This window comes from Henckelia pumila, chromosome 1, assembly GCF_033568475.1.
Source record: "Henckelia pumila isolate YLH828 chromosome 1, ASM3356847v2, whole genome shotgun sequence".
Lineage (NCBI taxonomy): Eukaryota > Viridiplantae > Streptophyta > Magnoliopsida > Lamiales > Gesneriaceae > Henckelia > Henckelia pumila.
In genome coordinates, this window is record NC_133120.1 from 80,378,832 (window position 1) to 80,506,911 (window position 128,080).

A 128,080-nucleotide genomic window follows, 5' to 3' on the forward strand; every position below is an offset into this window, starting at 1 on the left:
TTATTCTTAAATTTTTAATCAATAAAATAACTTTGAAAAATAAAATGTATATGTAATTGAATTTAATGAAAATAAATGGACTTAAAAACAATTTTATCAAATGGTAAATTGACTTTTTAGTTGGATCATATCTATTACTACTATTATGTAATATCACAAAAAATATAGAAGAAATATCTATCATCTATTACTATTATAAAGCACGCACTCAAGCCTATCACCCTCTCTCAGTTTTGCACTTGTGTTTGATTATATTTTTTGTATATAACTCACACAAAGCCAAGCATGCAAGAACAATGTCAAAGACACAAGAGATTACAGGCAAAACTGCTCAACTTTGCACTAACACAATAGTTCACAATACAAGGATACAAAATGCCAATGGCTTGCACACAAAAAGGCTGCAACTCGTGTGTGTGCCTTGTGCTACTCATGGCAAACATATAAACTCAAAATGCATCAGAAATGACAGCCAACAATCCAAGTAACTGCCTAGGACAGGTGTCGCGAGTGTGTGAAGCCAAGTGCAACTGCTACATGCATGCATGTCATCTGATTGTCACTTGTTTGTGCAGGCTCCAAGTGTCCAAAACTGCCTTGTAACTGCTTCACATCATCCAAAACGTCCCCTTAACTGTCCAACATCAGTCCAACTCGAATTTAGCTTAGTCCACCCAACCAAACTCAATGCTGCCAACACTTCAATGCACCAAATACATTCCCGCAATGTGCCAACTTATTTATATGCTTAGCCAACCCGACTATGCCTAAGTTATGGACCAACATAACTAAGTGCTAGGCATCAACACTTAACATCATGACACTCCGCATTCGTGCCATGAAAGCGAGCCAACTTCAAGGGTCTAACAAACCACCCCCACTAGAAGAACTCGACGTCCTCGTCGAAACCTCCAGCTCGGCCTTAGCATTTTCATACTTAGCAATTTCATCTTCAAATTGCCAAAGATTCACATTCCGGATCCAAACAGCATCCTCCTTCGAATCGCCCACCCACTGAACAATGTAATCAACTCTGCGATTCTTCTTGCTTTGACCCAGCACTATGTGATCTAGAATTCTTTCAACTTTTCTGTCAAACTCATACCAAACAACTGGCGGTGCACGACTCGTCCTCTTGTTTGATCACCTTCCTGAAACTTCTTCAGAAAACTCACATGAAAAGTTGGATGAATCTTCAACCTATCAGACAGCTTCAACCTATAAGCAACTTTCCCCAATTTATTCATAATTTCGAAGGGACCATCATACCGTGGAATCAACCCGCGGTGCACTGTCTTGGCACTGATTTTCTTCCACATCTGAGGAGTTAGTTTCAACAGAACTCGTTCCCCAACTTGAAACTCAACATCCATTTTTCCTTTGTCCGCATACTTCTTCATTATGCGTTGAGCTTTACCCAAACTATCTTTTGCTTCATCCAACAACTCTTGCTTTGCCCTTGCAAACCTATAAGCCGCTGAACAATCACCTCCACTTTTCTGCAAAGCAACTTTATGAGGCGTTGTTGGTTGAAAACTGTATAGCAACTCAAAGGGACTCAAACCAGTAGCCGATGACTTGTGCAAATTGTAGGAGAACGGATCCACATCAAGCAAATCCGCCCAATTACGCTGACTAGCAGTCACATAGTGTCTCAAATATTCCTCCAACAACTGATTCATTCTCTCAGTCTGCCCATCAGTTTGTGGATGATTGGCAGTAGAGAATTTCAACTCCGAACCCATCATATTGAACAAAGCAGTCCAAAATCGTCCTGTAAACCTTGTGTCCCTATCACTCACAATGTCTTGCGGAACACCTAAGTACTTGATAACATTCTTGAAAAATAACTCGGCAGTAAGTTCAGCGGAACATACCTTTGGAGCATCAATGAACACTGCATACTTTGTAAAGCGATCCACCACAACAATAATGGATGCCAACCCATTCACCTTTGGGAATCCAAGAATGAAATCCATAGAAACGAACAACCATGACCGCTCAGGAATAGGCAATGGTTGCAACAAACCTGCTTCCTTCAATCTTTCCGTCTTGTCCAATTGACAAACAAGACAAGTCTTGACATAATGTTCCACATCTTCCTCCATCTTCGGCCAGTAGTATGTTCGAGACAACAAAGCCAACATTCTAGCAACTCCGAAGTGACCAGCCCACTGAGGATCATGTGTTTCTCGCAACAACTCCTTTCGAAGTAGACCACTTGGAACATATGCCTTGTTTCCCTTAGCAAACAGAAGATCATCCTCAATCCAGTACTTTCGAATCTCCCCATTCCGTACTTGATCAAGCAACTTCTGATACACTTGGTCTTGCAAAGATGCATCTCGAATTCTGCTCAAGAAATCCGACTCAATCACTGTCAACGCTGCTACATAGTCTTGCACAGATTTGCGACTAAGAGCATCAACAACTTCATTATGTTTTCCAGCCTTGTGCACCCACTGAAAATCAAACTCACTTAGGAACTATTGCCAGCACGAACATTTTATAATAACTACTTTTGGTATTTTTATGTTAACTTCCAAAAATAACCCTACATCTAATAAAATAATTTTTAAAAATCAAATGTGCAATTCAATAATTTCAATTACTTTCAAATTATTTTTCAGATTTTGAAGGTAACTCCCACCGTTTTTTAAATTGTTTGAGTTTGTTTTTTTTAAATAATAATAATTTTTTTAAAAAAGAATAATAACTATTACATATATTTTATCTTCTAAAATAGTAATTTAAAAATATATACATTAACAAAACACACGCATTGTGTGTGTAACTAACTAGTTACTATTATATAAGAAACATTTAGTGGTCTCTTGGTATGTCCACAAAAATATAAAATAAATAAATAAATAAATATATATATATATATATATATATATATATATATATATATATATATATATATACTATCTCTACTATTTTATCTCTACTTCTCTACTATTTTATAATAGTTGAGAGGCACCTAAAAAGTACTGCTACGACAAAGACACCAACTTTTGACTTTTGTTTCCGGTTTTGCCCTTCTTCCACAATTACTTATGCATTTTAACGCTTGGTTTTTATTCACGCCTTCTCGCTCCACGTCTGAGGCAATCCTCTTCACGTTCTCTCCTAATTCCCACGCTACCTTCAATTCAACTGACATCTTCTTATCCAAATTTACGATTTCGAGAGACACGGTAATTCCTTTCTCTCAATGCCTGTTAATTTGGATTTACGATTTTCTAATATTCCATTTTTCCTCCGCCTCCAGTTATCTTCTGTATTTAAGAATTTTTCCATCCGTCTCAAATTGTTTTCTGGGTTTCAAATTTGTATGTCTACTTTCTTTCGTTGCGTGGCTTTTGGTGCGTGGCTTTTGGGTTTTGTTTATTTTGCGTTGCTTCTGAGTCGAAATTCTCAAACCTAAAACCTTATGATGTGGGGATTGTCCACACTTTGTTACATGTGAAATATTTGTGTTTTTGCTTACCTATATGTAATTCTATATCTGTCCGAGCCTGTCTATATGTAATATTTGTACGACAGTAAGCTTTATTTTTATTACGTTTACTTTGCCAATTTGGTTTGAAGAATTACGTGATTTTTTACCCCAAATTCTATATATGTCCCAGCCTGTCTATATATAATGTTTGGGAGAACTTAAATCTTTGATTTTGTATGTATACGTGAATGAGAAATGTCTCCGAATAATTAACTATTTATTGTACGTAAATGGTTGATTAGCTCAATTTTGTTTAAAATGAAAAAATAAGGGTTAAAGATTTGATAGCCGCACAACTCCTGTTAGGAAAATGAAAGCTAGAGAAAGAAAGATCAGATTTATTGAACCATGTGAAATAAGAAATTAGTGGTAAAATGTGTCGACCCTTTTTTTTTTCGTTTTTTAGTTAAATTATTTGCATTGGATTTAAAGCTCCGAGGGTTCATGTAAAAGACTATTGATTTCGCTCTTTATTTTCGCTCTACTCATGGTTGAGTGACTTTGTTCTATTCTTAATTTCTCATGTCGTGTCATTGGAAATTATTGTGTAGATAAGTATGATAGTGTTCATGGACAATGAAAGCACAATGAGATCACTGTTAAGGATGAGAAAACCCTTCTCTTTGGAGAGAAGCCTGTTGCAGTTTTTGGCGTTAGGTATGTTCCTTGCATATTCTTTGTGTGTGTGTGTGTGTGTGTGTGTGTGTGTGTGTTTGTATTTGGTTGATGATTATTTGTGTTGTGTACAAAGTACAAACAACGCCTTATTGAAATTTTAATTTGGTGATATTGAAGGAACCAAGAGGAGATCCCTTGGGGTGACTCTGGTGCGGAGTATGTTGTGGAGTCAACTGGAGTATTCACTGAAAAGGATTAGACTGCGGCTCATTTAAAGGTATGGGTATCTGCTTTGCTGGTTGATAAATGAGTATGTTTTAATATGGGAAGGATGTGATGGTCCCTTTCAAATTGTTAGAAGATGCAAAAGCACCAGCGATATTTATACGAGGACTCTCTGCATCTTTTTGAATCTATATTCATACACTTCTGAAAACATGAATCCAAACATGAATGGTTTTGTGAGCTTATTGGTAGAAAAAAATTATCCGTTAACTTCAGTATAAATATTAAATACCATGAGTTGACCCGCAAGCAATTAATCTCCTGAAAATTTGTGAATCACCAGGGGTGTAAAGAAAGTTTTTATTTTCGCTCCAAGCTAAGATGCACCCATGTTGTTTGTTGGTGTCAATGAGGAGTACACACCAGATCTAAATATTGTTTCCAATGCTAGCTACACCACAAACTATCTTGCTCCCTTGGCCAAGGTTGGTATACACTGTGTTTCTGCGTGTTTTCATGTTTCTCTTTAGAAATATCTACTTTTTTTTTGTAATTCTCATTTCGTGCTAATTAAATGAACCTGCAGGATGAGTTTGGCATCGTGGAAGGTATTATGACCACCGTCCACTCTATTACAAGTATGTTTAATGAATTGTTTATTTCAATTTAATTTGTGTCTAGTTGCTGATGGTACTTTGATTTTCATTTAGATACTCAAAAGACTGTGGATGGACCATCCGCAAAGGACTCGAGGGTGGGAGAGCCGTCTCTTTCAACATCATTCCCAACAACACTGGAGCAGCAAAGGTATATGGCTTTGGTCATACGTGATATGTTCTTATTTTGGATGAATAAGACTTGGTTATCTTATTTTACATTTGAAGCAGCAACCTTGAAATCTATTTTTTTTTTATTTGAAGCAAGGTATATCTTATTTATATCACCTTTGGACCTTTGGGTACCGCTTGGTAGGTATGATTGGATAAATAATACATAGATAAGTAATATAATGTAATCAAAAATAAATAAAAAATGATAGTGAATATAATATTTGATTTGATTGATGAATTATAATTTATTGATTTGATTGATAAAATTTTATATTAAAAAATGACAAATTACCATTTTATCCTTTTAACAATAAATAAAATTTGAATAATATTATTTATAAGGGATAATATAGTAATTTAAATTAAATGATTTGATTGATGTAAAATAAATAATTGATGATTTGATTGATGTAAAATGAATAATTAATAGATGGATAAATAATATGATGAGAAGAACGTGAGATTTGATAGGATAAGTTATACACATATTAATAATATAAGCTACCAAACGAAGCCTTGATATACTATTATAAAATAGTAGAGATATATACAATATCGTTGTATATCTCCTATTTGATACTATTTATTATAAGACCATCATATTTTATTAAATTATATTCGTTCCACATACGCATCGCGTGTGCCCCAGTCGCTGGTATATATAAAAGAAAAACACACATCATAAACCGTTTCCCTCCACTATCTCAATTTTTTTTCTTTTTTTTTTTCATTTAACTATTTCTCCCATTTTACCTCCCGATTTTTGTATTTAATATATAGTACAATAATTTTATTTGAAATTTTAATTGAAATATAATTTTATTATAAAAAACGGATTGTTTAGCTCGCAATGCGTGCAACAAAACGCTAGTACCAATTAAGTCATTTACAATAGTTCACGTATTAGTTTACTATTTTATGATCAACAGTTTGTGCAACAAAATGAATTTTAATCGTACATAAGTACATACAATATAAATAATATAATAAAACTTCTATAAAGTAATACTCGATAAAATAATAATTTTTTCCAGTCATGAATTATGTCAATATGTTAAATTAATAATTTTGATAAAATCAATAAGATTATAATTTTTTGGAATACTCTTATATGAATCTATTGTCTCGTCAATACATAAACTACTAATTATCTAAAATTAAAAACAAAACTAGGGTATATTAGCAAAATATGATTGTATTAATGTTAGATTTTTTCTTAAAATTTAAACCCGTTCTCATTGAATCATATATGCAAGTGAATTAATATTCCGTTTTACAATGAAATTTATTCGATTAGTCAATAGAATAAATATTTTTAATTATTTAAAAATTAATATCCTTGAATTGTTTTTATAATCATATTATATATACGTACAATGAATTTTATCGTTTTATTTTAAATTTAAATCAAAAAATATGATACGGACGGGTCCTACCGACCCAAAATGGTTTTCGGAAGGGGCATGAACTTTAACTTTAACACACGTTGTTTGGGTTGGGCCTTATCCACTTTCCATATTCCGCTTTTGCTTTTGCTTTTTTTATTTTTATTTTTATTATTATTATTCTTTTGCTTTTTTTTTTTTTTTTTTTTTTACCATTTAGGCTCCTTTCCAAAACCTATGCGCCCGTGCTGTTCACTCTCCATTTCCTGCAGCCACGTCACAGTACAAAACCGGCGAGTGCAGATCACGCATCAGTGCAATCTAATCGCCCGTAAAAGGCGGGAAAACTGTTGTTTCAAAAATTCAAAATCATTCAACTGTTTGTATTCCAAGAAGATCCCAATCCCAACGGTTAAAAGAAACAGCAAACAAAATTCAACTCTGAAATCGTTCACAGTTTTTTCTTCACGGCTTTTAGATTATGTTTTTCGTGTTTTTAACGTTGTAGCGAATCTGGACTTGATTTGCGCTCCATCATATTTTTTGAGATGGATTTTTTAAGTATGAAGCGCAGAGAACTGCAGGTTCTCTGCAAGAAGAATAAGATTCCAGCCAATTTATCAAATCTGGAGATGGCAAGCAAGCTCACTGAACTTTTCCAGGTAATTCAATCGACTTTCTCATGCGTGGTTGTTTTTCTAGGTTGTGAAAGGAAATTTTGTTATCTAAACTGAGTGCGTCAATTATTTGGTTCCTTTTCATTTTTGAATTTTTGGTTGTCTGGAATGTGTGGATTTAGGAAAAGGAAAAGGAAAAGGAAAAGCCTTCTTCACGAGGGAGGGTAAAGGGGAAAGATGACAATAAGAGTGGAACTGAACCTAACGTGGTCTTGCATAAGGAGGCTAAGAAAGTTAGGTTTAGTCCGGAACATGAATTGATAGAGTTCGCTAGATCTAGAGGAACAAAGAGAAGAAGCAAAAAGACTTCTGCTTTAGGTGATAACAGTTTATCTGTAGAAAATGTGGATGAAGCTGGTCGGAAGAATGGGAAGGTAGACTGCTCTGTCCGGGTAACTCAGCTAAGGGATAAATTATCTGTAAATGATGTTTTAAATGGAAGCAAGAGAGGTAGAAACAAGGTTAACAGCGACAATGATAGAGATGAAGAAGTTGCTGACAGCGTGGGCATTGAGAGGATATCCGAGGAAATTTTAGATGGTCCTGGGAGGGTGACAAGGTCTAGAGGGAAGAAATTGGTGGAAAGTTTGGTGAGGGAGAAGAGTAGAGGCGAAGATAACAGAATTGCAGTGGGAACAAGAAGGTTGCTTAGGAACAGAGGGGTTGTCGATGAAGGGAAATTGGATGGAGATTCAAGTGTGATGGTGAAGAATAATGAGAACATGCGGGAACAGATTTTAGAGGAAGTGGTAACAGCAGAAGAAAATCTGGTTGTTGCACGTCATAATCTATCGAGGCGATCTAATAAGAAGCCTAAGATTGTTGATTATTCTGAAGTTTGTAAGCATGATATAGATAAACATGAGAATGATTCTAGTATGTGTTTGAGAAACACAAAGAAGACATTGGCAGTTGAAGGTTTGGAAGCTGAAGTGGAAAATAATGGAGCTAAAGTTGATGTCCATGGAAAAATTGAAGCAGATTGTCCAGTTGATGAACCTATGAAAATGGAATTGAGAAGAAGTAGCAGGAGAAAGTTGGAGATATCATTGCATGATGAGGCGGGAAAGCATAATTTTACAGTTGTAAATGATAAGTATCCATCTAAGACTTCAATATTGCACTCGGAAACTAGTGGAGTTTCTGAGAATGATGATAAGGTTATCCAGCCTGCTGGGGTAAGGACAAGGTCAAGAGACACAAATTCGAGTCAGAAAGCAGTTTCTACCAATGGAAAATCGCTTACTGATGCAATGGCATATAATTCAAAGACAGCACAGCAATTAACAGAACCAGCATTGCATGAGAAAGCGAAAATATCAAGTAAGAATTCTTTAAAGAATAAATCTCTAGAAGTAATTGATGAATTGGGTGAGGATGTTGTAACACAACAAAAGAATCAAGCAAGAAAGCGAACAAGGGGCCATATTTTAAGGGAAAGTTTTGTAAAGCCCACCAACGATACACGACCTCTAACACGGTCAAAAAGGAATACTATGGGAAATGAGAAAACTGTGTCTGCAGGTGTAGTAGGCAACTTTGGTGATCAAATTAAGCTATCAAATAGCTTGAAGGAACCAAATTCATTGGAAGATTCAGCACCCAAGGGTTTGCTCGCAATTGAAGAATCATTATGTGGGGAAGCTCAACTGTCCATGCCAGATGCTGCAGAAGTCTCCAATGATACAAGTACAAAAAATTTGACTTGTAACAAGAGGCTCGCATCTATCAGAAAGCATCACAGAGAGTACAACGAAACCTCTGCTGCAGTTGGTGCTGGTATGAAATCAATCAATGTTAGTGAATCCATCTACATGGCAGAAGATCCAGCACCTAAAATTTCAGATTTGCAAACAGATTTTTCACAAAGTGAAATGGGTATTTCTGCCAGCAAGTTGATGGACGCAGAAGCAGTTCCCTTATCACCAAGAGTTTCCGAACAAGACAACGAAACCTCTGCTGCAGTTGGTGCTGCTATGAGAGTGATCAATGTTAGTGAATCCATCTACATGGCAGAAGATCCAGCATCCGAGATTTCAGATTTGCAGACAGGTTTTTCACAAAGTGAAATTGAAATGTCTGCCAGCAAGTTGATGGATGCAGAAGCGGTTCCCTTATCACCGAGAGTTTCCGAACACGACATTGTTGGAAAAACCATGTCAGGTGATAATAACAGCAAGATTGTGTCTCAGGTTTTTGGCCAATCAGAGACTTTTGGCAGTGAGATAATCGCAGGTAATGGGCAAATCCTAGAAGCATCTAATATTCCTGGAAATTTGGCTCTGGAAACCAGCTTGTTAGCTGATGGCCTAGTACTTGGTAATCAATTGATTTTCAAGTGTGTTCCTAGCTTTGACATTTTATTAAACGTGTCCAACTTTATTATTTTAATGACCAATTTTCAGCTGATCTGGAAGTGATTGTGGAGGCTAAAGTGGACGATAAAGTACCATCGAATTTCCTTGTTCTTGATCACAGTCAAATGAAAGATATTTCTGCTGAAGGGAATTTGGAATTTAAACCCATCAACGAGACAACTTTGCAGAATGATTGCCATATCGAAGGTCAGAATCACATGGAAGCATCCAATAACATGGATATGGGTCAAAAAATGGGAGAAGCTGGTGGTTTTCAGCCTTGTGGTGGTAAATACTCTTCGAATAAGATAATCCTTTTGTATTACTTTCCACTAATACTTGTTCACATATTTTACGTTTACAGAAGGACAGATTAATTTTACAGACTCAGCGAGTGCATTGGAAATGAAGGAGTCTTCGTCAGGCATTCCAAGAATCTGTTATGACAGTTATGAGTCTGATCCTATGACTGAAAAAGCCAACTTTCTTGTTACTAATGACACACATTCTGAATCATTTGAAACTGGTGAATCTAGGAACATAAAGGATCTGAAGCTCACAAGTGACGAAAAAATGGAATTTGGAATATCTATTCCATTTGATGGTGAAAGAAATGCCAGAACCAATTCACAGGATAGTGAAATGTGTTCTGAATATTTCATTAATTTTACGGACTCAACGAGTGTGTTGGAAATGAAGGTGCCTTCAACAGGCAAGCTAAGAATCAGTCACGAGTCTGATAATATGACTGAAGGAGCCAACTTTCTCGTTACTAATGATTCACATTCTAATTCAGATGAAGCTGCTGAATTTGGGAAAAAGGATCTCAAGATCACAAATGATGAAAATATGGAATTTGGAGTACCTATTCCATTTGATGGTGAAAGAAGTGCCCGGACCAATTCGCAGGATAGTGAAATGTGTTCAGAATATTTCATTAATTTTACAGACTCAACGAGTGCATTGGAAATGAAGGCGCCTTCATCAGGCAAGCTAAGAATCACTCACCAGTCTGATAACATGACTGAAGGAGCCAACTTTCTTGTTACTAATGATTCACGTTCGGAATCAGATGAAGCTGGTGAATCTGGGAGCGTAAAGGATCTCAAGATGACAAATGATGAAAATATGGAATTTGGAGTATCTATTCCATTTGATGGTGAAAGAAGTGCCAGGATCTATTCACAGGATAGTGAAATGTGTTCTGAATATTTCATTAATTTTGCAGACTCCACGAGTGCACTGGAAATGAACGAGCCCTCGTCAGGCAAGCTAAGAATCAGTCATGAGTCTGATAATATGACCGAAGGAACCAACTTTCTTGTTACTAATGATACACATTCTGAATCAGATGAAGCTGGTGAATCAAGGAACATAAAGGATCTCAAGCTCACAAGTGATGAAACTATGGAACTTGGAGTATCTATTCCATTTGATGGTGAAAGAAGTGCTAGGACCAATTCACAGGATAGTGAAATGTGTTCTGAATATTTCATTAAGGATTCTGATGAGGATGGAGTACCTCATGTTCCCCCAGTTGAGGTCCCTGCCAGCATGCCAGCAAACCTTATTGGAAATGAGCGAGGTAGAAGTCCTGAGGTTTGTCAAGTAGGTGAGGTATACGGAACCAGTGATCGTAATCGTGCACATTTGGAGTTAGCTAAAACTAATGAGGAAAGATGCTTAAAGGATCACGTGAATATGGCAGATGAAGGCGGATTAAGTGCATCTGCACAGTGTGATTGTCAAAGAGGTGCTCGTATCATGCCACAAGATCGAGTAAGTTATGTTGAATGTTCTATCGAGGAAAATGTTGGGCAAGGAACATTTCACGACTCCCAAGATGCATCATCTACAGCCACGCCATCAAAACATACAGATAGTAAATTTATTAGAAGAATTTCAAGTCTACAGGAAGCAAATTGGTCAAGATCAGCAACGTCTAAATCTGAAGGTGAAACCTAATTTCTAGGCTAGATTATTCTCTTTGGCACATCATATGTCAATAACTACAGCATTTTACTTAGGTTTTCTGGTTGTTCTAGTTCAGTTTGTATTTAATGAATTATCTATAATCTATAATGACACATAATTAGATAATTATATCTTATCAGAAAGTAATTTTCAGGTTCACATGCCACAGTTTTTGCTAAGTGTCAAATTCTTGAAGAAGAAGCTGTTGTTTCTAACTTTATTGAAGAGGAAGAAGCTAATAGATCTGGAAATGAAGTAAATGGAGATCAAAACTCCTTGACTGATCAAATTAACAAGGGAGAATATAAAACATTCAATCAAGCCTTTGAAAACTTCAATGAAGGCAAATACGATCCTGGTACATTTAGAACTCTCTATAGCTTCTTAAGAACCATCAGTAGCTTCTTAAGGCTAATGTTCGCTAAAATAATATTGATTTGTTCACCATTATTTTGCTTCAGAGCAACTAAAAAGTCCTCTGGCAGAACCTATCACAACCCCAAACTTCAGTGTATGCCAGGAAGCTTTGAGCAGTGTACATGAAACAGCTGGACATACAATGCCTGTATACAAGAATGATAGCAAGGGTGAAGTTTCAAATCAGCTAGTTGACGAGAATGGTAGTTCAGTTGGAACTTTTACATTTTTCTCTGTGTTGGCTGTTTTTATTTATATTTATATTTATTTTCTCCTGAAAAGCTCAAAACTTTGTTTCTACTGCAGCTGATGGTGCTGAGTGCAGAAATGAAAAAAATGATATTGCTGATGCACAAACTTTAGATGTACCAATGTCTACAGGAGGAGCTACCAACCAAGTGAATTTTGAAAACCAGGGTGAGTGGAAGTTCCAAGATATAGGGAAAATTGAAAATCTATGTTAAAACCTATTAGCACATGAATTATCAAACCTATATGAGTTTACTGATGTGGCATCCAGCCATAGCCATTGTTCTTAAGATATTAATCCTGATTATTTCTGTGTAGAAATTGATCTCAACAATCTCTTGGGATCACCAGTGGATAAGGTTACTCCAAGCGGACCAAAGGAAGCTTTGACTCATGGAACTGACATAACAAATATGACAATGTCTTTTACTAAATCCACTACCTACTTGGGATGGGGAAACTTCAGTGAAATGAGCCAAGAGATGGAGGAGTTAAGAGAATGGGAAGATGATCTACCCACAGATAAAAGTTTGACTTGTCCAACTACCAGTAAATGGGAATATGATACTGGCTCGTATGTAGGCAAAGGTAAATTGATTGGTTTTTTAATTTCGTTTTGTAGCTTCTTGCAAGGTTGATGATATCTCGGTTTGTGAAAAAAATGCAGAAAGAGCTGATTTTTCGTTTGTGGAAAGCTTTGGCACAACGAAGGACAATGAGGTGACTGAAACCAACTACGATGAAAAAGTGGAAGTTGCTGGAAATGAACTTGAGAACTACTTGGGACTTGGAAATTTAATCTTAGCAAATGGAAAAGATGTCACGAATCCGGAGATAAATGATGTTGAAGTGGAAAATATCTGCACTGATGCTGTTGTTTCCAAGACTGAAGAGCCGTGGACTGAGAATATAGGTGAATCTAACTCTCTAACAAAAGAAAACCTTATAGATATCGAGAATGAAGAGGTAAACGAGGATGTGGGCTGTGAGGTTGCAAAAACATACTCCAGTACGATCCTTTTTGAGGCTAAACATGATGGCAATGAAGAGCAGACTGAAAATACGAGTGAGTGCATGAAAGAATCTAACTATATATCTGAAAAAAATGAAGCAGATATCAGGGATGAAAGAGTAAATGAGGTTGAGATGGAAAATAATTTCTCCAGTACAGTTCTTTCTGAAGCTACATTGGATTACAAAAAAAAGCACTGGATTGATAACACAGGTGAGTGCATGAAAAAATCTGATTCTGTAACTGAAGAAATCGAGGAAGATATCAGGAATGAAGAGGTAACTGAGATTGAGAGTTCTAAAGTGGAAAACATCTTCTCCAATGCAGTTTTTTCTGAGGTTAAATATGATGCTTATGAAGAGCAGTGTACAGAAAACACGGGTGGGCGCATAAGAGAATCTAATTCTGCAACTGAAAAACACAGGGAAGAAAATACGTTATCTTTGGGACAATCCCTTTTTGATGTGGAAGCAACAGAAAATGACAGAAAATCAAGTGAGGAAAATATTATTAGCCCGAACTTGAAGAATTTACATGCAGGCGAAGGAAGTGCTGAAGTGTTATTGGATTTCAATATGTTAGACAACCACAGTAATGGGGATACAGATTATGTCAAATATGAAGGGGAAATAATACGAAGCAGTGGAGATGTACCTGGCATAACTGACAAGGATATTAAACAAGGTAATGTTGTGGAGGATAGTCACTGCTTTATTAAAAACCACAAGGATAAGAGTTTTTCGAGAAAAATATTAGTTGATACTTTTGAGAAAAATTTGAATCCCGAAGCATCAAATATGTGCAGCTTCTCAATGGTGAGACAGATTTGGTGATACACAACGATAATCTGAGTTGTTTATCATTGCTGAATTATTTTTTGAAGTTATCCGTACTGGGGGTGGTATATTCTTCGTTTTCTTTTTCTTGCAAAATCATGATGTTTTATTCTGTTGACACGGGCTTAGGGAATCATATGCTGCAAGAGAAAAACAAGTAGATATCATATTTTAGTGACTTGTTAATCAAACAGGGATGACAAGAACTCTGACCAAGTAAAGGAAGCAGTATTTTTTTCTTGGATAAATTAAAAGTCAAAAGTCTATAAAACGAGTCTATTTTATTTTGTGGTTGATGATGGGAAAGGTTCAGGTTCAATTGATTTTTATGCTTATTAGTTTGGTAATTCAACACAACTGCCAAGCATGTTTCCTTTCTTTACGCAATCATGCTTCCTTTTGTACTTTTTGTAGATTCTTCTCCTCCCTGTATTTTGTTGAAGGCCTCCCATGAAAATGACAAAGTTATAGAAAAAGAAGATCTTGAAATGGCCTCATCGAAAAACCAGTTTGATGGTTACACTCTCGATATTAATACACTTTCAACCAATGATGAGATTCAGAAGACATGCGAGGAGAATGCCTTGCACCACTATAGTGTACATAACATGGTTACCACTGCAGGTTAAAACAAGTTTCCTTGTATATTGTTTTTCCGCCAACAATTTTTAAGGCTTTTTATTCTGTTTTTAACAATTCAAACATGACCAATGACTTTAGTTTCCTTTGTTATAGAACATGTATCCACTTTCTGGTGTGACAAATCTGATATGCCTCAGAGCTCAGCAACACATCTGTTTATTGAAAAGAGTGAATGCGGTAATAGTGGAAAAACCAACACGCAAACCTCAAATTTCAATACGAAAGACAATCATGAGGTTGATGATGGAGAGGTTCCACAGCAATTTTTCACGTCTGAATTTCATGCGGAAGAAGACCTCAAAACTGATATCCGAGCCGTCTCAGATTCATCTGTCTATGAGTGTAGTAATGAGATATTGGAAGAAAGTCATCTGGCCAATACCATAAAAGAGTGCCTTGAATCTGAATATTCTGTAGCAGTTCTCAGTGACTCTGGTGCCAACCTTCATAATGATTTAGATGAGCCTCAAAGGTTTACTGATGTTAGTGTTTCTTACTTTGGTGATAACATTGATAAACCATTGATCGGTAAAGAAAGTGAAGAACCAGAGGAATCAACACTATGTCTGAAACCTGGCGAAGGTATTAATTAAAACATCTATTTGTTAGTATTACGGTCTGAATCTGTTTTGCTTGCATATGTTGATTTACAAAAAGCTCTGATGTTTGTCTATTAGACACGGTTATGACTGAAACTTTGGGAGGACGGATAGAGCTCAATATCAAAGATGACTGCTCTGCTGCAAAGAAGAATGCTAGGACCATTTTGATACATGGAACGCCTAATAAGCTTTTCCGGGCAGACAACATGAAGGAGAATGCACCTAATACTAAAAGATCACAGATTGGTGATCATACAACAGTTCGACCAACGAAAAGACGGGCCTTGCAGGATGTTAGATGGAAATAGTGGTTTTTCTTTGGCACTAGTTTTTCGGTTCTTGCTTTGGGTGTTTTTGCTTTGCTAGTTCTGTGTTTTTCTGATGTAAAATGAGGATAACTGAGTGGATACTTATATCGTTTGTGTATGCATATCTCATGCTCAATAGACAATGTTTATGAGCGTATCACATTTACACTTTTCCTGAACTTTTTAATGTTTTGGTACCATTTAGGCTTTCAGCTCTGGTTTTCGTTGTTTAGAGTTTAGTTTAGTTTTTGATTTTAATAAAAAAGAGATTTTTTAAAATAGATAAATAAAAAAAAGAAATCAACGAGAGTTAGGGAAATTAATGGGATGTTTTGATATTTAAAATGATTTTTTTGATAATTTCTACTATGAGTTGGATGTTTAAAATATCTGAAAACTGTAAGCAGAATATTACATTATTTTTCCATAAATAATTTGTATACAATTAAATCAGCTTTTAATGTATTCAAAGAATCATATTTATGCCTAACAATAAAGGTGACATTGAAATTGTGATGAAGATATGATTGGCTTGATATTGATGAAATTTTAATAACATTTTATTTTTACAACTGTTTGCAATTAATAAGGGCATTCAAATGCTAAAAAAGAGCATTTAAGACATTTTATAATAAAAACATTATAATTCTACAAAATTAAAAACAAAACATCCTATTATTATTATTATCCATGCATATCTTATAATATTTTTATAACATTTATATACGTTCTTCATTCATCATATTCATAACACCAAACGGTATCTTAACGCATTCAAAGAATAATATTTATACCATAACTTTACATGACAGTACACGCATGTGCAGTCACAGAACCTGTTCAGCTGCACTCATCACCATAGCTTCTTTGAACTCCTACAATTTTGGCTATGGGGCTATTGGATCTTTTATCAAATCAATGTTTTTGTGTAGTTCTTTCAATATATATACTAAAGTAGAAGCCACTAAAATTTTTAATCTTCATCTCCCTAATCACAATTCAACCCACAATCATCTAGTATGATCCCATCTGTGGACAAGAATGGGTTGATACGTACCCACATTAACGTTAGAATAGAAGCCAGAAGTATCGACCATACAAGAATAATGGTGGGAAGCTTTTCTTGTTTTCCCATGCAACCTTTGAGAAATGGATATAAATGAACAATCACCCATAATGCAAATAAAAGTCTGCCGAAAAAAGGTCCCCACGATTCGTACCCGTTCACGATAGTGTCTGAAATCCCAACTATGATTCCAATGACGTTGATGATCAACAAAGTCATAGGAGGAACTAACAAATATGTCCATTTGAAGATGTAGAGCTCGGAAAATTCTCCATCATCCGCACTTCCGGATACAACAGTGAAGTTCATGTTTACGCCGCTCAAAACCTTGACGAGACCTTGAATTAGAGCGAAAAACTGGGATGAAACTCCCCCGAGCACCCAAAACAGTTCGTTTGTCCACCAGTCGTCGAGTCCTATGCCGCCCCACTGAATCTCAAAGACGCTAGTGGCAGCCATCAATATAAATAGGCTTGTGAAGATTATACTTCCATAGGTACTGACCTGCAGATTGTAGAAGAAAACTCACTCAAAAAAATGCCTAATAAGCTTAAAATGAACGGGAATTTAAAAGCTACAAGAGAACAGATCAAGAATTGCAAAGGATACAGGGTTCATTAGCTGTCTCATACCTCAGAGACAATGAATTTTCCTGTAAGAAGGCAAATTGCTGGCAAGGTGCAATAAGAGATCAAGAAAAGTGACGACAAGGGATAGATAACCGAGTTTATGTACGAAATTCTTTGGAGTATTTTCAAGCCACATCCATATCCATACCAAATAGGGCAATGCCTGCTGAAGAAAATTTCAACTGATCCTATGGCCCTTTGAAGAACCTCATGTAAATGATATGATATATTGATTGGAGATGATCCATTGAATGCCGATATTTCGGGAGTGCAGTACACCGACCGCCATCCATGGCAGTGCATCTTAAAACAGGTTAAAATATCTTCTGTAGTTGAACCATAAATCCAACCAACCTGGTTATGATGAATAAATAGTAAGCGTACTGGGGTATGCATAAATGAAAAGAAAAGGTTTTTAGGACAGTATTTTCTAAAGTGGACATGGTGATTATACCTCTTTTCCCCATTCTGTTTTATCTTCATAACCACAGCTAATGACATGTATGGCTTCTTGCAAAAGGGAAGCAGGCGCTGCACCCGGCGGAACGCCTCCACCTTGTACACGTGTTGAGGTGACAAAACCCGGTGATTGTCCAAATTTTTTCTCTAATTTTATCCTTTCGGCTTCTGCCACGAAAACAGAAAAGGCATGATGTTGATATGATCTTCAAGAATCTGAAGAAAAACAAGCTTTCTCACCTTCTACTCCTTCCTCAAGATTTTTAACAGCATCCATTTGAGTTGAATATTCCATGCTATGGGTCTTCTTCTTATCATTCTTTAATTTTTTCCATTTCTTATTCTTCCTTTTAGATTCATAGCAACAGCAACACCATTTTCGCCAACAGTTGCATGTTTTACCAGATTGTTTGGCCGTCTTAGGAGCACCATATCCATAAAGGGCTCGCCTCCTGAATATGCATCCACTTCCGACATAAAGTGGACCTTGTATCCCATCAAGTCCTTTCATAATTATCTATGGCACCAACAAAAATCTAATTTAGCATTTTCAAGGATCAGTTAGGTAACTACTTGTAACATAAAACCAGAGGAAACTATACATACATAAAAAAAGACGATGCTACGATTTGAATATCTATCACGTTTATCAGTTCCATCAAATCTTTGTGGAAACTGCACATAGCATATTTTCTTGCCATCTTTAGGGTCCATCATGAAACACATTGCTTCCCTGAGAGCCTTGCTGTTATTCATGTAGTTATTGGAATCAAGATTGAGTACGCAAGGAGCATTTGAGATGACAGCTGACACCCGTAACTTGAATTAATTCAGCACAAATCATCAGTAAGACATTCTAAACTCATCAAACAAAGAAAATATAACCCAAACAAGAGAGTGAGAGTTAGTCACCAATGCATTCATAGCACCCGCTTTTTTGTGATGCTTGAATCCCGGCCTATTCTCACGAGAGACGTATATAAGACGAGGCAACTCATTCCCTTCAACATCTCGAACCCCATTTTGACCATGGAATATCTGTCAAGGTAACTAAATTCGTTCTCATATCCGTCTAATTCCGTATCATTCTTCCAAGAGGAAGAATACAATTACAGAAGGCTCTACCTGGATCATTCCAGGGTGATCCCGAGTGTTATTCCCTGGCCATGGAGTTCCATCCTGCATAGTCCAACCTTCCTCAGGAACCTTTTGTGCCGTGGCAACAAATCCATTAATTCGAACTTTGAACTCTTCGTATGCTCTCTGTCAAAATATTTCATAAATGAATGACAAGTTTCAGCCATCAAATTTGAGTTATTGACCTCTTTCCCCTTTTCCATGTACTTGATTATGTGCAGTTCAAATCGAAGCAATACAAGAAGTTAATAACAAAAAATGTAAACAAAGAGACCAAAGGGAATACAAACAACACCTTCATTGCACGGCGTTCCCTCACAAACGTTGGTTCAACCTTGTCTCTCAAATAATCGACCCTCCGGGCAAAATAACACTCAGGTGCTCGAGGTTCTATGCTAAATTTCTTGCAGAATGGAACCCATTTCCTGGAAAACTCGGATGTCTCAGAAAGAGCTTCAAAAGTAAGCATGGCAGCACAATCATCCGAGACATAGCACGCAACCTTATCCGCCGGGTAATCTACAGCAAGTATAGAAAGAACTGTATTGGCAGTAATGAGGGGAGGTTCTTTCATGGGATCCACTGTACTAACAAATATATCCACAGGCAGCAGCTCAGAAGGCTTTCCTTCTTTCTCATACCTGACGAAGAAGTTCAATATGCAAACGCTCGGAAACAAGAATAACAAGACAACAAGTCAAGCATACAGAGAAAATAAGAAAATCTATACCTTAGTGATAGTCTATCTAGGTACGTTTCTCGCTCAACCGGGAACCACTTAGGAAGCTGATCAAATATCCATGACAAACCAAACCATATCTCACATATAATTGATGTTAGCCACAATCCATATGCATCACTGACTGGATGCATAATTCTATAATGAACGAACAAACAAAGGATAGCCATTCGAAGTAGAATAACCATTCTATATGGGTTTATCTTGCTCGACGGTATACTTAGCTTCCTAGACAGTGGCTGTCTACTTTCATCCACCCTGTAAATTATGATAAAACAAGGTTTTAACTTGATCGATTAGATTTCATGTACTCCATAGATGAAGTTTCATCAATGAAAGCCCTTAATACAATCATATTTAGTAGCTATAATTGCAATTTGAATCCTTTACTTAAAACATTATACATATAAAAATAATCATAAGCATAAACAGAGGACCTACTTGGGTAAACCAAGATCATCCAGCTCTTCATCATGGTCACCACCTTTATTTCCTTCACATTTAACTAGTTGAAGTCTATGGCTCTGCTTTTTCTTCCATTCGTCCATTCTATCCTTCCATGCGATCGTACCATAGCCATATACAGCCAAGTCTTTCTTAGGATCCATTGGCCGTGGTGGCACTGAAGTTTCTGCAGGAAATCAAACTTTCAATCAAGAAAAATAATCCAACATCTAAATACTCTATCCTAAACACTTACCAGTCGTGGAGGAATCGGTACTGCGTGTAGGATGGATTTGCTTTCCATGACTCATGAAGGAAAGGATCATGAGACCATTCTTGTCCCCCGAAATTGCTTCATCCTTAATCAAGGTTCAGATTTTTGTTAAAAATTGTAGTCAAATTTCCGTATATGACGAAACTGAGGCAAGTTGAGGTGACATCTACCTCTTGGCCACAAGCAAGGAGAGGAATTTCTTGGCTAACAAAAGATTGATCCCATACTACTCGAGTAGCGGGATCTTCTTCAGAAACCTGGTGATGATGCCTCCTTCCATCACTGTAATAAGCAAATTCATTCTCTAAATCGTCAAATCCATCCTCATCCTCATCTCCATCAACTCTACGACTCCCTGAATATCAACAGGCCTATGAATCACACCAGAATGAAAAGCAGAAGTTTTCTGACAGAGGAGGGCCGGCAGACGCCGCCACCCACTCCCTCTTGAATTTCTCAACAGGTGATATATGTTTGTGTTCTATTGGCACGAAAATATGAATTTCTCAGCATCTAAAGTTTTCGAAATCTAGTTTCTCCAGATGAAAATTCTTGCTCCACCATTGATATGTCAGGCACAAGAATAGATCACCTTTTAGTCGCCTATATCTGGTTTTGCACCGGGGACAGACTTGATTTCCCTCTCTCCTTTCATATTCATAGCAAGGCCTACAAGTAGGGAATGCACATTCGTTACAGGCAACGAAAGGCTCCCCATTTCCACTTAGCTCTATCTCATCTCCACAAATCTGACAAATTTGTTCGGCAAACCCCGGCTCCGATACCGCCTGCCATTGAAACTGTTAAATCATACATGAATCGGCAAGAGATTTGATATCACATGACAGATGCTAAAAGTACAGTTAAGGTATCCAGGTACGATGAAGCAAGAAACAAGATTTTGGAAGTTGGAACGGCCCTGGAATTTGAAAAGTTGACAAAAAGAAGATCAAGAAATGTCAGTAACATTAAACACAAACAAAAAATCCCTATCAAATCAAACCACCAAAAGACCTGGAAACTCTGCACTTTTAAGCACATACAAACAAACCAGAAAAAGAACCTTTAGAACTATAAAAGCTAAAAGTTGTGTTGCTAGACATTATGAAAACAAGGGCCAGCAAGTTTTAACCAAGGTTTGGAAGCACGAAACAGGAGGAGAGCCGACTCGAATCGAGAGGTGATGTAATGTATTAGTAAACTCTGAACTTCTCAGAAGTTACACATCAATTTTCAGATTTTATTCGATCAGTACTCCGGGTTCAACCAGAGTAATGAAGTAAGGGAAATGTGATACTTATATATGTATATAAGAAACTCACTCTTCCAATCTCATCAGCATTAATAATTACAAATTCATTCTTGATGTGTGAACCAGCCACAAGTTTCCCTTTAGTATCCATTCCCTCATAACCTCTCTGATCCTCCTCCTACGCGCGACTTCGCTATCCGAAAGAAACGAAAAAGAAACCCGAATATCTTTCAAACAAGGATCATTGGCACAATTAGTTAAAGAAAGAAAGAACCACTCTATAATTTGGTGAAGGGAAACGAGTTCATAATATATTCATTATTTGTGGATAAGAAAATAAAAATGCCGCCATGTTGATGGAGAGATCAACAAAGTCGGGAAGAAAAAATATTTCGTCTGCTTGTGTTTGTGAGAAGAATTGAATTTAGAAAAGGAAACAAAGATGGAGTATTATATTAATGGTTGCAGAATTGGCACTTAACGTATTTAAGGTTTGCATGCAAACGGCTCAAAGGATCAAAATTTTATGCTGCTTCTCATAAAGTGTTGTGCTGTGGGCGCATATGGTGGTAGAATACACGTATAGAATATCTAGACTAGATAACATAAGATTTTTCTCTTGCTTAATTTTCGGGTTTTTTCAAATTTTGAGCACAAATACTCTTAAAACGTACAAAAATGTGAATGTTCAAAATAAGAAAATATTGGGATGTATGTGCTGAAACTTTGAAAACACAAATGAGCTAATTAGATTATTCTTTTTTAAGGGGTTTTTGGCAAAAAATTCTCAGAGATATGTACGTAATTAACCGTAAAAATAAATATTAAAACTGTAATCGAAAAGTTCCAAACATTCGTCACAGATCGTCTAGTCGGAAAAAGTTCGGTAAAAAAATTACTAGCAATGGTTTTGCCTGTATATGATGATAACGACGTGGCTGGCGAGTTCAAACTTAAGTTTTCTATATATATATATATGTTTTTTTTAAGTTTGCAATCATATAAAGTAAATTAGTATCATATACAATATATATTTTTGTGTTGCATTTCATATCATTTCGAGTTCGCATATTCGTTAACCACGTGCTCATGAGCCGACGAGTTCTAAATTTTTTTTGAATTTAATTCCTTGGCTGACTCGAGTTTGGTGGATTTTTACGCCTAAGTTGGGCCAATTGCGGCCGCTTGACCCTCTCTTTAGGCAATTGGAAAAACTACAATCATAGGTTAATTATATCTTCCACCGGATCTCGATAACATTAGATCGTACTCATATATCTCATTTTAATGGAAGTTGACATCATATGATTTGATTCAAAGTTTAAAATTTCACCACATCGTACAAAAAAAAAAAAGAAACTCTTCAATTCGAATGTAACATAGAAAATACTGTCGTGAATCGTTTTAAAATAAACGTTGTATTAAATTCATGAGTAAATAATGTTCCTTATAATTGTGACATCTTATCATGGATAATAGGGAAATGTGGCCCATTGGATTAATTATTTACGCTTTATTGGTGTGGAGCTGACACATTTTGTGAAGAGCCCATACATAATCACATTCTAGCTATCATTAAATTAGATATAATTTATACGATATAACATAGCATTTACTTATAAATATATAACTAATTTGAGTGATGGATCTCCATCGCCAAGAATACACTGATTGGATGATAATTAGAGCAATTTTGTTTTGTTTTTTTTTTTAAAAAAAAAAAAAATTTACTTTTTGACTTTGAAATATTCTTTACTTGTATCATATGAATAGTTTTCTTTCCTTCCTTGTTTTCTCATTATTATTATTATTATTATTATTATTATTATTATTATTATTATTATTATTATTATTATTATTTTAAAAAACTAAGAAATAAAGAAAGATTGACACGTGGCGAAGAATGTACGACAACTATAACGATTGTTACAAAGCAAACATTGTATCTAGACTATCACTCACTTGACACGTAAATTATTTGATAACGATGTCTGTTATTAACATGGACAATGAATCCAATTGGGATAATTCTTGAGAATCCAAATTTTAAACATAGTCCGGCCGAGGCATCTCTCATATATATTTGGGCCTGTGGCCCAAATATCAAAAAATAACCGTGATCAACATTTGCATTTGGATTTGAATTTGGACTCGGACTCTTCAAAATTGGATACGAATACAGCCTACAGCCCAAATAGGCACAGTAGCCCGTTAAGCCACATATTGTTAATTTTTTTAGTTTGCCACGTGGAAAATTGTATGGATAATAGTACAAAATAAAATATTTAAATTAAATAATAATTTCATTGATGATTTAGCCGTTTGACGTGATCGCTACAACGTTATAATGACTAGTATTTAGCGATGGGCAGGTTGAAATCAAGCTCAAGTATATATAAAGTGAAATCAATACCTTTCTTCATAAAAATCGATGTTATATACAGTTCTTAATTATAACTTTATATTATGATTTATGTGCGTATACCAAATTACCAATGGATTAATTCCAAACAAGAAAAAAATAAAAAAAAACCCAACAAAATACATCATTTATATATGACGACAAATCCACACAAAACAAAAACCCCCCCAAAAGACAATAACTTAAACAACATCCAACTCAATCACACGTACAAGCATATATCTTAACTTTACTTCTCATGTGTGATCCAAACCATTTAAAAAAAAAAAAAAAAAGACTTGCACACGCGAAATCTTTATTTAGAACACATGCATCACTCGAATTGCATATATAACTTGATCTTCATATATTGTGATTAAAAGAGGTGGTGATGCTTCTTCCCCTCGGCATATTCTTCTTCTTCCTTGACCTCTTTCTTCTCGTGATGCTCGTGGAATGTGTAGCCACCGGCTCCCACCGCCACCGCCGTGGCGATTTCTTCCTCGATCTTGTGCCTGTGCTTGTGCTCCGTGTCTTTCTTCGCTTCGTGCTTCTCGTACTATACACACAAATTTCGAAACAAATTAAACCCATATTATGCAATTTATAATATAATGTTGCACATGTATATATGAAATTTGTTACATGTGTGTACGTGTTTGATTATACCAACAGGGGCCAAATTATATTTTGGTACCGGCCCGCACTCATTAGGTTTCACGACAACTTTACCTAATTCACATTCAATGTACATAAAATAGGAATGTTTTAAATTCATGTCCGCAAATTCTTAATTGCATCCCATGAGTGATCAAAATTAGGGGTGGTTTTTCGATATACCATACTAAAAATATTGGTATGAAAAAAATTTATACCGATACGATAACGATAACGAAATTCCGAAATTTTGGTAAAAAAAAAATCCATATTGATACCGCATAGATACCGAAAAAAAATTCGATATACCAAAAAAACGTATGTGTATCAAAAAAATTTCGGTACGACACGACGAAAATTTGGTATTTTAATCCGATAAGACGACCCTAATCAAAATTATCTAAGCCGTCTCTGTTTTAAGTACTAAGACAATCATATCGTAACATCAGAGTTATGATCCAAAATCGATTTAAACACGAGTTCATAATTAAAATCGAATTTTTGGATGTAAGAAAATGACATGAGTATCCTTTTGCTAGCATCTCATCAACAACAGAAGCGCGTGTGCAATAAAAAAAAAAAAAAAACTGACCAAGGCGAAAGCACCGGCAGCGGCAGTGCCCATCTCGCCCAGGTGTTCCTTATGCTTATGCTCTTTTTTGTCTTTCTCATAGTCATGATGTTGTGGCCTTTCCCCAACGTAACCCACGGTGTCTGTGGTTTCGTAGCCGAGGCCGGTATCGGTGTCCACGCCGCAAACGTTTTCCGAGTAAACCACCGCAACCGGCTCCTCCTCCTCCTCCTTGCGGTGGTGGAAGTGGCCGTGGTGGTGCTTCTCCTCAGACATGATCGATATTTGGCTAGTAAAAATTGATCAGTACTTAGCTAGTAAAGTGAATTCTGATGATGTTTGTGTAGACTTGGCTTTGTGTGTATCCGTTTATATAGAGGTATGAAATTGTATGTGGACCGTGGGGCAGTACATATACAAGGTAAAAAAATATCTCAAGACTATCCGGGTAGGTATTAAATGGATATATTAATTAATTGGGTGGTTCCATCTCACGTCAATACTCAATCAGTCTCTATCTAAATCTGTGTGATCGGATGGAACTTCCTATTTGGAATATAAATATAAATTAATATTATATCATATATGAAAAATATATATAGTTTTTGTGTCAAATATGAAACGAGAGAAAATATATGTTGAGTTGGTGGTTAGATTCAATCAGAGTAACTAAATCAACTTAAATAAATTAAGAAACTAACGTTTAATCCGCAATCAACGGGAATTGAACATGAAATCTCTTGGTCTCAGTCTTGGTCACTAGACCAAGACATCATTGACTTTAAAAGGTTAATTTATTTTTATAATAAAAAATTTAAAGTTACGCTTGGATAAATTGATCAGATCTCGTGCAAAAATTAATAATTTGATTTGAAATCAACCATAGTTAGAGTTAAATTGTTTACTAATTTGAGAATGAATTTGAAATTCACTCGAAATTAATATTTTCAAACGAGTCAAGAATTTTTTTCGACCCTACATATTGCATGACCATGATTGGGCCACATGCAATTTTACATGTGGCCTCACAAATAAATAGTTGGTCCCACATAAAAATGGATTACCACCTCTGTAGTGTCGAAACACGGCTCGGGCTATGCTACAACGGGTGTCCTTCACCCGGTGTGATCTTGGCCTTTCATTGACCCGGAACCCACACCAAATTGTGTGGGTCCCAGGCCAAAAAAGGCCAAGATCACACCGAGTGAAGGACACCCGGTATGGCATAGGCCCTCCCGTCGAAGCACCCACAACAAAGAAATTTGAGATGGATGGATCAGCAATAAAATTTTATTTTATATAATATAATATAAGATTGTGGGGGTCACATCTTGTAAGTAGGGCCTTCACCAAATACAATTGTCCGGTTAGATAATAAACCACATGAAACCCGGCGAGGATATGGTCGGCACTCCGTGTATATCAGTTAGCTACTATTCCATGAGGATGAATGATTCGTTGCATTATTAAGTATTTATTATTTTCTTGAGTAAATTATTAAGTATTTATTTAATTTCCCCACACTACCATACAATGAATTTGATTTCCAATCCATTACACAATTTTTAATATGAAAATGAAAATGAATTTTTTAGTATTTTTTATTTCAAGTAATGTTTGCATGTATTATTAATTCACTACGTCTCCATCACTGCCATATAGTATATGAGCAAATAAGGCATGTGATGAATAGATAGATATATATATATATATATATACATTGATTTAATTTCATATGAAGTATAAAATTTTTTATATATTAAAGATAATTGGTCTTGAATTTTTTTTTCCATTTCTTTGCACTTCAATGTAATTTTTTAGTAATAATGTCTGAAATCATGGGTATAATAATAATAATAATAATAATAATAATAATAATAATAATAATAATAATAATAATAATAATAATAATAATAATAATAATAATTGAAACAACTAAAAGATGGGTCATCATTTTATTTTTTAAAAATAAAAATAAATAGAGCTTTTGTGTGGTGACACATGGATTTGTATGTATGGCAAGTATGGTGGCATGTTGTGTATTCATTATTTGCCAACCTTTCAGTTGCTCTTCTTCAATGGCATTAATTTAGGTGCCATAATTGATGGGTTAGCTTAAAGTCAAATACATTAACTACAACAAATAAAGGCTAATTATTTTTATTTTTATTCTGAATATATACAAATAACTAGACTTGACAGGGATCTCTACCCAAAATTAATCATTTTTTAAAAAAAATTATCCCGATGGGATTTTGTTTTACTTTGGATTCAAACTCATGTATTTTCTCTGTTAAGAAAAGTTTATGTCGGTACATTATATAGTGGATGTTAGGAAAAAAAAAGTCAATTGTTTTTGTTATCCATTTCTAAATTCAAATTATATTTCCACTTATATAGTTATATGTGTGTGTTTACATTACAATTTAATTATTGCATTTTTTTAACAGTTGGAATAAATAAATAAATAAATAAATAAATAAATAAATAAAAGGTTGTCTTGATTTCGACATTATTAGGTAAATTAATCATGTCGGCAATGTTGATTTTTCAAGCCCAACGTCTGAGGAGAATAATCGAACAAATATTCAGAATATTCTGTTTTTATTAAAATAAGAGCCAATTTTTTTTTTTATTCACATAATCTCAATAATGTGATAAAAAGTGAACTTTAATCATATGACTCATAGCAAGAGGAATCATAAAAGATTTGATGTTTAATAAAGGCATAAGTATTTTAATTTTTAAAAAAAGCTCCAAAATTTTCGATTAATAAGTTATAACTGCAGAACACAGTATTTTTTCTTATTTAAATTTAAAATTCAATTGTGATAGAACATGGAGCAAAGTAATTAAGTTAGGAATTAAAAACTGAAAAACAAAAAAACAAAAAACAAAAAAACAAAGGATGTTTAGTCGGTGAAGTTTGATGTTATTGCCTGCAGGGTAATCCAAGGGTCAACATTTTTTGCAGACTAAATATTTATATGAACATTTCGCTTGCAAAAAAAGTTAAACCATTGAATTAAATGAATCATTTACAGGCAGTGTCTACGTAGCATCGAAAATCTCGTTTAGTCGTAAGTGCAAGACGTCAAATCCCGATCAAGACGTCTTGAATTGGAATCTCACGTGTTGTTTGCTTTAGTTAAGCAAAAATTTCCGGGAAAATTAGCATTTTGGTCCTGTATGTTGGCTTTTTTGGTTTTGGTCCTATATGTTGGCTTGTTTTAGAAAAGATCCTGTAACTCGATTTTTTTTTTGGATTTAGTCCTATATGTTGGCTTATTTTGGTTTTGGTCCTGTAAGTTGGTTTGTTTTTTGGTTTTCGTCCTATATGTTATCATGTTTTGGAATTTAGAAGTTGATCTCTAATTATTTTTGTAATAAATATTTTTTATTCTTTCATGTTTTATTTGCTTATTGGTTTGAGATAATTACAACTAACTAATAAAAAAATATTTTTTTTACGCTTAAAATTTTTTTAATCTAAATAATTTAATAAAATCTAAAATATGTTAATTTAATGTATTAAATGTAACATACTTTTGTTCTTTTAAAAAGTAACAAACAAACATTCATTTATATCGTTCTCAACTGTAACTTCGATTTTTTTATTTATTTGGCACTAAGTGTTCGCCCACTTAGCACCTATTAATGATCATATAAATAAGTTCCAACCTAAATTAACAAAATTAGCTAAAAAACTAAAAATATATTTAAAACATACTTTCGTTCTTTTAAAAAGTAACACTCTAATATATATTTTTATCGTTCTCAACTATGGTTGACTTTTTTCGTTCCTCTTTTCTTGAAAGCAGAGCTTTTTAGGTATGTTTCACTTTTATCACGCTTATTCGCCGCTTAAGCGTGCTTTTTAGAACACTGCAAATAAGCAAAATTTTGTTGTTCCCTCCAGTTTCGGCGACGGAGGAAAAATACAAAAAAAAAAAAAACCAAGTTATTGTACCTTTTAGAACATAATTATTATTTTAAAAAATAATTAGAAGGTCAACATCTAAATTTTAAACCTAATTTATTTAATTATAAAATCATAAAAAAATATTTATTATAAAAGCTTAAGCGGTGAAGTTGAAAAGTCAACTTTTAAATTCTAAATTTAATTTATTATTTTAAAATAAAAAACATAGGCGCTTATTTTAACTTAACCGAGTTTAATTTGGTCAAAACCGTATCTTTTCCATGACCAAAATAAAAAAAACAAGTCAACTAATATGACCAAATCCAAAAAAAAACCAAATTCCTGTACTTTTTTTCAAAATATAACTTTGTATAGGACCAAAATCAAAAAGTAAGTCAACTTATAGGACCAAAACCAAAACAATCAACATGTAGGACTAAATCCAAAATAAAAACAAAGTTACAGGATCTTTTCCAAAACAAGCCAATATACAGGACCAAAACCAAAATGAAGCCAACATACAGGACTAAAATGCTAATTTTCCCAAAATTTCCCCATTGTATAAAATAAAAACACTAAAGCTAATCCAATTGTTTGCACCCATTAGAATTTTCCCAATGTTTGGTTTTAATTTTCATTTTTCAACTGGAGATAGTGATTGTTTGTTTGTTTATTTTTAAATAGAAAACATCCATTACAATTCGGATAAACAATAAGTCTTGGAATCCCGAATAACACCGTCTAACCATTCACAATTAGAAGGATTAGATAATACTTTATGAGTTAAAAGGTGAGCAGCTTTGTTGGCCGAACGACGCATATACTCTATCGAAATAAAATGAGGAGATTCAAACATATAACGCACTTTAAGAGCCACCACTCCTTCCGGACTCCTATCCTCTTTCGGGCATTTAATTGCTCGAACCGATTCTGTAGAATTCAGGGGTTTACCAGAGCACACCGAAAAGTAGTGGCTGTGGGTTCTCGCATCAAAAAAAAATGCTGACTTTTTCCAATCCCAGCCTCAAGCACAAATCCATTCTAGACCATTCCGAAAATATATTGACCCGATTCATATCAAAATCAAATATCTTATTAATCGAACCATCATGAATAATCTTGCAAATTTAAGATCAAATAGCCCAAGAAACCATAACAAAAACTTCAAATTCTCATTGCGCCATAGATTTCGACAAGTAATACGCACAATCAAAATACGATATATGCTTCACGATTATTTGAAGATAGTGTTTGTTATAATTGAACCTTCAACCTATATTTTGAGCTGAATGAATGCTCGGAAATGGTTTTAGAGATATAACATTTCTTTTGCCTCCCCTAATATTGTTGGGATCGAAGACGTTTGTAGAAGGGAGAGAGGTTCATGAATACATATTTTTTTTAATTTTCTTTAAAAAAATAATTTGATCAGTCGAGTAGCTAGGTGTTAATCAACTAGGCCTAAGCTCAACTTTTGAAAACGTACACTCAAACAACAAAAGTGCGGAATCAGTTTGATAGCTTTAAATGAAGCTCTATACTCAACTGAGCAAGGGGGATATCAACAAGATAAAATAATGTGCAAAAAGCAATGAACACTAGAAATATGGAAGTTCGAAGGCTGAATCCTTCTACGTATCTCCTTCTTCTATTTAAGAAAAAATTCACTAGGGTTGTGTTTGGATGAAAAAATTTCAAATCCATGAATTTTGATTGTATTTAATGGTTAACAATCAAACAATAGATCATATTTTAAATTCAAATACTATTTATTTACACATTATATATGAAATAAAATAGATTTCAAATGATATTATTATTGGATGTACCTTAGATCCATCCTAATTAAGATGAAATACTATATAAATATGAAAAAATGAATTTGAATTTTATAGTGTTATTTCTCTGAAAAACAAAATACATTTGAATATGTTTGAAATCATTGTATTTGAAATCATTTCATCCAAGCACAACCTAGAAGACTTTGGTTTTACAACTTCTTTGTAACAACTCACTTCAATCTTAAGACTTATACGCTTATACGCTGCCTAAATTAGAACTCCTAGTACACCACAAATACAATCAACATTTGAATCTGTAGATCCAAACTATCAAAATCTTTCACAAGCATTCTGAATTGAACGGTCGAGTGGCTTAAGTAAACATTTGGTTGATCTTTGAAGATATGATATATATGATAGGTGAGGGTTAGGTTGAGGAGATAAAGATATAGATATCTTGTGTACTGCTCAAAGTATCTGATAATGCAAGCTTATAAGCGAGAGAGACAACATGATTCAAAATGCTCAAGTTTAGTTCTTCGTGGTTGTTTCTTGATGCATCCTCAATTTATAAACTATTGCATGAGACAAATCAACATTCGACTGTAAGCTCATTAATTCAAAAGCACTGTTGTTGCCGCCATTTCTTGATGTGTAGAATACACTGCAATAAATGAGAAATCTGGATCTTTCAGATATGGGAGAAACCGGTTACAAACAGTGCTCTTGTGCACACATATTGCAATATGCATTTCGATAAAACATTATGATTTTCGATGTTTTGTTAATTTTTCATTTCTTGACAACCAACTTTTCTGATAGAATGTGTTGAACACTTAGCAAGTTGTGAAGCTTGAATTTGAATATATTTTTTGACCGTTTACAAATAAATCTTCATTGGAGCGACCGGTCGAGTGAGCCATCTGCTACTAGAGCAGGCGAGTAGATCTCCCAAAGGTCTTGACCGAACGAGAGCACTAAGGCTTCTAGACAACGAGTGAGTACTCTAATCAGTGTCGGCCCTAGGGAGAATGCCACCTAGGCAGCTGCTTAGAGCCTCCTTTAGGGTGAGACCTAAAATATTTAAAAAAATTATATATATATATACATATATATATATATATATATATATATCTTTTCCATTCAAAAATAAATATTTTGTATAAAGGTTGAAAATTTGTTAATTTTTTTGCTTTTGGTCCTTTATTTTCTTAGGCATAGTTTGGTACATAGGATAGGATAAATATAAGATATATAATATAAGGATAAATTTAGGATAAGTAAATGATAGGATACTACAGTGAATGCTTGGTATGATTTTAATAAGGGTGATTAAATTTATATATTCGATTTTAATGACAAAATTAACCCTACCGTAATGTGGAGGAGAATGAGGCGTGTTTAGAGTTTAGATGTTTTTATATTTAGAGGGTAATCATGTTTTTTTGTAGTATTTTTTTAGTTGTATTAAATTTATCACACCAAATCAAATGGATACACAGTCCCCTTGTCAAAGCATTTATCAATGGCTCATTGACTTATCATGAGATTTTTAAAAATGTATCAAGCATGAGATGAAGGAGGATAATTTATTAATCACTCTTTTATCATGTGTACCAAACTATGTCTTAGTGTACAAGAGGGCAAAAAAAAAACCTCTATTTCTAATATACAAAACTCTTTTTTCATTAAATTTCTCCATTCAAGTAAGTAAAGTTGCTCAAAGTGAGTCAATTATTGTGTCGATTTTTTTTTATTGAATGTGATTTTTCTTGATTTTTGGAGACCTAAAGTGAGCAAAATCTTTATTTGGCTTTTAATTTTTTGATTTTTGGACTTTGGTCTTTGGGATTTCAATTCCTTGCATATTTTAGTATTTTAATTATAGTTCGTATTTGTTTTGTTGTATTTTTTGTAACAAAAATCAGTTATTTATGTTTCCTTAGTTTAATGATTCTTACTATGTTTGTGTTATACATCTTTTTTTAGTTTTAGCTTTTTCTTATTCTTTCAATACAATTATTTATGTCATTATTTTTATTTGCAAGAATTTAAAATTTTGATTCTTATAAGAAATTATTACATTGATTTTTTCTTGTTGGAAAATTTGACAGTATAAAAGAAGTTTTAATCTTTTACTATGATCTAAAATACGTTTTATATTGTGTTTATATTAAATATCATATAAACAATCAATCTTTGTTATTATTTAATTTTTTTTGTATTTATTTTGTTAGATTTTCATTGTGAATTATGAATTTATGAAGGGTAAAAGAAAATTTGAATCTAGAAGTTCAAAGAGGTAAAAAAAAAAAAAGGGCAATAGATTTATTAAATTATACATTGGTGATAATTATGTTCATTTTATTATCAGTTTATATGTAATATTTTTATATTTAATAAAAAAATTATATAGACACACAAAAAAAAGCTAATAGACAATTAATGGTGAAAATCCTTTGTTAAACGCATGTTTGAAACTGATGTTAAAATCCATGTTGTTAGAAGCGTGGTCAAAGACAACGGTTTTTTACCGTTGTTTCACCGTTGTCATTTTGACCCTACGACAACGGTTTCTCATTGTTGTCGTTTGAGTGAAAAACCGTTGTAATTTGATCAAAAGACAAGGATATCTTTAACCACACTTTTGACAACATGACTTTTAACATTGATTTTTAACATATATGCAATAGACAACGTTTTTTCACCCTTGTCGTTTTTCAATTATACAACAAAATAAATTTTAAAATAAAATTTTTCGATATTATAAGTTACACAAAATTCGAATATTAATTTTACTATATATTTTTTTAGTATTACAAATAACTCAAAAATTCAAAATTCTAATTCTAATTACATACACACTAGAAAATAAAGCTATACTAATATCTTGATAAACTTGAAATTCTTCCTAAAATTAGTCTAGGGCCTTCAATTTTCTAGAGAAGTCCCTGACCAGGACCAGACCTGTAGTATGAATTTTGAGGCAAGTGCCTCGGGCCCCAAAATTTTGGGAGAACCAAAATTTTAAAAAATTACTAGTATAGTATATAATTAATTCATAACATCATCTCATGAATAATAGTTAATGGGCAGTAGCCTGTGATAAAAACTTGAAGTCTCATTGTTCATTTATCTTTTTATCTTTAGTAAACATTAAGTAAGAATCGATAATCAATTCGAAATATCTATCTAGAAAGTTCCCGCTAAAAAACAAATCCCCACTATTTTATTTATCGATTCGTTTCAGGATATTTTTCAACACTTGATTGCATAATTTTTGTGATCCATCAGAAGTTGTATTTACCGAAAGAAGTTTTTTCTAGTTGAAGTTGTGCGAAACTCATCTCCGATCAAATATGTTATATGAAAGATAAATGACTTGGCTATTCATCAATCAAGAAAAGAAATATTTGAGAACAGTTATTATGAAAAATTAATCAATATTTTCGCTTTCAAAACTGAGAGACGATCAATATTCAAGTGAATATGTATTAGTTGAAAACATGAATTTCACATTTTGTTTGGATGATCTTGGCTTTATTAGTATTTGTTTATGACATATTTTTTATCTATCTTTAATTTTATTTGTAGAAGTCATGTTATTTATACTATTCGATGAAAAAATATATGAATATTAAGCTTTAAGGCCACCAAATTTTTTTTATGCTCGCCTCATGCCTCAAAAAACTCAAGTCTGGTACTGGCCCCGACTCTAGTGATTGAGACCTGGTGAGTACTATTGAAGTTTTCAAATAGAGCGTTCGAGTACCTGGAATACAAAAAAGACAGACGTTAGATATACTATAATGAAATATTATTGTTTGTTATCACCAAAATTAAAAGATCTAACAAATATAATAAAATTTTATTGTTTATATTAAAATGTAATATATTGTAGCTAAATATAATAAAGTATTTTTTCAATTAAATATAATGATCGTGTAATGAGATATAAATGTATTTTCCTCTTCCAAAAATCAAGATTAAACTACATGCGCGGAGCCAATGATGGTTAATGAGACATTTGGATAATTTTTTTAAGGTAGGATGAGCTCAACCGCCAAAAAATTAAATGGTCAAATGCCGTCACATTTTCCAAATTTAAGATTTTTCACATGCACATGAAATATTTCTTCTCTTACGATGATACGAAATTTTAGTCATTAACTCGCCACCTTCTATAAAATGTGAGAGACCCAATAGTATAAGGATATGAGAAAAATTATTCGGGATAGATGATAGATAGACTAACTCTCCAATTTCCAAACCCCCCACGCTACAGTGTTAAATAAAAAAAAATGAAAAAAAAAACTCACGCATGGAGACCTACGAGTTGTTCGATGTATATTTTGGGCAGTGTCCGAAGAGTTAACTACAAAAATTACTATTTATATGCTAGTATCGAAATTTTCAAAACATATACATTTTTTATAGGGTCGGTCTTGAGAAAATCGAGGCCCGGAGAGATAAAAAAATATAGGCTCTATCACATTAACTTGAAAACGCAAATAATAATAATAATAATAATAATAATAATAATAATAATAATAATAATTTAATATCATAATCAAAGTAAACCTTAATATAATTGTAAAGTTAGTTAATATAAATAATATTTTATATAATTTCTTAATATAACTTATTTAAAAAACCAATATTATATAAAATGCACCATACTTGTAATTTTTATATACGAAAAAGTCATTAATTATACAGTCCTATGAAATATCCTTAAATTTTGTTTTCAATACAGATAATTGTTAAATTATTTAATATCTCTTGAATCATTGTTTTTTAACTTGGAAAATCTTCTTTTTGGGGAACAATTTTATTATAAATTCTCTCAATTTAATTTAAAATTAGACACAATTCAAAATGTGTAAATAGAATAAGATCAAAAACAAAACAAAACAAAAATTACTTGTATATGAGAGGTGCACGTACAGTACGAAAAATTGAAGATGAAAATTAAATTTGATAAACCTAACACAGATTGAAAGAAAGAAGTGATTAAATTATGGTTGTACGTGATTTTCATAGAGATATATTCCCAAGTATTTTATTTTTCTTTAATTAACTAAAATTTTATGGATATTATAATAATTTATAAAAATAATTGGATCCTCTCTCAAAATGAGGCTCTGGGCGGTCGCCCGGCTCGCCCTCCGTATGGGCCGCCCCTGATCCTCTATACATGAGTACATGACCCAGTAGATGAAAGAGACCGAGTTTGCCATATTGTTTTTGAGTAAAATTCATTTTGGTATACAAATTATTAGTAAATTAACTAATTGGTGTAAGAACTATTAAAAATGACTTAATTGATACATGATAAAATTAAAAAAAATTAAGTTTACCTTTAACTTAAATTTCTTTTAAGTCCAACTAATGTTATTAAAATCAATTAAGTATAATTTTATTTTCAAATTTTTTTATTGATTAATTTAAAATATTATGTTATTGTAATTTGTAAATTATATTATGATAAATTATTATTAACTCAAATTATAAAAAAATATTGAAAATATGATAAAATAAATATATGTTATCGGAGCCCAATGAGATTATTTTTAAACTGTCGATTCAATCACTATTTTCGTTTTTTAAATCTGACATTGATTTGTTGGAAATTCGGAAAAAATATTTAACATAATAGTTGTAGATCATGAAACAAATCTTCACGGAAAAAAATTTCACTTATTTTCTTGGTTTACGTATTTCTGACGACCAAAAATTTATGCACTAGATTTAAGCATTTATGATAAGTTTGTAATTTATTTACTAATGATTAAATTTAAAAATAAAAAAATTATGTCATTATATTTTCATTCGTATATTAAAACATAATTTAATTGTGTGTATGATTTATTTATTGAATACGATTTTATTAATATATAATTTTCATGTCAATTTTGTTGCCAAAGAAAAAGACAATATCTCAACATAGATAGGAAAAAATATCATTTATTGTATATTTATTAATATTTTGAAATAGTTATTATATGTGAGTAAAATTTAAATATATTTTAAAAATAGTAAGATACTTATTTATTTTAATTTTAAATAAATATTATTAGTTTTCCACTCTTAATCAATATAAAATAACTTTTAAAAATAAAACGTATCTTTTTGTTGAATTTACTAAAAATAATTAGATTTAAAAGTAATTTATCAAAATGTAAAACTGACTTTTATTAGTTGAATCATGTATCAATCATTAAACCATTTATCAATAATTCATGTATCAATTATTAAACTATTTATCAATAATTCATGAATCAAATTCATTTTTTTTAAAGGGAATATGTCATCTTTTTCCGTCAAGCGTTAACTTTGTTTGTTTCACGAGCTTAAACTTTTATTTTTTTTATATTATTATTATTATTATTTTTTTTTTTTGGAAATAACGAGCTTATACTTTTGATACAAGTGATAGGGTAAAATTGCATGAATTTTTTTTAAAAAAAACGAAAAACCTCATATATATATAAATCAATATCGAAATGTGGTTGGATTTTTAAAGTCTTGGACATGAAGAAAATAAATTGGAATCTCTAATGGTTCACTTCTTGATATAGAAAGATGCGTATTACATTACATAACCAGAGATGATGAAAGAAACTAACTAAAAAATGACACATAACAATTAATCTGTTATGTAACGAACTTTTGTGGTCCCTTCTCCCATCCAACAATGAGGAAAATGCTCCTGTAATTCAGTGATGAAATAGTAAACATGATTGCACGCCATAAGATATACATATAATATATACAGTTTTGATCCCCTGCACCCGAAATTTATAATATATATATATATATATATATTATATGTATATGGAAACTCACACAAAATACCAAACTTTGAGCAAGACATTTGTGCACCCTAGCAAATAATAATGTGGCTCCATTATTGATAACATGCTATCCCATCAGTCCGATCCCATACGCTTACTTTACAACAGTTGCAAAAGAAAATCAAGTCCATAGCAGTAATGGTAACTCGCTCGAAACCATACCATCTCTTTTGTGCGTGCGTGCGTGTGTTTTTGTTCGACTACTCTTTATGTGCACTAGATCTCACCTTTGCCACTACTGCTTGACTTGCAGTGAAGTCTCGATGCGTTCAATGAGCTTCTGCGCAGGCATCGCACCCTCCTGAAATTTGATGTATACAAATATATATTTTAAAAGTATGGATTTAATTAAAAACAGTTCCCAAAAGTGGTATCAAACATTAAATCAGTAATTTGAATCATGAAACAGCATACGTTTCTTGTGTCTAGCCGTCTCAATTGAGTGCAACAGAGGTTTTCTCTAGACTAGCACAGTAGATAATGTTCTAAGACAGTAACAACTTTTTAGATGCTAAGCAAGCATTCAAGAAGTTCAATCAAATGAAAATAATACTTACAAATCGATCTAACGGTTTCCCATCCACAAACAAAATGAAAGTAGGTAAAGCCTGAATGTTGTACTCGTCTGCAATTGTGGGATACATTTCGGTATCAATTTTCACCACTTGGATCTTATCTTTCATCAAAGAGCCCACTTCTTCAAGAACAGGAACCATGAACTGGCAAGGACCGCACCTAAAAAGATCAAAAGCTGAATCAAATAAATTCAAGTGAGAAGTTGACAGCACTCAGCATCCATACTAGCTCAACACCAGTTGAACAAAGTATTTCTGGTATTCTAACATTGTGAACCTAAATTGGTCGCTTTGCTATTATAGTAACTGTATAAACCAAAACAGGTAATTGGGACAATGGTTGTCAGATAGAGAAACCGCTGCAGATGAAAGAAGCAAGAGAAACATACCAAGTTGCATAGAAGTCGACGAACACTGGTTTATCAGATTTCTCCAACAACTCGTCAAAAGAAGAAAATATCTCCTTCTTTGATGCAAGCTGATGCAATAACACTCACAACTGTTAAATATCCAAGATCCTTAAATCCAACCTTTTCTACATTAAAGTATGGAGACAGATGAAGCTCAAATAACTCATCTGAATTACACAGATAAACAACCTAGTTACCGTCAACTATTTGTGCACATAACTTTACTTTTTCACCGATTATCTTCAGGTTTCCTTTCTTTTGGATTTAAAACAAAGACCGTTTTAAAATGCTTCATGCCTGAAATTTCCTATGCATAAAGCTACAAAGCCTCATCGGAAGATTTGCATTTAAGGGAGTGGTCAATTTTTTTAGTGTATTGAATTACACAGGAGCAATTTGATGAAATGGCCCAAGCCTCATCCTTGTAAACTACAACAAAGTCTAACGTTTCTCTTTATTGTTTTTCACAACCTTCTGGCTTGTGAATCAACATCAGCTACTTTACTTTCACGAGTAGCTAATTTGAACGAATATGAAGCATTAGCATTATGAATTTATGATCCAACATTATCTACAACGATGTTGAGAGAAAATTCAACCTAATTTAATCCAACTGCATCATGAGAAGTATGATATATATTTTAAGCACAACATTTTGCACTATCAGAATATCTTCTTCAACTGAAAAATCAAGAAATAAAAATGGCACAAGTCTGCAGAAAAATCACACCCTTCGCAATTTCGGGGAAACCAAGGAACAACAAAAGAAAGAATTCCACCTAACATCGTGTACAACGCAATTCCATTTGTAACAACAAAAAGTTTTGAAGTTTCGAACTAACAATTCATCGCATAAAAGCGAAGAAAGAAAAAGAAAGATTCCATCAGCCCAGAATAAAAATATATCAGAAAAGACCTTCAAATGAATTTCTAACCAAAACCCAAAGAAAATTAAGCAAACAAAAGGTCCAAAATTTTTTCTTTAACAATTACCAGCGTGAGGCTTCGGGGTCTAGATTCATATTTGAGGGACTTGCTCCGAGTATTCAAACTGCGGAGCTCCTTTGGAAATTGAAGAGAAGAAAATAGCGGAAACTTCACTTTCCCCGATGCAGAAGACGGCGGCGATTTAACGGCGGTTCCGGTGACTGCGGGCGAAATTGAAACGGCCATTTCCGCCGTTCTTTTTATGGATATACAGTAATTAGAGCTAAATTGCTATTTCAGTATCACTGAACAAGAAGATTTAAAGGGAAACGCGTGTTCATGTGAAATATATATTATAGAGAAGAGGAATGCGACTTTTTCCGTTTTGCGTGGGGATTGAAAGTAAATTTTTTTTTAAAAAAAAATTAATACATTTAAAATAAAGTGTTTTTTTTAATTTTACTTATGAAATAACAAATTTTCTGTAAATTTTTTAGCAGTTATTTACAAATTTTTTAAAACACGTTGCATTAAGCTAATTAATTATTTGATAGTTTTGGGAAAGCTTAGAAGTTCGAATGAAAGTGATATTACGTGAGGAGATGCACAAATAATTTTTTTTAGAAAGAAATGGAATACTAATAGATTTTTTTTATTTGGAAAGTAGAGATAATATATATTTTTATAATGTAGACAAACAAAACTTCAACTTCAAAACTCTAAAGCAATCAAGCCTCGTGAAGCAACCAAACCTGGAGTGCTCGTTAAGGCAAGGAAGCCACTGTCAAATTACATCTGTATCCTTTATTAAAGTAATAAATATGTATTCATAAAAAAGAAAAGAAAATAAAATAAAAGAAAAGAAATAGATATGTAAGTTTAAGGAAAATTTCTTGGGCTGGAAAGAAAGAGGCAAGCTATTGCTTTTATAGTCAAGGGGTCACTACAGTTTACAAACTTTCATAGGTTTGCAGAAAATTTCGAAAAGAGTGGAAAATGACATGCAAACCGGAAACCTCCGTCTCTTGGAAATGTCTATTAATGGACAAGCTAAAATCAGCCATCACTCGTCAATGTGAAGGCAAGAAGTACCATTACAAGTGTGCAGAAAATGGTTGCACCCGAAAACAGCCACATAGCCTTGCTTTTCGGTTTCTGGCTAACTTGACTGCTCGATTCCACCTCTTTAAGAAGTTCCCTCACTTCTTCCATATCCGAGTCTTTGGCCGCTTGTAGTAATCTGTTTTGTATTTTCGCAAGTTTATTTAGCTTCCTATCTCTAGCAGTGTTCTTCGTTGGCCAGAGAAAACCTGTCATTTTCCACAAAAAGATGCCCATATAGATGGCTACAATACAATCCACACTGTAATGGTGGCGCTCCCGGATTTCGCGTTGGGCGCTGTGTAACACGAGGATCCAGATAAGTGCTGAGCTGAACCCTCCATAAGCTTCCTGAAAGAAACGAGGCAAAATGAATCGATCAATACTGACAATTCACACAAGTTGTCAGGGCGTTTTGAATGAAACATTTGGTTTGTATACGTACTGTCCAGGCCATAGCTGTCAAGACTGCAACAAGCATATGGCCACTGTATAGCAGGTCGTTGCATCCGCCCCCAGCTTTTTTCAAAAGATTCAGCCACGATGAAGATGCCTCCGAAGCTGTAGGTCTAAGAAAATCAGTAAGAAAGTTCATCAACCCCCACTCTGGTTGGAAATCAAGGCCACGATCTCCGGCAACAGCTGAAAGTAGGATGGATCGAATTATTGCAGCTCCCAAGAAGTGTTGAAATGTTCAAATAACATCCTTGCCATTAGATAAAATATTTGCTACAAGGGCAGACTCTCAATCCTATAATACTCAACATTGTTTGCTAGTAGAAGCTCAATCCTTATTATACAATGCAATAAATTCTTATTAAACAACCAGAAAATGTTATACAAACTATGAAATTGTTACTTGACACTCCGATTAAGAACTAAATATTTTAAACCTCTCTCATGAGGGTGAACTTGGTTCATTCAATACTTATGGACTAAACGGATCACTATGCAAACATGAAGACATGTTGGAGGGCCTTTATGATGGTAAGACAGTTGGCTGAATGAACTAAAGATTCAGGATATATAAAAAAATTTCCAAAACAGTAGCGTACATATGATCATGAAGAGAATAATAAAGATGGGATACCATATGCAAAATCATGTTGAATGATATGTCGTATAGCATTAGAATCTGTAGCATATGGAACATAATACTTCTGAGCCCATCGATGGGGTTGTGCGGGGACTTTAAACCGAGCAGACGCACACCACGGGCGCGGTGAAGGAAGTATCGTAGACACAAAAGCTATTGCCCGAAGAAGCCGCCCAATACCCATGGTGAACATGTATCTAGCACCTAGGCCTAGGCCAGGGGCTTCAATGGAGTCAAATAATACTGAGAATGCAAGCATTATAAACAACATCAAGAAATGGTGCAATCCAATGATACGAGCTCTCAAAATATCAACCACTGTTGGAGGCAATTTCTCATTGAATGCAAGCAGCAACCACTGGCCGACATCAGGAAGGGGTGCTGTAGCACTATCAAAAATTAGGAAGCCCATTATATAATCAGTATTCATAGTTATTCAGTGCAATATGCAAAAAAAAAAAAGTTTCAAGGAGACAGGAGTCATAGTTTACCAATTTTATGGGTGAGTTAAAATGTAGAGTCTGCTGGATTAGGGGATCTATTGCTTCCTACCGCCAAACAATAATCTCCAAGAACTTAATATAAACTAACGAAACCCAAATCCAAGACAAACAGCCACGGACAAGAAGGTTTTTTGAAGCAACATTAAAAAATCGAGTTGATGGAAGTTTTACTTTTAATGCACTTTCCAAATCTAAACAGGGGATCTCAATGAACACAAATTGCTAACCATACGCGATCCCCATTTGAAAAAATTAACTTCTCCTACCTCTAGAATAAAAAGGTGATATACCAATACATTATCAGCATTGTCCAATTTATTTCTGAATGAAATCTTCTGCTCCATTTCGTGCTTCATTTTGTGTTACGCAAGTATATGTGATATAATGTTTTCGATAATGTAAAGATCAACTTGCCATATAATAAAAGAATTTATTGTCTGTAAATATCAAATTTATCATGAAACACAAAAGGAGCAGAATCCTTTTCAATAATTTGTTTCCCCTTGCATTTTCAGATCCCAAATCTCAACCAACAGCCCAATGGCCGAATTTTAAACTACAAAAAGAAATCACACAGCTCGGTCATGTTAAGAAAATCACAACAGCAATCAGCAAAAAGACAACTCCAGTTGCAACTAAATCTTGGCCACATAGTATGCAACAACCAAACGATCCATAAAAATCCAAGACCCTTTCTGTAAAACATAGAAAACGGAAAGAAAAATAGTTGAAGCCTCAGGAACTCCCACAAAAAAAAGCTCAAATTTACAATCTTTTCTAGTCAACATACTTGTGCCATTCGAGCCCAAGAACAGCGGTAACAGATCGAACAGAAATGGCCTCGAAGAGAAGAGCCGAGAGCATAAAAATCAACGAGAGGATAAAGGGAATGGCGGCGCGTAGCTCCAAAGACCAGTACTTGTAAGATATTACGCGTAAAACGGCGGCTATAGCTAGCGCGGCCCAAAGAACGGGCTGCAGCTGATCGTGCCAGGCCGGCGATATGTGGCGAAGGTAATCTATGCCCACATATGCAATTGCGGTGAAGCCAAGCCCGCCGATGCTAAGCGGACGGAGGCACCGCCGGGAGAGCGGCGGGAGACTCATAACACATTCGCCGATTCGAGGGCAGAGCAGCGCTTTGATGATTGAAACAGTGATATTTTTTTCATTCGCTATTTCTAATTATTCAAAATTTAATTGCAGAAATAATATTTTGCTACTATTAGATAGAAAACTGCCAATAACTAATATTTCCCCATTAAAGTATTAACCAATATTAGTCAGTATCCTTACACAGAATGCAAAATTTAGATAATTTTGTGTTCGATGGAGGGAGTGTATTGCAAGCTCTAAAATAAGTTATATTATGTATGTTTTCTTCAAAAATCTATATGAAAATTAGATCAATAATAGAATGTTTTTTCAATATCTAGTATTATATAGAATATGAACATATTTAATATTATATTAATAATTAAAATAACATACAATATCATCTACCGATCGAATATATATTCGATCGATCAGTTATTGATTAAACCGAATTAACCAATTTTTAGGGGGAAAAAAGGCGTATCTTTGGATATTAGCTAGGGCAACAATTTTTTGCAAGTGGTAAGAATGAGAATATTGATTTATTGATTGCCAAATGTAAAGGCTAATCCCCAAAACAAATATATATACAATGAACATTGTCTGAAATGGAATGCTAGTTTAATGAAGTATTTAATTTTAACTAATGATCATTAGAATACACATCCAAAGTCAACGTGCCAAACTATAAATTACCTAGCTAGGTAGAAATTAGAAAAGAAAACCCCTTTTCCTCTTGTATGAAAATATAAAAGAATAAAATATATCTACTTATATGGAAAAAAAATTAAAGAATTAATTAATTTTGGAAGGCATTTTATTAATATACATGCCTATTGGCAAATTTCCTTGATCACCATTGCTCTAGCTCGATTGATGGTAACAAGGCAGAGGTACACATGCTCTTCAAGCTCCTCCACCTGTTTCTTGAACCCTAATTCACTCTGTTTCAGCTCCTTCAACACTTGAAAACAAAGCCTATAATCTTCCCTCTTCTCCAAACAGAACTGAATCATTGTCTTGTTGCGTTCGATGTCGTCTTGAAGTCGGCCGACGAGCCGGCTCATCGTGTCGAAATCCCGGTTCAAGATATATGCACCCTTTGCTGCTACATCGAGCAGCCCCAGTGTTCTTCTCAAAGATCCAAATGATGACTTCAAGAACCCGAGATTTACGATCTTTTTCTTCAGCGGTTTCATAGGCAAACTCAAGAGTACTGCCGGCCCCATTAGTAGAGCTGTGAGAGTGTGTACTGCTAAGAACATGGCTGCTGCAGCGACTACACCACAGGCTATTGTTGCGCAAACCCCCGAAGCCTTGTTAAAATATTTGATCAGTTTTATTTTTCTTGCCACCCTTTTCCTCTTAGACTTCAAATGTTGTACGACAGATGAATGCCTCTCGTGGATGTGATCGAAATCTTGTTTGCTCATATAGGAGAAGGGGTCTTTTAGAATAGCACAAGAATGCTGCTGCAGCTCGGATGCAATGAAGCTCAACTGGTTGGAGGAGTAGTGCGTGATTGAATCCATAATTACTTGGTTGATGAATCCATGATCGGCTCGAATTTCGCTCAAGATTTCGAGAAGTTGGCTGCAGAATTTTGAGGCTTCTGCACTTGTATCAAAGTAGTTTAACATAAGGGATTTGAGATCAAGCGATGATTTGGTCGAAACAAGGGCCGATTGATCAAGAACTTGTGTGATGGTTTCTTGGCCGGGCTGAAGGATTATTTCTGCGAGCCCGGCGCCGTGGAAGATATTGGTCCGCGATGAAGATGGATTGTTTACCATCAACTGAACTTTTAAGAAGAAATCAGCGTAGGATTTGGTTCTCACTGCACAAAGATATTCATCATTGACATTGAGGGTTCTGCCAGATTCTTTCATTTTCTTCCTGTCTGCATAAAATGAATGTTAATAAAATTTGTCAATCATATATATATATTGGAAAATTGCTTTTTTGGTCTCGTATGTTTATCACTTTACTATTTTAGTTCTTTATATTTTCAGATTTCAGTTTTAGTCTGCTATCTTTATTTTTTTGGCAATTTTAGTCATTTTTCCGACGTGGCACCAATTCAGTGTTGATGTGGAGCTGACGTGTACAGTGCCACGTAAGCATTTTCGAATAAAAAGAACCAACATTACCAAAAATCAAAACATTCAGGACTAAAACTGAAATGTGAAAACATAAAAAACCAAAATCGCAAAATAACAAACATACCGGATTAAATTTGCAATTTTCCATATATATATATATATTAATTTGAAGTGCATGTGTAATAAGGAAAGATACTTGAAGAGGCAAAAATTGAAGAGTGCACACAATAAATCAAAGGCACAATTTGAGGATACTACTAGGTATCGGGATGGTTATAACAACTATTACAATCATGAAATTGAACTCCATTAACTTGTATCATTGAAGAAAAATAAACTTCTAGTACTTTTAAGAGGAAAAAAATAATAATCATGTATCAATTATCATTATCGATCATTACACGAAAAGCCGACCTTTCTTCCTGATCACTGAGTTTCTGAATCCTTGCCACATCTCCCGTGTGTTTTCTTGGTTGCAGAGTACGACGAAGAAGCAGCTTCGAATCCGACGAACAAAGAGTGAAACTATATTAATCATATGCAACAGTTGTAATCATCTGGAAACAATGTAGTTTATATCCTATATATGTTGCCTGTGAAATCAGCCAACGTTTAAAGACAGATAAAGGGCAGTTTAAATTAAGTTTGTATTTCACGTCATCTATTTTGGATAAATCAAGAGCTGCATCTCATCTATTTATATATGTATAGTTTTGAAAGAGAGAGAATCTTGTGGAAGATGTTTGGCAAGGATAATGGCTGCTGCTTATGTCTATCCTCTTGTCTCTTCTTGCACAATATATGCATGACTTTAGTTGAATATTGGTTATACTATTTTAGAGTTTAATTAATTAACTAATTAACTCTACCAATTAAGATTTCTTTCATGCATATATGCATATGCTGCTATTCGATCTGCGATTTTATAATGTTACCTCACTTGATACTTAGATACTTACGATAAGTGATCATCATATCAAAATTATATATATATATATATATAAATTTTTTTTGCCCATATGATCAAAACATGCTAAGTTGAAAATCATGAAATTATTATACAAGAGGTAGGCACTTAATTATGTTGTAGAATTAAAAATATAAAGTGTATAAAGAAATAATTGACAATGTATTATATACGTATCCAACAAAAGAAAGGTAATTTTTTTTTTGTTAACTATTTTGGGCAAACTTAACCCCCAAAAAATGATTGGGTAAGGATCTTGATCACTAAGAAAAGTTGGCAAATACACATGAAAAGTCTTCCAACAAATCCCGTGTATTTTCGGTTGTCAACCCACGTAAATAATTGCCATGCATTTTGATATTTATACGTTTATTTTCCACGTGGAGTCTTAATATCCAGACATGTACATAAGATTACTACATTCAAGAAAAGTTATAAAACCTCGACCACTTATTACAAGCTACCGAATGTGTTGTCCTAACGTAGAGGCTTCTTTTTGGTGTGATATGCTTAACAAGTGCATGCATATTTCATATCTCTAATTTATTCACTAATTATATATGCATGCGATCGCTTAGATCTTTAAGCCACTTTGTCTGTATTTTGGTATATACCGAATCAAAAATTTCGATATCATTATCATACCGTACATAATTAATTTTTGGTATATCGAAAAATCGATAAATTCAATGCGGTAACCTCGATATATAAAAAAATCGATATTTTTTCCCATCTATTCTCAGTTTAAAATATATATGATCCAGTGTTAACAACATCTCTTACTCGATTTAAAAAAACAATAAAAAAAGAGAAATTTCATCTACATAGTGAGATGTTATGTCTTATATATGACTCCATAAAAAAAAAAAAAACAAAACAAAATATCGAGAACGTATCGATTTTGATTCCTCTTTAATTTATATGTCAAAACATGGGCTAACGCTGACATACATATATAGATGAGACTCTTGGGAGGTGGTAATTGATTTCTACATCAATTTACCAACTCTAGGGTGACGAAATTTACGAAAAAATCCAACTTTGCTCGAAGCAAATTCTTCACACTTTAAATAGAATAATAAGCTTATAAAATTTTGAAAAATAAAAGAAAATTGAACTTTCCAAGAAACTAAACATAGACTTTGATACTATAGGTAAGATAGTGTCCCGTAGTCGACAACATCAACGATCCCAATTTATTCGAGGTCACGGCGTCCAAAAATTAAGCTAGAAATTCTTGTTTTTTTTAAAAAAAAAAAATTTAAGTTTTTTTTTAAAAAAAATATTTTTGTAACCAAACACAATAATTTTAAGAATTATGTTTAAAAAAAATATATATATTTTATCCTCCTAACTTTTTAACCAAACGGACTCTCGATATTAAAATAAATCGGAATTATCGATTAGTACAAATAAAAAGTTATAACTTTTTGTTAGAAACAAAAGTTTTGATACCGCCACGGCGCCACCGCCGCTTAGTGGAGGTGTTACAAACAAGGAAATATATAGTTGATATATTATATATATATCTACTTGTGCAAAACCCTTTTGATCAAGTTTCTATTATTGGCATTATGTATTTATGTTACTATATTTAGATTTATAATAAATTGAAGCTTCCAAGATTATACTTTCTTGAGTCATCAGAAGAGTAAACTCGTGGCAATATTATAATCTAAAATTTGCAATGTGATTTTTTTAAAAAGAACACGATTATAATTATTTTTTTTAAAAAATAAAGCACTTCATCAAGGAAGATTTTTTTATGTGATTTTAAAATATTCATTCTATTTGGTTCCATTTTTTATGGTTATTAAACTCACAACCGCTATCATTCAGTGTGCATCGAATAAATCTTCAGGCATGAGCGGATCTATTAAGGGGCAAGGGAGGGCAGATGCCCCTCCTTGAGTTTTGATATCAAAGTACTAGTATGTCTTTAGATTTAATTTAAAATTAAAATTATGCACATAAAATTAAGTCAATGATCTAGAAGTCAAAGTTTACCACTCTTTTTGCCATTTAAGAATCATCTTCGTAATACAATATTCAGATATGAATATCTGAATGATAGTTCAATTACGTGTATTGAAAATAATATATTTCTTAGTTTGTTTGTGTCTCGATTATATAGGTCACATTTTTTTTTACTTTTTCTAAAACATATAAGCTTATATAATATATTTAATTAGTAATCTTGTTTCTACTCTTTTACTAATATACTCCTATTAAATAAGTTTTGAAAAAAATGTAACCATTTTTGAATGAATCGAGTAGGATAAATTATGAATTTTGTGTGTAAATTTATTTTTCCAATGATTTTTCTTAATTTGTGAATTTAAAAAAACAAATCTATATAATTGAAACATATGAACTATTTTTTATCTTTGGTTCTTTGCCCTCCTTGGACAAAATTTCTGGATCCGCTCCTGCCTTCATGTTAACCGCTAATGCAATATCATGCAAATTATGTTAGTCATCTAAGCCTATTAGACAAATCTTATGCGACAGACTCGTCTGCTAAAGTATTATTGGTAATAGATAATCAAATCCCTGACCATTAGTCCAATGTTTTCTTACTCTACCAACTCATAAACCCCTCAAGGCCATTGGTTCCAGTTTTTCTTATCTTGTAGATAACTTTGGAACATGCAGCCGCTTTTTTTTTTTAGATAACTCAGCTCTTAGAAACAACGCTAATGACATAAACCACACTACATAAATCTTATGCGATAGACTCATCCAGAAAAACATCAGTAAAAGAAATCAAAGTCATAACTATTGACCAAGTGCTCTACTTCACCAACTTTAGCATCTTCGTAACTTCCAATTATTTGTTTCACGGTGTCTGTTCCCTGTATGGCTGTATTTATACATACCTTAAATTTCTATTAGATTTGTGAGCCCAAAGCTAAAGCCCACTTACTTCACCAATAAGATGGGCGAAGTAAGTGCGCTGGGCTTGGTCAAAAAAGCGTGCAGCATCTCCTCTAATTTGGCTCAAAGTCGCATTACCGGTAGGGGAGGAGTTCTGGAATGCGACTTCAACTGCGAGGAACCGAATCGTGTCCGTACTGTGTCAGTTACAAAACCAAAAGAAAACCGAATGGCCTGCCCTGCACATAATCCCCAAATATTCGCAAAACCCTAGGTTGTCTGCAAAATTACACAATCATACAGATTTTATCCACTACAGTGCCACGCATTTTAAGCTGACGAGGATTTTGGGATACATATTGGGATCAAGCTCAAATTTGTAATTTTTTTTTTCCAATTGTTCGATTATTGAAATGGCGTCGTCGAAGCTTATGGCTTCTTCGGCTACTCGGAAATCTGATCTTAAGCGGAAGCTGTCCGCTTGCTCTTCTACTTCTGGTGCTATAGATTTTCTTAAAAGTGACAGCACCAGCAATGCTCACGATAATTTAGTTACCTTGGATGGGTTTTTGAGAAATGCATATGGGGAAAGGAATACGAGCCCTGATCAAGACCATCGCCGTTCTGCTGGTGAGGCAGAGAGTTGTACTGGCACTTTATTGAATGCGGAGATCACTCTTTTGGATGCTGTTGGAGCTGTGTCTCGAAGTAGCGATGGAGAAGAGGAGCCGCGGAAGTTGGTGAGGAGAACAGCGGAGGAAGTTTGGAGAGAGATCGTGGATGGGAAAAAGAGTGGGCAGCAGCCGAAGGAGGAGATGATGACTTTAGAGGATTTTTTGGTGAAAGCTGCGGCAAAGGAGGAGGAGGAGGAGGCGGTGGCTGCGGTGGACGTTAAGGAGGAGAAGTTGAGCGGGGGGATTTATTCTTACAAGAGTTCTGGAGCTGTGGGAATAGGTATTGGGGTAGGATTGGATGTTGGGGGGTTGGGAAGCGGAAGAGGGAGACGGAGTCTGAGTTTGTTGGAGCCCTTGGATAAGGCGGCACAGCAAAGGCAAAGAAGGATGATTAAGAATAGGGAGAGTGCCGCCAGATCAAGAGAGCGGAAGCAGGTGGGATTTCCTTCTTTTCGATTGCTGCTCGTTTTTATTGATTTGGTTTTTGTGTTGTTTATGTTTTTGAATTATTTTGGGTGTTGGGTTTTGCATATGTTCAGGCTTATCAAGTTGAATTGGAGTCAATGGCAGTGAAGCTAGAGGAAGAAAATGAGCGGCTACTTATAGAAAAGGTAGCTCAACGAGCTTTTCTTGCTTACAATTCCAGCTTGTGGAGTATCATGATGGTTTTTTATGTCTGTAACTCTTCTGTTTTTATTTTATTTTTATTTTTATTTTCTTGGCATTTATGATTCCCTACTGTGTTTACTGACCTGCGTGGTTTGCTTAGTTTTTATTTGGTCGCTGAAAACTAAAGCTGCAAAATTTATTTGTCTGCACATCCCCATAGTTTAGGACCAATCTTTAATGTTAAGGATCTTGAGTATCTGCCGGAATTTTCTTATTTAATTTTCTGTTTACAAAGTTACACTATGGGCAAGTTTAAAGGCATGACACACCATCAATCTCGAATTATGTTCTGAGGGAAACTATCAACCATGGTCCACATTAGGCTCTGGCTTGGTGGACTGGCCGATTGGTGCATCTTGTATTTTTTATTTAAAATTTAAAACATTCACCTTTATTTGGCATCAACTTACTGTGTAGAAGATCATCCTTGCCCTTTAAAGTACTCAGTTGACTTTTTTTTAAGAGCTATTAATTTTCCTTATCAAATGTCTTTCCTGATATCCATATAATATGCTCCAAAGACTTGATTCGTAGTAAAACATTCGTGGGAGTATGACTATTCATTAACCAACCTATATTTTGAAGATAATAAAGTTTTTTTTTAGTTTTCTTTTATATTTAATGCTCTTTTAGGGAATCATGGTGGACCCTTTCACTATTTTTTAGTTAATTGTTACTTGGATTTAAGATAGGTTTGTTAGAAGAGGCTTGTTAAACAAACTATTTTCTGCATCTCCTTGATTTTTTGCATTGCTGAATCTTTTCATCTTGTTAGTGTTTGTCCTTTTTTTATCTCTCTGTGTTATTTAAAAGTAGTATGGCTCTGTCATTGTAGCACTATGCGTCTTGGGATGTTTAGTGTCAATGGCGTTTATTTTTTACTTCTTTGTGTAAAATTTCTTGTAGATCTAGATTGTTTGCATTTACTCCTTCAACTGAGATAAATTTTGTTTCTATGAATTTCCCTGTACCAGGAGAAGCTGACAAAGAAGCGGCTCAAGCAGGTACCAATTTTCTTCTGTAAATATTTCCTAGGAATATAATTGCTTTCTTATAATTTCTTTTACCGAGGAGATCTTTTCTAGATGACAAACAGATATACACTCTTTTGAATTTACATGTAATTTCAGAATGGGTGTTAGTATGTTTTAAATGTGATACTCTGTAATACGACATTAAATTGTTGCTCTTCTTTAGTGCCATCTCAGGAAAATCCAAGTTAAGGTGTAGTGTTTAAGCTTTTTTTGCATGTGGATATTTTGTTTTCTCACTTCGGCTTCACACGCAACAGTAACTCATTTTTGAGTTTGTAATAATTGTCTTTCTTTCAGCTTATGGAGAATGTTATCCCTATAGTAGAGAAGCAGAAACCAGCGCGTGTTTTGCGGAGAGTTCGCTCTATGTTGTGGTAATGATCCATTTCCACTACTAGACATATAATGGAACTTGAATGCTGCCTTCGTCACTATCAGATTAGCAATTTTTAGTACCATTCTATAGTTCTGGATATTGTTGAACTGTAAGAACAGCAGTATTAGTTCTTGCTGTAAAGTGAAATAGCTATAGGATTATATATATGATTTGTGCATGAAAAATAAGTAGAGACGAAGAACTCTCTTAAATGTATCTATATACATACATGATACGACGTGAATTCCTCGATCACTGTGCTAGTATGTTGGAAGGGAAGGATATCAGAGACTGACCTGATGTATTATTCTTGTACTGTTTTATAAAATATTTTTTTGTGCATCTGTATTCACTAATAATTATGATTAGCATATCATATTTTGCTTCGAAATGAAACCTCGCAATTTCTAAAGTGGTAAAGGCTACACAAACATCTGCCCTCCAGCAATATGCGATCAATCTAAAAAAATTAGGATATTTCACTGGGAAAATACGGTGATCATTCTTATTTATTCATGAACATGGCTTTATATAAAAACAACAGTGGCACTAATGCGACATCAAGAGTTGTAGGTATTCTAATTCTATTTACCAAAAAAAAAAAAAAAGCAAGCAAAGAAAGAAAGAAAGAGAGAAAAGTCGAGCATTGATAAATGAAAACTTGCTCCATAATTTCACGATGCATTTTAAAAACAAAAAGAAAAGATGAAGAGCATAGAGCCATCATGACATGGGAAAGTTTGTCCTTCTACTACTTTCTTTACATAATGATTTCTCGTTATAGATGAATAACACATCTAATTCTAGGTAAGTTAGCTCGCGGCGACGATGTTTCTGTATTCCTAGGAAACGGAGAATCGTAGAAACTCTACAAATTCAACAAACCGCAGGGATGGTTACACTGACTTGCATATCAGTTAACGGGAATTTGCTCGCCCAATCGAGTTCAGACCCTCGGCCCTGCCACGCACAATCCTATGGAACACTTCTCTAACCTGGCGTTCCAACGGATCCAATCCCTCCTTTATGGCTTCATACACAACTCCTAAATCTTGAACTCTTTGCCTCACTTCATTTTCCTTTTCCTCACTCAACGGGAACGTGATGGAATCAGTAAGCTCATTCATGTTTCTTTCACATTTCTCAATCTCATGAATCTCCTTCAACAATCCACAAGCATTTCTCCGGTCCCGTTTCTTTGACTGCTCCAAGATTCTCTCGTGGAGGGAGAGAATCGGGATGGCCCGAAAATACTGCCTCACTACGGTATGGAGGCCACGATCCTGACAGGGGATCGCGGCCACAAGAGCCCACATCACAAACAAAAGAACATAGTTCATTGTATAAACAGCTACATTTAGTCCATTTGTGGATATCACCTCGTTCGCCCTTGGAGCCACCAAATTGCTGCCAATGGCTTGCAGTTGCTTAGCAGCAGACCACGTCCTTGACACGCTCCACGACAACGACCTGAAATGGCCAACCGACCTCTGTTCCCTCTGCATGTAACTGTGACCAAAAGACCTATTTCTATGAGCAAGAGCCGAGTTAGACTCTTTCTCGTCCAGCATTCCAATGGCCAAATCAACTAAAGCCTTCTTTGCACGTCTAAATTGGCCTTCACCAATACTCCTCTGCTTATCTAATGCACATAGAATAATCTCCAGCTGTTTCTGCCATTGCCTGATCTGCTCGATCCCATCCCGGATTGCGTTACAAACATCCAAAGCCTTGACGCTTCTGTCGAAGAAATCCGAAATGAGTTTATCCATAGGGGGCGTGCTTAATTGGCCCTTGTTGTTGAAAACAATGATCCTGAATTCCTCTTGGCAACATATGAATGAATCTAAAAGCTTCAGAATCCATGGAATCGAGAGAAGATCGTTCGAGTCCGCATCTGATAAATCTTGAAACCGTTCGGATACTTTTCTTTGAAAGGCCTCCAATTCAGTTTCTTGAACAGTGGCCTCGTGTGTAGACTCCACGGAATGGACCTGATCACGGCGCCTGTTCAAAATGGAGAAGCCAAAGCTTGAAGATGACGATGATTCGTGAAGATCCGCACCCACCATCTTTCGGATTCAAACGGAACAGAATTTGAAAGATCAACAAACCTCAAACAATCACATAATTTTATTTCTGTCTTTTGTCGAAAATAGACTCCGATTACAACATAGGGAAACCTTGCCAACAAGTACAAAAACCTTAACTGAATAAAAAGGACAAAAGCAACCAGAATTCAAGAAACCTAATCTTCTTCTTCCAGCAAACACAAATTTAAAACAATCCCAGAAGAAAACCCAAGATTCAAATCACCCCGAACAAAACACAAATTCACAAGAAACGCAGGAAAGCAATCGGGAAAACAAAAAGACAGTTTAATTTCAAGAACCCGTCTCTTAACAACAGAAACCACCCCGATTTACACCGAGAAATGCCCCAAAGACTGAAACTTGATGTATGAAAACAAAATCCACTCAATTTTCAATGATCAGAATGGGAGAAAAATGAACCCCATGAATCAAAAAAACGCTCTCGCTGGTGTGGCGTCTGAGAATGATGGGAATGAGAAGCATTTATTGGAGCAATTAGGACCGCGTATTAAGGTTTGTTGGACGAGAATAGTACAGAATTTCTGTTCAGAAAAGTCTAATAATATTCATGCCCCATCTTTTAACGTAACGAAGGTTGTCGTAATTAATCATCAGTTATGAAAAGTAGGATTTTAAAAGGGAAATCCAAAGACAAAAATGGAGGGCTTTTATTTACTCGCCACAGCCACGGACTGGACACGCATTACTTTATTGCTACCCACTGCCCCTCTTCTCTCTGCAATTTATGGCTCTCTCTGTCTCTGCATGAAAAACAATGAAATGTGTTTTTCTTTTTTTATTATGTTTTTAAAATTAAAGACAACTGTATAATCAAAATATTTTACTTTTTAATTGCAAAATTTTTTTTAGAGAATAGTTGTTCAAATGGTTATTTATTTTTAAAACAAAAAATATTTTACAAAAGTTTTTTAAAATTTTTTTCTCTGAAAATGCTTTATAAATACGGTTCCAAACGACGCCTAAATTTTACAAAGAAGTTTTCCATTCTACCTTTGTTTAATAAAAATTTTTGTAACTAAATAAACAAATCAGTAATTAAAAAAAAAATTAAATAGAGGTGATTGGTAAAAGAGTAGGAAAAATAATACTAAATATAAAATTTTGACTACATATTTGGGAGAAACTAAAAAAAAAAATTCAATTCAAATATATGAGATGCAGGGAGTTTTCTTTCTTTTCTTTTCTTTTTGTTTTTGTTTTTTGTTTTTGTTTTTTTTTTTTTTTTTTTTTTTTTTTTTTTTTTTTTTTTCGCAGTAAGAATGGGCAAAAAAAAAAAAAAAAGGATAGAAGTGATGATTTAATTGAAATGTAAAAAATGGAGAAAAAATATTAAAATTTATTTTCTGAATGAGAGTATGAGACCAACTCCTTCTATCTTGCAACGTGATGTTGTATCTGACTAGAAAATTTGAGTCTTAAATAGGGTATATCAGATATTAATTATGTTGTATAAAAGAAATACTCGTCATTATATTAATTGTGGTATATATAAATATTAAATAATACAATATAAATAATAAAATACAATATAACATAAAAAATTCTCTTTGTAAAATAATACACACGAGATATATAAATTCCACACCTCGATCAACATACTTTTTACACGAAGAGTCAGTTTCTCGAACTGATAAACATCGGACCATTTAATGGGACCTCAGACATTTACGCAACTATCTTAGATATGCATTTAAAATTTACAACTGTAACGTAAATATAAGAATTGTTATCAATAATTTTTTAGTACATGATTGATTTGATGAGACATAGGTTGCGGCCGTTTGTCCCAAAAAAAAAAAACATACAAAGTCATTGTATAGCGTCAAACCATATTTATAGTTTGAAAATGTCTACTTGTAATGTCAAAAAAGTAGGTGGTCTGCCAATAATTTTAAGACCGCTATGCGACATATGCATTATAGTTTAATAATTTGACTTTTAAAAATTGAATATTAACTTGTCACATAATCAATAACAAATTGTAAATAAATCAACAAATTTTAAAATATAAATATATATATCTGACCAACCTGGGTAAAAGAATAGCACGGCAGTCATATTCTTCCCCCATTGTTTGATTTCTTGCATTTTGACTTTGACAAATTCAAGATTGACCGACCAGTTTTTACAGGACTCATTAATGAACCATCCATTTGGAGACGAGAGGGGAAACCCGATCAGTTTTGCTTCGGTTGGATACATTACAAAAATGGTTGGCCGATGTAAAACGTGCCTTGTGGTATGTCAAACCCTTCCTTTAGCACATCCCTTCACGTCACAAAATCGCAGTTCAGTTTCGACATGCTATCGCCCCTCTGATCTTGAGGATCACGACGGCGGGTTATGGCATCATCGATACATTCACATAAAGCTAGTCCCAAATCATCAATAGCTAGCACCAAAATGAAAATAATAAATGTTACAAACAATAACAACTGCAACACGAAGAACAATACAGATATCAGAGGACAAACAGAAGAAGAAGAAGATGATGAAGAACATACTCAACAAAAGCCCTCAGTTCATATATTTGTGATAAAACAAGTCACCGGCAGTTTAAGGCTACCAACATTTGCCAAAGCACCTTCAGCACCACCATGAATAGATAATATATAGATAGATAGATAGATAGATAGATAAATAAATAAATAAATAGACAGATATATAGATAGATAGATAAAAGGCGATTGGATATTGCCAGAGCAATTCTTAGAATAGACCATTTCCAGACGATTTCTTACCGCCTGAAAACAGTCGAAAGGGATAATTGCATTTCGGTCCCCTAATCCATGGGATACAAAGGGCAATAACAAATGGCAGCCAATTAAACTGCTCAATTCACAAACTTTCTTTTACATCCTTGGGCTGTCATTGCACAGGGTTTTTCCTACTATGTATAGAAAAATGCGATCAAGCAAAAGCATGTCCAGAAATTGAGTGTCACTAGAGTAACATGTCCAACGACAAAAAATTCCAACAAAAAGATAGTGTTTGAAAATCCTTTAAAAAGTGATTATGATAGTTGTAAGCTTAAATTAACTAAACATTATACATAAAGATTTAGTCTTTAAGCTTAAATCAACTAATCATTATAGGTAAACTATGTCCCAAAAACAATCAAGATCACGCACGAACATAGAAATGTAAAACCAGATTTCACAGCTTCTGAAAAATCAAAATCAGCGTAAAATACCGAGGGAGATTTCATCGCAGCCATTTTTCCACACCACTGCAACAAGCAACAAACGAGCATCTGCAAGTTTCTGATTTATGTGTACATTTTGTGCGATACAGTGGAAATAGAGCAAAAGAGAGTTGACGGTGGAGCGGAGGAGTCAGCAAATCCCTTCAGTGCATGAAGGAAATGTGACGAATCCAACCCATCTAGCCACCTCAATTTGTTAAAACTTTGCATAATCGAGCAATTTCTGAGATAAACGATCAAGCGCGTGCAAATTACGGCTAGGGTTGCATCGGCCGAGCTGATGGAAATATATTGTATTCATTGGATTTGGGAATTCCCGACAAACGGAGTTTAACTTGAATTTATATATTATTAGAATTTTAATGGGCTGAAGCAAAGAAATGGGCCCATGGGCCATATAGAGGCCCGTTTACTTCAGCCACTACCCAAATTCTCTCTCAGTTTAAGACTAATAGACTACTTTTGTTTTTTTCTAAAAAAAAAATTTAAAAATATTTAGTTTTAATCATAGTTAATAATTCGAAGAGTTTTAAAAGTCAAGAATTATTTAAAAAAAATAAAAAAACTCTTGTGAAACGGTTTTACGGATAAATTTTATTAAACGAATCCCCTAATTGGGTCACTCGTTAGAATGTATTATTTTTTATATCAAAAGTATAAATTTTTACTATAAATATGAATATGTTTGACCCATTTTTTACAAAAGACCAACTCAAAAAAAGTCTATAGTTACCGTGTATTTTTCTAGTATTTATTTGTACAAATATCATTTGCAAATGTCGTGGGTTTAATTATATATAGTTTATTTTTTGACGGGGTTTAATTATATATAGTTAAAATACTATCTAGATATGAAAATTTTTGTTATTTTAAAATTAACGGTATTTCTTCCTTTTTTTTAGCAGTTACGTGATTGTCTAAAAATTTAAAAATATAGATAAATATAATATTATTAAATTTTCTTCCTATGTTTTTATCAAAAAAATTTAAAAATATAGATAAATATAATATTATTAAATTTAAAATTATAGATAAAGATATAAGTGAAATATTTAAAAACGATATTATTTTAGGAAAAAAAAAATGCATCCATAAATTTGCTCTTACCATCTTTATAGATGGATACTCATGGATCTGGATCCTCTGCTGAGAGAGAAACATCACAGAATAATATAGATTTCTGTAATTCATATCACAAGACTAAATAATTAATTATTTAATTAATTACACACATAAAATATTGAAATCATGTATATTTTAATGCACAGTATCATATGTTGTTTCTCTCTCCACAGCAGATGATCTTTTTCCGATACTCATACACCCTTTTTTTGTTTGATTTTAAAAGGGTTGACTCCAAAGGAGATCCCATCCCACATGAGTCAGAAGCACATTGGCTAATGCGGGGTTAAATCGAGGGATGTGCACGAGGTGCATGGACCTGAGGGAGGGAGCAACATGATCAATCCCCAGAGCATACCCCACAATATTTCAGCAGAGAATATGCTCCACACGATAATCGAACTCGCAACGCTAGAAAATTTTTTTTCACGTCACCTCGGCTCTTACAAACTTGTCTATGCCTCTGCGGGGCCCTTTTTTTTGTTTGATTACTTTTCCTTTTTATTGTTCAAAGAACGGTTGTTTTGTCAAGTGTATACAAACTTTATATATGAGAAATGATATTTAGTAGTTATCTAACGAGAGACTATGCAATAATAAGATCTTGCTTCGGACGAGTCACATATTGAACATTTCGCTTGGTTTCTAGTCTTATAAAGACGATTATTGCTTTATGGAATTTTTTGATATCATGGTTTATAATTATAGTAATTCTTTTAATCAAGACCTCACCAAATTAGAAGCTAGTTACTATAACCGTCCCAACTTTAATTAATCAACTAGTATTCTGTTGTACGCGTTATGTGCTCGTATAGTCCGTTTTTTTAATGAAAATAAAAAATAAAAAAAATTGTAAAATTTAAAAATAAAAAAAATAGTGTTTTCATAAACAACTATTCACAAAACACAATAGATATATCAATTTTATAAAGTGAGTGATATTTTTGTAAATAAAAAAACATCAAAGTTCACAAAGTGAGTGTCATTTTGATAAATAACAAAACATCTAATGGATAAAAAAGAGAAATCCATATAAAATGACTAATTTGCTTAATAATATTTTATTAAAAATTAAGTTCAGATATAACGGTAATTTCAAATCAAACTTCATCAATTAATTAGAAGATAGTTAATTATATGGTATCTACTATAATAAGATAATAATAAGATATATATATATATATATATATATATATATATATATATATATATATAGACACACACACACACATACTAATATTCGCGTCCCTTTCCATGCGATGCATGCTTATAAGGTCAAAAAAGTCCACTAGCTTAATTACGATAAATTAATTAAATTATTTGATTTATTGCATGTTATTTAAAATATTTAATTGTTATGTTTAATTATGTGATTTATGTTAATGCCTGAGAAATTTATGTGTTGTGATAATATTTTCAAAGTTTTCAGGTTTGATATTTAATTCTGGACCAAAGGGACGAGACTAGCCTTCGAAACGAGTTAAGAAAAATATTTTATGCTTAAAATACAAATTTGATGCAGTGTATTTTGTGGTAAGGAGAATTAATTTTTTTTTTTTTAAAAAGTTTATTTGCAACTAATGGGCCAACTCTCAAGCCCATTAGTCATAATTTTTTTAGGCGTCAAAATAATTTCACCATTCATTTTTTTCAAAATTTCTAGACGTCGTTCTCCTTTCCCCTCTTTTTCTAATACATGCTTCAAAGGCTGCATCAAGGCTAAGGCAAAATTTTTTCAAGTTTATCGAGGCTAGAACGTTCTGCAGTCCAGGTTAAATCCAAACAATCAAATCCAGGCAAGTTTTTACGGTTTTGAAACTCATTCAAAAATATATATATTTTTAAGGTAAAACCCTAGATGTTTGATTGATGATCTATGCATGTTTTCTTGAAAAATTTATGAATATGTTGCTTGATGGTGATACGTGAAGCATTCCTGATGTATCCGGTTCAAGTTTATTGAGTTTTGAACGACTTGAACACAAGAAATCAGATTTTTGGGAAAAAGGTTTGAAAGAAAGATGCATGTATGTTACGTTTTGCATGAGAAGTATATGTAATGTTTTTTCTTATTTAAATTTTAAAGTTTTAGAAAAATACTTTTTATGAATTATGCTTGCTGACGTTACAATTATACCGTTAAAATAATTATATAAATATGATAATTTGTGTTATTTTCAAATTAGTTATTTTTCATATTTTTTTATTAGCAGTGATATAGTAATTTAAAATTTTTTAAAAAATAGATAAATATAGAGTTGAATTTTAAAAAATATACATATAATATAAATAAATATACGATTGAAATATTAAAAAACGAAAGACTTATTTCAGAAAATTATAAAACAAAAGGTTTCATCGTTAAAATTATATATATGATATAAATTAAAATTCTAAATAAGACTTTACCTAATACTTGTTTACTTTATGTATATTTTTAAAATTTTATAATATATTATCAAATCACTCATAGCAAAAAAAAAAAAAAGAAAGAAAAGAAAAGAAAGGGAACATATGAAAAAATCTCTAAATATAACTCAAATATCCATAAATAATTACGGGTTATTTTATGCTACACCGGGAGTGTTTCTTCCCCTATTTCAATACCATTAGATCATGTGAGATCCATATATTTTTATTGAAATTGACATATGTCTTGATGATCTAATGGTTGATATTTGACCACATCATGAGGGAGAAGTACTCCAGGTGTAGCATAGAATAATCCAGATAACTACCGTAAAAAATATCCATAGATAATTATGAAATTTAATAAACAGGGATAAGATAACATCATGTTTATATGGAATTGTGAAGGATCAGTATTACTCGTATCTTTTGACATGGATTCATGTTCTGAATTCCGGAATTTTGTTTCTATTAATATTAATTTTTTATATATATTTCTTTTTTTTCGTTAGTGTGAGTGAGTTTATATGATTGCAAACTCGAAATAGTTACGTTTGTGTAGATATTATTAAAATATTTAACATGTCCAACATAAACCTCTTTTTTAAAAAAGTAACTTTTGTAAGTGAAGTTTGTATATGCTTTGTTCCCAAATAGTTTTTGGAGCGATTTAAGTTTGAGTAATAGCATATAGCCATATACATGGATAGCTCGAATTTTATTTATATGGGTCACGGCTTGAAACTTATTTAACTGAACAATATCACAATTGGCAACATGTATACAAGTACACACACTATACAACACCGCTTGAAAACAGTGTAAAATGGAATAAGAAAAGCTAACTAAAAACAATAATGAGAGAGTGAGAAATGTAGAAAAGGAAACCAAAACTAAAATAAAACTGGGAATTACGCTAAGTTAAAGCGGACAACTTTCTCAATATACAACTATACATATGCTTTAACTAAAACTGGGAAGAAGGTGAAAAAGCACCTTCTTGTCTCTGGCCAGCCTGGCCAGAAACCGTTGACTTGTCGGATGACACGCGAATGCTATATCGCTCGTAAACTTTTTCTCGGTTCTCCGACCACCACAGTTCCGCTTGGTGTTCCCCAAATCTCCTCCGGCTGGCAAGCAAAAGTTGAAAAGAAATGATTTTAAGACTAAACAATTTAGGACAAGTTCATCAACATAGTTCCTTGAAACTAGAAAAGACGATTCCACGTACCTGAATCGCACACGTTTGAGATCTCTAGTTCCATCTCGAAGGGTTACAAGTGTAGTATAAACACCAGGTTCATATTGTTCGATCCATTCAGCTTCAACTTGATGACTAGCATTACCAGGATTTTCCGAGTTCGTAGATTTCAAGCCATTTTCGCCATCCTTGTAATGCCCGGATTCTTCTGAGCGGTCAGTTGTCTCGTTAGAGGTGGCGAGTCCTAGTCCAGGAGTGACTGAGCTACGATTTTCATTCGTCGCAATGGTGTTCCCCGAAAATTCCGGATATCCGAGAATGCCATTTTGTAAATTTGAATCATTCGCAGGGTAAGAGGCTGAGTGAGAACTATTGATTGAATCGGATCGAGAAATTCTCTCCCCATTTGCTCCCCGATAGTGTAGACCATTCGGTAGGTAAACTAGCTTGAGGCTTTCGGGGTCGTATGCACCAGGTGGCAATCTCTCTGCCATATCTTTCAGCTGGAAAATGAAACATCAAGGGTCGACAATCAACTTCTCTTTACGATCATAAAACAAACAAGAACACGATTTGAGAGCGATTCGAATACAGAAATAACCAGATCGGACATTTTCTTGAGCCAGTGGACATCAAATTTACACAAAAATACACGAAATTAAACCTGACCTGTGCAGCAAGCGACTTGATAACTTCTTTGGCAGCGTTGCATTTGGCAGATTCCTCGGCAGCTAAAATCATTGCTTCCTGTGCTTTCTTAGCTGAATTCTGAATCTCAGATTCTTGCTTTTCGCATCGCTTTCGAAGGTTCTCCACCTAACAAAGCTCAAGATCAAGAATTGACCAAAACAAGAAAACAAAAAAGAGCAATCTTTTCAAAATGTAAAGCCAAGAAATGTACCTGCGCCCGCAATCTGTGCACTTCTTGACTCAGAAGTTCATTGGTCTTCTTTAAACTCTCAGTAATACTTTTCGAAAAAGAAAGCCCTGATGTTGTAGGAACTGGTGTTGCAGATCGTGGGGGGCTTGCCTTTCTCGAGAAAGGGGACACAGACCTAGAACTAACATTGGAAGGCGAAAGAATTGATTTCTGAACTGATCGATGCACAGCAAAGTTCGTGGACATGACAGCATCTCTCAACTGCGATAAAGATACTTGAGAAGAGCCACCTAAAGAGAATGTGTCTGATTTCTTCCCTTGTTTGGCTGCTTTTGTATCCAACTGTTTAATCAAATCAAAGTTCAGCGATGGCATCGACGACTTCGACAACCACAAATCAGCCTTGTCCAACCGGTCCTTGTTTTCACCAGAAACTCGGGAAATGCCATTTCTCAAGCTGTTCGATCCCGCTTCTTCCAACTTGCTTAGTTTTGTAAAACAGGAATCACATACACGATGAGGTTTGCTTGGATTAGGCGCCAATACAGCTCGTATTGCTTTTCTTGAACTGCAAGCATGGCAGTGTACTAATCCGCAATTATAGCAATTATGCCTTTTTCTAGTAAACCCAAAAGCCTGCCTACAAGCCGAGCATTGGGACTGCTCGGCACCTGAAACCCATTTGTGAAGACATATAGCAGCACTGTAATTCGCACCACAGGCGATAAATTTAACGTGCCGATCTTTTAGAGCTTCAAGTAAAGTTGGTGTCTTTCTATCTTCGACATCGCCATGGCCCAGCCTCCCATTAGCTCCTTTACCCCACGTGAAGACCTCATTTTTAGATGTCAACACAGCCACATGATATGCGCCACAAGAGATTTCTTCAACATATTCACCCGTAATATTGTCTTCTACCAAGCAAGGCATTTTTCCATCAAATCGAGGATTTCCGAGCTGGCCGTAGACTGTACTTCCCATTGTGAAAACAAGACCAGATGTAGTCAACGCAACAGTTAAACTATGCCCACAGCCTATCTTGTGAAGATTGTAGTCTATTAGCCCAGACACACAAGTGGGGCTCAGTCGGGGTTCCTTGTCGCCATGTCCAAGGCGATTCTTATCACCATCACCCCACGTAAACAATTTCCCAGATGCAACACTCGCACTAGACTGGGTTACGATAACCTCAACAACAGCAGCAGTATGCCAAACTCCACATGCAACAGCAATTGTCCTCAAGCCTGACAGAGACTCGACCTCCCTTGGATACAAGACATTTTCTCTATTGCCATGGCCTAGAGCTCCAAAAGTTCCATCCCCAAATGTAAACAGCTGTCCGGTGGATGTGATCAACGCTGTATGCCATGTACCACAAGTAACCTTTGCAACTCGAAGTCCCTCCAGCAGGCCTGAAATTCTTTTCGGTATCCAGTGACAGATATCTGTGCCATGACCCAAGAGCCCAGCATTATGTGTACCATCACCCCATGTGTAAAGTTCACCGGACATTGTAGCAGCACATGAGTGAAACTCTCCACATGCAACTAAATCAACACTGCAGGAGGATAAGGAATCAATCAGACGAGGTTGCGATACATTTTTCCCAACTCCATGACCGAGCCGTCCTCCAGATTCTTCACCCCAACTGAAGACTTCACCTTGCCTCGTCACTAGAGTGGCGTGCCTGACCCACAAGCTATATGATGAACATCAAGAACGATGCAACATTCTAATGGTTTCGGGAGAAGAACATCAGCCCTTGTGCTAATGGCGGTAGCATTCTTCTCTGGCCCAACCTTGACGACATTATCACATAAAACCTCACCCCATATATATACATCACCCGAAGCATCACAATCATCAGGTGCTGAACCATGACTGGAAGTACTGGGGACACTAGATATGCTAACCCGCAAAGCATCTGAACCAGATCCTTTCACTTGCATATTTGTTTGATCCAATGCTACATATGACCTATCTGAACGAAATGAATTATCTGGACGATAGCTCTTCAGAGAACTAGTAGTCGGACAATTTAATGTCAAGTCTCTGCTTTCCTGTAATATAGATGACAGGTCAAAACATTACAATACCTTTCCATGACAGATGAACTAGAGGAGAGATGTTGTTTGAGCCCACAATTAAGAGCATTCCGAATATTTGTATTGTTTGGGAACTTAATGGACATACCAGTATGTCATTTTACTAGAACAGTGGTAGTGCCTGAATAAAAACAACATCAAAAAAAATATAATTCATAAAACTCACATCAAAATAGAGACCTTCGTCACCCCATCCATCAATTTTTGAACGCCCAGCTTGTCGAGATGATATCAACGTCTTAAGTCCTTCTGTCCAGATTTCTGCATCAACTTTGTCTTTGCAGATCTGGTGCCAAAACAAGAAACAGGTATGGATCAATAATAAAGAAGCAAAAACTATAACGAAAATTTGTTAAAGGAAACTTTTGGTGCCACCAACCAGGTCAAGGGACTGTTTTCCGTCATTATAAATGATGGAGAAGGCCAATTTGTCTTTCTCAGAGTGCAAATTTCGTTGGAACACAGCCTGGCACAAGTTCAAAAGAATCAATAAAACAGAAGTTAAGATATTAGATGTACTGCAGATGATGAATGTGAAGTGAAAATATATTTTGAGACAAATTAGGAAAAAGCATATTATTAACATAACATAGCAATTCCAAAATCTCACAGTTCTTTGTCCGGCAATAATTCTTGAAACTGAAGCTAAATTCAAACGTCTTTCACCGCTATTAGAGATCCAGATTAAAGATGCTCCATCCTGCAATATTAAAACTAAAACAACCATCAGCATGGCAAAGAACAAAGTTGTCAAAGAGACTGAAAATGTTCTGAGTGGATGACTTACATAACTTCTGTCACACATGAACAATATGAATAAACCAAAAAAACATAAAGAAACAAAAGGAGTCGGAGAAAAGAGAAGGAAACAAAAGAAAACGAGTAACTGCGTACATAAAAAAATGATAGTTGAAGTGTGAGTATGAAATTATCATGTCAAGTCTATGGGACTTACATCAGAGAGTCTAAATGGATAAATTTTAGGATTGCCCTTACGACCATATTTTAGAAGTTGAGCACCCTTCTTCAGAGCAATCAATGCCTACATAGAGTAAAACAAACCGATCATAACCAAAGATACTTGCAGGTGAGAAACAAAATCTGATATACCAACAATGATTAGTCAAAGTTGCAGAAAAATACATGTTATGAGTTTAAAGCTTATACCAAAAGTTAAAATCCAATCTCCGATTACTGACTCTCGCATCTCAAGTTACTGATGAATCATGCACAGCACCAGTTTTCATAAAATATAAACATCACAATTCACACCAATAAGAATTCACTTTTCCACGATAGCTACCGTAATGGAATTCAAAATGCATGTTTGTTTTTCCCTATTCAGTGCATGCGACAAGTTCCCCAGTGCACTTGAAATTGGAAAGTTGCAACAGGTTATTTTCGATACAGGGATGAGCTACTAGTTCTTATCTTCTACTATGCTTGACACTTGCTCTCTGCTCAAGCCGATGGGATGTTTGTCATATCTTTCATATATTCATTCAATGCTCGAATTGGTCGATGTTGGAAATGTGTTACGCCAAGTAAAGCATTCGTTTATGGAATTCTCTTAATCTCAGCTACAAAATGTACGTGATTGTTCGATTTACACAGGTTAACCAGTAACTAGGCGTCTAAATACTGCTTTTATCAATTTAGTTGTTTGATCATTCGAGTCTTGACAAAATATTTGGTAAATTCAAGGCCAAAAAGCAAAAGGAAAAAGAATAAGAAACTAAATTAACAAGGCAATTGATCCCACAAATTACCATCTGAATCAAACCACAGGCACATTACAGAATAATCAACGCTAGAATAATCAAGAGAATTATGCAAGGGAATAAATGGCATTAGGTAGTCCGCACCCAGGGGCTGTAGAAATTAAAATCTCTGGAAAATCTCATATTATGAGCTTGCAAAGGAAAAGAAAATGAGTAGATGTTGATTTTTAGCAACATAAACAATGGTTTGTTTTCCTAAGAAAACAAATAGCCATAAAAATCACATTTTTGAAGGAACAGAAAATACCCGCTCGATGTCACGGCCGGCAAGATCTTCCATTCCATGTGAAACGCTCACCTCCGCCCCACCGCCGCCGCCACCCCCTTACGCTCATTATCACGGCGGCTCTCTGCCACCATCCACAGAAACACCCGGCTTCCCTCCTCCTACCCCTCTCAAGTCACCAAAACCTCCAAATACAACAAAAAAATCACGCCTTTAACCTCCCACAGATCTGCAACACTCAACCCGAAAAACACAAGTCTTGAAGCTCACTCTTTTTTTTTCCCAGAAGTAAGAATGTTCAAACAAAACTCCCCCGTCTCGTAAAAGACTGAACTTGGCAGTGTCCCTTTGCGGAAAAAAGCTGCTTCCGGCGCCGGAAGAACCAGCTCCCGGTCCAAACAGATTCCGGGCGATGGTACAAAAACACAGCCAGAAATATGGGAAAATGGAGAAGAAAACAAAGTGGTTTCCGCGCAAGAGAAAAATCCGGACTACAGAATCAAATTTAAAGAAAAAGAGTAGAGAAACATGATCAGCAGAAGCGGCAGAAATTCCGAAATCTTGCCTGAGAACCCCACAAGCATTAAGCAGTGAGGTGATGTCGGGGAGTCGTACCTTTGCTTCCACTCAAACACATTGCCCGGTTTTCAATTTTCTCTCTCTTTTTTTTCTTTCTTTTCTTTTCTTTGGAATTATCACTCATGAAATTGTAAACAGTCACTGCTCCATTAATCTTGAACAAAGTACGAGAAAAATTTATCACGTGTGTTGTTTTTAATGTGAATAATGATAGCCCATCTTATTTGTTGAAATTTATGAATCAAGGCCTTTGAAGAAGATGATTGGATTAGTACATATAAACACTTTTTGAAGATGAATGAATAAATAATCCTAGGCTTAAAGTCTAGTCTAGGACTACTTTTTTTCTCGGTTTAGATTCAGACAATTAATCATAAGCTTGATTGGCCTAACTGGATGAGTCTTCGAGGGTTATTGTTTGGCATATTTGCTATATTTTATCTTATTTATTTATAATAAATTATTGAATACAAATCACTATATTTATTATCTTTGGGTTTTAAAACATGAGTAATACTTTTTTTAGAAGAATAATATAAATAAAATATCCATTATAAAATTTAATGTGAATTTATAAATTTGTTCTAAAGTTATTGCACCTATTACGAAAATTAATGTTTAATGAATAAGTTTATTGTGAGACGAGTCAACTAAACTCATATTTACAATAAGAGTAAATACTTTTAAAATAAAAAGTAATGTTTTTTCACGGATGACTCAAATAAAAAACACGTCTCACAAAATTAACCCGTGAGACAATCTCATAAAAAATTTTCATGTGTGTATAAAATATTACATTATCCTCGTGATATTGATTGTCTCATAATTAAAAAACAATGGTTTTTTTCATTATAAGTAATTTGTTTTTTTGTTTTTTTTTGCTTTACTTTTTTTCTCGACTATTTTAAGATTAAAAAAAATTATTTTTTAGGGGAGTTAATTTATTTTTTATTTTTAGAAATATGAACAGATTAGTGTTTTGGAAGAATGATTTAAAATGATTTTTTATTATTGAAACGACTAAAAAAATAAGTAGTTAATTTTTTTATATAATGTATGTTACTTTCTAAAAACTAAATAAAAATGAATTGTAACTGGTTTATCATTAACTTCTCAAAATAATATATATATATATATATATATATATATATATATATTGATTTTGAAGTACATTTAGTGTGTGTAACTAAATAATATCTATCAATAAATTTAAATAAATAAAATGTGCCCAAATTTATCATTAATTTTCGATACATATAAACATAAAAGTATATTTGATAAATAAAACGACTAAGAGTACATTCGATAAATATAATACATAAAAATTATGATTTTCAGTAAATTATGAAGGGTAAATTGGCAGGTACGTAGAAGCAATAAATAAATATAAACAACATAGAAGCAGAAATAAGTCAAATATGAAGGGTAAATTTCTGTTTATTTTTGGCTCTAAAACTAGATACCTAAAGTCTATAGACATGACTTTTTCCTATTTATTGCCTCTGAATAAACAAAAACAAAAACAGGTTCAAAAACAGTCTCTGAAATGGGATCATAATTTATTTATTGACTTTTAAGATATAGATCACAATTTTCTACAATTATTTAGGTGCGCTTCTATATTTTGTTAACGAGTACGTAATTTGCATTCACGTCTCCAGCATTTTATGTATTTGACATTTATTTTTTTTATATGTTAATTTTTACATTTGATAAGAGAGATGAATGCAATTATAATTAATATACAAACTCTTATGTCACGAGTCAATTTTGTGAGAAAAACTTTTTATTCGATCCGACATATAAAAAAATTATGTCAAAAATATTATTTTAACTATAAATAATAACCGAGTCGGCCGTATCACATGTATAGAAATACATATTGAAAATGATAAATGAGATTTATTGCAAATATACCACACGATTCTTGCAATGACCATGAGTTGGTGTTTATTAGCCTTCGGGGAGTACAAGGAGAGCAGGTATCTGGCAAGGCGGAGAGCACGTAGATTCAACATATGCCACGCATATACCTCTATGGCATTGTACCCGCATCGCTCTAATGTCGAAGTATCTTTTGATTTGGTCGCGTTTATCGTTTTATTAAATGTTATAATTGACGATAATTCAAATTTTATAAATTATATAAAAATAATTACTGCACCTCGACAAATATTATTATTGAAATGGAAGAATTTTTATTGTAGTTCAAATATACATATTTAGTATAATATACATCCACGTGAACTTCTATTGATTATATAAATATAAATATATCATAATTTTATGTAACTTTTTGATTATCGATCAAGTTATGTTAATCGTATAGCTTTTATCAGTTATATACACATATACGGTATACCAGTAATTGGAATTTGGACCACACAAAATAGCTAGGTATGTAACATAATAAATTAATTAATTAGTATTATGTATGGTATATTTGTAATATAATAATTTTAAAAATTCGATATTGGTCAAACTTGTGATGAGTTCAAAAAGGTCTAAAAGATAATTAACCACATGCATAATACACAATCAACTGAAACAGCATAACATGCAATGACAATAGAATATATATATATATATATATATATATATGAGTTTTGATATGGTGATCACCTATCATGTGCATTTATGTATGCACTTGCTGATGTGACGTTCATTTATTGGATGTAGAGAATGTTACGTCAGCGGTGCACACAAAAATGCACATTATGGGTGCTCATAATATCAAATCTATATATATATATTCAAAAATTTACCATTACATAATATTATTTGTTGCATATATATGTGTGTGTATACATATATTATATATATATATATATGATGATTTAAATAAAACGATAACATCAGTCATGAGTTCGATATATTTCTGTTTATAAGTTTATAGTTTATACTTTGGGGGGAAAAAAATTTATTAGTGTTACACGGACCACAAATGGAAAAATTCGGACCTAGTCAATCTGCGTCATAAATAAATATCACTTTCCGGGCAACTCCATGATAGGACTCCTCGACAGTGAGAGCTTCATCGCGAAAACTGGATAATATTTAGCCACTCTTCTAAAACAATGATATAAATTTAAAATAATCTGTAATTTTTTATTTATTTATTTTAAAAAAAATTGAATGTAAATTGTAAAGTTGAATTTGGTACCCAGATGAGAGAATGTATTTTTCAAGGCCATTCGAGAAAGTGTGGCATAATAATCAATTAAATAAATTAGATTTTTTTTTTTAAAAAAAGGGAACAAATTGATTTCAGTATTTTATTTTCAATAAATAATATATTTAGACTTTTTCCAGCTTACAAATTACAATGATAACAAAGGACTTCAATGGTCAATAATATTTAATTAATTTTGAAAGCCGCGAATTCCTACCTGTCTCATAATTGCTAACGGGTCCGGTGGAACATTTAGGCTTTAGCACTTGTGACTTGCTTTACTTAAATTTACGCAATTTAACAAAAACATTTATAGTTATTTTTAATTTTAAGATATATTAATTATTATGTACTTACTTCTGTTTTTTTTTTTATCCATGATCAAACTCTTGTTTTTTCTTCTTCATTTTATTTTTTTGATTATTAATATGGCTTTGGGTTTTGTTTTTTGTTTTTCCACGGTATAACGGTAACGCATTTGGTCATGTCAAGCATCGGATCCTCATTTTATTTTCTCGTATACTTTTATCGATTGCGTCCATCTTATATCAATAATGTTTACGTCATAATTATTTGATTATTTGATACATCACATGATTTTTTTGTCTAAATATTCAATATAACAAGTTGATAAGAAAAAAGTTATAAACAGGCAAACAGCTCTAAATATAGGGGGAAAAAAAAAAGCAAGCCAAAAGGAAACTGATTGAATAGAAAGAAGAAAGAAAATAATAACACACAAATTAAGCACAAAGAGGATTTTCCAATACAAAGAGTAACTTTGGAAAGAAGAAGCCAAATTTGAAAGAGTCGAGGGGTTTTGATATGACATTACCGACAAGTTTGGTTGGTGCAAAAATATTCAAATATATATACATGGGCCATGCATTTCCCACATTTTATGTTTATTATTATTATTACACTTAATATAATATGTCTTTAAAAAAACAAAAATAGGGAGTGAAATATGTATTCGAGTTACATAACGTACGTGTCTCCTTTTGCAACAATTTTTATTTGATTTATTGTGGGGAATATATCATTGCTAATATTCCCAAACAGGATCATGTGCAAATAATTGGCATGGAAAATATCTCGTGAAGCCATATCGTCAGAAAATTATATTTGTAACATGGAATTAGTTTCAAGTTTTTTCTTTTATTTGACGTTCTATATATTTCCATTTTTTTTAAGAAAATATAAATTATCGGATAGATTATGATGGTTTCCATTGAGCATCTAATCTGGAATAATCATATATAAATTATATATGATATTATAATTTGGTCATAAAGAGTGTTTGCCACCTAGCTAGTATTTGGAAGAGCTTATAAGAAGCATTTCTTAGTTTTTTCTTAACAAAATTTTGAAATTTTGTTAAATTTTGTTTAAAAAAAGCTTAGAAGTGCTTTCTGAAAGTTCTATCAAATAGGGGTGGATTTTCGGTATACCGTATCAAAAATATCGGTATGAAAAAATTTATACCGATACCGATACTGAAATTTCGAATTTTTTATGTAGAAAAAATCCATATTGATATCGTATAGATACCCAAAAAAATTCCGTATAATGAAAAAATATATGTATATCGAAAAAATTTTGATATAATATGTCGAAAACTAGATATTTTGGGTTCGATATGCCAACACACTAACTAAGTTAAATGTGCAGCTAATGTAATACAAACTAACATTCCTCGGCATACTATGTATACCATAAAAAAAATTTATTGTGAAAAGGTATAAATTAATTAAAATAAAATTATATAGATTATTTTTATATATAATTTTGATATTTTATGTTAGATAGGGGAGAAATTGGATTTTGATCATTTTATTTGCATTTTTTTTATTTTTGGTTCTGTTATGATGAGTGATTTGTATTTTCAGTCATGTAATATGCATGTTTTTTCATTTTCAGTCATGTAACTTGCATGTTTTTTTTCTCATTTTTAGTCATGTTACGTTGAATTTTTAATTTTAGTTATGTAACTTGTACATATTTACATGTTTTTCTTTAACTTGTACTTGCTTTCATTTTTGGTCTCTTTATGACTAAAAATACGATAGACTTTGATAAAAAAAAAGTAAAAAATGAAAATATATGTACAATTTAAAGGACCAAAAATAAAAACAATATATAAGTTACAGGACTGCAAACGAAAATTCACTATATCAGGACAAAAAAAACATATGCAAGTTAAAAGAACTGAAAATACAAATTTACAATTAACGGGAACAAAAGTGGGAAAAAATGCATATAACAAGATTAAAAAAATGCAGTTCTCTCTTTATGACTTATGATAGCAATCATGTGCTAATAAATTTACGTAATGAACTCTTTTCCAGTATTTTAAAAAGCTCTCTTTTGTGGCACTTACGGTTTTTTTGCGCCTGAGATAGATTAATAAAATGATTTGTACAACACAAGGTTTCATTTATATTTGAATGAATATGTTTATAAATATTAAATAAATAAATTAAGAACATAAATATCACATACTGATGGATAATGAGCTTATTTCTATTATATTATAGATTTGCATAAACTTATTAGTTATTATAAATTTTAATGATTTTATGTTCTTTAGAACTTGAATTTTTTTCATTTAATCTTAAATATATGATAATTTTATATTTTTATTTATTACTTGACCAAAAATAATTAAAATTATGGTAAAAATAAAAAGCATTTTTTTTACTCATAAGTTTGTAACAACCTCAAAGCTTAATAAAACTCTACGCTTTGACGCGCTTCATGTACGTTTTTTAGAACTTTGTTTTTTTTTCGAATAATAAATGTTAAATAAAAAAAGATTAAATTTGTTGAATAAAAAAAAAAAGACAAATCTTGACACCAAAACTCGTTATCATATAGTCTCAAGTTTAATAATACAATACATATCTATGTTATATTATTAATTAACTTGAGCACATCATACTAACTAACTTTGATGTGTCAATATGACACCAAAATTTACGTGTTGTTTTACCCTTCATAATAATGTTCGTTATATAACTTTGTTGGCTGAGTTATTAGTCTCTCAAATTTTTTCTCAAATTTCTCCATATCATATCTCAAAATTCAAACCATCTCAATAAAATCTATAAAATACAAATAATTATTAATATGCATTCATTTTATGTCCGTTATTTTTTTTTTTTTACCAAATACAATAATGAATACATTCATTTTATATAACTTTCAGTCGATTTCGCAATAAATTTGGCTCGACACATATGGCAGCATGCATGCCTGTTAAATTGGACACAAATCACTTTCTCCACCATTTATAATTATGATTGATGATATATTGATATTCATGTCCAATCCCAATCCTTTGCACAAACAGTATATATATATATATATATATATCCATTGCATCCCCAACATTTTCATTTTCATTATAATTCTCATTTTTTCTTTTTTATTATGCCCCAAAATAAGAGCACTAGCTAGCTAGATAGCTAGGCTGGCAAGAAACTCATTGTCTCTCTCTGCTTTATGTCATTATCTAAAATTATTTTTTACTTATTGTCACAATTCAATCATATATGTTGCATATTCGATATATAATTCAATTCTGATAATAATAAATTTCTAGACATATACTTTGTACAGAAATTACCCAAAAACTGGAAGAAAATTTAAGATATTATTAACAATAAAATGTATGGAATCCATGAATCGCATGGATATGTTTGATGGAGATTGTCATGTATATAAAGATGTTATCAAGTGATTCAAAGTTACTCTTTATGCCTTTTAATTTTATTCTCTAGGAAATAAAAGTATAATATTCTAATTAAACTTCTAACTAGTACTACCAGAAAAATAGAAAATGTATATATAAAAATAACCCATTGAATAATACACATTGGGTTACTTGAAAGCATATATAAGCCCATCCAAGGCCTAGTTCGAATTAAAGCTTGCTTCTTCTTTTTTTATTTTTAAAAAATAATAAATAAATAAAGGCCCATTAGTTGAGATTGATAAATTTAAAAATCAATTAGTGACTCGTTTAAAATTTGATTCAAGCTTAGTGTGAATCGAATTTAAATAACAGATAAGATTGCAAATTGCAATGGTTAAAAATATAATGAAGTATCAAGAACTCGATCGAGCTTGATTGAGATTAAAATATAACGAGTCTATCAAGCTAATGTAATTTGTGTTTGAAGTCATTAATAAAAAATTGTTCGAAAGATGGACTATACATAAACTGTTCATAATGAACTTGAAGTTTACTCAGTTACTCTATCTGATGCAGAAAGCTTGAACTTAATATAATATATATATATATATATATATATATATATAAATATATATAATATATTTCGTTTATAAATTAACGTGTAAAAAAATAAAATTTTTCATTGATCTATTTCGAGCTGATCAGAATGTCATAGGGAAAATTTGAAAATTTCATTTTTATCATGTTTCTATCGATTCACAATTTTAGTTAACTAAACTTGCACTTTTTTCAATTTTAATTATTTTCATCGAAAAGCCAACATCATATCGAATACATTAGCGATGTCCATCGTCATCATGCATGCCTTCAATTTTATGCGACGTGTCATTATTTTTTGGTGCTACGTCAGCACCTAAATATAAAATTGACTGAAAAAAAAACGTGTGAGCTACGTTATCAAAAATTATAATTTTCGTTCGCATTTTTCTTCCCGGCATCAACTACTTCCCATCATTTTCTTTTTTCTTTTTAATTTCAATTGATTAACAAAATACATATGAATATATATCCCAAGTTATATTAGTGTATATATATATTCCTTTAATATTAGATCCTATAAAAACATTTATTAATTTGACCAACACATGATTAGATTACATAACAATTAAATAGTATAATACTTAATGACAAATACTTATAAATTTATAATTTAAAATGGTACGGATTCGAATAAAACACTAGCGACGAATATAATCGTTGAGCGGACATTGTTTGGTTTGATGTATTATTAATCTATGTATAACTTATCCCATTTAATTTCTCGTTATTTTCATCATATTATTTATCCATTTATTAATTATTAATTTTAAATCAATTAAATCAAATAAATTATAATCTATTCATCAAATCAAATAATGTATTAACTATTTTTTCTTATTTATTTTTAATTTACATTATATTACTTATCTATGTATTACTTATCCTATCACTCAAACCAAACGATGCCGTCGAATATTTGTAATAAAAGTCTTGGTATGAATAAATAAACGACATTGAAATATTATACAATTCAAATTGGAAATTTATTTTAAGTACCAAATGTTGAGATTTATTAATACACATACAAAGCAGTAATGGTCTAGACTCTAGATGAAGTATCGTTCTCACCACTTCCAATCTATTTTTAAAAAAAAAATTTGGGAGACATTCTTTTACTACGTACAGTCTCCACCACCACTACCTTCATTCTATAGGAATAAGTTTCTCGTGAGATAAGTTTCCCGTGAGACGAGCATCGTCCCGATCGATCCATGCTTATATGAAAAGTAATACTTGTTACATAAAAAAACAATATTTTTCATAATTCAGGAGGTTGAATAAGAGATTCGTCTCACAAAATTGTTCCATAAAATCGTCTCACAAGAGTTTTTGTAAATCTATAAATATAAATTCGGGAAAAAATGAATTTTAGTCCCATATATATATATTTTATTGATATGTGACATTTTTAGTCATGTATGTTTCAATGAATCAATTATAGTCCGGTAACTATTTATTTTTGATCAATTATATTTTAGTCATTGTCATCAGAATCATGTAATTAAAAGGATATATAATATCATTGTTAAAATTTACAATTACGTTGTCAAACACACGCTGATATCTCCAAAAGTTTTCTAACCGCGTTTGTACAAAAAATGTACATAACTATAATACTGGTCATTTGATCACATGTTTTTTTGTTGTTGAAATGACTAAAATTGATGATCAAAAGAACATAATTAGATACAGGACTATTTTGATTAATTAAAACATACATGACTAAAAATATTATATACACCGATACATATAGGAATATTGAAATTGACATTTGGCCTAAATCATGCCACCACGGGTTTAAAACAACCCGCCGTCCAATATTAATAATAAATGCATGCAACATAAATTTATAATGTGTGTTTTTAAAATGGTAAAGATGTAATAAATAATCCATGGACGTGAGCCTGCATGCATGCAAATGTGTTGTTGTTTTTTTTTTTTTTTTTTTTTTTTTGTGTACAACTTCAATTCACATATAAGATCGAGTCGGAGTAATGGTTGACTTTTCCACCATGCATGCATATTGTTAATTATGTGAATACTCTCGATTGAATCATGAATAATATGGGTATATTTAGCAAAATATTCTTGTTAAAACATTTTTTTTAAAAAAAATATGATATATCCACTCATGTGTATTTGAAAATATTCAAATACACTTGGGTTGAACTATTTTTCGAAAATGAAGTTTGATAAGTTATTCCTCCAATTTTCCCTGTTAGCAGAAAAAATCATATTAACAACATTTTTCATCATAACAAATTGCTTATGGTTTATACACAATCACTTGTATAAAATTTTATCACGAGTCAATTTTGTGAGACGAATCTTCTGTTTGGTCTATGAAAAAATATTACTATTTATACTAAAAATATTACACTTGGGTTGAATTATTTTTCAAAATTTAAGTTTGATCGGTTATTCCTCCAAATTTCCCTATCAAGCATAACAAATTATATATATTAATTAATTTTTTCACCATAACAAATTGCTTATTTTTCGTTGTAAATATGTGTCAATCACATCTTTTAGACACAGGTATGTAAGAATGTCTCAAAGAATAACTCCTCTTAAACAGTCTCTTCGAGGAGACCGTGTAAGACAACAAATTCGACCAAAAAGGACAGGCCACATAAAAGAATACTATACATTGAATAAAAATCTCAAATATCTGGTTTAATTTTATAAATATCTAATGTACCATTGAAACTTTAATTCTGAAAAGCGGAAACAAGAGAGGAGTATTTTACAGTTTGATGCATTAATTGTTTTTACAATCAGACTCGTGGTTTATATGCCTATCCAATCCAAAACTGATAAAAACCACAATTCAGTATGTACAAAATATACACCCTCCTGTCAACAGCGTGCCAATACATACACCAACAAAACAATTAATCCTACGACTGAGTTATATCGGTTCATATCAATTAGGAGTTGAGGCAAGTTCGAGCAAATAAGTTGGAAAGACTCTCAGTACCCATCACCATTATTATTGAAGCATGCCGAGATCGTGTAATTTATTCTCTTTTAACCACCATTGGGTACATCCCGAGGATCCTGCAAATATGTCTGTTAATGTGCACCTTCAATAAATATTGAATCAGTGTGCAGTAAAATATTTAACGAAGGTGAACGTTGTTTGCAAGAAAAGGTGCATTTTACCTCCACTTCTTGCAATAGTTGTTCGAGTTCAACTCGAATATCGCTGAACGAGGGACGATCGGTGGGAAGAGCTTGCCAGCATCTCTGCATCAGGTCTAACAGCTTGGGATGAGCATGTTTGGGGAGTTCAGGTCGAAGGCCCTAGAATTTGGCAAAAAAAAATAGTTGACATTTCAGCCTGGACATTCTTGTGCATAGATGATCTTCCAATTTGTTCCCTTCAAACTTAGACAAGCAGACGTGTATATGTCAATTCAATCAAGAATAACAATATGTGACAACTTCAGCTTTTATTTCAAAATAATGTTTTTGAAAGTATCGATACTTATCGACACTGTTCTTATCTTTGAAGCAATGGGCTATACCTTGTTAATTCAAAACGCCATTATATCAAACATCAAAATTAGAAGTCATGGAACAAGATGAAATTGTCAGTGCAATAAGTATGCAATCGTCTTACATATCAGCTCATCATAAAATAAAGAATATCTTTCAAGTGTTGATGTTGAACCACTAATAAAAAAAACTAATGGATATATGCTAAAGAGATTACTGAGTTTTAGCTATTATTACTGTTAGAATATTGTCCCACCTCGGTAGGATACAATTCCTGGGAGCCCTTAATATAGACAAGAACAACCCTCACCTCTTGAGCTAGCTTTTGAGGTGAGTTAGGTCCAAGTCTCATTTCTAACATGGTATCAGAGCCCAGACCCTCCGTGTGTGTTGGACCGCCCATAATTGGGCTGCCTATAATTAGGCCACCCGTTAATATCTCCACGCTCCAGATGTTCATTCCTGGGCGTGTGGAGGGTGTGTTAGAATATTGTCCCACATCGGTAGGATACAATTCCTGGAAGCCCTTAATATAGACAAGGACAACCCTCACCTCTTGAGCTAGCTTTTGAGGTGAGTTAGGTCCAAGTCTCATTTCTAATAATTACAATGACATCGTATTGGTAATACTAATATTCTAACCTGGCAAGTGATTTTTATGTTCTATTTTGAATTAGACTTATAAATTTCGAGTTATATCATCTGGGCAGTCGTGTCTGTTCACAGTGGACATATGCAACTCCATATAAGAGGTATGTGAGTGCAGGAAAGTCTATTTATCTTCTCCACAAACCATAGAAACTACTTGATGCAGAAGCTAATTTATAAAGTATATGATTCTTCAACTGATGTGTGTGTCTCTGGTGTTTTGGTTCTCTTAGTGCAAGACAGAATCTAAGATAGGGATTCACTGCATCCCAGAAGGCTACTCGCGCCCTAGAGCATACCAGATTTGGTAGGGGTAAAATAAGCCTTTAGAAGTTGGCAACACCAACATGTGTTGAAGTCATGTCTGCAATTTTGGTCATCTTTCATCCATAAATCAACAACTGACATGTCAAGAAAAGTGCACAAACCTGTCTCACTCCCAGGGCAGCTTGTACAGGGGTCATGGTATCATAAGGAACCTGAAAGGTAAAAAACAAAAAGAAGGAAGAAGAAGAAGAAATGAACATATGTCTGGTTGTAAGCACTAATTAATATTCATCAAGATAGGAACTTCAGAACCACCTTGGCCGTCATAATCTCCCATAGAACAATACCAAAACTGAACACATCTGCCTTTTGGTCATAAGGTAGATGATTTATCACCTGTAAATAAGACAATGAGTAAAAACTACCTGTTAGATAGAGCATAGGAGATTCAGAATCAATAATTTTTGGCTATAGATACATTTTACAACCTAAACCATCCAAATTAACGGAACAAAGATTTAAATGCTGGGCGAAGAAATTTGGAGCCCTCTTTCTCTATGAAAAATTACTCATCGCAATATAGGAAAATCTAAAAACATCACCTCAGGTGCCATCCATCTATATGTTCCAGTCTCTGCCGTCATTACCCCACCGTTGTTCTGGAACCGAGCAATTCCAAAATCTGCCACCTTCACAACCTTGAAACAAATTATCGAACTGATCAATACACGTACGCAACACTAATTTATAAAAGATGCAAAACAAGCTCAAGCAACTGATGAAGAATCTCATGAATATGAAGTCTGACACCATAGCCAACAATATGGAGGCAAAAGGTAACATCATACAATATTAAGGATGAGTATGCAATCCAGCTTGAAATTCAAGCAAGAAAATCTTATTTCTTGAAAACTTACATTGTGAGTATCCATAAGCAAATTTGCTGTCTTCAAGTCCCTGTGTATAACATTCTTTTGGTGAAGGTACTCCATCCTTTGCAGACGTCAATTGCAAACTTCAGCATTTGTGGGAGTTTCAAGACAAGATGATTCTTATGCAAATATTCATACAGGCTCCCACCAGGCATGTACTCTAAACACAAGATTAGTGGTGAAGTGAATAAATTGGTAAAACTTTAGACACAGTTACAATCAAAACATGAAGAAACAACTATGGGACTTTCAGATAATTTAAAATTTCTCCTATTACATAAACATTTTACTTTAGGTTGAGAAAGGAGAATACAGAATCCGTTTGACAGTTCAAAACAATCCTATAGCTAAGTTGCATGGATGATGCTTATAATATGTAGCAAATCATTCAGAGAAACACATCAAAAGCAGCTAAGTAAGCCAGTTACTCTCATAGGAAGCACAATACCTGTTACTATGCATATATGTGGTAGCTTTGTGCAAGCACCGATGAAATGCACCACATTTTCATGTTGCACCTGTCTGCATTGGACAAAGGAACATTTTGAAAATTACAATGACAGAGAATTTACAGAGGCTTGTTTCAATTAACTGAGTTGGAATTGGTGGTGACCAGATCAAACTTTTTTGAATGTCAGATATAAAAAATTTCAATACCAATAAAAAACCATGGATGAATTGGGAAAAAAAGGTATGGCGTTTATTTTAGAAAGCTGCAGTGATGGTTACCTTAAAATTGCAATTTCCTGTTTAAACTCTACCTCCAGAGAATTATTCAAATGCTCAGATCTAAGGACCTTGACAGCAACATTCTGGCCAGAATATATTCCACAATACCTGGTAAAAAACACTCAAAATGTTGGCACTGGTAACTAACAACAGGAGAGACTAAACCAACAAATTAATCACCGAGCTATGTACTAACAAATCTCCACAAGATCCAGCAGCAATTTTATCCCCTATCTTCAATAATCTCCAATCTATTTCCCAATCTTCAAATTTTCCTTGTGTGGCATTAGCTTTGGCCAGTAACATTGGCCGTGACTGCGAAGAACCAGACCACGATCCCTAGACAAATTTTAAGGCGTTCGAGATGTGAGATGTTGAATACTATAGCCTCTAACACAGGCCACCACATTCATGAGGTTTTATTTTCAAAAGTCTTAGCACATGGAATTCTTTCTCTCAACCAATGATCTTTCCCTGGGCCTGGTTCAGCTATCATGACAACTGATGACCTCACCAAAAATATAAAGTTGTTGAGATGCAAAACATTTGATACCTACGGTTACCTTATAGAATCAAACTAAACTCAGAAGCCCTCGATCAGACTACACCAAGTTACTTGCACTTTATCAAACTCTCATGACATAGATTTTACCTTTACTAGTCATTCAAGCAAAACTTAAATAAATAATTTTGCTTGATCAAACTGGATTGCACCTCTGATTTATTAATCTATGGTTAAGTCTCCACTTTGATTATCTATGAAGAAGTATGGCCACTTTAATCATCTTTGAACAATATATGCTTGTTCTAATCCTTCTCTTTCTTAGATTTTATTAGGATGAATTACTTTTTTTCAATTTCATCATGAACTAATTCTCTCGTCCAGAGGATCGACTAGTGACGCCGGAAACCATGTTTAGGATCTTTTGATATTTTATTTAGAATTCTTCGTTCAATTTATTTGTGCTTTTCTGATTGTTTTTTTTACTTTTAACTCTACTGGCCATAGGTTGACTGATTTGTATGTTTGAATGCATCACTCGGGAAAGGGAATTCTAAACATGACATAGGAAAACACATCGTGGGTGATCATAGTGCTGGAAGGCATATGACACTATCAAACCCTTGAAGAATTTCGTGATGTTCATATTATTTAATGTTAGATTGTTAATAGGAATATTGCGGTCTATATTAAATGATAATATACGTTCATCACTTGGGACAAGGGATAGATATAATTAAATTTTACGCTAATGAATTGAAGAATTTACAATATAAACATCGTTAAAAATTAAACATGGTGTAAGGTTGAACGAAGTCGCACATCTAGAATTCTCTCGTTAATTGATCACCATTATTAATTTGTACCTTGATTATTTTAAACACCGTAATAAGCTGAAAATCGTGCCAATATCGAGGCTCTAAATACGATTGATTCATATTAGTTATAAATATTTGGTGTAATATTAATTATTCAATCTGTGAGAACGATACTTCACTCACTCTATATTAAAACTTGACAACGTGCGCTTGCGAGCGAATAAAACATGCAACACATCCTTGGAAGTGCAACAAATATATAACACCGAATCAACTGAATTCTCAAACTAAACGAATGAAGATCAGAAGGCGAAAGATAAACACAAAACAATATGAATTATATCAATATCAATTACCTCGCTTCTAGCAATCGCTTGTGTCATGGCTTCATATAAACCCTCTGTATCCTAGCCAAAATGTATAAGAGTCAACAACATTTCCACATAGCAACACCCTCGACCGTAGACATAAAAAATTTATTTCAATGCTCTACAGATAAAATTTCACACGGTACTCCACAAAAATCCCGAAATACAGCCATACAGGAACCACCAACAGTTCAATGAGAGTCAGTCAATGTACAAGAAAATAAAAAGTCAATGTAGTCATTGTCCGAGGCATGTCAAAATAAAAAGGTATATGCTCGAATCCAATAGAGATGTTACGGATTAGTTTTGTCATATTCGTGCTTATCTAATATCATTTATTCCTTGTTTTACGCTTATTTAGTTTAATTTTATAATGTTTTTATGTTTGACCATATTGTGGAAAAAATATAATTTTGGGAACGAGGCCAAACATTCAATGTCACGTAGGAAAGACCCCGAAGAAGGCGATAGAGTGGACACTGCAAAGAATTTTAATATTTACGGAAAGAATTGGTTGAGAGTTTTTCATTAATTTCCAAAGTGATTTTACAAGCCTCCAGAGTCACCAAAAGATTTTTAAAAAAGGAAATAAAAAAAATATATTTAAGACCACAATATGGTTAGACAATACTGTGTTTGATATTTGATGTATTTTCAATAGATTATTTTTCTTGCTTTCTATTATTGATTGATGTTGATTTAATATTTCTTGTAAGTAGTCTAATTACCTATTTACATGTTGATTGATTAATCACGAATTGGAAGAGCGCTGGTTAAATATAGCAACAAAGACCTCAATCAACACATAGTAAAATTGATAAGGAATAAATTCGATTTCTATGTGCAGTTTTAAGAAAAAACTGAAATTCCACAAAGATTTAATGCATTTAGATCTAAATAAATTCAACTATGAATAATTGAATTGTTAGATTTAAATAGGTTTATTAACTCAAGGAATCGATTAATCGATTAATAAAGGGATTTCACCGTGATTGTGCAAGAATTTGATAACTAATGGGATTTTAACATGTGTCAATATAGTAGAGTTTGGTATATTTGTGTGTTTTAGCAAGTTATTTGAACTTGAATTCTTCCTTGATTATTGATACCATTACATTTACCAGACAATTATCCCAGTTAATTATTTTAGACAGATAATATTGACCTTCTCTTTTTATTTACTTTGTCTATCTTAGGTAAGTGATTAAAATTCTAGTAACTTGATAAATATTAGTCTATGTGAGATTGACTCAATCTTCGATCCGACTAGATTATAACTTGACTAGTTCACTGGCTAGTTTTTGCCAACTGACAAGATCGGTCAGTAAACTACACCATAGTTACCTCAACAAGCCATCCATCAACAACAAATACATCTAAAGAGTAGCCATCTGTCGTTGAAAATACATGAGCTTCCCGTATGTTAAGTCCTATGTCAGAGAGCAAAGCAGAAAGCTGCATAAGAAGGGAAAAAAAAAAAAGAGTTAAAGACTTCAATAATACAAAACTTAAAAATGCTCAATTACCAAATCTAAGTAAGCATGAAACACCAAATGATGGAGGAGAGGAAGAATAATCTAAAGAGGAAATCAGAGAAAATAAAGGAAGAATCAAAACGAAAAGACTATTAGATACTCAAGAAACTATGCCATTGAGAGTGACAGGTAATAGTGAAAGTTCTCATTTTTCTCGGAGAAGAATGAGGCACCAACATTTTGAAATTTGGCGTGACTTACATAGCATATTATGATTGGTGCTGAATGAGAATTCATTTTTCTCGGAGAAGAATGAGGCACCAACATTTTGAAATTTGGCGTGACTTACATAGCATATTATGATTGGTGCTGAATGAGAATTGAGAACGTACACAAATCATCAGCCTAACTCCATGACAATGACCAAGACACAGAAGTTCACAAAGAATTTTGCATGGTAAATTCCAAATATCTAATTAAAAATGCAGAAAATACGTTATGTAATTTACCTGACTAAGAAGCTTAGGTTTGTCAATGGTACAAAATATTACTTCATGAATTGGTGTGTGCAAAGCTTCCTGCCTGCACTATACATGCTTATAGTAAATTTATTTTGTTACAAGAAGCACTACTGAAGGAAAACATGAAAGAGTTCACAGGTAGTGTGCATTTTCAAGTGAGAGAGAGTCTTGGCCCAAATGACCTTCAAGCTTGGGTGATCTTAATCAATAACATAGTGCAACAAAGAGAACAGAGTATCGACAGTAGTTTCTACTTTCTAGATAGGAAAGAGAATTACTAAGTTACTCTAAACCCCTCCATATGATAGTCGGAAATGGCTGGTAAGGGTTGAGGAAGTAAAATTGCTCAAGAGAAGCATAAAAGGCACCGAAGTCCACCGAAGAGGTTTTGACTAGAGAATTGATCAGGCATGACATTTGTAGCTAATTATCTTAACACCTAAGAGGTCGGAAAGTTTAATGAATACTTGGGAACAATGAATTAGTGGCCCAATCTTTCTTAGCCCTCAAACCTTAAATAACACATTTTTATCCTTAAGATAAATAATAACACAAAGCATATAAAGTGGCCCAAAAAATTACCTTCTGGGAGAATATTCTGCTGGAGTTTCCTTGTCTTTATCATTAGAATTCTTCCTAATATCTAAATTTAGATCTTCTAGCTTAGAACAAGTCTCCAAGCCACCCATAAAGTTCCTGTTTCAAGTCACAGTCAGACTAGAATATTGAAAGAACCAGATAAAAACATAAAACACCACCAATAGGCACCCAGAAGGCTATTATCTACAAGTGGTGAAAAATCAATTACACAACTAGACATTTAATATCATAAGCACCTATGACTTGATGATTTGGCCTCTTTGTCTTCAACAGTACCAGGTAGATTCGAGGCAGGAGGAAAACTTGAAACTTGTTCTTCATCAATGTCATCGGTTCTAGTGCAAATATCCTGTGGCCAATGAAAAATTATAAAGCAAGGGAGTAGCATGAGTCATATACAGAATGAAAAATGAGATATGTGCAAATGACTAAACAGCAAAAAATAAAATGCAAAAAATATTGTGCAGTAAAACCATCTGCTCTCCACATCAAATAACTAGCCGATGCAATAAAATCAGTAGCCAGCAGTAAAGCAAAATAATCATCTTCTGATTCCAGTATTTCACAGGGAAGGTAAATGGGGAATCAGCGAGATCTTTCTGCTACAGGAGAATCATTCAAACCGTTTCAGGAAAGGTTTTACAAATACTTGGAACATCAAGAAAATATTTAGTTGTCTTTGAATGATCACCTGTAAGCGGCACTAGCAAGAGTGGTACAATCGCTAAATTCAGTCTGCCTTATTTGCCTTTACCTCATGAGCCGACAGAAATGGGGGTTATCAGATTGATTTCTCATACGTTTCGTGCTTAGCTTGCACACAATAATTATGATTAATAAAGAAAAAACAAGTTTACTGAGTCATATTAATAACATCACCTAAACTCAACGACTATTAAATAAACAATACAGTTCATTGATTAACAATACTTTTGACACTGCCTTTATTGAAATTGCAACTTTGTAAATAAAAAAGCGTGTTTTCTTCTTCTGCAATAGAGTAAGAGTAGCTCAGTTTGCATACATACAAATAGACGATTGCTCGGTACGTTTGATCTCGGGAGCTAATAGTTAGTATTCTTTACAGAAAATGAGAAATAGCTATTCTCAACTCCTTCATGTCTTTTTCTTCGCACAAATTCTAGATCTTAACACCATTAATAACAGAATCAAATCCACATATTTTTGGCAGCAAAAAGCTGCCTTTTGTATTCTTGCTACTTGCACAAACAATCTTCAAATCCTGTAAAGTTACTAAAATCTAGATACAAACTTAAAAAGATTCAATAATTTTGAGTAAATGGAGAATTCCTAGAAAATAAGGGAACTTTTGAATTGAGCCAGTGAGTGAAGGGTCTAAAATGCCAATGCATACATATCCATACCTGTAGACAATGAATATGGAAAACAGGTCGATTAGCAGGGTCCTTCGCCCTAGAAAGAAGCTTTTGATGCAACAACACATCTTCCACTCTATCAATATTCACATCCAACATATAACTGAAAAACACGCCACGATGGATTAAATTGCAGCACCGAAAGGTCCATATTAAGATCAAATAGACCAAAATTCAAAACAAAACATTGTAAAATAAGTCAAAAAGAAACCATAGATCTCCTGGAAAGATTACAGCTACCTTCTAGTATGTGAATCATTGAATCTGAAGCCCAATGAACGTGACTCGAAACAAGTAACATGCATGCTACCTATGTTTCAGCATCGTAATCAAATAGCGTTTTACATCACAAGCAATTCGTGCAAACAATCACAAGCAACCCAATGGGCAAAATGCACTCAAATCTAAAGCAAAACTAAAACATACAAACTCGAAACAATTCAACACATACACGCAAAAAGATTTCATATCTCAACAAACGTCGCACACCCAAGGGAAAAAAATGGCACCTTTGAGGAAGTCGGTTGAAATGAGCCTCCAACAGTTCACGAAAATGAGGATTTCCGACCACCTCCTCATTTCCATTCTCTATCAAACGAGCCAACACATCGTTCCTGATCACATCGTGTCCTCCTCCGCCACTTCCGCGGCCGATGCTGTAGGTCCGCGGCGGGGATGAACTCTCCCCCACCTCCTCCACCAAATCCATATAATAAACTATAAATAAATGCGTTCGTTTTCTCAATTATAAACAAGTTATGTCACAAAATTTGCAAGTAAAACGTAGTTAGTTGACTTCCATTGGAACTGTAACTTTTCTCCAACGGTAGGCCGAATCTAGGTAACGGATCTTTCCCCTGTGCGACGATCGAGGGGTGAATTGCTGCGCCATTGCTGTGCCGATCATAGCTTTTCGAGCATAAAAACTGTAGAGAGAGTAAATATTTGCTTGAAAAATGTCAGTGTTTTGTCTTGCAAGAGGCCGGGTACTTTACTTACACGCCATGTATGTATTCCTGCGACTGTGTGTGAAAGAGGATAAGGAAAAAAGTTGACTGGGGGTATTGGATAGGGTTCCGGGGAAATGTAATAATTAGAAAAATTGTAGGGTTTCAAAATTTGGGATAATTTGTATGAAGCATCCGTAGCTTTTTCGTTAACAAAGTTTTAAAAAATTTTAAAATTTTATTAATAAAAAACTGAAAAGTGTCTCAAACACTATTGTAATCCCTTTGAATTAAAAAGTTTTGAATTTAAGACTCGATCTTAATAGAATCTCTTATTCAACTATAAAAAAAAATCTAAGGTCATGTGAAACTACAAGGTAGTTCATCTGATCCTTGTATCAATTTCTATATACAGTTTGATACTTTGATTCATTGAATTAGATGATGAAAATTATATAAATTATAATATATGAATAATAAATCAATATACATAATAGTGACTGGTATAATGATGCATGAATTTACAAATCTAATAGTTTTTAGAATAGATTAAACAAAATTATGTACTAATTTAATATTTTTTTATCATTTGTCGAATAACGACGCTCAGTAAATCATCATGTGTGAAAATTAACGGCTTATGATTAAAAAGTATACATGCTAGGACCATTTTTTTATATAGTTTATAAAATTCGAAGAATAAATGTTGATATAGTATTGTTTTCTTGAATAGAAATATGTAATTTCCGTTATTTGCTTTATATATTTTTTTCATGATGTAGGATTTATTTTTAATTGTTATTTTTTTCGATGTGTACAAAATAAACTATCGATCCAATGCAATAATCAAGTAAATCACATTAATCAAGTAAATCACAATAGATCAAACTTGTGCGGCATGTTCATATGACAACTAGTGATCAAATGCTAACCTATTCACCCGAAGCTATATTTTCAATTATTGTTAAGGTGAGATTTGGTTGAAACGAAAGGGCAAATGAATCAAGGGAAAGTACATATCCCTTTCAAGCAATAAATGTGACGTTTCGAGGCTTCAAATGTATACAACGTCACCATCCACCATTTTGAATTTCGTGGCTTCGTAAAAAATTGAAAATGAAATTATATTAAAAAAACAAAAACCATTTTGAAAATTCCCGTGAATTTCCTAGTCCTCCGGAATGACTTGGACAAGAAAATACATTTTAAGCAAATTATAAGGACTAAAGCACCAAACATCCATTGATGAACGATGATCAACGACTCAAAATATCGGGCTAGCAAAGCCCATGTGGTCCATATTTATGGGTACGTACATCGGAAGATGGGCTCGTCAAGCCCAAATGCAAATGGATATTTTTTTCTGGGAAAACAAACATAAACGCGGGGATTCTCTGGGCCCACTCGATTCTATTTGTGAATATTCGGAAAGGACAACACCACGTGGTGGGGTTCGATTATTTGGGCTTAGCCGTAAATAATTGTACTAACGGGGTGGGCCTTTACGTAGTATTTCTAGATATATTTTTTTTAGGCAAGTATATCTAGATATTTTTTAAAAAAACTTTATCTTGCATTTTCTTCTGTTTATTTAATAATTATTGGCACGAGACACGAGATAAAATAAAAAAAATAAAAATTAGAATAATGTAAATTGGTTGGTATGATGAGTATGAAAAAAAAACATTTTAAATGTGTATTTATGACAGGTCTATAATTTTAAGAGGAAGGTATAATTCAACTAATTCTCAATATATATGTATCATGACTTGATGGAAGATCAGTATGACAAAATGTGAAATCGTCTCACAAAACAAACACAAGAGGTGTTAGGTAATTGAAGTGGGCAAATTAAATATCCGTAAGTGTTCAATTATTATAAAACACCAAGTTTTGTACTCATTATTATTTTATATATAACATCTTTATCATTGTATTTTAAATTGAATCGACTCTAAAGGTAGCTTGATGAACTGTCTGGTCCTGACTTTGTGATTTATAAATGTCGATACGCTTGTCAACAAAATATATCACTTAATTTTATCATAATGACACATTAGCCATCCACATTTATGCACTATTAAAATTTAATTTTATATTATACTCAATGTAGCACGATTATTAAATCATCAGTTGAACTTTAAGTTAAAGTTAATTTGAACAGTGAAATATGATGATAAAAGACGACATAATAAATTAATTGAAATATGTATAATCAAACGACAAGTAGCGTATGCTTTAATTATCAATTGATATTGAAATACTTTAAAATAGGATTCATCGAGTGTAACTATAGTGACAATAAGTCAATAATAGTGTACAAAATGTGATTTTTATGAGATATCCATAAGACACATGTCATATATGTCAGATATTTATAACAATAAATAATATAAATGTATTTCTTTTGTCAAGTGAAATTTTTTTTCTCAAAACTTCTTCTTCGTTGAGTTTTCATGCAAGGTATAAAAGCAACACGACTTTCCGTGCGTGTGAAAGAGCGACCTTGACCAAAGAGACCCCAATATGGCAATATCATCCCCACTTATCCCAATGTGCTATATATACATGTATATATATATATATATATATATATTATATATACTAGGTTGGTGTGTATCGTAATATTTGAATTTTATAATGTCTTAGTAAGATATAAGATAAATGATGTTCATAAGTTTCTGCAAAATAATTAAAATAAAAAAAAATATAAATGTTGGAGTTTTATAATTTTATGTGAAATAAAAAAAAATAAAGATAAATCATAAATGTTGGAATGGTGGGGGAAGTGGGAAGACATGGGATGAAGGAAATGTGTTGTGTTATTTTAAAGTTAGTTTTTTTTAATTTTAAATTTTTATTATGCCCTTACATGACAAAACAAATAATAACATTTTTGCCTACTCACATTTTGGACCAAATTCAATTAGTCTAATGAATTTATTTATGTATTATAAGATAGTTAGAATAGTTAGATAGTAAGATAGTAAGATATATATATATATATATATTATTTTGTAATTTTCTATTCGTGCATCATAATTTGTCGTCGAATATCACACATGTTCAAATATATATATTTATATATATGTATATATATATATATTTATTTATTTATTGGCAATTATATTTGCATCCGCAAGAGTTTTATAAAAATAAAATTTATCAACAAAAGAAATTTTTGATACAAGTGTGTTAATTGGTTGATTCTCCATTCTCTTTAACTAATTCTCGAGTTTGAATATGCTTTTCTTTTTTTTTTTTTCCTTCAATAAGTTCGATTCGATATTAAAATTAATATGAGTTTTATATGGCTTAAAAAACTAAAAAAAAAAAAGAGAGCATATCATATGCTTAACATATCGATAATAATGATATTTTTTTTTTGCTTTCATAAATCATTTATCTATATTTATACCGTATCATAATGCATCTTAAATTAATTATTTTGACTACTTTAATGGATGGGCAAAAATACTCATTTTAATTCAAAAAAATTATCTTAAGAATCTATTTATTAAATTCTAAAAATAGCTAAACAATTTTTTAATCATAGTTAATAACTTAAATGTCAAAAAAACAATCAATTAACACAAATATTTTTAAAAAATAAATAATCATGTTAAAAATCCATGCATGTGTTGAGTGCGTAGCATTTTAAAATGTAAAATTTGTTCATAATAATTAATAAAGAGTGGGATATTTTTAAACCCATTTGAATTAGAGCACTCTTATAATATAATCCACCTTTTAGTGAATTAAACGTGTCAATTATATGTCATCGTTTTTTTAATTAATTATTTTATTTTATTTTTTCTCAAAGAGGAGAATTGCATTTTGGAGACCAAACGGCTTCCCATAAATCTATATATAACCAGTGTAGCGAAACTCCCATCAGCTTCGTTACACATTAATTCCTTCCGCATTTCCGCTGCTCACCAGCTACAATTTCGCCCGATTCTTCAGTTTCTCCTGTAATTAATCACAGTTTTGTTTACCAGGTAATGAATTTTTTTTTTTATCAATTTGTGTATTTCTTGTTTTTTTCAGAAAAAAATTGCTGAAGTTGGTGTATTTGCCCATTTTTATTTACTGATCTAGAGCAGCTGGGGTGATGGTTGCGACTGGCGTAGAGGTTGATGCACCAATGGTGTCTAACGGAGCTTTGAGGCACGAAAAATCTGCGGATCTCTTGACGGCGTTGTCGGGCGTGGAATCGTTTGATCCGTCGGCGGTGGTAGCTGAGCAAGTGCCTCCGGTGGTGGATTCGAGCACCGACGATGATGGAGAGAACAAGAGAAAGATAGTTTTGGGGAAGAACGTGCACACCACGAGCTTGGAGGTGACGGAGCCCGACGCCGACGATGAATCGACGGGGGATAAGGAGGCCTATATGGCCAGCATACTGGCAAGATACCGCAAAACTCTCGTCGAAAGGACCAAGCACCATTTAGGTATTTGAGAAATTTTCGCAACTATCTTGCAGATCTTTACATAAGATATCTACGGAGAGTCTATTGAAACTGCAGAAGTCGAAGAACTAGTGGTTCACGGGAAGTTTTGACGCTTATATTAAATTGAATGAATTTAGCACGGAATGTTGTCTACGGAACACCAGATAGATTTATTGCTTTTTGGTTCTTGGTTTTTCTAGTTGTTATGGAACAGTTTTTACAATTTTTGTTTTATGTTTTTGTCTGCTGCTTAATTTGTCTTAGCTGCTGGTAATATGTTTGACATTATCCTAATCCATGGTTCTTATTGCCTCGTAAATTTATGTTCTGTTTTTCACAGGGTATCCTTATAATTTGGACTTTGATTATGGTGCACTTAGTCAGTTGCAGCATTTTTCAATTAACAACCTTGGAGATCCATTCATTGAAAGCAACTATGGTGTGCACTCTAGACAGTTCGAAATCGGTGTTTTGGATTGGTTTGCCCGTCTATGGGAGATTGAAAAGGATGATTATTGGGGATACATCACAAATTGTGGAACTGAGGGCAATCTTCATGGCATCCTTCTAGGGTAGGTATCTTTTGGTCTGTGTCTATGAGGTTCTAACTACAAATACAGAGGTTCCTCTACAGATTTGGTTCAATTATCATTCTGGTTGAATTTCACATGGTTCAAGACAGTGAGAAACTAGTTTAACCAAAGTTCTCATTATGAGCAACGATGTTATTAAATCAATATGCTAATAATGTACGTGTTAGTTAATAGTTTCATCAACTATCCTGAGAATTTTTTTCGAGGGAAAAAAATGTGCCAAAAAAGCTGAACTAATATATGCTTATGAAAAATGTTTGTTTTCCCTGCAATTAGTTATACATCATGGGTAAATTATTTTCCGATTTTTTTTTATATGTTCAAAGTAATTGTAAATATTAAATTTTATTGTAAATTACAAAAATAAATTGTTAAAACAAAAGTTTGTTTGATTCAAATTATAATTCTAAACCATTATTCTCAAGAATCTGGTCTCGTTTTAACTTTTGAACAAGAAATGATCAACAGTGTCTGTATAAGTGTCAGTTAGAGTGACTTTATTTTTGCAATAACTTGAACATGGTCTTTCCCAATTGTATCCAAGTGGTGTTCGCTTGGAAAGCTTTAAGGTTCATACTTCATAGTAAGTTAATGATTCTTTATTCCATTGTACAGGAGGGAAGTGTTTCCTGATGGAATTCTGTATGCATCGAAAGAGTCACACTACTCTGTGTTCAAAGCAGCAAGAATGTACAGAATGGAATCTGTGAAAGTCGGGACTCTGTTAACAGGGGAAATAGACTGTAATGATTTTAAAACTAAACTACTTCCAAACAAGGATAAACCAGCAATCATTAATGTCAACATAGGTAATTTCTTCTCTTTTCCGCCTCCAAGTCTGATACTCATACTAGTGGAGTGCGATTGCATTTCCGTAGACTGTAAATATGGCTATACGTTGTTGAGTTATATCTGTATATTTGTAACAACATCTGCATTGCAGGAACTACTGTTAAGGGGGCTGTTGACGACCTTGATCTGGTTATACAGACGCTTGAAGAATCTGGGTTTTCACATGATAGATTCTATATCCATTGCGATGGCGCTCTTTTTGGGCTCATGATGCCATTTGTCAAAAAGGTTTTCTAACTGTGCTTGCTCAGCTTAATTGTTATTTGTGCATTACAATACAATGACGTGATTATTTATGCTACACACATCATTTCCACATTGATCCTCCTAAAGCGTGCAGCTGTAGGATGAAATATCTACTCTGACGAGTGTTTTGGGAACAATTTTTGCTATGAACTTTAGCCCTGTAATATAATTATTAGACAATTAAAACCTAGTGTTTAATTTAAGAAACTCTTGGAGTTGGAGCTGAAAAGTGTTGCATCATCTACTGCGGTCATTTCGAATGCTAGTAAAACAAGAGTAAAGATAACCCAAGTTCTCATTGATTGTCATATGTGAATACCCTGAGGATGCAATTTTTTAGGGTGCTCCAGCATTTTACTTTATTTTGTTCATTTCGTTCAAGTTTGTTTAGGAAGTTGGTTTACCACTCTTCTTTCTCTTAGTTTATCTGGTCTAATTGCAGGCACCCAAGGTTACATTCAAGAAGCCCATTGGCAGTGTCAGTGTATCTGGCCACAAGTTTGTGGGATGCCCCATGCCTTGTGGTGTGCAGCTCACAAGGCTTCGACACATAAACGCCCTTTCAAGGAATGTAGAGTATCTCGCCTCAAGAGACGCAACAATCATGGGCAGCCGAAACGGCCATGCACCAATCTTTCTCTGGTACACCCTGAACAGAAAAGGCTACAAAGGGTTCCAAAAAGAAGTACAAAAATGCCTGAGAAACGCTCATTATTTGAAAGACCGTCTCATTGGAGCTGGCATTAGTGCAATGCTCAATGAACTGAGCAGCACTGTGGTGTTTGAACGACCTCGAGACGAGGAGTTTGTCCGTCGTTGGCAACTTGCCTGCGAGGGAAATATGGCCCACGCTATTGTGATGCCGAACATCACTCTTGAGAAGCTGGATTACTTTTTGGATGAATTAATTCAAGGTCGATCGCATTGGTACAGTGACGAGAAAGTTCAGCCCCCGTGTCTTGCAGCCGATGTAGGGAGTGAGAACTGTTGCTGCGTTCTTCACAAATAATTGTTTTCTAGGCCTTCTAGATTATCGTGTCTATTTTTGTTCTGGGAGAACTCTGTTATGCTTTTTTAAATTTGTACGACACTGTTTTGTTCGCTACAACTAAATTCTGAAATCATTTGATGAAGGGCTCACTCTTCCGATTTACTTATATATATCAATAACATGTATATTTAAGGTACATTTGGATGAAGATGGAATTTCAAATCCATTTGACTGATCAGATGAATATATGTTAGGTACATATATTTGAAATCAACCATTATATTAATTTATGTAGATCAAACTCCAAAGTTCGACGCCAAAAACCTCTGATAACCCATAAAAAAAAATTTGAACTCGTTTTAGACCAACCTCGGATTGTAATTACAAACTATCTTATTTTTGCTCATTCTTCTAGTACTTGATCCCAATTTGGATTAGAGGTTTTCGAACTCGTGTTTGGAGTTTATTATTAAAAGTTTATTTATAAAAAACGTTTATTTTTGAAGTTGAATATTCAAATATAATAACTTATGAATTTTTTTTAAGAATAAGACTGTAATTCATTATTGTTTTTACAAATTCAAGAAATAATTTTTGGATATTATTTGATCAGGATAGGTTGTTTTGATATATCAAAAGAGGGAGTACTTTACTTTTGCTTGGTGAATAATCATTGATCTTTCGCACAATCTTTATTTTTTTTAACACTACATACTACACAGTGTGTTCCTCCTCGTATAAATGTGTTCAGTTTTTAATTTTTAATTTTTTAATTTTGTATATATTATGAAAATTTTCATTAAATTGCGAGGAATGAAATATTCGAGGACCAACTACAATCCCAAGAACCAAATTTTACGTTGATTTGAATTACATTTGCATTTCATTTGGAAGTCATTTTACTGTAGACGCGTTTGAAGCAAATAATATGGGCCTCCGTGAAGCATTCTCATTTCCAATTTGGGGTGCCTCATTCATTCCATTTATAAAAATCTCAGCTTTCACTCCTTTTACTCTGTAAAGCTGCGAGGTGAGCTCAAGTCCGAAAAATCAACTTTTTTCCATCTTTTGTTTCTGCTATTTTTAATTCCGTGATTTTTAGTAATATGATCAGCAATTCTGGTTCTTGGGTTTTGTTTTATGGATTTAATAGGGTCAGATCAGTATGCATATGCCTTTTATGTAGTATGGGGTTGATAAATTCTTGGTTTCTTGATGTTGGAGTTAATAGTTATGCAAAAATTGAAGTGAGTTAAAAATTCTGATTCTGGAAAGTTTCGTGTTTTTTTTTTGTTGAGTTCCATTTGAAAGTTTTTTGTGGATTAGAAGTTGATGGTGATTACTTTTGTTGAGTGTGAAAAGGTCGGGAGCAATAAGGAATGAAATTATTGCCTGTTAATTAATGGTGGACCTTGATGTAAAAAGGAATGAATCATTTATTTTTATTTGTTTATGATGGTTTTGTAATTGGTAGATGATCTTTACTTTCCTAAGATGAGTATAGTGATAGTGTGAAAGGAAAAGCTATAAAGATCTTGCGAAAGTAAAGGTGGAATAGAGAATCCATATAGTAATATAGTTCATTATCTATGAGTGCATTTGATGTGGAGTTGAATCTATGTAATTCTTTGGTTTTAGATATTTTTACGTTCCTAACCTTTCTGCATTAGTTTCTTAAAGAAAGGTTTGCCTTTTTTCATATTCTTTTTAAGCCCGGTAACTTCACTCCTCTGGGCTCTACACAGAATAACACAGTATGGCTGATGGAGAGGATATTCAACCCCTTGTTGTTGATAATGGTACTGGAATGGTGAAGGTAAGCAGTTGATTATTGAAGCTGGTTTTCTATATGGGATGAGCGATGGTACTGATGTTGTATGATTTATCTCCTGGTATTTTTTTTCTTGATAGGCTGGATTTGCTGGTGATGATGCTCCAAGGGCTGTTTTCCCTAGCATAGTGGGTCGTCCCCGACACACTGGTGTCATGGTTGGTATGGGGCAAAAGGACGCTTATGTTGGGGATGAAGCTCAATCTAAAAGAGGTATTCTAACCTTGAAGTACCCCATTGAGCATGGTATAGTTAGCAACTGGGATGACATGGAGAAGATTTGGCACCACACATTCTACAATGAGCTCCGTGTTGCTCCTGAAGAGCACCCTGTTCTGCTCACAGAGGCACCTCTCAATCCCAAGGCAAACAGAGAGAAAATGACTCAAATCATGTTTGAGACCTTCAATGTGCCTGCCATGTATGTTGCAATCCAGGCTGTCCTTTCACTGTATGCTAGTGGCCGTACAACTGGTATGTCCTCAATGGATCCTTAAAACAACGTGACTTCGTGTAAGGGTGCCAAATTTGCTCATGTATTAAAAGGTTCTTTCTAATGAACAGGCATAGTACTTGATTCTGGTGATGGGGTGAGCCACACTGTTCCTATTTATGAGGGTTATGCACTCCCACATGCTATTCTGAGGTTGGATCTTGCTGGTCGTGATCTCACTGACTATCTCATGAAGATTCTAACTGAAAGAGGGTATATGTTCACCACAACTGCAGAACGGGAAATCGTTCGTGATGTTAAAGAGAAGCTTGCATACGTTGCACTTGATTTTGAGCAAGAACTGGAGACTTCAAAAAACAGCTCTGCTGTTGAGAAGAATTATGAGCTGCCTGATGGACAAGTTATCACCATTGCCGCTGAGAGGTTCCGTTGCCCAGAAGTCTTGTTCCAGCCATCATTGATAGGAATGGAAGCTGCAGGAATTCATGAAACAACATACAATTCCATCATGAAATGTGATGTGGATATCAGGAAGGATCTCTATGGCAACATCGTGCTCAGTGGTGGGTCGACTATGTTCCCTGGCATTGCAGATCGTATGAGCAAGGAAATAACGGCTCTTGCTCCAAGCAGCATGAAGATTAAGGTGGTTGCACCACCTGAGAGGAAGTACAGTGTCTGGATTGGAGGATCGATCCTGGCATCCCTCAGTACATTCCAACAGGTGACTCCTTATTTTTTTCTTAAAGCTCATCATATTCACATACTCCATAAGCATAAATGTGAAAACAAGGATGGTGGCAAGTTTGTATAGATGCATTCTTGTGTGCATTTTTGGTGATATGATATTAGCGATAGTGCTAGCTAATATTTTTAAATTTGTGCAGATGTGGATCTCAAAGGGCGAGTATGATGAATCTGGTCCCGCAATCGTTCACAGGAAGTGTTTTTAAGCTGGTGAGTCATTTTGCTAATGCCTTCAGCATATTATCCATCGCTTCATGTCTTTGGCAAAAGAAAATAAAAACAGATGGCATTCTTTAAGCATATTCGTGTTCGTGGTGTTTGTTATATTTCGTTTCAGCGACTGCAGTTCCCAGTAGATGCATATGGTATTGGATCAAAGTTTGTTCATAGTGTGGGTTGGCTTGCAGTATTGAGAACGACCATGAAAGTTATTTGTGAGGTCTTTGTGCTGGTTCCGTTTGGCCGTTGTGCTATTTATTTTTTACGTTTCTGTTAATACTTTTTCTTTTCATTTTAAAAAATGGGTGTAATCTAGAGAGCCATGTTATATTTGTCTTGGCACGGAACTCTTAACGCAAAGATTTAGAGATCCATGCTATATTAATATTGGATGGAAGGGATTTGTGGCAATTGCTCTGTTCTTTATGCAATCATTACATCATCTATTCTCATTTATTCACTTATTCTTATTCGTTTAATCTTACAAGGGCTTTCTGGAATAGGAAATTAAGTACACATGCAACCTATTTAGACAAGAGAACCAAAATTTCTCTGCAACCACAGAACATTTAGGTGGACTTTTCCAAAATCATGTAAACAGAGAAAAAAAAAAATAATCAGAAGCAGAGGTAGGGAACTTTAAAGTCCTGACCTTTAAAAATGTATCAACGCCCTCACCAGTTCTTGAAAGAACTTCCTAATTTAATGGCCGCCGACAGCCAAAAATCTGTATATTACACTCATTTTGGAAGTTCAAATAAATAAATTCAACATAACCTGTTTTCTCAAATCCTAAATGCTACAACACCACAGAGCAAACAATGTAGTTTGCATCTTACATTTAAAGCCGCCAGGGAACCAATCAACAATGATTCGTGAGATCATCAATATAGAAACTAATGGATACAAGTTATACGATACTAGGCGCATCCCCGTCCCAGTTGCAAACAGCACGTCTCCAACGTGTTCTGATGCAATCCACCAAGGGAGCATGCTGAGGCTTGGATACTTCAATTGAGATCTCGATCCCACCTGGTTCATTTTTCACTGATTCAGAGGACACCGGCACATCCGCCAAGAATTCCTCTGGTGTCCACCTTGGAGGAACTGAGACGCTCAATTTCGTTAGTCTTGGTCTTTGAATAGGATTCTCACTTCCAAGTGATGCTAGGGAACCATTACCAACTGATTTTGCAATTCCATTAAAATGATAGAGATCAAATACTTTCTTACCCATCAAACCAGTTGAATCCTTGACCCCTCCTAAACTCTTGTCTAAGTCTAGAAGAGCCTGCCAGAATTCACTCCATACGATGAAACCAGTGCTACAGAGATGCTCAACCTTATCAGGTGGAAGGTTAATGTTGGTTTCCTCAATGACATGATGGAACCCTTCAACACTGATGAATCCACCACCTCCACTTTGATCTTGGGCATCAAAAGCCCTCCGGATCTGTGTTTCTCTATGCTCAAATTCATTCTCCTCCTGGACTTTCGTGTCGAGGGCAAACAAGACTGTGTAGTGAGATTCACTTCCAACAACCCATATCGGCCACTTGGGGCATTTCAGATACTGTCCAACCTTGCAAAAATTAAGGGACTCTAGCAGGGTGAGGAACCCGACTTCCACAGTTGTTGAGATACCTTTCACAAACATGCCACTGCCTAAGTCCATCTTCCCATCAAACACATTAGCTGCGGCACTTCCAGAAAGTAACAGGTTGACGATTTCCTATTTGAGAAAGAAAATGTTAGATGCGAACTATTCCAGTAACCATGCAAAACCATCACGATTATCCAATGGAAATGAAACTATCATCAATCTGTGGTCACCTGAGATGCATGCCCAAATGGGGCAGTGACTAACGGTTGACTGGGGTCATCCCTGTCTTCTTGAACATTGTCCTGATGAAAAACCAGGCACTGAATACATTAACTTGCACCATAAACAAATTATAAGGCAAACAACGCATACATGCAGTGATTTGGATAGGAATATTAAGGCACATGAAGTGTTGATTTTCAAACCTAGTTCAGATTAGTAAAAAAGATATCAGAAGCCTTCATTTCTTCTACGAACAATGGATGGAGATGATTTTGAACCGCCAAATAGAGTTCAAAGTAAAGACAAAGTAAACAGTGTCCCATGGATAAAACATCTAATCATCGAAAATTGGTAAACTAAACCTGTGTTCTTCATGTTGAGAAGCACGTCCTATTATTAATAGTTGTTACCAAGTAAAATATGGTTTCCCACTTTCTAAGTACTATCAATATTATAACTATAAAATACAATTGCATGGAAGGATTCCAAATAAAAATATACTGATATTCGTTAATATTTGGCAAAGTTATCTCCTAATTGAAAGGTTATTGAAAAGTTAAAAAAAAAAAAGGAAGAAAAAGAAAGAAAGGAGCAAAATAATAGTTACTTATGGGTTCAGCTAGCATCCAATTATTGTTAGTTAGTTGAGAACAGTTTCAGCACTTTATTTATTTTGTTGTCAGATTTATATCACTTGTCAATGACGCACCACTATTCCTCTGTCACAGATTTTGTGAAAAAGCAAGATATTACATGAGAAAGAATAGCATACCAATCCTCTGGAGAGCAAGGCAGCTATTAAAAAGAGCAACGCTCCCATACGACTTCGAAAAATAGGAAGCATTGCTTCAAGTTTTTGAAATGCACTCAACTGTGAAGTGCAGGTGTATATTCTCAAAACCTTCTGCAAATCAGAACCAGATTCAAAAGAAAGACCTTCAAGTGCTTTTGCCAATACCTGTGCAGCAAGTTACAAACAATTTGAGAGAGAAATCACGTTTAGGTCAATATCCTACAACATTCTCACCAAGTGCAACACTTTACTAACTTAAATGGCAACTTCATAATCAATAAAAAATTTACATAAAGGAGCAGCAATGAAGGTTTTAATGCAATAAAATGCCATAAAAAGTGTGACAAAAATAAATGAAATATGAACTTACCTCATCATTAGACACATCCATGGAATCAATAGAATCAACATCAAGAAAATCCAGAGATGCTATCACTACTCTTTCATTACTTCCACACAGAAAGAGTATCTCACTCATACTCATCACCAGAGCTCTGTCCAAATGCAGAAAAACTTATTTTACTAAGAAGCAACAACGAATATTTAAAAACAGTTGAAGGAATCAAAATCCAAAAATTAATTAGCATTGGTTTCTAAAAAAAATAAAGACCAAATAAAAATAACAGATGCCCCACTTCTTCTCAATCAAGAAAATATTATAGTACATAAATTTCAGAGTATGGCGATTTAAAATTTTACAACTATCGGTTGGCATAAAATGTAAAAATTGAATTCGAGGTTCAATGCACCACACACACTATAATAATCTAATTTCAGGAAAAAAGTTGAACTTTCTTTATCAGAAGTCACCATTATAATTCAACTAAAGTCAAATCACTCTCTATTCTCTTCTTTCACCAGAGTTTTGACCCCTTTTTTCCTGGTTCGTCTTAAAGCAAGAAAGGATTCAATTCAACAATTTGAACTGTAAAAAAAGATATGTAAAAATATGATCTTTTGTGTCTACTTGTAACCTTCTCGAAGCCAACGGTTTATTTAGTTATTTTATGCAGAAACATATGAATTCATGAACTCTTTATCATTTCTTTGCTCATATCTAATAGTTTCAGCGGTCGAGACTAAACCAGCACCAAGTAACACCATTAACAACTAATTTAGAGGATTTCATTACCTTGATCGATTTTCCTCTGTGAGATGATGGGAAATATCTGCGGCAACAGAGTCATTATGTGTAACTCTTCTCACGACCGTATCCGCATGCATGCTTGAAAAATTACCAGATTCCTCAGGAGAAAATAGAAGATATTTGAGTACAAAAGCCTGCAGAGACGAGATTATATTGTAAGGAAAGCATTACACAGTGAGATGCAGACATGCACTGAATCAGGTACAAGGTGGAATTTTTCTTCCACATGTGGCACAAATGTAATGACCACTGATATACAACAATAATAACAATCCAAATTTGAATTTCACTACTTTTCTATCCCAAACTCAGAAGAATCTGGAAGCACTCCAGAACCCAAACCAGCAACTCGTGAGTCAATTAATGATCCAAGAGAAATGAACCGTTAATAGTAGAAACCAATGTTGGTGATTCAGTCATCCATCTCTCTAACGATTTTGCTGTCCTTACACTTGAATTAGTTTTTATCTGATTTCCCAATTTATACCCATACAACTTTACTTTGTCAAAGATGGCCTTTTTTTCTCTGTTTATAATAGATTTACTGTGAGAAACTTTTAGCACCTCTCCCTAGGCCCAGACACATAAACACAGATATTTTAAATTTTTTACACTATACAGACCTACTCGATCCAACTTTTCAATAGCATTTGCTCCACACAAACGACCATGTAATGAAATTCCATTGATTTTCAATCCGTAAACTACAAGTAGCGTTGCTAATCATTTCTAAGGAATTTAGCACACACATAACTCGAATTATTTTTACTAACAGCATAAAAGAGAGCGTTGCTACTCATTTCTAAGGAATTTATCACACACATAACTCAAATTATTTTTACTAACAGCATAAAAGAGAAGAAATTATGTAAAAAAGAACTAGCACCATTATGAACCGCGAGAATCCAGGCATGAGGGCACCATAATGTTCAGTGAAACATCTTGTCTTCTTATAAATTACATGAGAAAATGGAATTAAAATTTTCATTCAAGTGGACTTCATGCTAGAACTAAGATCAAGACTATGGGTAAATAACAAGAAAATCATGTATATGTTATTCCGGATAATAATATATTTTCCTTTTGAATCCATTTGGTAAAATGAAAAATAGAGGAAATAGTAAAATTTTATTGCACTATGAATTTCTTGAAAAACTCATCTTAAATAAAATTTTCAGGTTTTCACAATGTGCTAAACCAACTAGTAGGCTAAGACTAATTCTTTCCATCAGTCCGTATGAATGGGGAATACACCAAGAGAGACGGCATTACAAAGACTAAAATAAAAGAAGGTCATGCGAACAACCTAAACTAAAGGTGCTCTATATTAACGCAAATTTCATTCATAAGTACTGTTTGAGGACATATGAAATGGTGGTGCGGAACATTGGTTCAGAAAAGAAATCAAACTACATTTCCACATCATCAAGTTAGTGTACGATCAAGATGGACCAAACTGATGCATAGTCTTATTGAGAATAAACGATGACCATATTTTAGGTTTTTAGCTGGTCAACTAATCAAGTCTGACCAATGTAAGGTGTTGAGAATTAACAAAACATATTTAAGGTCGAAATTTACTTCATTTCTTTCAAAAGGAAGATGATAGTTACTTCATCATGTTATATGTTTAGCACAACGTAAATTATACAAAATTAGCATAGACCAGCAAAAAGTTAAACTCAAGCTAAACACAAGATAAAAGGAAGTTTTTAAGCTAGAACAACTGCCACACACTTCTGTTCTTGCTTTTCCAAGCCTTTGGTAATTATCCACGAGTATACACGTTCAATCAGAAAACGCCATAAGGGATAACATCAAGAGGAGCTATGGATAATAAAATTTGGTTAAAAGTTCGCCATTTAAATGAGAATTATGAGGTTTTTAACCAAAAGAATAACTTCTATGTAAAGTAGATGACCCTAAAATGTCATATCGGCATCTGAATTACATAGATGTTAACATAAAATAAAAATCTGATATCTTTCTTTAGTAGTAACATAATTAAATAAAAAAAGAGCTAGCAAAGTAAATAAATATGACATCGTGCTATAACAAATCCCCCAGAGTTTAGATATTAAAGTTTTTTTTTTCTCTTTTTCGATATTTATGATATACTAATAAATCATGAAAGAACAAGGCAGGACAGACTTGCTGACAAAAGATCCAAAAATCTAAAACTTAATCACATAAAAGAACCTTCTAAGTTCAAGTCGACTAGCAATTCAAAATTCAAATTAGAAATAGCACTGTTACTTGTATAGCTGCTAACACGCCACATGGCCCACCCTCATGCTGCACTAACCCCATAGATGTTTCTGGATCAGGACTAAATCTGCATAGGAAATTTTTGCTCCAAAGCATTAAAAAAACTATATAGTCAAGCTCGTTTTTTTGCCAACGGGCAATCAAAGTACTTCAATTTCTAATAACATAAAGTTTAATTCTTTTATTCAAACCGTTTTACCTTATACCCTGATTGCTCCACTGTGCAAGCACATCTTTACTAACTCTGTTCCCAAAAATCATCGAGAAGAGCTTATTAGCCTCGTCTCCTGATAATAAAGCCCCAAGACTTGCACTTTTTACCTCAGCATTCTCCAAGCTCACACCCTTTCCTTTTTTCTCAACTTCTAAACCCATAATTTCCACGTCCTTCACCTTCTCCACATTCTTCACAGCATTCTTAGCTGCCTCCATCTGCTTTTCCGCAGCACTCTTAGCTGATGCCATCCGCTTCTCCGCAGCAGCAGCCATCAATTCCCGCTGCAACCTCCGATTCTTTACCTCTGGCGATTCCTCCGCAGGAGCCGGCTCGCCAACAACAGGTGTATTCTCCATCGGCTTGCTCCTCTTTGGCTCCGGTGACTCGTTCTGTTGCATGCTCAATCTCAATGCCATCTTCAGATCCTCCTCTTCTTGATCCGCCATTTACATGTATACAGATCGAATTACAAAAATAAATCTCCAACTTGAAAATCAGATTTCCATCCGAGATCAAACTTAAATAATCGAGCCCAAATCGAGCGAGCAACTAGGGTTTCAAATTCAATCCAAGGAACTCGTCTAATTGCGTATTACAACAGTATATGTACGAAAATCTATACTAAAATTCATCCAATCACAAGAAATTTTTTTGGAAAATTAACCGATTGCAAAGTAATTGAGATATATATAATCTGACACAGAGAATCGGAACACCGGGATAGGGCTTTGAAATTGAAACCGAAATGAATAACGGGAAATTTCCGAGGTAGACGAGAAGATGCAAAACGATGACGTTTTGTCCAATCTCGAAGCTTTATTGATTCCCTTTTGGACAAGTGTCTTCCGGAAAAACGAAAAGTCGATTTTATCCTTAGGTTCAATAATTTTTCACTTGCTTTTTACTGTATTTTTTTCATTATAATGTCAAATTGGTGTATAATATATATATTGTTGAAAATATATTATATTATATTAGAATTGTTGAAAATTGAGTTGTATTATTTTGAAAATTAGTGTGTGATGATGTAGATGATGATGATTTAATTTTTGGACTAATCTCTCATTGAGATCTATAAATAGGTCTCTCCATTTGTGTAAAAAAACACAATTTTAGAGAATAAATTTAAAGTGTGGAGTTTGAGAATATTTTGAGTTTTTGAGTTTTATAAATTTTACTTTTCACAACATGTTATCAGCACGAGCGCTCGAAGGTTCTCTATAATTTCCGACGCTCCAAAATACAAGAAGAAGTCAAAAATATTCAACAAGTAAGAATTTTTATCTTACTGTTTATATATTTTTATTGTGTATATATTAATATATAATATCATGTTATGAATTTTTTTAAAAAACTTGTTATAAATCCTGGGAGGATGTTAAGACGACATCCCACACTCCCGGTAAGGGATACGACAAGTATAGCCTCTAAGATTTTTAAGCATTATAATCATATTTGTATAATGTCATATTATTATATAAAAGGTTGTCTATGACACCGATCTTATAATAATGTGATATGATATACTATACCTGACTTTATACTAACTATATTGGTATAATTTCACAATATTATATAAAAGACTGTCTACGACACCGATCTTATAATAATGTGATATGATATACATAATTATTTAATTATGATTATCATTATATGCATTGTATCATTATCACAAATTTTTATTCAACACATACTCGATTTTTCTTTACCCCCAACGGTCACAAACGGCTAGTTTTTGGCCTATAAATATTTTCACTCAAACTCATTTTCAATCACACCAAAATTCATTCTTCATCTCAAAATATTTTCTCCTCGGTTTTTTTCGAAAAAGAAGAAGATGGAGTTTTTGGCTTTTCTAAGGATATTTTTCATAACGATTATGATCATCATGCTCACGAGTTTTGTACTCACCAGCGATTTTCCACCACATGCTTTTTCTCTATTTGTACACTTACTTGTACTCATCGTTTATCCATTATTTTGTATTGTCATATTAATGGAAATTAACTAATAAAATGCATTGTTATTTTTCTAGTACCACCATGTCAAACTTGGCAAAGCTTGAATTCGTTGCACTCGATATCACTGGAAAAAATTATATGTCATGGACTCTTGATGTTGAGATGCATCTTGAGTCATTGGGTCTAAGTGAAAGCATTAAAGAAAATAATATATCAACCTCACAAGATAAAGCAAAAACTATGATTTTCTTGCGCCGACATCTTGATGAAGGGTTGAAATGTGAGTATCTCACAGAAAAAGACCCAATGACTTTATGGAAAGGGCTGAAAGAAAGATTTGAGCATATAAGGGAAGTGATACTCCCGACCGCCCGTGATGAATGGAATACGTTGAGATTCCAAGACTTTAAAAAAGTCAGTGATTATAATTCTGTGATGTATCGAATAGTCTCGCAATTAAAATTCTGTGGACTTGAAGTCACAGAGATGGAAATGCTTGAGAAAACATTTTCCACTTTTCACGCATCGAATATAACTCTACAATAACATTATAGAGTGCGTGGATTTTCGAGATATTCCGAACTAATCGCATGTCTTCTTGTGGCGGAAAAGAACAACGAATTATTAGTAAGAAATCATCAATCCCGATCCACTGGATCAACGGCATTTCCTGAAGCAAATGTCGTAATGAAAAATGAAAACCAAAATCAAAGGAATAGACCAGATTTTGGTCGTGGACGAGGTCGAGGACGTGGGCGTGGACGTGGACGTATAAATGACCGTGGTCGTGGACGCGGTCGTGGATATGAAAATAATCGAGATAGTTATTTCAGTAACTCATCTCAAAAGAGCGTCACGCACCACCCACTAAAAAGGCAGCATGAAAACATGAGTGAAAATGAAAATCACTCAAAAAGAACCGAGAGTGTTTGTTATAGATGTGGCACTCCGGAACATTGGTCACGAACTTGTCGAGCCCCCGAGCACCTTTGTAAGCTCTATAAAGAATCGATAAAGGGGAAAGGAAAAGAGACCAATTTTGTTGAAAATAGTGACCATTTAATTGGTTCAACTAGTTTTAGTGCTGCAGATTTTTTGAATGATTTCGAAGACATTGATTAAAAGATTGGTGGGACTAGTGTAACAAATTTGTATTTTTCATGCATTTTTGTATTATAAAGCATGTTATATTTTACATTTGTATTGTACTTAATTTTTCTTTATTACATTTTTGTGAAGTTTGATATGGAAAATGCTATGAGCAAACATGGAAATAATATCATGGAAATTTGCATACCGGATAGTGGTACAACGCACACTAATCTGCGAGATGAAAGATATTTCTTGGAACTAAAACCAACAAAAACAATGGTGAATACAATATCAGGTCCTGTAGACTTGATTGAAGGTTTTGGTAAAGCGAAATTTTTGTTACCTAATGGTACAAAATTTTTGATAAATGATGCTTTATATTCACCACGATCGAAAAGAAATTTGTTGAGTTTTAATGACATATATTCTCATGGGTATGATACTGAGACAATGACTAATGGAAATCAGAAATATATGTGTCTTACCACATATAAGTCAGGAAAGAAATTTGTAGTTGAGAAACTACCAATGCTCCCTACTGGATTGCATTATACACATATAAGTCCAATTGAATCAAATATGGTGATGGATAATTCATCAATATTAACAAATTGGCATGATCGATTGGGACATCCTGGTTCAACAATGATGCGAAGAATTATTGAAAATACACATGGTCATCCACTGAAAGACCAGAAGATCTTTCAGAATAATAAGTTTCAATGTAAAGCATGTTCACTTGGAAAACTTATTATAAGACCATCACCAGCTAAAATCCAAACTGAATCACCCATATTTCTTGAACGTATTCAGGGTGATATTTGTGGGCCAATTCATCCACCATGTGGACCATTTCGATACTTTATGGTATTGATCGATGCCTCTAGCAGATGGTCATATGTATGCTTATTGTCAACTCGGAATGTGGCATTTGCAAGATTGATGGCTCAAATAATAAAATGCGAAATCAATTTCCCGATTATACAATCAAGAAAATAAGACTTGATAATGTTGGAGAATTTACATCCCAGACTTTCAATGATTATTGTATGTCAATGGGAATCACTGTTGAACATCATGTAGCTCATGTTCATACGCAAAATGGATTAGCTGAATCATTGATTAAACGTCTACAACTGATTGCTAGACCAATGATTATGAAAACAAAACTCCCTATTTCTATATGGGGACATGAAATTTTACATGCTGCGGCATTAATTCGCATCAGACCAAGTGCATATCATAAATTCTCCCCATTGCAACTTGCATCTGGTAAACCAAATATCTCTCATCTAAGAATTTTTGGATGTATGGTGTATGTGCCTATTGCACCACCTCAACGATCAAAAATGGGTCCTCAAAGAAAAATTGGTATTTATATCGGTTATGATAGTCCATCAATAATTCGATATCTTGAGCCTCAGACAGGCGATGTGTTTACAGCACGCTTTGCTGATTGTCATTTTAAAGAAGAAATATTCCCAATGTTAGGGGGAGAAAAGAAACACATCGAAAAAGAAATCACATGGTATGTACCATCATTGTTACATTTGGATCTAAGGACCAAACAATGTGAAAAAGATGTACAACAAATTGTACATTTGCAAATAATAGCAAATCAAATGCCAGATGCATTTGCAGACACAAAAGGGGTGACAAAATCATATATACATGCTATAAATGCCCCCCCCCCCCCCCAGCTCGAATTGAAATTCCAAAAAAACAGATTGAAGACACTCATGATGTCATTAAACGCCTGAAGCGTGGAAGGCCAGTCGGTTCCAAGGATAAAAATCCTAGAAAAAAAAAACATAGAGAAGCACGATGATCATAAAATAGAAAATGGTGTTCCAGAAGAAACACCTGATGATGAAAATGTTCTGTCAGAACCACAAACTGACGAGAATCGTGAAATGTCTATCAATTATATTAATATTGGAAAAATATGGAACCGAAAAGACATAGAAGATATTGATGAGATATTTTCTTATAATGTGGCTTGTGACATCATAAATAAAAATGAGGATCATGAACCAAAATCTTTTGGTGAATGTAAAACTCGTCATGATTGGGCCAAATGGAAAGATGCCATCCAAATTGAATTGGATTCGCTGAATAAACATAATGTTTTTGGACCTATAGTCCTCACACCTGAAGGTGTAAAACCTGTTGGATACAAATGAGTTTTTATTCGAAAGCGAAATGAGAAAAATGAAATAGTGAGATATAAATCTAGACTTGTTGCACAAGGTTTTTCTCAAAGGTCTGGAATTGATTATGAAGAAACGTATTCTCCTGTTATGGATGCAATTACGTTTCGATATTTGATTAGTTTGACAGTGTCTGAAAATTTGGAAATGTGTCTTATGGATGTTGTTACAGCTTACTTATACGGATCACTTGATAGTGATATATACATGAAAATCCCTGAAGGATTTAAGATGCCTGAAGCACAAAGTTCAAAATCCAGAGAATTTTATTCTGTAAAATTGCAAAGATTATTATATGGGTTGAAGCAATCAGGCCGAATGTGGTATAATCGGCTAAGTGATCACTTGATGAAAAAAGGATACGTAAATGATCCAATATGCCTTTGTGTTTTCATCAAGAAAACAACATCCGGATGTGTAATCATTGCTGTATATGTTGATGATTTAAACATCATTGGAACGAATAAAGAAATTCAAGAAGTTATGATGTACTTGAAAGAATAATTTGAAATGAAGGATCTTGGAAAAACCAAGTACTGTCTGGGTTTGCAAATCGAACAAAAAAAATGTGGAATTTTTGTTCACCAGGCAAATTATACAGAAAAGATCCTTAAACGTTTTAATATGGATAAATCAAATTCATTAAGTACTCCAATGGTTGTAAGATCATTAAACATAGAAAAAGATCCATTCCGTCCATGTGAGGATGATGAAGTTATTCTTGGTCTAAAAGTACCATATCTAAGTGTCATTGGTGCCCTTATGTATCTTGCAAATTGCACTAGACTTGATATATCTTTTGCTGTAAATTATTGGCAAGATTCAGTTTATATCCAACAAAGAGGCACTGGAACGGAATTAAACATATATTCCGTTATCTACGAGGAACGACAGATTTGGGACTTTTGTACTCAAAAGACACCAATCAAAGTATAATTGGTTATGCTGATGCTGGATATTTATCTGATCCACATAAGGCACATTCCCAAACCGGATATGTATTTACTCGTGGAGGCACCGCAATTTCTTGGCGTTCACAGAAACAAACACTCGTAACAACTTCATCAAATCACGCCGAGATTATTGCATTACATGAAGCAAGTCGTGAATGTGTGTGGTTAAAATCAATGACACAACATATCCAAACTTCTTGTGGATTATCAGTAGACAAGAAGCCTGTGACGTTGTATAAAGACAATGCTGCATGTATTTCTCAAATGAAATAAGGATACATCAAAAGTGACAGAATCAAACATATCCCCCCAAAGTTCTTTGCCTACACTCAAGAGCTTGAGAAGAATAAAGATATTGATATCTGTTACATTCAATCAAGTGAGAACTCATCAGATCTCTTCACAAAGGCACTTCCCACGACGATATTCAGAAAGCATATATACAACATTGGGATGCGCAATCTACGGAATATGTGAAGAATCACTCATATTAAAATGAGGGGGAGTTTACGTGGCTGCACTCTTTTTTTCTTGCTATGGTTTTTATCCCACTGGGTTTTTTCTAGTAAGGTTTTTAACGAGGCAACATAAAACACGTAATAAAGACAATCATCATATGACGATCATCATCACAAGGGGGAGTGTTGAAAATATATTATATTATATTAGAATTATTGAAAATTGAGTTGTATTATTTTGAAAATTAGTGTGTGATGATGTAGATGATGATGATTTAATTTTTGGACTAATCTCCCATTGAGATCTATAAATAGGTCTCTCCATTTGTGTAAAAAAACACAATTTGAGAGAATAAATTTAAAGTGTGGAGTTTGAGAATATTTTGAGTTTTTGAGTTTTATAAATTTTACTTTTCACAACATATATATATATAGGAATTTTCAGCTGCCCAACCATGTTTCTTCATTTGGTTCGCGACCACTAAAATTCGATAGTGGGTTTTAGTGATGCAAAAAAAAAAAAAAACCCAATAAAACCCACGTAGTGGTTGCGGACCAAATGGAAAAACATAGTTGGACAGCTGAACATTCCTTTATATATATATACATATATATATATATTCATTCATTAATGTCAAATTGTATGTTTTTTAAAAAAAGCCATGTATATATTTTTATTGTTATTATTTATATTTATGACTGAATTTTCCGTAAATGTTTTTAAAGAAACTTTTTAAAGAATCCATGGGAAAGTGGTAAAAGATAATTAAACAGACAATATATACGTTTATCTATATCTATACTGCTAATTAAACTTCATCTTCTCATAACAAATTTTTATCATGAGTCTAAAGTCGACATGATATGAGTTGAATGAGTTCATAGTCTCAGACCAAAGTCTAAAGAGAGGCCAAAATATTTTTTAGTTATTGGGTATTACATGTTTGTTACTTGCACTCAACTTTCATGATAACAATCATTTCAAAAATATTTTAAAAATTCTCATGATTTTCATGGAATAATTGTTAGCCAAAATTCTAAAATAAAAAACTGAAGTAACCCAATGTCCTATACAATACAATAAAATAACTACATTTTTATATGTTTTAGATATATTTACTTACTTTTGATGGGAAAAGGAAAGTATTCAACATTACATAATATACAGAGGAGCAAACAAATAGGGGAAAAAATTGAGGAGAACAAATGAAAGGAACATGCACACACAACATTTTGTCGGGTATATATTCACTAAACAATGCCAATAAATCATTGATTTTTACAAAATAGGTCTACCCATTATAAATTTAATTTTAAAAATCGTCTTTAATCCTAAGGAAAAAATATAAACACATTTTATTGTATTGCGGAGTAATTTTTTTAAATTCGACTGGTGTGCCACTGATTTTGACCTGATTACATAAAAAATTTATCTTTGTAAACTTAATTTTAAATAAACATCCAAAAGTATCTATATTTTTATTAATAAAAAATAAAATTACAGATGCATTGACATTTGACATTGTGTGTGCTCTGACTAAAACTAAATGTCAATAAAAAAAATTTCCATACACCAATTTGATATTAATGAAAAGCACGAATGGTGCTCCATATTGTAATTAAAGAATAAAATCAATTTATCAGTCTCGTGTATATTGGGCATATACCAATAAGTATCAATTTCATCATTTTTCCCAAGATATTTCGGTGTCACTTGACAGAAGACGTGACAAAGAGTGAGATTTTTTTTAAAACAGTCAAGATCGCCATATGAAGCTCATTATGTATACTAATGAAAAAAAACACACGTTGTGTGTAATATAATATATGAAAAACAATATCAGAGTTCTTTATTATTTTTTAAATAAATATATATATTTTGAAAGTTTTTGTTGATATCGTGGGATAGTTAACTGAAAGAAAACTATTATTTCTAGGATCAATTCCAATTTTTTTCCTCATAAATTCTAAATAAAATGAGTAATTTGTAAATAAACGAAAAATAAGGATTATAATTACAAATTTAGGGTGATCATATCAAAATAATTACTCTATGGTGCTCTATTTTTATAATATAGAATAGACATATAATAATAATAATAATAATAATAATAATAATAATAATAATAATAATAATAATAATAATAATAATAATAATAATAATAATAATAATAATATATTTTTCAACACTCCCCCTTGTGATGATGATCGTGATATGATGATTGTCTTCATTACATGTTTTATACTGCCTCGTTAAAAACCTTACTAGGAAAAACCCAGTGGGATAAAAACCATAGCAAGGAAAAAAGAGTGCAGCCACGTAAACTCCCCCTCATGTTTACACAAGTGATTCTTCACATATTCCGTAGATTGCGCATCCCGATGTTATATATATGTTTTCTGAATATTATCGTAGGAAGTGCCTTTGTGAAGAGATTTGATGAGTTCTCACTTGATTGAATGTAATAGATATCAATATCTTTGTTCTTCTCAAGTTCTTGAGTGTAGGCAAAGAACTTTGGGGGGATATATTTGGTTCTGTCACTTTTGATGTATCCTTCTTTCATTTGAGCAATACATGCAGCATTATCTTCATACAACGTCACAGGCTTCTTGTCTCCTGATAATCCACAAGAAATTTGGATATGTTGTGTCATTGATTTTAGCCAAACACATTCACGGCTTGCTTCATGTAGCGCAATAATCTCAGCGTGATTTGATGAAGTTGTTACGAGTGTTTGTTTCTGTAAACGCCAAGAAATTGTGGTGCCTCCACGAGTAAATATATATCCGGTTTGGGAACGTGCCTTGTGTGAATCAGATAAATATCCAGCATCAGCATAACCAATGATACTTTGATTGGTGTCTTTTGAGTACAAAAGTCACAAATCTGTCGTTCCTCGTAGATAACGGAATATATGTTTAATTCCGTTTCAGTGCCTCTTTGTTGGATATAAACTGAATCTTGCCAATAAATTTACAACAAAAGATATATCAGGTCTAGTGCAATTTTCAAGATACATAAGGGCACAAATGACACTTAGATATGGTACTTCTGAACCAAGAATAACTTCATCATCTTCACATGGACGAAATGGATCATTTTCTATGTTTAATGATCTTACAACCATTGGAGTACTTAATGGATTTGATTTATCCATATTAAAACGTTTAAGGATCTTTTCTGTATAATTTTCCTGGTGAACAAAAATTCCACATTTTTTTGTTCGATTTGCAAACCCAGACAGTACTTGGTTTTTCCAAGATCCTTCATTTCAAATTCTTCCTTCAAGTACATCATAACTTCTTGAATTTTTTTATCCGTTCTAATGATGTTTAAATCATCAACATATACAACAATAATTACACATCCAGATGTTGTTTTCTTGATGAAAACACAAGGGCATATTGGATCATTTACATATCCCTTTTTCATCAAGTGCTCACTTAGCCGATTATACCACATTCGGCCGGATTGCTTCAACCCATATAATGATCTTTGCAATTTTACAGAATAAAATTCTCTGGGTTTTGAACTTTGTGCTTCAGACATCTTAAATCCTTCAGGGATTTTCATGTATATATATCACTATCAAGTTATCCGTATAAGTAAGCTGTAACAACATCCATAAGACACATTTTCAAATTTCCAGATACTGCCAAACTAATCAAATATCGAAACATAATTGCGTCCATAACAGGAGAATACGTTTCTTCATAATCAATTCTAGACCTTTGAGAAAAACCTTGTGCAACAAGTCTAGCTTTATATCTGACTATTTCATTTTTCTCATTTTCCTTTCGAATAAAAACTCATTTGTATCCAACAGGTTTTACACCTTCAGGTATGAGGACTATAGGTCCAAAAACATTAAGTTTATTTAGCGAATCCAATTCAACCTGGATGACATCTTTCCATTTTGCCCAATCATGCCGAGTTTTACATTCACCAAAATATTTTGGTTCATGATCTTCATTCTTATTTATGATGTCACAAGCCACATTATAAGAAAATATCTCGTTAATATCTTCTATATCTTTTCGGTTTCATATTTTTCTAGTATTAATATAATTGATAGAGATTTCACGATTCTCGTCAGTTTGTGGTTTTGACAGGACATTTTCATCATCAAGTGTTTTTTCTGGAACACCATTTTCTATTTTGTGATCATCGTGTTTCTCTATGGCTTTTCTTTTTCGAGGATTTTTATCTTTGTAACTGACTGGCCTTCCACGCTTTAACGTTTTATGACATCATGAGTGTCTTCAATTTGTTTCTTTGGCATTTCAATTATAGCAGGGGCATTTACAACAAGTATATATGATTTTGTTACCCCTTTTGTGTCTTCAAATGCATCTGGCATTTGATTTGCAATTCTTTGCAAATGCATAATTTGTTGTACATCTTTCTCACATTGTTTGGTCCTTGGATCCAAATGTAACAATGATGATACATACCATGTGATTTCTTTTTCGATGTGTTTTTTTTCTCCCCCTAACATTGAGAAGATTTCTTCATTAAAATGACAATCAGCAAAACGTGCTGTAACACACATCGCCTGTCTGAGGCTCAAGCTATCGAATGATTGATGAGCTGTCATAACCGATATAAATATCAATTTTTCTTTGAGAACCCATTTTTTATCGTTGAGGTAGTGCAATAGGCACATACACCATACATCCAAAAATTCTCAGATGAGAAACATTTTGTTCTTTACCAAATGCAAGTTGCAATGGGGAGAATTTATGATATGCACCTGGTCTGATGCGAATTAATGTCGTAGCATGTAAAATTGCATGTCCCCATATAGAAATAGGGAGTTTTGTTCTCATAATCATTGGTCTAGCAATCAGTTGTAGACGTTTAATCAATGATTCAGCTAATTCATTCTGTGTATGAACATGAGCAACATGATGTTCAACAGTAATTCCCATTGACATACAATAGTCATTGAAAGTTTGGAAAGTAAATTCTCCAGCATTATCAAGTATTATTTTCTTGATTATATAATCGAGAAATTGATTCCGCAATTTTATTATTTGAGCCATTAATCTTGCAAATGCCACATTCCGAGTTGACAATAAGCATACATGTGACCATCTGCTAGAGGCATCGATCAATACCATAAAATATCGAAATGCTCCACATGATGGATGAATTGGCCCACAAATATCACCCTGAATACATTCAAGAAATATGAGTGATTCTGTTTGAATTTTAGCTGGTAATGGTCTTATAATAAGTTTTCCAAGAGAACATGCTTTACATTGAAACTTATTATTCTGAAAGATCTGCTGGTCTTTCAATGGATGACCATGTGTATTTTTAATAATTCTTCGCATCATTATTGAACTAGGATGTCCCAATAGATCATGCCAATTGGTTAATATTAAAGAACTATTAATCACCATATTTGATTCGATTGACCTTATATGTGTATAATGCAATCCAGTAGGGAGCATTGATAATTTTTCAACCACATATTTCTTTCCTGATTTATATGTGGTAAGACATATATTTTTGATTTCCATAAGTTATCGTCTCAGTATCATACCCATGAGAATATATGTCATTAAAACTCAACAAATTTTTTTTTGATTCTGGTGAATATAAAGCATCATTTATCAAAACTTTTGTACCATTAGGTAACAAAAAATGTGATTTTTCACAACCTTCAATCAAGTCTACAGGACCTGATATTGTATTCACCATTGTTTTTGTTGGTTTTAATTCCAATAAATATCTTTTATCTCGGAGAACAGTGTGCGTTGTACCACTATCGGGTATGAAAACTTCCATGAGATTATTTTCTTGTTTAGCTTTGCTCATACCGTTTTTCATTTTGAACTTCAAAAGAAAATATGCAATAAAAAAAATTAATGACATTATATGAAAAATATAACATGTTTCATAATACAAAAATACATGAAAAATACAGTATATTACATTCTATTCCCACCAATATATTAATCAATATCTTCGAAATCATTTGAAAAATCAGCAACATCAAAATGAGTTGAACCACTTGAATGGTTACTGTTTTCAACAAAATTGGTCTCTTTTCCTTTCTCCTTTGTCAATTCCTTATAGAGCTTAGGTGCTCAGGGATTTCGACAAATATGTGACTAATGTCCTGGAGTGCCACATCTATAACAAACACTCTCAGATCTTTTTGAGTGATTTTCATTTTTACTCGTATTTTCATGCTGCCTTTTTGGTGGGTGGTTCGTGACGTTCTTTTGAGATGAGTTATTGAAGTAAATATCTCGATTATTTTCATATCCACGGCCGCGACCACGATCGCGATCATTTTTACGTCCACGTCCACGCCCACGTCCTCGATCTCGTCCACGACCAAAATCTGGTCTATGCCTTTGATTTTGGTTTTCATTTTTAATTACGACATTTACTTCTGGAAATGCCATTGATTCAGTGGGTCGGGATTGGTGATTTCTCACTAACAATTCGTTGTTCTTTTTCGTCACAAGAATACATGCGATGAGTTCAGAATATCTCAAAAATTCACGCACTCTATACTGTTGTTGTAGAGTTATATTCGATGCGTGGAAAGTGAAATTTTTTTTTCAAGCATTTCCATTTCAGAAACAACATGCCCACAAAATTTCACTTGCGAGACTATTCGATACATCGCAAAATTGTAATCACTGACTTTTTTAAAGTCTTGAAATCTCAACATATTTCATTCATCACGGGCGGTCGGGAGTATAACTTCCCTTATATGCTCAAATCTTTCTTTCAGCCCTTTTCATAAAACATTGGGTCTTTTTTATGTGAGATACTCACATTTCAATCCTTCATCAAGATGTCTACGTAAGAAAATCATAGACTTTGCCTTTTCTTGTGATGATATATTATTTTCTTTGATGGTATCACTAAGACCCAATGACTCAAGATGCATTTCTACATCGAGAGTCCATGACATATAATTCTTTCCAGTGATATCGAGCGCAACGAATTCAATCTTTGCCAAATTTAACATGGTGGTACTAGAAAAATAACAATGCATTTTATTAGTTAATTTCCATTAATATGACAATACAAAATAATGGATAAACAACGAGTACAAATATGTTTAAAAATAGATAAAAAGTGCGCAGTGGATAATCGCCGGTGAGTACAACTACAAGACTCGTGAGCATGATGATCATAGTCGTTATGAAAAATAGCCTTATAAATGTCATCATCTTCATCTTCGAAAAATCGAGAAGAAATTATTTTGAGAGAAAGAATGAATTTTGGCGTGATTGAAAATGAGTTTGAGTGAGCATATTTATAGGCAAAAAACTAGTCGTTTTGTTATCGTTTGTGACCGTTGGGGGTAAGAAAAAATCGAGTATGCGTTGAATAAAAATTTGTGATAATCATGTGATGCATATAATGATAATAATAATTAAATAATTATGTATGTCATATCACATTATTATAAGTTCGATGTCATAGACATCCTTTTATATAATAAAATGAGATTATACGAATTTGGTTAGTATATAAATATATAATAATATATATCATATCACGTTATTATAAGGTCAGTGTCATAGACAACCTTTTATATAATAACATGAAATTACATATTAATACAGTTAGTATATATACATAATAAATATATATCATATCACGTTATTATAAGGTCAGTGTCATAGACAACCTTTTATATAATAACATGAAATTATATATTAATATAGTTAGTATATATACATATAATAAATATATATCATATCACGTTATTATAAGTTCGGTGTCATAGAAAGCCTTTTATATAATAACATGAAATTATATATTAATATATATACATAAAAATATATAAACAATAAAATAAATATACTTACTTGTTGAATATTTTTGTCTTCACTTTATGTTTTGGAGCATCGGAAATTATAGAGAATCTTCGAGCGATCGTGCTGATAACATGTTGTAAAAAATAAAAATTTATTGTAAAAAGCAACAACTTCAAAACTCAAAATATATCAAACTTGACACTTTATAATATTTTTCTCTCAACTCAATTGTGTTTTTCTACACAAATGGAGAGACCTATTTATAGATCTCATTTGGAGATTAGTCCAAAAATTAAAACATCATCATCTACATTATCACACACTAATTTTCAACATTTTACAACTCAATATTCAATATTCAACATAATAATAATAATAATAATAATAATAATAATAATAATAATAATAATAATAATAATAATAATAATAATAATAATAATATATTTTTCAACAAATGAGAGTGTTATTCATACTCTACATTTTGTTAAATACACTCCATTTTTAATTTTATACTAAAGATTGATAATTTTAGCCTTTGATTGATTTTATTTTTAGTAAATTCATTCATAATTTCAATTACTAAAATAAGTTATTTAGTTACTCAAAACAATATAGTTCAAAAATCTAAACATATTCAGAATTAAATAAATAAAAGATAAAGAAAACAAATTCATCGTCGACGCCGTGTTCGGTCTATCGATCTCCGTCTTTGTTCTTCAGATAAGCTCCAGATTCTTCAGAAATCACGATCAAAACTCTGTTCTCTGATTTGTACATGTGATTGTGTGTGGCGGCTCTCCCCTATTGTCTGATAAAAGAATCCTTTTTATAGCGTGCACAAAAGCCCATCAAAAAGCCTAAGAAAATAGAAAGTTTCTTTCCCGATTAAAACACTAACAGCGACAGGCCGACGCTCCAGAAATCCAAGGCGGGCGCGCATGACCTTCTATTCTCGATTCTTCAATTCTTCAGAGAAACTTGCGCGTTAGCTCTTCTTCAAGCGCTAAAGACAAGCGCTGACTTTCTTCAATCAAGGCCCAATAACAAAAGCCCAATTACACTTCTCGTTTCTTTTATTCCTGGCTTCTCTTCTTTCTTCTTTTATTTTCTTTTTTCCATTGAATATTCTTCTACTAATATCCCTTCTAAATTCTTATTTTCTTCTTTTTCCCACATAAATTCAATAATTCACTGTAAACACAAAAACAACAAAATAACGCATAACTCTGCTCGAAACAAATATTTAACAATTAAAATCATATATAAATTAAGTGTATAAAATACACTTATCAAATACCCCCAAACTTAGACTTTTGTTAGTCCAAAGCAAAACTATTAAAAACCAAATTTCAAACTCAAATCACCAAAACTAACAACCAAAAATCAACAATGATAGTCAAGAAATATTATGGAGCAATGACATCAGCAATGATTTCAAAGAATTTTCAAATCCAATCATATCACACCCAACTAACACTTGAAAGTTTCAATCATAACAAAATAACCGCATAAACTCACAATCTCCGCAACTCACATTCAAAACACCCTTATCCAAGTTCAATTCACACATTCATAGATCATGAGAACTTTTCAAGGTAACAAGGGATCAAATATAGGAATATTTATCAAAAACACTCACAATCAGGTAAATACAAAGAATAATAGCGTGTGCGTGTTTCGATCAAAATTCATAATCATTAAAAGTATCAATCAACAGTCCATAGGCTAAATTCTCGCAATTCTTCTCCACTAGTATATTGGGCAATTGAGACTCGGTCAATAGGACTTAATCAGCTTATAATGTAAGGCCTGGCTCATGGCTACAAATGAAGGAATAAAAAATCAAAATAAGGAGTAATTTATATTCATACTCAATCTAACTTCAACTCCTTTTCATTCACAATTTCACACTGATTTTTCACTTTAGTGATTTTTCAACTTTCATCTTTTTTCTTTCACAACTTTTTTCAACCATTTTTTTTTTCTACTACTACCTTCTTCATCATTTTTTTTCTTTTCAAATCTTCCACCACACCATTCCATTTTTCACAAATAACACCAGGAGCATATAACAATTTAGCATTCAAATTACTCCCTTAAAGGTAGGAAATAGTGTTTAGGCTATTCAGGTAGTAAAAGTAGGACATTGAACAATGACGAATGAGGTCTTTATCACACGTTTACACGCATGCCATTCGATTTTCAATAAAGCTCAAACAAGGTACTAGGGATAAAATATAAATAGGTAGCTTGAAAGGCTCAAACGAATTCAAAAAAATTGCCTAAATCATCCCTAATCAAAGTTTTGCCCGTATTTTGCCTCAAAGAGTGTTCGAACTAGTTCTAGACAAGTCTCAATCCACAATCAAATCATACAAATATCAATCAGTGCAGAAAAAGAATAATCATCAGCAATAAACGATGATTTTTCACAAAAATTTTAGATTTCCGTACCTCATAGTACAAATATATGTGTAGGCTCAAATGAGCAACTAAGGATAAATTTTTTCAATGAAAATCCAGGCCCAAAAATTTCAAACAATGCCTCAATCATATCTATGTTTGTATGTCTCAAAAATCAGAATCAAGTATTAATCACAGAGTATATAGAAAATTGTTCATTCAATTGGTTCCATTTTTTGCAAAAATATTTGTCAGATAGGTAGATAATCATGGATTTCAGTTATAGCACAAAAATATGTTTTTTTCATCAGCCATGCATCCATTTCTTTCTTGACTTATTTTCAACTCAACTCAACTCACACAAATAAACTCAACAAAAATTTTTATCCATGAAGTACCCAATAAAACTCAAAACTCTACTTTCAACCTAAAAAAACAATATCAAACACTGATTCATCCCCCCAAACTTAGTGTAATCATTGTCCCTAATGATTAAAAACAATAAAAAGAACAAGGGACTCATACCTTCGACACCGAGCATCAGTACCCGACGTCATCATCATCATCTCCATGGAAAGAAGGTGCAGCAGCAGCAGCAGCATCATCAGGTGATCACTGTGGAGGAGGTGGGTAAGGCACAACTGTGGGAGGATAATTCTAGGCGAGAGCTGCAGTGAACTCATGCATGTATGTCATATGTGCTTGCATCATCTTCCACTGCTTCTTCATCTGAGCAATCACAACCTTAGAATCATCAAGAGTAGAATAATCACTGACCGGATGCGACGGTAATGACATAGGTGCATCCAAATGGGGAGGTGCTGGCTCAAAGTGTGGTAGTGGCTCAGAGGGTTGCGGTGGTTCAGCTGCCTGTTCAGAAGTACTGGCCGCCTTCTTTTTCTTATCCCGTCTCAGTGCACCAGTAATTCTTATAGGACCTCATATCGGAAGAAGCTGCTCCGTATCATCCCACACAACACCGGCTAACCGGCAAAGTTGACTAATCAAGGACGAGTGGGGTAAACTAATAGTCGAGGAACCCCTAACTGCAGCAATAATAGACTCCTGAATCACCCTCCCAGCATCAACAGATTTTCCAGTCACAATGCAGTACACAAGACCAGCTCTAACCTTAGTCACATCGGATGTATGCTCAGATGGAAACATTCTAGCAGCCACAAACTCATGTCAATTATTTGGTTCTCTTCTAAGAAAGATGAATGAAAATGTAACAGCTTCATCCTTCGCATTCCTCTTCCATTCCGCCCCATCCTAACACAAAGTCTGAAGTACAAGATTATCTGAAAATGACTCATTCTTGAATATCTGGTACTCATCCTCTTCAATGTCCAAGTCCGGCATGCCATACAGACTATTAATCGTACTCCTATCAAAAGCCACCAATTTTCCTCGAACTCGAACTTTCATATTAATATCTTTGACCATCAAATTTGCATAGAACTCATGAATCAACGATATAACAGCATCCGGCGGACTCCTGAAAAATGTCTCCCAACCTCTTCTCTCAGCTTCAATTAATGCCAGAGCATCACACTCTCTCAAGCTCATTCCCCTTTCTTTGTGCATCTCTTTCTCCATCACATCAATGTAGTATTCCTCTGTTGTGGCATTCCAAAATCTGTGTCGATCATATGGGGCAGCAGAGGACGAAGAAAGTGCTCCTTTCCCTTTGGTTTTCGGAGGCATTGTAACACAATAATTCAACTCAAATCAAATGCCTCAAACAATGCACTAAACTCCAACAAGTTCCAGCAACGTTCAAACACAACTTTAACTCAAGCAATTCAACAAACACTTGGTATGCACGAAGTCGATGATATCGAAATTCAATGGCATCAAACGTTCTTCACACCACCATTCAAACAACCCAACAGCCTCAAATCACAAAATTTAACACGACTCAAATGTAATAGAGAAAATTTCATCTTTTGTACCATTCAAGAAGAAAATTTTCCAAATCCTCCAAGATGCCCCTATTCTGTGCGAGCATGGATGGATGGAGCAAGAACAAATTCTGAGAATCTCGGCCTAATGAAAATCAAAATCCCAGAGATGGTGATATTTTGTTGAGTGGAAGATTTACGATGGCAAGATCGTGCGAGAGTGTGAGATTTAAACAGAGCCTGGAAACGAGCAGACTGGAGTGCGCCTTTGACCCTCTGAAGCAGAAATAAAACATTAAGTGCGCGATAGCGCTTGAGCTTGCGCGATTAACAAGTGCGATATCGCTGGAGATTGTGCGGTTGAGATGCGCGATAGCGCTTGTGTGGGAGCGGTTCAGGAGCGCGTTAGCGCTTGCTTAGGCGCAGTTGAGAGAGCGCGATAGCGCCTTGGGCTGTGCTGTTAACATGCGCAATAGCGCAAGCCCTTCTGAGCTCGATAACACTTAATGTAGCGCTTTTGGTATAGCTTCAATGCGTAGAGTGTGCGCGGCCGCGGGAGAGTCATGAGCGAGCGCGCATAACTCTCTGCGGGCAGACTTCTAAAATCCTGAAAAAATCAAAAATTTATAATATTAAGCCTCCAAAATTCCCAACAATGCATTTAAAAAACAAAAATTAACTAAAGAACAAAAACAAAATTAAAGCAGAAATTGAATAAAAATAGAAAAGAAATAAAAATAAAATAAAACAAAAAATTTGGGTTGCCTCCCAAAAAGCGCTTGGTTTATAGTCGTCAGCCCGACTTTCATCGGTGTTAAGTTTTCCCTTTTTCTTTCACACGCCAAATAAATTCCACGAACCGCCTTTTAAATTTTGCTTTCTTTTTCGTGGCTTTTGTTGTTGAATTTGGCGTGTTCTTCTTTGATAAATCACCCGCGATATCAGCATTTTGACGACCTTTCAACTTCACAACCGGCTCGATTAAGCACAATTCTTCAACGGGTGGACCAGGTGTCTTCATGAATATGTTAAAAATTACTCTTTCGTCTTCCACACTCATCGATAATTCACCCTTCTTGACATTTATTTTGGCATCAGCAGTAGCCAAAAACGGTCGTCCAAAAATCAGCGGAGTACCATGATCCGCTTCAATATCCAAAATCACAAAATCCGCTGGAAAGATGAATTTATCAACCTTAACTAGAATATCTTCAACAATTCCTAGTGGGTAAGTAATGCTCTGATCCGCCAACTGCAACAAAATCATAGTAGATTTTATCTCTCCCAGCTCCAAGGCCCTGTAAATAGATAATGGCATTAAGTTAATACTGGCCCCTAAATAACAAAGTGCAGTAGTAAAATGTGAACCACCAATAGAACAAGGAATAGTAAAACTCCCTGGATCCTTAAGCTTTTGTGGCATCTTCTTTTGAAGCACCGCATTCTTCCGTTAGATTCACAACTTAATTCTCGAGCAGCCTCCTCTTCTTGGACATCACCTCCTTGATGGACTTCGCCTAATTTGGCATTTGCTCCAAAGCATCAGCAAATGGGATGTTGATGTGAATTTTCTTGAAAATCTCCAAAAATTTGGAGAACTGCTCATCTAAAGCTTTTTTCTTGAACCTCTGCGGATAGGGCAGTGGAGGCTTGTACATCGATTTTGGCTCAAGTTCAGGCTCCTTCTTCTCGACTTCCTTATCTTCAACTACAGCTTTTTTAGTCCTCTCAAATGACTGGATTTCTTCTCTATCTACTTGCTTTCCACTCCTCAATATGATAGCATTGCATTGCTCCTTCGGATTTACCTCTGTGTTGCTTGGGAATTGACCGCGATTATGATCTTTCAGTGCGTTTGCCAACTGCCCAATGCTAGTCTCTATGGATTGAAGTACAACACCCATGTTGGCCATGTGCGTCTCCAACTTGTCAAGACGAGACTCAGTTCTCGTCATCCTCTTACCTGATTCATGCACAAAGGTACTAACCACATCCTCCAAAGATAACTTACCATCACCCTTATTAGTATTGTTAGCATATGAAAAATTTTCATTATTCCACAAATTAGGGTGAAAAGTATTTGGAACAGGATTACCTCTGTAAGCTCCATAACCTCGGTAGCCATTAGGATTAATATAATTAACTTCCTCTGGGGTATGTGATCTTTCAACTCCAATTGAATCTGCAACATTAATCTTATTCAAAGAAGCTACCTGTGTAGTTAGTGCAGATAATTGAGCAGTGATGGATGTGAGAGGATCCACTGCATACACTCCAGCTGGCTTCTTGACTCCCGTACACTCAAATGGCCATTGAAAACTGTTGATCGTTATCTGCTCCAACATATCATAGGCCTGTACATGGTCCTTTGCAAAAATAGTACCTCCAGCTGCAGAATCCACATTCATCCTTGTAGGCGCATTCAGTCCGTTGTAAAACCACTCGATTTGTTCCCAATCTGCAAAATTGTGGTTAGGACAACGTCTAAGTAATTCTTTGTACCTTTTCCATGCCTCGTAGAGCTGTTCAGAATCCATATGCCTGAATGTGCTGATCTCAATCTTCAGTTGGGTGGATTTGGCAGGTGAAAAATATTTTGCAAGAAATTTTTCTGCCATCCCCTCAAAAGTAGTGATGCTTCCTAGCGGCAGTGACTGCAACCAACTCCTTGCTTGATCCCTGAGAGAAAACGGAAACAAGCGTAAACGAATAATATCCTCAGATACACCATTAATTTTTATCGTATCAGTAATTTTTAAGAAGGTCCGCAGGTGCAGGTGACGATTAGCAGTGACACTCCCATTAAATTGGTTTGATTGCACCATGTTGATGAACGCCGGCTTCAGTTCAAAATTGTTGGCGTTTATGGTCCCTCGAGCGATTCCAGAATAGTGAGCCTGGATCGTCGGCTTGAAGTGATCTCTGATTGGCACCAGGGGATCTTGTTGTGCTTCTTCTTCAGCCATTCTCCTTAATTTTTCTCTTCTCGCTCTTCTTAAAGCACGTGCAGTGCGCTCGATCTCCGGGTTAAAAAGTAATGAATTCGCACTTTGAGATCGTCGCATAGACTGCAATTAAAAATAAGAAGAAATTAATTAGTAACTTAAAATAAAATAAAAACTCTAAATTAAAATCTAGACTAATTGGTAACAAGACTAAAAAATAATCAAAATTTACTCCCCGGCAACGGCGCCAAAAACTTGTTGTGAAAAATACTCGCAAGCGTACGAGTGTCAAGTTTTAATATAATGATAAAATCAAGTATCGATCCCACAGAGTAAAATAAAAATATTCAGTGCTTGTAATTAAAATAGTTCAAACTTTATCTAGAAAATCAATATTCAAGAATTTTGCAGAATAATAAAATAATCAGATGATTTTTTGATAGCACACACACAACTTTCAGAAATAATCAATCAGAGAAAAATGGTCTAGAGGTATAGATTTCATCTGGTTTCAACAACAATCAATCCTAATTAATTAATCTTCATGAATTTCAATGAATTAATAGCTAAGAACACTTAAGTGTATTATTTCCTCTCCCGAGTGCCGAATAAAATATATCAACTACAATTCAATTCCAATATCCCTATTAAGAATCTAATTGCAATGATCAATTCAAAACAATGTTCTTTTTAAAAGCTTTGTTAAAATTATACACTCTCCCGAGCGATATAAATAAATAACAGTGTATTTTCTATTGGTCTTATTCAAAATCTCCTCTCCCGAGTGCCAGATTTCAAATAAATATAACAAATCAATTATTGATCAGATAATTTAAAAGACAATCAATTCTAGAAAAACAATTAATATAGAAGAAACTCAATTTAATAAAATCAAAAATTCATGAAAGTGTCTACATCAGGTTCCATCCGACCTCTAGACTATAAAAATTAGTTCATAATAAAATTCTGAATAAAACAATTCATATTCAAAAATCTAAACATATTCAGAATTAAATAAATAAAAGATAAAGAAAACAAATTCGTCGTCGACGCCGTGTTCGGTCTATCGATCTCCGTCTTTGTTCTTCAGATAAGCTCCAGATTCTTCAGAAATCAAGATCAAAACTCTGTTCTCTAATTTGTATGTGTGATTGTGTGTGGCAGCTCTCCCCTATTGTCTGATAAAAGAAACCTTTTTATAGCGTGGACAAAAGCCCATCAAAAAGCCCAATAAAATAGAAAGTTTCTTTCCCGATTAAAACACTAACAGCGACAGGCGGGCACTCCAGAAATCCAAGGCGGGCGCGCATGACCTTCTGTTCTCGATTCTTCAATTCTTCAGAGAAACTTGCGCGTTAGCTCTTCTTCAAGCGCTAAAAACAAGTGCTGACTTTCTTCAATCAATGCCCAATAGCAAAAGCCCAATTACACTTCTCGTTTCTTTTATTCCTGGCTTCTCTTCTTTCTTCTTTTATTTTCTTTTTTCCATTGAATATTCTTCTACTAATTTCCCTTCTAAATTTTTATTTTCTTCTCTTTCCCACATAAATTCAATAATTCATTGTAATCACAAAAACAACAAAATAACGCATAACTCTGCTTGAAACAAATATTTAACAATTAAAATAATATATAAATTAAGTGTATAAAATACACTTATCAATTATCATTTTTCAAAATAAAAATAAA

At 33.7% G+C, this 128,080-nt stretch overlaps 12 protein-coding genes and 2 pseudogenes across 19 annotated transcripts; 5 read left to right on the forward strand and 9 right to left on the reverse strand.

The window, feature by feature from the left end:
* Window positions 1-3,087: 3,087 nt before the first annotated feature.
* On the forward strand, window positions 3,088-15,805 carry LOC140878297 (uncharacterized). 5 transcript variants are annotated; one of them, XM_073281898.1, is made up of 18 exons: window positions 3,088-3,200; window positions 4,057-4,162; window positions 4,301-4,400; window positions 4,692-4,833; window positions 4,935-4,986; window positions 5,059-5,155; window positions 6,784-7,225; window positions 7,363-9,559; window positions 9,646-9,885; window positions 9,962-11,551; window positions 11,726-11,929; window positions 12,033-12,191; window positions 12,295-12,405; window positions 12,556-12,825; window positions 12,905-13,933; window positions 14,500-14,709; window positions 14,821-15,309; window positions 15,405-15,805. In XM_073281898.1, the coding sequence occupies exons 7-18, from the start codon at window positions 7,112-7,114 to the stop codon at window positions 15,635-15,637; spliced, it is 6,846 nt and encodes a 2,281-aa protein (XP_073137999.1). In that variant the 5' UTR covers window positions 3,088-3,200; window positions 4,057-4,162; window positions 4,301-4,400; window positions 4,692-4,833; window positions 4,935-4,986; window positions 5,059-5,155; window positions 6,784-7,111; the 3' UTR covers window positions 15,638-15,805. The 5 variants fall into 5 exon arrangements, with proteins under 5 accessions (XP_073137999.1, XP_073138012.1, XP_073138015.1 ...); XM_073281911.1 differs by having other exon boundaries at window positions 9,646-9,882; XM_073281914.1 differs by having other exon boundaries at window positions 7,363-9,475.
* Window positions 4,738-6,898, forward strand: LOC140866159 (glyceraldehyde-3-phosphate dehydrogenase, cytosolic-like). The gene is made up of 4 exons (XM_073271069.1): window positions 4,738-4,833; window positions 4,935-4,986; window positions 5,059-5,155; window positions 6,784-6,898. Exons 1-4 carry the CDS (start codon window positions 4,738-4,740, stop codon window positions 6,896-6,898), a joined length of 360 nt encoding a protein of 119 aa, XP_073127170.1.
* Window positions 15,806-16,488: 683 nt separating the features above from the next.
* Window positions 16,489-21,870, reverse strand: LOC140874981 (cellulose synthase A catalytic subunit 6 [UDP-forming]-like). Its single transcript, XM_073278496.1, has 14 exons — window positions 21,708-21,870; window positions 20,978-21,173; window positions 20,556-20,740; window positions 20,368-20,470; window positions 20,109-20,298; window positions 19,659-19,925; window positions 19,224-19,569; window positions 18,917-19,054; window positions 18,704-18,829; window positions 18,398-18,610; window positions 18,032-18,308; window positions 17,787-17,959; window positions 17,336-17,686; window positions 16,489-17,207 (listed from the first exon to the last, which is right to left on the reverse strand). The coding sequence occupies exons 1-14, from the start codon at window positions 21,786-21,788 to the stop codon at window positions 16,626-16,628; spliced, it is 3,228 nt and encodes a 1,075-aa protein (XP_073134597.1). The 5' UTR covers window positions 21,789-21,870; the 3' UTR covers window positions 16,489-16,625.
* Window positions 21,871-24,276: 2,406 nt separating this feature from the next.
* LOC140874724 (abscisic stress-ripening protein 3-like) lies at window positions 24,277-25,634 on the reverse strand. Its single transcript, XM_073278090.1, has 2 exons — window positions 25,288-25,634; window positions 24,277-24,597 (listed from the first exon to the last, which is right to left on the reverse strand). The coding sequence occupies exons 1-2, from the start codon at window positions 25,540-25,542 to the stop codon at window positions 24,415-24,417; spliced, it is 438 nt and encodes a 145-aa protein (XP_073134191.1). The 5' UTR covers window positions 25,543-25,634; the 3' UTR covers window positions 24,277-24,414.
* An 11,879-nt stretch (window positions 25,635-37,513) lies between these two features.
* Window positions 37,514-40,077, reverse strand: LOC140874806 (uncharacterized). Its single transcript, XM_073278222.1, has 5 exons — window positions 39,805-40,077; window positions 38,791-38,879; window positions 38,384-38,561; window positions 38,054-38,127; window positions 37,514-37,681 (listed from the first exon to the last, which is right to left on the reverse strand). The coding sequence occupies exons 1-4, from the start codon at window positions 39,982-39,984 to the stop codon at window positions 38,062-38,064; spliced, it is 513 nt and encodes a 170-aa protein (XP_073134323.1). The 5' UTR covers window positions 39,985-40,077; the 3' UTR covers window positions 37,514-37,681; window positions 38,054-38,061.
* Window positions 40,078-40,442: 365 nt separating this feature from the next.
* On the reverse strand, window positions 40,443-43,619 carry LOC140874669 (protein PHLOEM UNLOADING MODULATOR). Its single transcript, XM_073278027.1, has 4 exons — window positions 43,229-43,619; window positions 41,930-42,324; window positions 41,285-41,481; window positions 40,443-41,190 (listed from the first exon to the last, which is right to left on the reverse strand). The coding sequence occupies exons 1-4, from the start codon at window positions 43,543-43,545 to the stop codon at window positions 40,795-40,797; spliced, it is 1,305 nt and encodes a 434-aa protein (XP_073134128.1). The 5' UTR covers window positions 43,546-43,619; the 3' UTR covers window positions 40,443-40,794.
* Window positions 43,620-44,228: 609 nt separating this feature from the next.
* LOC140876272 (UPF0496 protein At1g20180-like) lies at window positions 44,229-46,277 on the reverse strand. The gene is made up of 2 exons (XM_073280190.1): window positions 46,050-46,277; window positions 44,229-45,433 (listed from the first exon to the last, which is right to left on the reverse strand). Exons 1-2 carry the CDS (start codon window positions 46,171-46,173, stop codon window positions 44,367-44,369), a joined length of 1,191 nt encoding a protein of 396 aa, XP_073136291.1. The 5' UTR covers window positions 46,174-46,277; the 3' UTR covers window positions 44,229-44,366.
* A 3,403-nt stretch (window positions 46,278-49,680) lies between these two features.
* Window positions 49,681-52,559, forward strand: LOC140874520 (G-box-binding factor 4-like). The gene is made up of 4 exons (XM_073277819.1): window positions 49,681-50,588; window positions 50,693-50,764; window positions 51,797-51,826; window positions 52,154-52,559. Exons 1-4 carry the CDS (start codon window positions 49,893-49,895, stop codon window positions 52,232-52,234), a joined length of 879 nt encoding a protein of 292 aa, XP_073133920.1. The 5' UTR covers window positions 49,681-49,892; the 3' UTR covers window positions 52,235-52,559.
* A 319-nt stretch (window positions 52,560-52,878) lies between these two features.
* Window positions 52,879-54,942, reverse strand: LOC140876168 (protein ROH1D-like). Its single transcript, XM_073280049.1, has one exon. The coding sequence runs from the start codon at window positions 54,302-54,304 to the stop codon at window positions 53,150-53,152; it is 1,155 nt and encodes a 384-aa protein (XP_073136150.1). The 5' UTR covers window positions 54,305-54,942; the 3' UTR covers window positions 52,879-53,149.
* A 6,888-nt stretch (window positions 54,943-61,830) lies between these two features.
* LOC140876167 (PH, RCC1 and FYVE domains-containing protein 1-like) lies at window positions 61,831-68,169 on the reverse strand (annotated as a pseudogene).
* Window positions 68,170-77,982: 9,813 nt separating this feature from the next.
* On the reverse strand, window positions 77,983-88,131 carry LOC140876461 (serine/threonine-protein kinase STY8-like; annotated as a pseudogene).
* Window positions 88,132-91,880: 3,749 nt separating this feature from the next.
* On the forward strand, window positions 91,881-95,332 carry LOC140886640 (serine decarboxylase). 2 transcript variants are annotated; one of them, XM_073293338.1, is made up of 6 exons: window positions 91,881-92,029; window positions 92,130-92,482; window positions 92,823-93,054; window positions 93,691-93,884; window positions 94,019-94,155; window positions 94,616-95,332. In XM_073293338.1, the coding sequence occupies exons 2-6, from the start codon at window positions 92,143-92,145 to the stop codon at window positions 95,180-95,182; spliced, it is 1,470 nt and encodes a 489-aa protein (XP_073149439.1). In that variant the 5' UTR covers window positions 91,881-92,029; window positions 92,130-92,142; the 3' UTR covers window positions 95,183-95,332. The 2 variants fall into 2 exon arrangements, with proteins under 2 accessions (XP_073149439.1, XP_073149432.1); XM_073293331.1 differs by having other exon boundaries at window positions 92,135-92,482.
* A 721-nt stretch (window positions 95,333-96,053) lies between these two features.
* LOC140876514 (actin-7-like) lies at window positions 96,054-98,853 on the forward strand. Of its 3 annotated transcripts, none has more exons than XM_073280490.1 (6): window positions 96,054-96,194; window positions 96,877-96,980; window positions 97,076-97,469; window positions 97,560-98,173; window positions 98,337-98,406; window positions 98,534-98,852. In XM_073280490.1, the coding sequence occupies exons 2-5, from the start codon at window positions 96,921-96,923 to the stop codon at window positions 98,400-98,402; spliced, it is 1,134 nt and encodes a 377-aa protein (XP_073136591.1). In that variant the 5' UTR covers window positions 96,054-96,194; window positions 96,877-96,920; the 3' UTR covers window positions 98,403-98,406; window positions 98,534-98,852. The 3 variants fall into 3 exon arrangements, with proteins under 3 accessions (XP_073136591.1, XP_073136592.1, XP_073136590.1); XM_073280491.1 differs by having other exon boundaries at window positions 96,107-96,194; window positions 96,910-96,980; window positions 98,543-98,853; XM_073280489.1 differs by having other exon boundaries at window positions 96,107-96,194; window positions 96,910-96,980.
* A 192-nt stretch (window positions 98,854-99,045) lies between these two features.
* Window positions 99,046-105,446, reverse strand: LOC140878212 (uncharacterized). The gene is made up of 7 exons (XM_073281821.1): window positions 104,648-105,446; window positions 104,437-104,515; window positions 102,166-102,314; window positions 101,404-101,527; window positions 101,013-101,198; window positions 100,249-100,320; window positions 99,046-100,147 (listed from the first exon to the last, which is right to left on the reverse strand). The coding sequence occupies exons 1-7, from the start codon at window positions 105,109-105,111 to the stop codon at window positions 99,326-99,328; spliced, it is 1,896 nt and encodes a 631-aa protein (XP_073137922.1). The 5' UTR covers window positions 105,112-105,446; the 3' UTR covers window positions 99,046-99,325.
* Between the last annotated feature and the right edge of the window lie 22,634 nt (window positions 105,447-128,080).

What these genes read in the sequence shown, in the direction of transcription:
- LOC140866159 (XM_073271069.1), top strand. Translation starts at nt 4,738, where the DNA reads ATGTTGTTTGTTGGTGTCAATGAGGAGTACACACCAGATCTAAATATT. An exon ending in CACCGTCCACTCTATTACAA is followed by an intron (nt 4,987 to 5,058) that starts GTATGTTTAATG and finishes ATTTTCATTTAG; the next exon opens with ATACTCAAAAGACTGTGGAT. An exon ending in ACAACACTGGAGCAGCAAAG is followed by an intron (nt 5,156 to 6,783) that starts GTATATGGCTTT and finishes TTTACCATTTAG; the next exon opens with GCTCCTTTCCAAAACCTATG.
- LOC140878297 (XM_073281898.1), top strand. Translation starts at nt 7,112, where the DNA reads ATGGATTTTTTAAGTATGAAGCGCAGAGAACTGCAGGTTCTCTGCAAG. An exon ending in AGCAACGTCTAAATCTGAAG is followed by an intron (nt 11,552 to 11,725) that starts GTGAAACCTAAT and finishes AGTAATTTTCAG; the next exon opens with GTTCACATGCCACAGTTTTT. An exon ending in TGGCTCGTATGTAGGCAAAG is followed by an intron (nt 12,826 to 12,904) that starts GTAAATTGATTG and finishes AAAAAAATGCAG; the next exon opens with AAAGAGCTGATTTTTCGTTT.
- LOC140874981 (XM_073278496.1), bottom strand. Translation starts at nt 21,788, where the DNA reads ATGGATACTAAAGGGAAACTTGTGGCTGGTTCACACATCAAGAATGAA. An exon ending in AAACAGAATGGGGAAAAGAG is followed by an intron (nt 17,687 to 17,786) that starts GTATAATCACCA and finishes CATCATAACCAG; the next exon opens with GTTGGTTGGATTTATGGTTC. An exon ending in GAAAATTCATTGTCTCTGAG is followed by an intron (nt 17,208 to 17,335) that starts GTATGAGACAGC and finishes TACAATCTGCAG; the next exon opens with GTCAGTACCTATGGAAGTAT.
- LOC140874724 (XM_073278090.1), bottom strand. Translation starts at nt 25,542, where the DNA reads ATGTCTGAGGAGAAGCACCACCACGGCCACTTCCACCACCGCAAGGAG. An exon ending in CTGCCGGTGCTTTCGCCTTG is followed by an intron (nt 24,598 to 25,287) that starts GTCAGTTTTTTT and finishes TTGTGTGTATAG; the next exon opens with TACGAGAAGCACGAAGCGAA.
- LOC140874806 (XM_073278222.1), bottom strand. Translation starts at nt 39,984, where the DNA reads ATGGCCGTTTCAATTTCGCCCGCAGTCACCGGAACCGCCGTTAAATCG. An exon ending in GACCCCGAAGCCTCACGCTG is followed by an intron (nt 38,880 to 39,804) that starts GTAATTGTTAAA and finishes TTATTGCATCAG; the next exon opens with CTTGCATCAAAGAAGGAGAT. An exon ending in GGAAACCGTTAGATCGATTT is followed by an intron (nt 38,128 to 38,383) that starts GTAAGTATTATT and finishes ATCAAATTTCAG; the next exon opens with GAGGGTGCGATGCCTGCGCA.
- LOC140874669 (XM_073278027.1), bottom strand. Translation starts at nt 43,545, where the DNA reads ATGAGTCTCCCGCCGCTCTCCCGGCGGTGCCTCCGTCCGCTTAGCATC. An exon ending in TCAACATGATTTTGCATATG is followed by an intron (nt 41,482 to 41,929) that starts GTATCCCATCTT and finishes TCCTACTTTCAG; the next exon opens with CTGTTGCCGGAGATCGTGGC. An exon ending in TGACAGCTATGGCCTGGACA is followed by an intron (nt 41,191 to 41,284) that starts GTACGTATACAA and finishes CGTTTCTTTCAG; the next exon opens with GAAGCTTATGGAGGGTTCAG.
- LOC140876272 (XM_073280190.1), bottom strand. Translation starts at nt 46,173, where the DNA reads ATGATTAATATAGTTTCACTCTTTGTTCGTCGGATTCGAAGCTGCTTC. An exon ending in CTCAGTGATCAGGAAGAAAG is followed by an intron (nt 45,434 to 46,049) that starts GTCGGCTTTTCG and finishes CATTTTATGCAG; the next exon opens with ACAGGAAGAAAATGAAAGAA.
- LOC140874520 (XM_073277819.1), top strand. Translation starts at nt 49,893, where the DNA reads ATGGCGTCGTCGAAGCTTATGGCTTCTTCGGCTACTCGGAAATCTGAT. An exon ending in GATCAAGAGAGCGGAAGCAG is followed by an intron (nt 50,589 to 50,692) that starts GTGGGATTTCCT and finishes GCATATGTTCAG; the next exon opens with GCTTATCAAGTTGAATTGGA. An exon ending in CAAAGAAGCGGCTCAAGCAG is followed by an intron (nt 51,827 to 52,153) that starts GTACCAATTTTC and finishes TCTTTCTTTCAG; the next exon opens with CTTATGGAGAATGTTATCCC.
- LOC140876168 (XM_073280049.1), bottom strand. Translation starts at nt 54,304, where the DNA reads ATGGTGGGTGCGGATCTTCACGAATCATCGTCATCTTCAAGCTTTGGC.
- LOC140886640 (XM_073293338.1), top strand. Translation starts at nt 92,143, where the DNA reads ATGGTTGCGACTGGCGTAGAGGTTGATGCACCAATGGTGTCTAACGGA. An exon ending in AATCATTAATGTCAACATAG is followed by an intron (nt 93,885 to 94,018) that starts GTAATTTCTTCT and finishes TCTGCATTGCAG; the next exon opens with GAACTACTGTTAAGGGGGCT. An exon ending in TGATGCCATTTGTCAAAAAG is followed by an intron (nt 94,156 to 94,615) that starts GTTTTCTAACTG and finishes GTCTAATTGCAG; the next exon opens with GCACCCAAGGTTACATTCAA.
- LOC140876514 (XM_073280490.1), top strand. Translation starts at nt 96,921, where the DNA reads ATGGCTGATGGAGAGGATATTCAACCCCTTGTTGTTGATAATGGTACT. An exon ending in ATGGTACTGGAATGGTGAAG is followed by an intron (nt 96,981 to 97,075) that starts GTAAGCAGTTGA and finishes TTTTCTTGATAG; the next exon opens with GCTGGATTTGCTGGTGATGA. An exon ending in CCCTCAGTACATTCCAACAG is followed by an intron (nt 98,174 to 98,336) that starts GTGACTCCTTAT and finishes AAATTTGTGCAG; the next exon opens with ATGTGGATCTCAAAGGGCGA.
- LOC140878212 (XM_073281821.1), bottom strand. Translation starts at nt 105,111, where the DNA reads ATGGCGGATCAAGAAGAGGAGGATCTGAAGATGGCATTGAGATTGAGC. An exon ending in GCGTGTTAGCAGCTATACAA is followed by an intron (nt 102,315 to 104,436) that starts GTAACAGTGCTA and finishes TCGTCTCTGCAG; the next exon opens with GCTTTTGTACTCAAATATCT. An exon ending in ACAGAGGAAAATCGATCAAG is followed by an intron (nt 101,528 to 102,165) that starts GTAATGAAATCC and finishes GCATTTGGACAG; the next exon opens with AGCTCTGGTGATGAGTATGA.